The sequence below is a fragment of the Amblyomma maculatum genome, chromosome 9 (genome assembly GCF_055883805.1).
Source record: "Amblyomma maculatum isolate TAMU_Amacu chromosome 9, ASM5588380v1, whole genome shotgun sequence".
In the NCBI taxonomy this organism is placed as follows: domain Eukaryota; kingdom Metazoa; phylum Arthropoda; class Arachnida; order Ixodida; family Ixodidae; genus Amblyomma; species Amblyomma maculatum.
Genome location: NC_139352.1, coordinates 97,872,277 through 98,014,216, shown reverse-complemented (window position 1 = coordinate 98,014,216; position 141,940 = coordinate 97,872,277). Strand labels below are relative to the sequence as shown.

At 47.9% G+C, this 141,940-nt stretch overlaps 1 protein-coding gene, 1 long non-coding RNA gene and 20 other non-coding genes across 22 annotated transcripts; 21 read left to right on the top strand and 1 right to left on the bottom strand.

Annotated features, from left to right (window-relative positions):
- Positions 1-9,396: 9,396 nt before the first annotated feature.
- LOC146179868 (uncharacterized) lies at positions 9,397-12,941 on the bottom strand. The gene is made up of 3 exons (XR_014700779.1): positions 12,660-12,941; positions 11,516-11,920; positions 9,397-10,819 (listed from the first exon to the last, which is right to left on the bottom strand). It is a non-coding gene; the product is annotated as an uncharacterized LOC146179868 (long non-coding RNA).
- Positions 12,942-27,504: 14,563 nt separating this feature from the next.
- Positions 27,505-27,576, top strand: TRNAD-GUC (transfer RNA aspartic acid (anticodon GUC)). Its single transcript has one exon. It is a non-coding gene; the product is annotated as a tRNA-Asp (tRNA).
- A 67-nt stretch (positions 27,577-27,643) lies between these two features.
- On the top strand, positions 27,644-27,715 carry TRNAD-GUC (transfer RNA aspartic acid (anticodon GUC)). Its single transcript has one exon. It is a non-coding gene; the product is annotated as a tRNA-Asp (tRNA).
- A 5,060-nt stretch (positions 27,716-32,775) lies between these two features.
- TRNAD-GUC (transfer RNA aspartic acid (anticodon GUC)) lies at positions 32,776-32,847 on the top strand. Its single transcript has one exon. It is a non-coding gene; the product is annotated as a tRNA-Asp (tRNA).
- A 67-nt stretch (positions 32,848-32,914) lies between these two features.
- Positions 32,915-32,986, top strand: TRNAD-GUC (transfer RNA aspartic acid (anticodon GUC)). Its single transcript has one exon. It is a non-coding gene; the product is annotated as a tRNA-Asp (tRNA).
- A 337-nt stretch (positions 32,987-33,323) lies between these two features.
- Positions 33,324-33,395, top strand: TRNAD-GUC (transfer RNA aspartic acid (anticodon GUC)). Its single transcript has one exon. It is a non-coding gene; the product is annotated as a tRNA-Asp (tRNA).
- A 7,711-nt stretch (positions 33,396-41,106) lies between these two features.
- On the top strand, positions 41,107-41,178 carry TRNAD-GUC (transfer RNA aspartic acid (anticodon GUC)). The gene has a single exon. It is a non-coding gene; the product is annotated as a tRNA-Asp (tRNA).
- A 67-nt stretch (positions 41,179-41,245) lies between these two features.
- TRNAD-GUC (transfer RNA aspartic acid (anticodon GUC)) lies at positions 41,246-41,317 on the top strand. The gene has a single exon. It is a non-coding gene; the product is annotated as a tRNA-Asp (tRNA).
- A 9,879-nt stretch (positions 41,318-51,196) lies between these two features.
- Positions 51,197-51,268, top strand: TRNAD-GUC (transfer RNA aspartic acid (anticodon GUC)). Its single transcript has one exon. It is a non-coding gene; the product is annotated as a tRNA-Asp (tRNA).
- Positions 51,269-56,396: 5,128 nt separating this feature from the next.
- TRNAD-GUC (transfer RNA aspartic acid (anticodon GUC)) lies at positions 56,397-56,468 on the top strand. The gene has a single exon. It is a non-coding gene; the product is annotated as a tRNA-Asp (tRNA).
- An 11,247-nt stretch (positions 56,469-67,715) lies between these two features.
- TRNAD-GUC (transfer RNA aspartic acid (anticodon GUC)) lies at positions 67,716-67,787 on the top strand. The gene has a single exon. It is a non-coding gene; the product is annotated as a tRNA-Asp (tRNA).
- Positions 67,788-67,854: 67 nt separating this feature from the next.
- On the top strand, positions 67,855-67,926 carry TRNAD-GUC (transfer RNA aspartic acid (anticodon GUC)). Its single transcript has one exon. It is a non-coding gene; the product is annotated as a tRNA-Asp (tRNA).
- A 6,593-nt stretch (positions 67,927-74,519) lies between these two features.
- Positions 74,520-74,591, top strand: TRNAD-GUC (transfer RNA aspartic acid (anticodon GUC)). Its single transcript has one exon. It is a non-coding gene; the product is annotated as a tRNA-Asp (tRNA).
- Positions 74,592-74,658: 67 nt separating this feature from the next.
- TRNAC-GCA (transfer RNA cysteine (anticodon GCA)) lies at positions 74,659-74,730 on the top strand. The gene has a single exon. It is a non-coding gene; the product is annotated as a tRNA-Cys (tRNA).
- Positions 74,731-74,797: 67 nt separating this feature from the next.
- TRNAD-GUC (transfer RNA aspartic acid (anticodon GUC)) lies at positions 74,798-74,869 on the top strand. The gene has a single exon. It is a non-coding gene; the product is annotated as a tRNA-Asp (tRNA).
- A 67-nt stretch (positions 74,870-74,936) lies between these two features.
- TRNAD-GUC (transfer RNA aspartic acid (anticodon GUC)) lies at positions 74,937-75,008 on the top strand. Its single transcript has one exon. It is a non-coding gene; the product is annotated as a tRNA-Asp (tRNA).
- Positions 75,009-80,092: 5,084 nt separating this feature from the next.
- TRNAD-GUC (transfer RNA aspartic acid (anticodon GUC)) lies at positions 80,093-80,164 on the top strand. The gene has a single exon. It is a non-coding gene; the product is annotated as a tRNA-Asp (tRNA).
- A 4,992-nt stretch (positions 80,165-85,156) lies between these two features.
- TRNAD-GUC (transfer RNA aspartic acid (anticodon GUC)) lies at positions 85,157-85,228 on the top strand. Its single transcript has one exon. It is a non-coding gene; the product is annotated as a tRNA-Asp (tRNA).
- Positions 85,229-85,295: 67 nt separating this feature from the next.
- TRNAD-GUC (transfer RNA aspartic acid (anticodon GUC)) lies at positions 85,296-85,367 on the top strand. The gene has a single exon. It is a non-coding gene; the product is annotated as a tRNA-Asp (tRNA).
- A 15,004-nt stretch (positions 85,368-100,371) lies between these two features.
- On the top strand, positions 100,372-100,443 carry TRNAD-AUC (transfer RNA aspartic acid (anticodon AUC)). The gene has a single exon. It is a non-coding gene; the product is annotated as a tRNA-Asp (tRNA).
- A 5,475-nt stretch (positions 100,444-105,918) lies between these two features.
- On the top strand, positions 105,919-107,066 carry LOC146179848 (uncharacterized). Its single transcript, XM_084579362.1, has one exon. The coding sequence runs from the start codon at positions 105,961-105,963 to the stop codon at positions 106,957-106,959; it is 999 nt and encodes a 332-aa protein (XP_084435488.1). The 5' UTR covers positions 105,919-105,960; the 3' UTR covers positions 106,960-107,066.
- A 17,450-nt stretch (positions 107,067-124,516) lies between these two features.
- Positions 124,517-124,588, top strand: TRNAD-GUC (transfer RNA aspartic acid (anticodon GUC)). The gene has a single exon. It is a non-coding gene; the product is annotated as a tRNA-Asp (tRNA).
- Positions 124,589-141,940: the final 17,352 nt, after the last annotated feature.

Below are 141,940 nucleotides of genomic sequence, written 5' to 3'. Positions count from 1 at the left end.
GCGTCGAAGCATCGTCGCCAGGCCGATTCATTACGGAAATCAAGGAAGTAAACAGCGGATTAGAAATAATCGATGTAGACAGATACAGGGGAGCGGTAATCCGTGCGCGCGCAGAAACTCTGTACATGGGTGAAGCTCCAACAAAACGGTCCTTATCGGACGAAAGAAGTTATGCTACGCGCAACGAAATAAGAGCGATAACGTTCGGGGACAAGGTTGTGCGAGATAACCAGGCGATACAACGCGCTTTTGTGGATTATTACTGTGAATTACTTGGTCGGGATAAACAACTGGAAGAAGGGTTAGAAACGCAATTCTTAAGGCTCATGCCGCAAATAGAAGATGAGATAAAAACAAGTTTGGAAGCGCCAATTACCGTTACAGAAGTAGTGTGTGCAATAGACGAATTACACTCAGGAAAAGCGCCGGGACCTGACGGGTTCGGCGCCGAATTTTATAAAGCGTTTAAAGACGAGTTCGCTATAGTCCTACACCACGTAATAGAAGAAGCATACAGCATAAGGCAATTGCCTCCGTCTTTTAGGCACAGTCATATGGTGCTGTTTCCCAAATCGGACGATCCTACTACGCTGTTGTCAGTACGAGGATACCGACCGATAACTCTGGCAAATACAGACTATAAGATCCTTGCGAAAATATTAGGCAAAAGACTCCAACGCGTAATACAGAGGGTGGTAGGGACACACCAAACGTGTGGTATCAGGGGGCGTTCTATTCAAACTAACATCCACGTGACTAGAACTATACTAGAGTCTTGTGATGCGTACTGTGAGAGGGTAGCAATGATACAGTTAGACTTAGAGAAAGCGTTCGATAAAGTCGCTCACAAAATCCTGTTCAGTATCTTGCAACATGTGAACTTCGGGAAGGTACTAATAGAAGAAATTAAGTTATGCTATACTAACATGTTCACCAGGATTGTAGTCAATAAGGCATTAACCACTCCATTTCAAGTAAAATCATCTGTTAAGCAAGGGTGTCCCTTGTCGCCTTTACTATTTGCCTTGTTTTTGGAGCCCTTTTGTTTAAGCATTATAACCAACAATGCTATCACCGGTTATCGATTTTCCTCAAGTGAAGTTAAGCTTTTAGCATACGCGGACGACATAGCTGTATTCTGCACTGATGAGACCAGTATCACTAACGCGGTAAGCGCAGCAACAAAGTTCTGCAGGATGACGGGAAGCAGCATTAACTGGGAAAAATCTATAGGAATCTGGCATGGGGAATGGGGTCCCACGCGAGTACGTTTTGAAAACATGAAATGGTCACGCTCGCCAACGAAGTATCTCGGTGTGCCCCTACAACACTATAAAGACACCACGGAATATTGGAAACTGGAAGCAGAGCAGCTCAAAGAAAAAACCGCGAAGTTTGGTGGGCGGGACCTATCCATCTTCGCGAGGTCAACTGTTTGTAAGCTGTTTCTCGTAGCGAGAATTTGGTATGTTCTGCAAGTCATGTGTGCTTCGAGAAGGAGCATACAAAAGCTACATAGGGTGTTCGCAGTATTTATATGGAGGTCGACATGGGAGCGCACAAGCCGCACGAACCTTTTTCGTACAGTAAAAGGGGGCGGACTGGGTTTGCTCACTTGTTCTTGAAACAAGTGGTTTCGAGGTTTCTGTTCGTGCGAGACCAAGGGGATGCTTTTTTAAGGACTGTGATTCAAAGTCGATTGTGTGATCATGTGCCATCTTTTGTTGTGTCTTCAACTCGAGTTAAGGGATCAAGTGTGCGCGGATTTCTTGGAGAGGTTATTGGGTCCTTTCAATTTCTCCAAGCATAATTTTCAGTAAAATACCTGGGTGACGTAACTCGAAGGCAATTGTACAAGGATGTTGTTGATGTATGCATGCCACAGACAATGTATCGCTTGATGTATCCAAAAGGTAAAGGTAAAGATGTATTGAAGAGAGTAAAGCGGATGCCAGTTCGACCTTCGGTAAAAAGCTTCTTTTTTTAAGTACACACTGCAACTCTACCAGTGAAAAAATGGCTCGAGCAGAAAGGTATTTTTGTTCCGTGGACAGTAAACTGTTTCCATTGTAGAAGACCAGAGACAATTGATCATATTTTTCTTGAGTGTTCTGATGCTGTTTTTCTGTGGGACATACTACAACGCACTTTAAAAAAGGACTTACCGCTAACACCGTATGGCATCCGCTTTCTCCCTGCATCAAACGATGGAGGGGTGCCGCATGATATGATAATGGTACTATGCATGCACGGCATATGGCGCACTCCGATGGCGGTACATCACGCAGATCTAAACCCCACGCCCGCCAGAGAGTACTTTATGGAAAGTGTACTGTACATTCGTGAAGTATGTAAATCGAGCACAGACCCACCAGAATGGTTGCCGGTGTTAGATGACCTTGTTAACTTGAAGCGTTTTTAAACACATGTGCTAGCCAAAGGTTGGCAAGCGCTTTTAACTACGATTGTGTGTATATGTAGACATGTATTGTATTGGCCGCAGATCAGGCAATAAAGAAAAAAAAAAGCCTCGTTAGTATAGTGGCCAGTATCCCCCCCCCCCCCCTGTCAGGCGGGAGACCCGGGATCGATTCCCCGACGGGGACCAGAGTTTTTGTTTCTTTCTTGCATTCTGCGCCATTTTAGAACAGCGCTTGCCGTCTTCCCTGCGCCGCCTCGTTAGTATAGTCCCCAGTAACCCCCCCTGTCAGGCGGGAGACCCGGGATAGATTCCCCGACGGGGACCTTAGTTTTTGTTTCTTTCTTGCATTCTGCGCGCCATTTTAGAACAGCGCTTGCCGTCTTCCATGTGCCGCCTCGTTAGTATAGTGGCCAGTATCCCCCCCTTTCAGGCGGGAGACCCGGGATCGATTCCCCGACGGGGACCATAGTTTTTGTTTCTTTCTTGCATTCTGCGCCATTTTAGAACAGAGCTTGCCGTCTTCCCTGCGCCGCCTCGTTAGTATAGTGGCCAGTATCCCCCCCTGTCACGCGGGAGACCCGGGATCGATTCCCCGACGGGGGCCTTAGTTTTTGTTTCTTTCTTGCATTCTGCGCGCCATTTTAGAACAGCGCTTGCCGTCTTCCCTGCGCCGCCTCGTTAGTATAGTGGCCAGTATCCCCACCTGTCAGGCGGGAGACCCGGGATCGATTCCCCGACGGGGACCATAGTTTTTGTTTCTTTCTTGCATTCTGCGCCATTTTAGAACAGCGCTTGCCGTCTTCCCTGCGCCGCCTCGTTAGTATAGTGGCCAGTATCCCCCCCTGTCACGCGGGAGACCCGGGATCGATTCCCCGACGGGGACCTTAGTTTTTGTTTCTTTCTTGCATTCTGCGCCATTTTAGAACAGCGCTTGCCGTCTTCGCTGCGCCGCCTCGTTAGTATAGTGAAAGGATGTTCTCCAGAGAACACTAAAGAAAGACCTTCCGTTAGATCCGTATGGCATACGGTTCCTTCCAGTCGAGAGTGAGGGTATTCCTTTCGATTTAGTCATGGTCCTGAGCCTCCACAGCCTGTGGAAAACAAGGATGCAAGTGCAACATGCAGATGTCAACACGCGTTCTGTACGCGAGAACTTTATCGAGAGTGTGCTGCTCCTTAGAGAAACGTATCGGGTGCTTTCTGATCCGCCTGACTGGAGCAGTGTGCTCGATGAACTGGCTGTCCTCAAAAAATTTTAAACCTTTCGTGACAGCCGAAGTCTGGTTGTTGCGAGTTTTACCATTATCGTGGATCTTTTTTGAATTGATGTGAACTCAAAACAGGCAATAAAGAGAAAAAAAAAGCCTCGTTAGTATAGTGGCCAGTATCCCCCCCTGTCAGGCGGGAGACCCGGGATCGATTCCCCGACGGGGACCATAGTTTTTGTTTCTTTCTTGCATTCTGCGCCATTTTAGAACAGCGCTTGCCGTCTTCCCTGCGCCGCCTCGTTAGTATAGTGCATTCTACTTCCGGACACCGTAGTGAACGGTCGCAGAATCATGTGCTGCAGCGGAGCGGCGATAGCGGCTTTTACCGGCCGCGGAAACAGGATCTCAGATAGCGAAGACGGCGATTATCAGCTTATTCTGCCTCAGCTGCCAACCGGATGCATCGTTCAGAACACCGTGTTTTTGCACGGCGACGTGCGAGCAAGGCCCTACAGGGTTGAAGATTTACGAGATGCGCTCTTGCCTACAGGCTTACTGCCGGATGTGGTGGCCTTGGGAGCCTACCAGGTTAACCACGTTTGGGCAGTCACCCTTAAAGGTGCCGAGGCTACAAAACGGCTGCTTGGTGTGAAGGAGCTAATGGTGAAGAGGCGACGCTGTGTCATCATCGACCCGCAGGAACAGCAGGTGAAGCTGAAGCTTCACTGGCTATTGCATGGAGTGGCAGACGAGGACGTCCGGTCCGCACTTGCAGCCTTTGGGACTGTAATAGATGTCAGACGAGAGCGCTGGCGAGTGCAGGGTGTGAGTGACAAGGGCTCCACAACAAGGTCAGTGCTTTTGAAGCTGAAGAACGGCATGAAAATCGAAGACCTGCCGCACCAGTTACGGGTCGGTGGTGAACTGGCACTAGTTGTCGCACCTGGTCGCCCGATGCTGTGCCTGCGATGCCATGGCTCGGGTCACGTGAGAAGAGAGTGCAAGGTGCCGCGTTGCTCGATCTGCAGGCGTTTTGGGCATGAGGACTCGCAGTGCGTCCGTACCTACGCCGCGGCAACGAGAACGGCGGCGAGTGATGACATCGAGCACCTCATGTACGAGGTTGAGGCGGAGGACGCTGCGGAGGGGACTGGTGAGATAGCGACTGCTTCGGAAGCAGAAATGCCTCTCCTTAGCGAAGGAGCCCAGGATAAAAGCACGGACAGGGCAAGTGAAATGGTGGAAAACCCATCATCGGCAGAGTCGGACATCAACGAAGATAGATCCAGTCAAGCGCAGCAGCCAGCAGCAGTGAAGGGTCAGGAGCTCCCAGGCAATGGCAATGTAAGTTCAGTGGGTGCAGGAACTGCAACTAAACGCCCCCACGACGCAGCCGGTGATCTCGACGACATGCCGTATACAAGCAGTTTTGACGAGCCGCCTGTGAAAGCGGTGCAGGGACGGCGGTCGTCCTTCAAGCCGCGACCTAACATCGCAGCGGAACGAAAACCTGTCGACAAGCCACCCCCGCCGAAAAGCGAGACCGGCCAGCCGGGCGGCTCCGGAGGCGTCTAGCGGCTTGCTAGACGTTAAAGGTAAGCACCATGCTCCTGGGCCTACCTCATAATTAGAGCAACAATGGCACCTGAACCGTCTCTAAGTGTAGCCACGTTGAATGTCAGAGGACTAGCGAGCAAACGAAACAAAGTCAATTGTATCGGCTGATAACAGATTATGACATTGACTTACTAGCTGTTCAGGAGACAAAAGTCGAGGAAGAAGAGGAGAGTGGGAGCATGGTGCTGCGTTTTACCTCAAGGTACTACGCTGTGGTTAGCCACGCTGTTGGGTTGTCGGCAGGATGCATACTCTTTGTCAAAAAGTTACCGGGTCTTACTGTGCAGAGCATCACATCAGGGTCCTATGGAAGACTCGTTATTTGTGATTTTAGTTATTGCCAAAGAGAATATCGGGTTATTTGCATATACGCACCAAATGCAGTGGATGAGAGATATAATTTTTTCGCTATGGTTCAGCAATATGTGGACCCTGAAAAATGCCTCATTATTTTGGGGGACTATAACTGTGTACTGAATTCTACAGACAAAACCAGCGGCACGGCTTTCCGAGATAAGAGCACAGATTTATTAGCCGATATTGTTACCGCAGCCGAATTAGTCGACGTGGCCGAAGTCCTAGAGAGTGGACAGGCAGTGAAGTACACTCATTTCCAGGGGACAAGCCACGCACGCCTAGACCGGGTTTATGTAGCACTCAACTTGATCCCAAAATGCCGCACTTACACCGTGCTACCGCTGTGTTTTACTGACCACTGTCTGGTTAATTGCGTAATAGGAACAAATAAACAAGTTAGGAAGTTTGCTTGGGATATGTGGAAAATGAACGTTAAGCTTCTCGACGACGAATATTTTGTAGCAAAAGTGACCGAAGAAACCAACAGAATAAATATGAACGATTACTGCAAGGTGGGACAACAGTGGGAACTATGCAAAGAGCAAATCAAAATCACAGCGATTGATAGGGCCAGTTCGATTCGATTTCACGAAAAAATTAAAGAAAACGAAATGCAGAAAACACTAAAGATGTTAATAACAGAGGAATGCAAAAAGCCAGGGCCCGCTTGCACGATAAAGTCCGCGCTAAGTCGAGACTTAAACAGTGTCTTTAGTAAGACCAGACTTTTTCAAGACCGGAGTTATTCAGGGCTGTCTTAACATACCCATAGAGACAGTGGATACCTAGTTTGAGCACAGCGGGTACCTATACACGGGAAATCTTGGCCCCTGCTTAGGGAACGCGCCGTGGCACCTGATGGTGCTTTCAGTCTGTCACGGCGTGGTGAGGGTGAAAAACTTTATTGAAGAAAAAAAAAAGAAAGAGTGCAGGTCAAGGGTCCTTTGCATGAGTGGAATGCCTAGTATGGGAGTCCACTGGACAAAGCTATCACCATTGCCCGTTGGCCAGCGCCAGTTGGGACTCTAGCGATGAGCAGCTAAGCAAGGCCGCCTCCAAAGTCGAATTTTCCTGCATGTCTAATCTCTTAGGGGGCATGATGCGAGCGCACGTAAAAGCGTGCTGCAGTCGTTGCTGTCTAAAACAGAACTCAACTTCGCATGCATATGACGCGACGTTCACGTCTTAAGCAGCAGAAACCGTAGCCGTCGTGCGTGCTTCATTGGCAATCATAATGTTCATTCTAGCAATGACAATTAAAATGTTAAGCCGCTAGTTTTTCTCAAGCATTTGTCTCATTTTGATTAATTACCACGTCTTTGCTTGGGTATTTTTTTTTCCTCTCATAAAATGCCTACAGGAACGCGCCACGCCCTTCCACAACACGTTTTCGGGATGACTTCAAAAAGCCTCCTAGGGCAGCGGTTATATATATGCATTTGGGTAAGCAGTGTAAGTACGTGCGCGTACTGGTGCTGGTGTGTGTGTGTGTGTGTATGTGTGTGTGTGGGGGGGGGGGGGCAGACAGGCCGCGGATATCAGATTTGTACGTAGCAGCGCTTTTAGGGAGCTTTAATTAACTGCAGTCCTCAAAAGCAAGTATTGTGCTGACGTCAGTGCCGGTTGAATCGCTACTGAGGCATATTATAGGAATCGACCAGTTACATTTAGACACTGTCCTAACAGCTATCAAAAGCTGAGAGTTGTCTCCCACAATTTTAGAACACTCTACGCACTGCAGCTACAATTGAGGTTATGTGCGCCGCAAATGTGACCTGAAATCAGGTTGTGACAAAAGATGCCGTATTGGAAGGCTCACAGAATTTCGACCTCTCTAAAGGTCGCTCATTCACGGATCGTGCGTTTTATCTCGACGCAAGATTCACCAATCATGCATTTTATCTTGACGCGAAACTGTCGGGTCGCTTGTTCACCAATATCAATCCAATATTCAATATCATTCCGTTTTTAGAAAGCGCCTCACTAGCTGCCACGCTCACACATTCCAATTTTTGGAGCCGTCACCACATCCTTTCTTCGACACGGTTTCCTTACCCACTGCTGGCACAGGCTCGTCGCTCGGAACGTTGCCTGTAAACCTATTTACCAGCGGTATACAAAACGGACCGCAATACCACTAAAAGAATAACTTGCGCTTAGCAGCGGCACAGGTTGGAACACATGCCTGCAACACCCCTGAATAGAAAACGGGGACGTATTGACGAACTTCAAGATATGCGGTTTTCGTTTTAGAGGGGCTTCGCGAAAAAATCTATACGATTGAAATATGCTTGTTAATCTATCCGTCTTCCGAAAAGTTGATTTGAATTGGTGACTAGTGTAAAAATACCAAATATACCGTTAATTTCTCAATCACCTTACTTTGAAAGCTTCCACGCTTCACCGTGATCGCGTGGACCCATGCAGTGAAGTATTCTCAAAACGCGACGGGGCCGTTTCGTAAAGAGGGCCATTGCGACGGTGTGCCCAATAAAGCGCTTTACGAAAACCGATAATAACGTCGTTCTCAATACGCTTTCATTTAAATAGCAGACAAAATCGCGCAAGTGCACGTCAGGTACAAATGGTTTCTGTCAATTTATTCAGGCCCCTTAAATAAATAATGCTTTCTTATAAAGCGCAGATTTTTCTGGATCCTTAAAGGCTGATATAGGTATATGGAAGTTTACTGCATTCTGCCACAATATGACAGCTCCCACTAGTTTTATGCAGGGCCTTATTGAAAAAAAAATTGTATGTCCAAAGCTGTGTAACATTTGTAATGTACTTTTAGTTTCGGTGTATGCCTATGCACAATATCAGTCATGTGCAAATGTTAGGCAAAAATGACAAAATTTTATTTTTATTAATTTTTATTATTTTTGCACCAGTTTGTAGAATATTTATTCTAATGCATTCTTCCCCACAAATGTACTCGATTTGTATATCAAAATGTCAGTACTCCACACCCCAATTTCTGAAACACAAATGAACACAAATATGTTACAGTATTGTAGACAAATACAAATGTTCATATGACTACAGCAGTTGCCACCATGACAGTAATGTGGTATACTTGTGCAACCACAGCATTTGCTCTCACCGTTTTTTCCTGCAGATAAACAAAAACGACCAGGTACTTTTCTTCCAGTCATATAATTCTGGCCTGTTCTGGGTGTTGGATCTGCACAGGCTACGAGTGGTATTGCAACCATATACAGATATGCAAGATCAGTAGCCCTTGAGGTGATTTAATGCAAGCATGTGACCAGCACCAGCACGACATTGAGCAAAATCATTTGCACATACTGTTCTTGCAGCATACAATTGAGGAAATGGTGGCCCACATTGGCAAGAAATATTATCATACAAGCAAAACAACATAAACTTGAGAAAAGTACAAAATGACAGTTGTAAATGCCTTGCACACACCAGACATGCTGATATTTGTTCTGCAGGTCACGCTACATAGTGAGCAGCAGAGAATAAATAACGAACAACAGTTTGTAATCGTTACAGGTATTGGTCTCAAAGGGTGGAATTAATACTTTTGAAGCACTTGCAAGAGTATAATGCAGAAAAGCTTAGTTGACATAAAAACTTGACACAACAAAACATGCACATGATTTGAATCATGGTGGGTGAGGAGTGCTACAAAAGGCTATAAACATTCTAATACAAATTCAGAAGAGCGTGTTGTCGGGCTAGTTGGTTCTGCATAGTATATAAGAGAAATGCGCAACAACTTCAACAGGACACAGGAAGAAACACACAGTTCACGAGCATGCGCTCATGAACTGTTGTGTGTGTTTCTTCCTGTGTCCTGCTGAAGTTGTTGCGCATTTCTCTTATATTCTAATACAAGGTTAACCAAAATGTTGTTGAATATTGTACCTGCAAATAATAAGACAGTTTTCTGTGGCCCTATATATACTCTTCAGTTGTCGCAACTGTAATTGCAATGTAAGCACTGCCAATAATACAGATGTGATCATTGAAAGTTGATGGCAAAATTACTCGTTACACTTTGAGCAGGTAGTACGCATTTTATTTTTATGCCCCATGGCTCGTCCGAGCATTGCTGCCATGGATGCCATACGAGACAATTTATACAAAACCTGGGGCTGTGAACACCTACCACAATATGGTAGCCCGCGCTTCTACTTTTGCATACATTCACCAAGTCTCCCAGAGTTTACCATTGCACTCTGATGCCATGCAAGTATTTGAGAAAATGGCAATCTTTGAGTGATGGAAAAACATATTGCATGTTTAACAATTTACTGCACAGACTGTAACAAAATATATATTATAGGTATTAAAATAACAAATTCACAGCTTAAAAACATATCAGTAATCTGTTAAGTACCATAATTTACCACACTGAACCTACTCTTACCGTAACCGATGTTAAGGTTACGCTTGGTTTCATTTATTGGGCTCAACATCCCACAGTGATTCAAGCTATGAGAGATGCAGTAGTGGAGAGGTAGGAAAATTTCGACCACCTCGGATCTTTTAACAATCACTGACATTGCACAGCAGACGGGCGCCTATGTTTTTGTCTCCATCGAAATGTGGCCACCATGGCCAGGATTCAATCCTTCATCTTCGGGTGCAGTAGTCGAGCACCCTAACCCCTGTAACTCCACTGCAGGTAGACATTAAGCTTAGTGCTCAAATATAATCTCCTGTTTACATGTCTCGAATTGGATGTTACAACCAAAATGAAGTAAAAGGAAGATGTTTATGCTCCATCTGTTATGCTCTATATGTACTGCAATGTTAAACAGCTCAACAGCAAATACTTCAATGCACACTCTTGCGTAGGCTTCAGGATGTCAATACAAGACTGACGTAGCACATAGTGAAATAAGCACATTTGCATAGTTATCCGGTCATTAGAAGTCACCCAGTGAAAACATTAAACTCAGTGACTAGCACAGGCATAATTCATTTCACATAACTGTACTTAAAGCAGGCGAAATCTTGCTGCACCATGCCTTTGCGCAGCATAAATCTATAACCCCAGTGAGGATAAGCATGTACAGACACTTCATCTTGCACTTCCATTTGCTTGCCTATGCTGCATGCATACTCCTGGGACACATTGTGGAGTTAGCACCTCGTCATGATGCTGGTCCACACATGGTCCAGTGACATGTGCTGCTGATCATGGAGGGAATGGAAGCAGCGTTTCAGCTGCCCTATTGTCCTACAAAAAAAAAAAAAAACCATCGTGAGTGGGCTATGCAATGCCACTATAAAGTTGGTGATGCACGTAACGCAAGTTGCTGCAGTAAAAGTGAATGCATATGCAGAATAATAAAAATTTTCTCTCCATCATGATGCATTTCAAATAACGCCACATCTGCTCTGAGTAACCTGTGGTTTATGGAACTGACAGCTTCGTAATATGCTGTACATGGAATGTATGTTTTGAGCATTTGTTCTTCCAGGCTATCACGCAACCTGTAAATGTGTTCGGTGAAATGTAATGCAGTAAATACCCTTGCATCATTAATGAATGGAAATATTTCGATACCTTCATTTAAGGAAATATATATCATGCTCAAATGACAAAATAATGCTATGATTTTTGAACAAATCTAATTGCTAAGTAAATATTGATATGTGTCATTCAACAAATATAACTTGGCTGACACCCAACCATAATTTGTTTGTTTGCTGAAAAGCTTCCCCCCCCCACAGGCTTGGCCAAAGTTATTTGACTGCAGTGTTATTTAACTAGTAAACAAATGCGACATCAAAGTTAATTTCTTTCAGCATACATTGTTCGCTCAACAACAATTGCAACTGTACCAAGCTGTTCGAACAACACGGACATCCACAACCGGTCAGTGTCCGGGATACCATGCAATCCAATATTTAGAATGTGCTGCGCACCTACCTTTCAATCACTGCTCTGGTGGTGCCGTGAGCTGCACTGTATCGCTTTTTGCCACACATGTCCGCATTCTGGAGCCAAAGTCTGCATGGATAGCCACTGCAGCAGGATGCCGGTGTAAGTGCCCGGTTTGAAGAGCTGAGCGAGGGCGCAGTATGTGAGCACCCGTGCGTCATATGTGCCACCGGGCCACTTTGCGACCACATCGAGGATCTGGCACTTGCTGTCCACCACAAGCTGCACAAAGATGGAGTGGTAGAAATGCCTATTTATATGTACGCTCCCTCGTACAGCTCATGGGCCTGGATCTTGACATGAGTGGCATCGATGGCGCCCACGATGCCAGGGAAACCTCCAGCAGCACAGAAGTCGCTCATGCAGCCCGGCAGCTCATCCTGGGATGGCCAGCTGTAAAGCAGGAAACCTGTATCACTTCTGGTGCGCATATTCATCGGTTACAGTTGCAGGTAATCATGTGGCGGCACAAAACCGAGATTGAATTCCACGCTGATGCTATTGCGTAGCAATACTTGTCGTCTCTTACTCCATCGGGGACGTGCCGATGAGGCTCTGAATGCAGTGCAGAGCACATGCCCCAAGTGTCCAAGGCCAGCTGCCGAGATGGATCTTCGCCACATTTTATGGACATGCCCAGGAATGCAGCCGTCAAGAATAAGACGACTACAAGAAGTTGGATCGGCTGTCGGCTACACAGGAGGAACATTTACACTTGTGGCTAATGGACAAATAAGAGCTGGAGCTTGCTCCGATTCCTTGAAGAAAATAGACTGCATGATTCCCTTTAAGATAAAAGACAGCCTCATTCTATGCCACATAGCAAGCCTTAAAAAAAAAAATCTTGTCGTAGACCCTGTATGATGCAAACCCCGTCAAGGTGCGCAATCGGTACCGTTGTGCTCGATCAAGGCAATAAACGCTTATGACCGTAATAGGTGAAAAAAAGAAACGTTCCTGAAAATATTGCTTCGCTGTCGCTAACGTCCGCTATGGGCCCTGTATATCACAACAACCGCTAAAAAAATGTATACGATTTAAGCACTTTCTTCTATTTCTTCCTGCCTTGACTCTACTGGTCAAGAAACATCACAATAGGCAAAATGGGTGAAATGACAACGGCGGCTCTTACCGTGTCCAGGCTGCGGCGTTCCGTTTCAGTGCGACAACGACTCTTCTTACTGCCCGGCTTGCCGTCGACTCGTCCACGCCGACCGGTTCACTAGCCTTTACGAGAAAGCCGCCGGTACCAAAACTTCAACGCCAGAAGCACCAGGCAGTATGAAGTTACAGCATGACTGCGAAGAGTCGGGCTCGGTTAGCGGATGCTGACCCTGCCGAAGCGAGATCGCAGCTGCAGCTCAAACTCGCAGGGATATTTCCTGTCCCTGAAAGCACGTTCACGACACAAGTGGAGATCTGCAACGGGCAGCACGCCCCTAGCAAAAAAATCCGATAGAAAACTAATAGCCTATCAGATTATTGATATTGGTTTTATAGGTCTGCCAGAGTATTGGTCTTATGGGTATCCTAGCCGATTGGTTTTACAGGTCTACTGGAGTATTGGTTTTATAGGTCAATTGTTTACTGGTCGTATAGGCTATGGTTTTATCGGTCCTATGGCATCTGATAAACTGATAGGTCTGTAATGCTAGTACACCCATAGCTGTCAATAATCTGATAGACCTACAAAACCAGTAGGCTTCCTATTGGTTTTGGAGGCCCTATGGAATATTGGTCTCATCGAATAGCTGCGGGTGTTTTACCTCTCCGGACACCTGAAAGGAGAGGGCAGCTATGCTCCATTTTCTAGGGATGAGTTACGCAGCAGGTACATGTATACACATTTTAATCCACAATGACAGCGGCAACGCATACTGGCACATAATCCAAACATTGACTGCATCCAGGTAGCCCTCGATTCCAAGATTGCGGATTTCGGCCCGATGATGTAGTCTCTCGAATGCTAAGGCACCTGAAAGAAATAAAAAATTGCGTTACAGCTTGAAAAATAAGCGATTTCAAGAACGCGACACCACCATGACTTCAAAAAATCGGTCCACACATATACCGGCAACCGCGATTGCGCGCGTATTCATGCGGAGGCAGTTAGGAGAGGCGCCGCCATTACTGAACGCCGAGGTAGCTGCTGAACCAACATTCTGCCTTGCGCCTCAACACAGGTTCTGCCACTTAAACACAGTGCGCACGATATTCGAAAACAGATTAACGCTAAAAAGTTTCATCAATACTTTCAAGAAATCGTGCCGACAACTTTAAAACTCGACGCTGCGTTATATCACACCGCGCGATTCAAATTCCTTTGTTGGCGTGCAGGCAACGGCATTCTGCAACGCAAAGCCACATCATACACTGACAAAGTATAAACGTCAGCCCGAAGTTGCAAGTGATGCACACGCACCTGATCAAAAGCTGAACGTGCGCTGGAACGTTGATATCCTCGAGAAGCACCCCGAAAATCAGCGAAAACTTATAAACACACCGCACCGACCGAACTGCCGCCCGATCGGCGATCGCGCCAGCACCAATGCCTCTGCGGAGCTGCGCATGCGCGCCCAGAGGAGAGGTGGAAAGGAGGAGAGAGGCCAGCACGGGAACGCTTGCGCGGGAGTGGGAGTGAGGAAAGGAAACTAGGAAACCTACCTCTCCGCTGCGAAGCGCCGCCGTCATCGCGCTACCGCGTCGGCAGCTCGAGCCGTACTCGTCGCGTGCTCGATGTCGACTCCTCGCGCTTCGGCGGCGGTTGCAGCGTTGCAGTTGCTTGGACGCGCGCCTCTCAATCCATTTCACCGTCCTGCTCTGCACATGTAGGTGACTGTGACTGAGCTGGGCCCCGACAGAACCGTGCTATATCCGCGTGCTTTCCCATCTCCATTCAGTGATCCAGTAGCAACAGCGTCGCGCGTCTTGCGGCTCCAACCGTACGTAGTTTGTTGAGACCGCGCGCAGCGTTCTCAATTGTTATTGCGGCTAATATTGTACGTTACGGCAACACTCAATAAACGGGATGAATGCGTGAGTTTTGGGGATGTGTCCGAGATGGAAAAGGAAACAATGACAAAGACCTAAAATCTCCAACGTACTGATCCTGCATGCAAGACCCATAAACAAAGGCATACTGATGTATCAGACACATGAACCAATATGTAGTAGTCTACAAGACAAGCATGTATCAGCCTATAAGATGTATGGGCTTCTGCACTGGTGTGATACTTTTCTTATACAACCCACCGATAAACCTATGAAACCAATACTATTGCCTATAGGACAAATATGTACCAATCTATAAGATTTATGAGTTTCTGAATAAGTCTCATAGAAATGCAGATAAAACACATAGAATACCTACAGAACCAATACCGATTCTTATAAAACCAATAACGCACCCTATTGGTCTTTTTTGCTAGGGGCGATACTGACGCTCCGCAGGCATTCGACGAACGAGAAAACGTGAGCGAACGCACACCACGCCGATCAACACACAACGAGTGACCATCTGTTTAGTTTTACGGCCTCCCAAAACATGACGACGGGATTTAGTGCAGTTTCAGTTATTTTGTAAAGCTGCCGAGAAGCGGCGCGCACATCCTTATTTGACAAAACAACGCAAGAAAGGCAAGGGGTTAAAACAAAAACAAAAATGCGTATATGAGCGTCAAGCAAAGCGCTACTTCTAACGCTTCTAAGGCGTTGCCACCTCTCGGTGAAATATTGCGGCAAACGTCGTGACTGTCCAGCTCGTTCATAGGCTTTGTGCAGGCATCAAGTCTATCTCGGTTGGCTCTGTATGTCCCTATGGCCAGCGTTCTTAGCTTAGATTTCCCTACGGCTTAGGTCGCTTGCACAAAACTTTCAGTGTGCGTTTAAGACTGCGGTTAAGACGGAGCTTAAAGACAGCGTTCAGGCAGTCTTAACTGCGAACTTTATTAAGATTCAAAATGGCTGCAGTGCGGCTGCTACGGCTGGATACACATGATAGACCCCTTCGAGCGTGGAAAACGTGCAACTAAGTTTTTCTATACCCCTTCGTGTTGATGCAGAGGCGACACGCGTCCTCTCGGAGTTGTTTAGTGACTGGGAACTTGTGTCGACGTTCTTCCGTGGCTCTTTGGACTGCCATGCGAGTCGCGCTGGCTTCGTCGGCTTGAGGTGAGCTTGAACATTTTCGCCATTCCTTTGCGCGGGTGCTTTGCTATGATACGTCTCTCGTGTATTAAACGGTGAATGCAGTAAAAAAAAAATAATAGTACGCGAAACGTAGTGATGCTCTTCATCACCGTTTTGTTTGTGCTATGATACCGGGCGATGCAGAATAATTGATGGTGCGTTTCCGAAGCCATTTCTTGGTTGCCGTATTTGTCGTCGTAGTTGTTGCGACGCACATATTTTTTTTTTCGTTTTCCCTGTTGTGTGTACTGGCACCGTATATCCCAGGGGGCCTTTAGTGGTGTGACTATACAGCTAAACGCGGCACGAGCTGCCGGTTTCAAACCTCGCATGAGTCTCGCTTGCTAATCGCCTCTTTCTTTCCGCTCAGTGTGTAAAATGGGGCGTGCAGATCAAACATGCGTTCGTACCGCTACATGTAGGTTCCAAATAAAGAGCAATTGAAACGTGTGTCACAAGTGAAACACGTACGTCTTGTTTCCAGCCGTCATTCTCCGGAGGATGGGCCTGGCGTGAATACATCAAAGCTTTGGGAGGCTTCCAACGTGTCGTGGGCGCCATCGCACTCTCTTCAAGATCCTATAGTGCTGGGCTGCATCTGAGAGCGTGCACAAACCAACTGATCGTCTTCGCATTAGTGCTTCAGTGATTTTGCGCTGTTCAAACAGCGCTTGTTCTGCCATCTCAGGTAGCAGCTCGCAAGTAGCTCGTTGATGGTTGGATGTTTATACGTCCCCGCTGCTTTTGGTGTCAACGCTGCGTGCTTATTGTGTGGAGCCCTTCACAGCGTCACCAGAAGTGAGACCAGCTGCAGATCGTTTTGATTGCTCATGTGTGCTTGGTGCCAGCACTATATGTGTTCAGTGTGTGCAACTTGGATGTTCACAGTGCCGCTAGAGAAGTGAGACCCGTTGCACCTGTGCTGTTGGTGTCAGCCTTGTCAGCTTTGTGTGGTGCCGAAACAATCAGTGTCAACACATGTCAAGCTGCAGCTGCCAATGTTGGTCTTCTATCATATCTAGCAGACCTTAAAAGTTGCTGCATCAGGCTCCAGCATATTTAAGCACTCACTTTTGTGGAGACAATTGGTGGAGTCCTGACCGGCCTGCTTTTAAAGTGTGATTCACAAGAATGCAGATGTTTGCAAAGTGTTTATGCAATTAAAAAGGCAATTGCATTCATTTATAGCAAAGTATCAATACACTGTTTAAAATGTATTACTGCATATGCAACTTTTGGAACCCTTTCATTATCCCACAGAGTTCACATACTCATACTCCTGTATCCAATGTGAGCACTGTGTTTTGAATACTGATACTACCTATTGCTGCAGGCAGGTACGTTATGTGTTTGCCAAGAATGTGAGAGATGTTTCCAACTCCCTTGAATATTCTGTCCTATGTCTCGAAGACCTTTTTCTCAGGCTGCATTACCACGATAAAAATGTGCTGTAGCAAAATCCAGCTCTGAACCATGGCTTGTCCTTTATGCATTATTTATTTATGTATTATGTTACTGTGAAAGCTACTGTGGCAATCAGCAAACGACGCTAAAGACGCAGGCACAAAAGTTAAACTTATCCGTGACAAACTGACAGTAAATGGTGTAGCCTATACCTGGAACATGGAAAGTAACAGTCGTGTTAAGCTGAGCAGCACCCGCGGCAGCTCATGCGATAAAGACCATTGACAAATATTCAATAAGGAACTCAATCTGCTAAATGTTAATGCCCGCAGTAATGTTAATAAGCCTGAACTATTCGAATTTTTGTCAGTGTTGCACGAACCGCACTTAATTGCTGGCACAGAAACTTGGTTGCACTACGACGTACAGAACGCTGAAAACCGTCTCATCTTTATTTGCCGTTGGCTCAGGCTTTTCAGATAGTAGCATCACAATATTTTACATGACAAACTACAATCCTTCAACATTCAACCCTTTAAGGCTCATGATCTTTTTAAATTGCTTAGTTTTTCTTTAGGTTATTGAGCAGGCTGAGTGCACGGAAACAATGTGCACAACAGGCTATTTTGCTAAGATTCTGCATCATGATATATTGTTTGTACACATTTCCTTGTGGTTGTGCTATGCCGCACTTCACTTCCAAATGGTCATCATTGAAATGTTCGTGTGAATCACAAAAGGCCAACAATTGAGTGTAATGATTGCAATATGCCAAGTTTGAAAGCATTTTGTTCCAACACATTCCTGCTTACAAAAATTTAAATATTTCAGCAGAGAAATAGCTCGATTGTGGTACAGCAGAACAAAATTGCATACTGTTCGTCACATCAGCTCTATAAGTGCAGTGTCGTCACTTTTCTAGCATCTTAATTGTTGCTTTTGCTGTTAAGTGAAAGCCTCCTACACAGCCTCCAGGCATGAGGTTTTCAGTGGTTTTCAGCCTCCAGGCAGAGGTTTTCAATACCTTTAATGATTACAGCATACAAAGTAGGTCACGGTCACAACACCCAGCACCAATAAATGGTTGTTGACATATTTATGCACTCGCCTTCGTACCCGATTTCATAAGGGTCGTTAAATACCGTTAATGAAAGTATGTTCTTTGTCCTCGCTAATATCTGAACACTGTGATTCTTTAACTGCATGTGCACTAGCAGCTCATATTGACAATGGTTAACCTATTACTTGAAAGTAGAGGGGATGCTACAATTTTAATGGGATGTTTGGCTGGGTTTAAACGAAACTTCAGGGAAAAAAAGGGGGGGGGGGGGACATGCCCACCAATATGGTATACAGAGAAATACCTTAAAGCAGTCTTTTAGGCCCCCTTCCTTTTATTCTCTACATTAATGATCTTGTTTCCATAGATTCATCTGCAAAACACATTTACGCTGATGATACAAGTATGTTTTTCTCTGTCACTCGGGCATAGAGCTATCCAGTCGGGCTAACATAACCTTGGAAAAAAACTGAACAGTGGGCATGTCAAAACAGTCTAAAACTCACTGACAATAAAACAAAAGCAGTTCTCTTCCATCCCAGAAATAAAGCAATCGAGCTTTATCAATACACTCAGTGGCACTAAAACAGAAATTGCTCGCTCTGTGAAAACGTTAGGCGTGTACTTCTCAGGGCACATGACATGGGAAGTTCACATAGAATATTTAGTCAACAAACTACCACACACAATAGGTTCTCTACGCCGACATTTCCCAGTATTTCCACTTACCATTAACATTATGCTTTATAATTCACTCTTTTCGTCAGTTCTGAACTACTCCTTGCTAGTATGGGCAACAACAGCAGAAAAACGTACAATAAGAAATATTGCTAAATCTTCTTACCTCGCACATACAGGACCAATATTTAAGCAGCTAAAAATGGGCAAAGTAACATCTTTGTATACCTAGAGGCTTTTGTGATTATCTAAACAAGACATCAATAAAAAGGACAACACACTAACACTCATAGCAGCGCTTCAAGACAACACACACATACGACACCCGTAACCCGGAGCATTGGCACGTTACAGCATGCCGGACGAACTATGTCAAGCAGATGCTTCGCTTCAGGCTTTCTACCATATTAAATCAATAATTCCCTTATAGTGGTCAAGATTTCTCTCTTCCTCCCATTAAAGTAATCCATAAAATGTTCTATGAATACATATTTTTAAATTAAGTGTTCTATTGTGCAGCATGTCTCTGTATTATTTTCATGTATTTTTCCTAATTTACCTTGTGCTTTTTTGTAATCTAATTATTTCTCCATTCATTATTTATTCATCGTGTAAGCGTGACTTCTCTGCTGTTAAATGCCATCACATACAGGGGCAGCCGCCCCGTCAAGCTGCTCTTCGAAGCAGCTTTTTAGCGGCTGCTCCTTTCCTTGTATTAAAGGAAAAATAAAGTAAATTACAATATTATTATTATTAAATTGCTGTTTTGTATTTCACAATGTGATGTATAGTGCACTGAATCTTGCAAGAGGTACCTGTGTAACATTTAGAATATACAATGCAATTTTTATTAAATACATTAAATATTAAATAAAATTACATAAAAATGCAACATTCCTATTCAGTGGTCCTTGTTTGGAAATGCTGACAGTTATTATTAAGACTGTTGGGGGGGGGGGGGGTCACTGATTTCAGTCTACTGCATGTCTCCTTTTTTCAGCCATTCTATGAACATCTTTGCCGATGTCATTGGGCAAGTGCATGCAAAATGTTTTCAGCCAGCAGCAAGAGGCTCATGCTAGTTGGTCACTGTCTAATAAGGCCAGTGCCCAGCAAGCATTTGCATGCCTGTCGCTTATGAGTTTTTTTTTTTTTTTTCAAGAATAATTTTTCTCAGTAATTTCTTCTTGCAAAATAAACTGTTTCCTTCGTTAGTTGCCTTGTTTTCAGCCTCAATAATTTTTCATTACCAAGCCTTTGTGTTGTTCCTAGGCCCTAAATTACATCATTCACATCACAGCTTGCAGCTCGGCGGCCTATGGGTACTAATGTTGTCTCAGCACAACGCAGTGGCCCAGTTTATGGAACTTGACTGTTAGATTTGGAGAACCCTACTTCGATTCTGCCTTGGTGTCTGCGTTTAGATGGTGACTAAACACAAAGCTGGCCGTGCACTGGGCAATCTCAGTGTATGTTAAAAAAAAAGGCACAGTAAGCTTGTGCACATACCGACTATGACATTGCTTAAAACTTGGCATGCTAAATCCTGTAAACAAAAAAAAATTATGTTCTCAAAACGTATGGGCAGAGGATGTACAGACAGCACTAAATGGGTGCTTGAATGAAGACATAGTCGATTTGTTAATTTTCAGTAGGTGAGCGGCGGACCGGTCAGCGAGAAGTGTCTGTCATATGAGAACAGGTGAAAGGAAAAATGATAGTGGTATTGATTATTAGAGGTAATGACTTGTGATGACCCACATGTGTACCGACGACCTGTAATTGCAATTCATTAGAAATGAATAAAATGACTTGTAATGACCAAATGTCTAGCAATGACTTGTTACTACTACAATTGATGCATGAGTGCTTGGTATTCCAGCCAAGCGGCAACAAGTCCTGTCATTGACACCGCTTAGTAAGAGTCGCTTAAGCAGTTGATGTTTTATGTGCATGCGCTGTTATGTGTACGCATGTGTATGCCCTGTTCACAAATGTGGAGCACCACCAAATCGTCTGACAGCTGTTCCGATTTTTGAAGACATGTGCCACACTAAAAGTCCTGTCTGTCAAGCTTACTACATTTAATCAACATCAAGCAACACAGGTAATGAATATACCCCTTGTTAGCTATCAAACTGGACTGTTTTCTGCAGTGCAACACACCATACCGCAATTCCTATTATGTCAAAAGGTAAAAATACGGCCAGCAAAAACAAAGATAATAGCAAGGTTGAGTCTTTCCCAATCTTCATACAAAGAACATATCTGTACTAAAGCTGGGGGAAAAATGGTAGCACATCTGTGGCGCACATTGCAAAAATAAAAGAATAAAATAAAATGCTGCGATAGCAGCAACTAGTGAAAACGTGGTCTGTGCGTGTCTCTTCCCGATTTTTCTCACATCCAACTTCATAAAACCTTTCTTGCCATTTGTGCGTTAATTGCAGCGCGAATGTTACTGCAATTCACGCCAATCGCAGCCCAAATGATTTGTCAACAGAAACACGACCCAAGGACAGAAGTTTGTGCTGATCACCGGTCGTATACAGTACGGAGACAGTAAAATGGAGGCATGTAGAGAGCACAGCATTGCATTAAAGCCACCGACAACCACAGACGTGACACAGGCGTGATCACGCGCACAACTCATCACTTCGCCACGAGACGTATGCACACGGTGCACAGCGCGCACACATAAGCGCGCACACACATGCGTCGAATAAAATTACACATCACAGCATGCGCGTTGGACGCGGAAGCTCTTCGGCCATCACCGGAGACGCACTTAGTCACAAGGACGATTTTATCGCACATTCTATTTTTTTTTCTTCTTTTCACTGAACGCTCACTGATTAACGATGTGCTTGGCTGCCTTACTGCGCCGCGAAAGGGGCCCAAATGCTTCGTACGCTTGCAGCCGGATGCCGAAACGCAGAACCAGTGATTTCAACAGTTGCAGGGAAATAGACTGCTGGAGAACGATTGCTGACAGAGGAAAAAACGAACTAGTGAGCGCACAGGCCAAACAGCAAAACACCCGAGTGCAATCTTCGTTGCTCACTTCGGCTCGGCCCGTGTTCACCATAGTAGCTTCCACGAACACCCTCAGCAACCACTTTAGTCCTTTTACCTCATGACACAATCTTAAGCCGCAAAGAAGCAACGGCACGGATCTAGCACAACGCAAGAATGGCAATGTTTACATCTCAAAGCTGCGACGGGGCCACCACGTCCCTGCTTTCCCCTGTTTCGCTACTTATGTACCTGCCGTCCTTGTGTCTTAGCTAAGACGGCACTAGAGTCGTAATCTTGCAAGCGACTTATTCAAGTCAAGACTGAAGCCAAGTCTTGGCTCCAGTCTTAAGCAGCCATGCTAGCGGCCTATCCTTAAGACTGCAGTTAAGTCTGGACTTAGCTAAGACAGTCTTAAGATCGTTTGTGCAAGCGGGCCCAGGTGTTTTCAAAGATGACGTGATGATTATAAAACAGCAATTACAGCTGATCGAAGAAGAGCGTTATCGGGGCGCGCTGGTGCGAGCTAGAACAAATGCACTAAAAGCGGGCGAAGTACCTACGAAGCGGGCTTTAGGTTTGGAAAAAACGAACGGCCAACGAAACCACGTATGCGAGATAGAGCGGAACGGCGTTGTGGTGTCAGATAACGACGGCATTGGGCGAGAGTTCTTTGAGCATTATCAGGCGTTATTCGCGTTTCATGAAGCTGCCTTAGACGGTTTTAAAAAGATGTTTCTGGGTCAGTTGCCGCGACTGGCCGACGAGGTAAAAGAAGTTTTGGAGCGGCCAATAACCGAAAGAGAAGTGTGCCGAGCAATTGAAAACTTGAACGACGGAAAGTCGCCTGGGCCCGATGGCTTGAGTGCCGCGTTCTACAAGTTTTTCAAAGATAAGTTGTCTGCAGTGCTTACAGCTGTATTCAATAAGGCATACCAACTGAAAGAATTACCACCGTCATACAGTACATCACATACTGTTCTCATACCAAAAACTGACGATACAGAAAGACTTCGCCTTGTAACGAGTTACAGGCCCATCTCTTTAACCAATGTTGACTATAAAATATTAATGAAAGTCTTAGCAACTAGGCTCCAGACAGTGATTGAGGACATAGTAGGGTGCCACCAGACATGTGGAATCAAGGGAAGGTCTATAGTAAGCAACATACACAAGATGCGGTGCGTGCTTGAGTGCTGTGATGTCATGCAATCTGGCGTCGCGGTTTTGCAGCTCGACCTAGAGAAGGCCTTTGACTGTGTATCACATGTTATCCTGTTCGCCATTCTTGACCATATTAATGTCGGTTCGGTTATCAGAGAGGGTGTGGCCATGGCGTACAGGAGTTGCTCAACGCGGCTTATTGTAAACAAGTCGCTGGGGGCCCCCATTGCCATGCAGCGTGCGGTACGCCAAGGCTGCCCCCTCAGCCCACTTTTATTTTGTCTGTACATTGAATCACTATGCTTGGCTATTATTAAGAATGATTCTGTTCACGGTTTTCGACTCCAAGCTGCAGAAGTGAAGCTTTTAGCATATGCCGATGACGTCGCAGTGTGTTGTATTGATAAAGAAAGTATTATAGCAGTGGTCGAAGAGGTAAAATGTTTTCGGGACATCACAGGGAGTTTGATCAATTGGGAAAAATGCCTGGGATTTTGGCATGGAGAATGGGCGTCAACCCCAGACACGTTTGCAGGCGTAACGTGGGTGAAGACCCCAGTGAAGTACCTGGGTGTCCCTCTGCAATTCTACGAAAGCAATGATGACCTCTGGAGAAGCCAGGCGCATGAAATACGTGAGAAAGCAGACAGATGGAAGGGGGTTCCTCTGTCGTTTTTTGCCAAGGCAACTGTGTGTAATCTTTTTTTTATAAGCAAATTATGGTATCTAATGCAGGTTTTGCATTGCTCGCGGCTAAATGTGCAAAAGCTGCACAGAGTGTTTGCCACCTTTATTTGGGCATCGCAGTGGGAAAGGTGCAGCCGAACAAATTTGTTCAGAAAGGTGGAGGACGGTGGTCTTGGTCTGGCGCACCTCTTTGTGCGACAGCTTATTAACAGGTTTCTGTTTTTCCGGGACACAAAAGACTCTTTCTTACGAACGGTGTGCCAAATGAGATTAAGACGGGCGTTGCCAAACTTTGTGATCGGGACGAATGAAATGCCAGGGCCAATTAAGGGCTTTTTCAAGGAGGTGGTGATGAGCGTATGTTTCTTGACAGTACGATTTTCTAACGATTATTTGTCTGCGGTGAAAAGGAAAACACTGTACAAAGATGTGTGCGACAGCATACTTCCTGTACCGATGTACAGAGCCATGCACAGTGGAGGGCCGGGCCAGAATGTGTTAAAACGGGTGAATATAATGCAGGTGACACCAGGCACGAAGTCCTTTTTTTTAAACTTCATACTGAAACACTTCCAGTCAAAACATTCCTTGAACAACGAGGTTTTTTCTTGCCATGGGGAACTAACTGTCTAATCTGCAAGCTACCCGAAACTATAGATCATGTTTCTCTTCACTGCTGGGAAGGAGTGTATTTCTGGGATGTTCTGCAGAGAACAGTGAAAAAGGATTTCCCTCTAGATCCACACGGGATCAGATATTTGGCGATAGATAACGAAGATGGTTTTCCTTTCGATCTCGTAATGTTGGCTGGCCTCCACTCTGTATGGCGCTCCCGCATGGCCGGCTTCTATTGTGATCCTGATGCGAGGCCTGCACGGTTGTATTTTCGGGAGAGCATTTCCCGCTTCGTTGAGGTGCAGAAGACACTTGAGTGTGTGCCGCAGTGGCTGCCAAGGGTGGAAGCCTTGGCAGGGCTAAAGGAATTTTAAGTGACAATGTCAGTACAAAACTGACAGCGTTTACTTTTTGTTCCACGTCTTGCTTGTGTTTGTATATAGTGTATCGTGATTTACTGAGTTGGTTGTTGGAGCCCGGCAATAAAGAAAAAAAAAAGCCTCGTTAGTATAGTGGCCAGTATCCCCCCCTGTCAGGCGGGAGACCTGGGATCGATTCCCCGACGGGGACCATAGTTTTTGTTTCTTTCTTGTATTCTGCGCCATTTTAGAACAGCGCTTGCCTCTTCCCTGCGCCGCCTCGTTAGTATAGTGGCCAGTATCCCCCCCTGTCACGCGGGAGACCCGGGATCGATTCCCCGACGGGGACCTTAGTTTTTGTTTCTTTCTTGCATTCTGCGCGCCATTTTAGAACAGCGCTTGCCGTCTTCCCTGCGCCGCCTCGTTAGTATAGTGGCCAGTATCCCACCCTGTCAGGCGGGAGACCCGAGATCGGTTCCCCGACGGGGACCATAGTTTTTGTTTCTTTCTTGCATTCTGCGCCATTTTAGAACAGCGCTTGCCATCTTCCCTGCGCCGCCTCGTTAGTATAGTGCCCAGATGGGTTAAGTGCAGCTTTTTACAAAGCGTTTAAAACGGAATTAACCCCACTTTTGACTTTGCTGTTTAATGATGCCTATGATCGTAAGGAGTTGCCCCCGTCTTACGGTGCGGCCCATACCGTCCTCATCCCTAAAACAGATGATCCTATAAAACTCAGACAGGTTACTGCATATAGGCCGATCTCACTAACGAACGTCGATTATAAAATATTCATGAAAGTGTTGGCGGCGAGGCTTCAGAGCGTTATTAAAGAAATTGTTGGCCCTCATCAAAGATGTGGCATAAAGAACAGGTCTATTGCTTACAATATTCATAAGGCAAGGTGTGTGCTGGAGTGTAGCGACGTCACTGGGGTACCTGTGGCAATTCTCCAGCTAGATCTTGAAAAAGCGTTTGACTGTGTTGCTCATGAGATTTTGTTTTCTATCTTAGATCATATCAATGTAGGTTCTATTATCACTGAGGGTGTGGCCATGGCGTACCGACACGGCACTACAAAGTTAATTGTTAATAAATCGTTGGGGGCCCCCATTAACGTGGAACGTTCGGTGCGTCAGGGTTGCCCCCTCAGTCCACTCTTGTTTTGTATGTATGTTGAAACTTTGTGCTTGCACATAATACAGAATAATGCTGTTCATAGTTTTCGGCTGCATGAAGCGGAAGTGAAAGTCCTAGCATATGCAGATGATGTAGCAATTTTCTGTGTCACAAAGGATAGCATTAGCAGTGCGGTAGAAGGTGTTAAAAGTTTTAGTTTGGTCACGGGAAGCAAGGTGAACTGGGGAAAGTGCGTGGGGTTCTGGCACGGAGAATGGCCGGATACTCCTCACACTTTCGCTAATGTGACCTGGTGTACGACCCCTGTAAAGTACCTTGGAGTCCCGTTGGAATTTTACAGAGATACTGAACAGTATTGGAAGGTGCAGGCACAAGAGACACAAGAAGAAGCAGAAAAGTGGAAAGGTACTCATTTACCCGTGTTTGCAAGAGCCACTGTGTGTAACCTGTTTTTTATTAGTAAACTGTGGTATGTGATGCAAGTGCTCCACTGTTCGCAAATTAACATACAAAAGGTACATCGAATTTTTGCGGTTTTTGTATGGGCCTCTAGCTGGGAAAGGTGCATGCGGACAAACTTGTTCAGACGGGTCAAAGACGGAGGCCTAGGGCTGGGACACTTATTTGTGAAGCAACTGGTAAACACATGTTTGTTTTTCCGTGATGTTGAAGATCCTTTCCTGCGCACAGTGTGCCAAGTAAGGCTAGGGCGAGCATTGCCAGAGTATGTAGTTGCAACAAAATGCATGACAGGGGGCATTTTTGGTTATTTCCGAGAGATAGTAACCAGCGTCAGATTCTTAACTACTCGGTTTTCAAAGGAATATTTGAGCAGCGTAACAAGGAAAACGTTGTACAGAGATGTGTGCGATGTTATCTTTCCGGTGCCGTTGTACAGGGCCTTGTACTGTGGAGGCCCCGGCGGTAATGTGTTGCAAAGGGTTAAAAAAATGAATGTATCGCCGGAAGTCAAGAGATTTTTCTTTAAAGTGCACACTGGAACTTTACCCGTCAAATCTTTTTTGGAAGGAAAAGAGATGTTTCTACCGTGGGGACCAAACTGCTTAATCTGCAAGCAACCGGAGACCATAGACCATGTTTTTTTGCACTGTTGGGAAGGGGTTTATTTTTGGGACGTGCTACAGAGGACCATGAAGAAACAGCTCCCGTTGCATTCACACGGAATTAGGTACTTGCCAACAAAAAATGAGGGCGGGATCCCTTACGATTTAGTCATGCTGGTGGGCCTCCACAGTATATGGCGCTCTCGTATGGCCGGGTACTACTGTGACCACGAAGCGCGTCCAGCGCGTATATATTTTCGAGAGAGCATCTGCAAGTTTGTAGAAATACAGAAGATACGGAATCCTGTCCCTGAGTGGCTCTCAAGGCTTTGACAACACTCAGAGAATTTTAATGTGACAAAGCCTGGTCCTCTCTTGGGGATTTCGCTTCTTGTATAACTGTGTACATATTTTGTTTTTTTGTCTTTGTTTTGTGAAAGCCGAGGACCGGCAATAAAGAAAAAAAAAAGTTAGTATAGTGGCCAGTATCCCCGCCTGTCACGCGGGAGACCGGGGTTCGATTCCCCGACGGGGAGCTTAGTTTTTGTTTCTTTCTTGCATTCTGCGCCATTTTAGAACAGCGCTTGCCGTCTTCCCTGCGCCTCCTCGTTAGTATAGTGGCCAGTATCCCCGCCTGTCACGCGGGAGACCGGGGTTCGATTCCCCGACGGGGAGCTTAGTTTTTGTTTCTTTCTTGCATTCTGCGCCATTTTAAAACAGCGCTTGCCGTCTTTCCTGCGCCTCCTCGTTAGTATAGTGGCCAGTATCCCCGCCTGTCACGCGGGAGACCGGGGTTCGATTCCCCGACGGGGAGCTTAGTTTTTGTTTCTTTCTTGCATTCTGCGCCATTTTAGAACAGCGCTTGCCGTCTTCCCTGCGCGTCCTCGTTAGTATAGTGGATTCTACTTCCGGCCGCCGAGGCGAACGGACGTGCCATCATGTGCTCCGACGGAGCGGTAACAGCGGCCCAGCTGGGTCGCGGAAACAGGATTGCTGACTTACCGGACCAGGATTATCAAGTCATTTTGCCTCAACTGCCATCAGGTCGGAATGTTTTAAATACTGTTTTTCTGCATGCTGATGTGAGATGTCGGCCGTATCGAGTGGAAGACTTCCGCGATGCGTTGGATGGTCTGGATATGCTCCCCGAGGTGATCGCCTTGGGGGCGTACCAGATGAATCACGTCTGGGCGCTTACATTCAAGAGCGGAGACGGGATGAATAAAATGTTGGCCTTGGGTGATTTCAAGGTGAAGGAATGACGATGCGTCATCATCGATCCAATGAACCAGGACGTGAGGCTGAAGTTGCACTGGCTTGTCTACGGTGTCCATGACGACGACGTGCGATCTGCCCTGGCACGTTTTGGGAAGGTAATTGACATATCGAAGGAAATGTGGCGGGTCAGTGGCGTTGCGGACAAAGCATCAACTACAAGAGTAATTGGGCTCAAGCTGAAATCCGGTGTTTCGATGGACGACCTCCCGCACCAGCTCCGCGTAGCAGGCGAGTTGACTCTGGTGGTAGTGCCGGGCAGAGCTCCGCTTTGTCTCCGGTGCCGCACTGCGGGGCACATTAGACGCGAGTGTCGTGTTCCTCGTTGCACCCGATGCAGGCACTTTGGTCATCGGGAAGACATGTGCGTTAAAACTTACGCGAGTGTTACTGGACCACTGCAACAAGAGGACGCTTCAGACCTCATTATGGATGAAGCCGACGCCGAGGAAGCAGCGAAAGGGAGGCTGGAATTGTCCACGCGATACCCTAACGCGTCTTCCGAAAATTCTGAAGGCTCCACGCAGGCCGCAAGCCGTGACGCGAAAAGCGAGACACCTGCTACACAAGTAAAGACGCCTTCGGAGACTGCTGAGAAGTCCTCCGAGAGCACCTTGTCGGAGGGCCAGCGAGACGAACGCACTCAGGACGGCGTGCAGCCACCTGGAGTTACGAAGGCTGACTCCAGTAGTGACCGAAGAGTAGCGTCAGCCGCAGGAAATGGAAGTCAGCGAGAGCCGATGGAATTAACTGTGAACATAAAAAGGACGCACGGGGACAGCGTGGGAGCAGGAGACGGCCTTGACTACACCAACAACGAGGGACCGCCTCCCAAAGCCGTCATGCCACGGCGACCTAGCTTCAGACCGAAGCCAAACATCTCCCTCGACCGGAATACGGTCGGGACACCGCCCTCCTAGCAAAAAGGGATTGTGAAGTTTGTGCATAAAGAACTGGACAAACCCTTCAAGGTGCTTCGACCGAGAGGCAAGGCCTCTTCGCAGTGGCTACGGGCTCAACCAAAAAAGCAAGTGCACATGCTCAACTGCTTCACAGACTGCCGAGGTATGCGCTGTGCGGTCCTTTTGTTTTGCAATTAAATGGCAGTAAACCTCCAGTCTGCGTTACGTGTAGCCACCTTAAACGTTCGCGGATTGACAGCGAGGCGGCGGCAATATGAAGTTAGTCGGCTATTTCTTGAAAACGAATTGGACTTGGTCGCTATACAAGAAACGAAGGTAGAAAGCGAAGAACAAACGGACCGCATAGTGCAACCATTCAGAGATAGGTACAATGTTTGTGTGTGTCATGCTGTTGGCAATTCGGCAGGGTGTGTTATTTTTATTCGCAACAGTCTGGGCATTGTCGAGGAGGCAGTCACTGTGTGCCCTTCTGGACGCCTGATTGTTGTTGACTTTTCCTTCTCTAATTTGAAATGGCGTATGATATGCGTCTATGCACCTAATAAGGAAGGGGAGCGTAGGTTGTTCTTCGAGCAGCTCGAACAGCATTTGAAGGGTGAAAGATGTGTTGTTATGGTGGGTGACTTCAATTGTGTATGTATGCCTGAAGATCGCGTAAAACTTCAGCCTGTGAAGGACCCTAGCGCACACTTATTAAGGACGTTAACCACAGAGTATCATCTAGAAGACGTTGGTTGGCTTTTATCACCTAGTGGACAACGCCAGTACACACATTTCCAAAGAGAAAGCCACGCGAGGCTAGATCGTGCATACATCTCCCTAGAACTCGCACCTTTGTGCCGAAGTTACGAAGTTAAGCACGTGTCTTTTACAGATCACAGCCTAGTAGTTTTTTGCATAGGAGCAAAGGAAAATAAATCTAAATTTAACTGGGAGCTTTGGAAATTCAATTCTAAACTTTTGGATGATGAGAGCTATGTGAACGAAGTAAAGGAAATGTTCAACGCACTGTTTGCGACCAAATCAGGAGACTGGATGAGTGAGTGGGAAATTTAAAGAACAATATAAAAATAAAAGCAATAGAAAGAGCAACCATTTTACGACATGTCAGTGAAGAGAACGAGAAAGATCTGCACCGTCAACTCAACTTGTTGCTGAACCTAGATAGCGGGACGCCTGGATTGTGGTCGAAGCAGATAAAAGAAGTTAAGAATAAACTTGAGCTTATCGATGAAGAAAGATATAGGGGAGCTATTGTGCGAGCACGAGCAGAGCGATTATTGGTTGGCGAGACACCGAACAAGCGCTCACTCGGTGACGAGAAAAGATACGCAGAAAAAAACAAAATTCAAAAGATACTTTACCATAACGAAGTTGCAACAGAATGCGAGGTTATCAAAGAAGCGTTTGTAGAGTACTATAGTGAGCTACTTGGGCGGGCTAAGCAAAGGAAAGAACAATTCGAAAGTCAGTTTTTGCAGACCATGCCCAGGCTTGAGGATGAAGTTAAAGCCAGGCTTGAGCAACCAATCAGTGTACTTGAAATCGAGCAGGCTATAGAAGAAATAAGCGCTGGAAAACCACCCGGTCCGGACGCATTAGGGGCTGCTTTTTACAAGAAATTCAAATCAGAAGCCAGCAGGGCATTGTACTGCGTAATAAAGGAAGCATTCCATGTTAAACAAATGCCGCCATCTTTCAAAGCTTCACATATTGTTTTAATTCCTAAATCAGATGACGCAGTCAACCTTCTATCGGTGGGGTCCTATCGGCCTATAAGCCTCACAAATGTGGATTATAAATTGTTTATGAAAGTGTTGGCAAGGAGGGTGCAAGGTGTCATTAAACAGTTGGTAGGTCCACACCAAACGTGCGGCATTAAGGGCCGAACTATCTGTACGAATGTACACACAGCAAGATGCGTTTTAGAGTGTTGCGATGCAGACGGAAGACATGTAGCAATGATTCAGCTTGACTTGTCAAAAGCATTTGACAATGTTTCACATGACATCCTTTTCACCATTTTAGAGCATGTAAATATCGGAAGTGTTATCGTAGATGGAGTCAAAATGGCATACGCTGGGTGCTCTACCCGTATTATTGTAAATAAAAGTCTTACTGACGCAATCGCCGTGCGATCGTCAGTGAGGCAAGGATGTCCATTGTCCCCTCTTCTATTTGCCTTGTATCTAGAGCCCTTTTGTTTAAGCCTGATTAATAATGAAAGAATCCGTGGATTTAAGCTACAAGCATCCGAAGTGAAAGTACTTGCGTACGCGGATGATATAGCCATTTTCTGTGTGAACCGACAAAGCGTAAGTGAGGCAGTCGAGGTTGCTGGCGGTTTTTGCACCGCAACTGGCTGTGAGATTAACTGGGAAAAATCGGCTGGCTTTTGGCATGGTAACTGGAACGAAAGACCGGAAACGTTTGCAAACATGCGATGGACATCGTTGCCTACGAAGTATCTGGGTATGCCACTTGATAGCTATCAAGATAGCGAACAGTACTGGCGTCAAGAGACAGAAAGGGTCAGGGAAAAGACGCAAGGCTGGCAAGGCCGTAATTTGTCCATGTTTGCCCGCGCGACTGTCTGCAATCTTTTTTTGATATCCAAGGTGTGGTTCGTACTCCAATTTTTGTTCATGAAACGCACAAATCTGCAAAAAATTCACAGAGTGTTCGCGGTTTTCATTTGGGGGGCAAGTTGGGAACGTACTAGTAGGACGAATTTGTTTCATTCTGTTTGTAATGGTGGATTAGGCCTGTCTCACCTGTTTTTAAGACAAATTGTGTCGCGATTTATTTTTCTGCGGGACCAGAAAGACTATTTTTTGCGCACAGTAATGCAAGTGCACTTAGGCAATGCCTTACCTGAATTTATTGTTTCATCATGCAATGACGGTGGACGCGCAGTAACTGGGTTTTGGCGAGAAGTTGTACTTGCAATCCAAATCTTAAAGGCTCGATTTTCCCTTGAGTACTTAAGTTCAGTGCAAAGGAAAAAACTGTACAGAGACCTACTGGATACAATGTTGCCAACACCCAGGTACCGAACAATATACTGTGGAGGCCCAGGAAATGATGTTTTAAACAGAGTTAAAAAGATGAATATTAAGCCTAGCATTAAAACCTTCTTCTTTAAACTTCATACAGGCACGCTCCCAGTTAAGACTTGGTTAGAGGAAAAGGGAATATTCGTTTCATGGACAACTAACTGTATATTATGCAAGAAACCAGAAACAATAGATCATGTATTTATTGATTGCTGGGATCCAGTCTTCTACTGGGACATCTTGCAAAGGACTCTAAAGAAAGACCTGCCAATAACACCGTACGGAATCCGTTTTCTACCAATTGAAAACGATGGAGACATTCCTTAGACCTAATCATGGTTCTGGGGCTCCACAGCATATGGCGAACAAGGATGGCTGCTAGGCACGCGGATGTAAACGTCCGTCCAGTCAGGGAGAATTTCATTGAAAGCATTATGTACTTACGAGATGTTTACCGTACATTGCCAGAACCTCCAGACTGGATTGGCGTCCTAGATGAACGTGTTCATTTTAAGAAGTTTTAAGCATTCACGCTGACCACGGCATGGTCACCGTGTTTTATCTGTATATATTTGCAGTGTATTTGTCAAAGCAGGCAATAAAAAAAAAGAAAAAAAAAGTCCTCGTTAGTATAGTGGCCAGTATCCCCGCCTGTCACGCGGGAGACCGGGGTTCGATTCCCCGACGGGGAGCTTAGTTTTTGTTTCTTTCTTGCATTCTGCGCCATTTTAGAACAGCGCTTGCCGTCTCCCCTGCGCCTCCTCGTTAGTATAGTGGCCAGTATCCCCGCCTGTCACGCGGGAGACCGGGGTTCGATTCCCCGACGGGGAGCTTAGTTTTTGTTTCGTTCTTGCATTCTGCGCCATTTTAGAACAGCGCTTGCCGTCTTCCCTGCGCCTCACTATATGGCCAGTATCCCCGCCTGTCACGCGGGAGACCGGGGTTCGATTCCCCGACGGGGAGCTTAGTTTTTGTTTCTTCTTGCATTCTGCGCCATTTTAGAACAGCGCTTGCCGTCTTCCCTGCGCTTCCTCGTTAGTATAGTGGCCAGTATCCCCGCCTGTCACGCGGGAGACCGGGGTTTGATTCCCCGACGGGGCGTTTAATTTATGTTTCTTACTTGCATTCTGCGCCATTTTAGAACAGCGCTTGCCGTCTTCCCTGCGCCTCCTCGTTAGTATAGTGGCCAGTATCCCCGCCTGTCACGCGGGAGACCGGGGTTCGATTCCCCGACGGGGAGCTTAGTTTTTGTTTCTTTCTTGCATTCTGCGCCATTTTAGAACAGCGCTTACCGTCTTCCCTGCGCCTCCTCGTTAGTATTGTGGCCAGTATCCCCGCCTGTCACGCGGGACACCGGGGTTCGATTCCCCGACGGGGAGCTTAGTTTTTGTTTCTTTGTTGCATTCTGCGCCCTTAGAGAACAGCGTTTGCCGTCTTCCCTGCGCCTCCTCGTTAGTATAGTGGCCAGTATCCCCGCCTGTCACGCGGGACACCGGGGTTCGATTCCCCGATGGGGAGCTTAGTTTTTGTTTCTTTGTTGCATTCTGCGCCATTCGAGAACAGCGCTTGCCGTCTTCCCTGCACCTCCTCGTTAGTATACATTCCACTTCCGGCCACCGAGCGTGACGGACGTGATCATCATGGGCTCCCAAGGAGCGGATTCAGCGGCCCAGCTGGGCCGTGATATCAGGAGCACGGAAAGGCCTGCCAAGGAATATGAACTGGTTCTACCGCATCTGCCTACAGGTTCGAGTGTTTTGCATACTGTTTTTTTGCACGGCGACGTAAAAGCCAAGCCGTACCGGGTGGAGCACTTTCGAGACTCCCTCGCTCGTCTTTCACTGCTGCCGGAAGTGGTTGCCCTCGGGGCATATCAAATGAATCACGTGTGGGCGGTAACGTTTAAAGGTGAAGAGGCAAAAGCGAAGATTTTGCAAGCTCAAGCTTTTGAAGTTAAGGAACACCGATGCGTGGTCATTGACCCCTGTAACCAAGGGATCAGGTTAAAACTTTTCTGGCTGCTTCACGGCGTACACGACGATGATGTGCGAGCGGCGTTGGCGGCTTATGGAAAAGTTACGGAAATATCAAGAGACAAGTGGAAAGTGCAAGGGTGTGTCGACAAGGCTTCAACGACTCGAACGGTCACGCTGAAGCTAAAAGTGGGCGTTACCATCGAGGACCTGCCGCATCAGCTTCGGGTAGCCGAGGACGTCGCACTCGTCCACGTCCCAGGCAGAGCCCCGCTTTGCCTCCGGTGCCGCGGGAAAGGACATATACGTCGTGAGTGTCGTGTGCCGCGCTGCGGGCTGTGTCGTCGCTACGGCCATGACGAGTCGCAGTGTGTGCGCACGTATGCCAACGTTGCAGGCCCCGTGCCGAGTGAAGTGGCAGGCGAGCACTTGATGGACGCAGTGGATGCCGAGGAAACTAGCAGTGGAACCACTGAGGATGCAGAGCTGAAAGAAGAATCCTCTGAGAAGACCCCTGCCCTTAAAGAACACTGTGAGTCAGATGTGATTGTTCCGCTGCCGAATGTTGCTGGGACCGAGACACCCACGAAAGAAGACAGCAATGCCAGTGCTGCAAGCCCAGCTTCGGCTACGCAACACAGTGAGGAACAGGGGGACACTGAAGCTGAGATGCCAGCTGCTTCTACCTTGCCTGTGAAGCGGGTGCACGAAGACAGTGTCAACGAGGAATCAACCCAAGGAGGAGCGGAAAGCGGACAGCCTCCACTGAAGGCGGCCCCCCTTCGCCGGGCGTCCTTCAAGCCAAAACCAAACGTGCCCCCAGACTGGAGAACTGTGTCACCTGTGCCTCCGCCATAGCGGGGGTACCCTTTCCGGTCGAGACGTTACAATCCCGGTCCATGATCGGGAGCAGCGCTTGGAACGACGGACGGACTCGCCAAAAAGGAAGAATGGTCATCCCGTGCAACAGATCAACCGCAATGATGTCTTTCTGCAAAAGCAATGTGAGTGATATATGTTTCGCGATTTATAATTTCTTGAGATGGCGACCAATTTAACCACTAGCTTGCGCGTAGCCACGCTAAATGTGAGGGGGCTGTCAACGCGTCGGAGAAAACTGCAGCTGAACCGCATTCTGCTGGAAAATGAAATTGATGTGCTAGCAGTTCAAGAGAGCAAAATGGAAAGCGAACAACAAACAGAGAAAATGGCTGAAATATATCGTTCTAGATATAGTGTTTGCGTTTGTCATGCGGTTGGAAGATCGGGGGGATGTGTCATTTTCATTCGAAATTGCAAGAGTGTGTGCAGTCTGTGTTCTCGTGTGAGAGTGGTCGGCTTTTGATATGTGATTTCAGTTTTTCTGGATTGGAATGGAGAGTGATCTGCGTTTATGCGCCGACTAGAAAGTTCGAGCGGGAAGAGTTTTTTCACTATATGAAATCCTTCCTAATACATGAGAGGCGTGTTCTGCTGCTTGGATACTTCAAGTGTGTCTGTAGACCGGAAGATAGAACAACAGACCGTGTCCTTCGTGACAAGAGTGCGGAGTTACTTATTGACATTGTTATTGAGGCAGAGCTTGAAGATGCTGGCTGTATAATGACGCATGAAGGCCAAGCAAAGTTCACACACTATCAAGGTAGCTGTCATGCAAGGTTGGACCGAATATATGTTTACATTGATTGTGTGCCCTTGTGCTCGGAACATCAAACACTTCCCATGAGCTTTAGTGACCACTCCCTCGTTATGATTACTCTAGGCATGAAAAGTAAGGCAACAAAGTTCAATTGGGAGCTATGGAAATTTAATGAAAAACTGCTGGTGGATGAAGAGTTTACCACTAAAGTTAAAGGATATATTAAGCATATGTTACAAAATGACTCGAATTTTATACAAGCATGGGAGCATTTAAGTGCGAGATAAAGATAGCTGCTATTGACCGAGCGTGCACTCTCCGACGTAAAGAAAGAGAACAAGAAAAAGAACTTCGTAGCACACTTGAATACATGCTTAGCATGGAGAGCGTTAAGCCTGGCTTGTTCGCCCAAGATATTAAAAAGATAAAAACCAAACTTGAGGTGATGGACGAAGAGAAGTATCGCGGTGCGGTGATAAGGGCACGCAGCGAAAAATTGTGGCTCGGAGAGACGCCCACGAAAGGGGCACTTAGTGACGAAAAAAGATAGGCAGTGTCAAAAGAGGTAAAAGAAATCTGCTATCAGAACGTAGTTACCTCGGAAAAAAAACGATTGAACGGACGTTTGTAGAATTTTACAGCGAATTGTTTAGCCTGAAATCACCGGACATTGAACGCTTCAGAAAAGACTTTCTGTCGCTGATGCCAAGAGTAGAAGACGAAGGGGCGCAGAAACTTGAAGCAAGTATTACTTCCGAGGAAAATGAGGCCGCTATCGGGGAATTAAATTCCAATAAGTCACCCGGACCAGATGGTCTTGGTGCTGCCATATACAGGGCCTTTCCAACTGAAATGGCTGTTTTACTGGAAAGAGTTAGTAGTGAATGCTACGAAAAGAACGTACCTCTTCCGTCTTTTCGAATGTCACACATTGTACTAATCCCAAAAAACAGATGACCATGTTAAGCTTCAGTCTGTAGCGTCTTACCGTCCTATAAGTCTAACGAATGTTGACTATAAAATTTACATGAAAGTATTAGGGCGACGACTCCAACGTGTAATTACTTCTCTTGTAGGCCCACATCAGACATGCGGTATAAAAGGAAGGACCATTTTTACTAACATACACGCAGCAAGGAGTGTACTCGAATGTTGTGACGCGATCCATGACCACGTAGCCATGATGCAATTAGACCTCCACAAAGCATTTGATAAAGGGGTACATGAAATTTTGTTCTCTGTTTTAGAGTATGTCAATGCTGGTTCCGTGATTACAAAGGGCGTGAAAATGGTTTACGAGTGCTGTTCAGCGAGACTGGTCGTGAATAAGCATTTAACTGATCGTATGCCTGTTCAGTCGTCAGTAAGGCAGGGCTGTCCTCTGTCTCCCCTTTTGTTTGCGCTTTATCTGGAGCCTTTCTGTCTAAGATTGCTTACAAGGCCGAACATACGCGGTTATAGATTTTTTCAAAGTGAAGTTCGGGTTTTGGCATACGCGGACGATATTGCGGTTTTTTGTACTGACCATGAGAGCGTGCAGGAAGTCGTAAAAGAAGCCACTGCTTTTTGCACTGCAAGTGGAAGTGAAATTAGTTGGGCAAAGTGTTTAGGATTTTGGCACGGAAACTGGCAATACGCGCCTGAACTGTTCTCCAGTATGCAATGGACAACAACGCCAGGCAATTACCTTGGTGTGCCACTAAAGCATTACCGTGAAAGCAAGGAATGTTGGGCCGGGGAGGTTGAGCAAGTGAAAACCAAAACAAACAAATGGGGAGGACATAACTTTTCTATGTTCGCAAGAGCTACCGTTTGCAATATGTTCCTAGTTGCAAAAATTTTTTACATGCTGCAAGTGTTATCTATGTCAAGAATCTGTTCAAAAACTGCATAGGGTATTTGCCACGTTTGTGTGGGCTTCAACATGGGAGCGTACCAGTGATGCAATCTTTTTCATACGGTGCATAACGGTGGACTGGGCTTGTCCCATTTATACTTAAAGCAGATTTTAACCAGGTTCTTTTTTTTTTGCGCGAACAAAGCGATGTTTTTCTTAGAACGGTAATCCAAGTGCGATTGCGTGATTCACTGCCGGAATATGTAGTTTCGACTATGTCTACAGGGACAATGGGTCTAAGTGCTTTTCTTCGCGAAGTTGTCGCGTCCTTCCAAACAGTGAAGGCGAGATTTTCAAATGAGTATATGTGAACTGTTACGCGAAAACGGCTGTACAAAGATTTATTGGAAACCTTTTTACCTGTGCCTCTTTATCGCGCTGTATATGCTTTGGGTCCGGAGCGGGACGTGTTGAAAAGAGTGAAAAGAATGCCCATCAGATCGTCCGCTAAATCTTTTTTTTTCAATTGCATACCGGCACTCTTCCGGTGAAGCCATGGCTGGAAAGCAAAGGCCTTTTCGTGCCTTGGTCTGCTGACTGTTTAATTTGCAAAAAGCTGGAAACCATAGAGCATATTTTCCTTGATTGTCACGATGCGGTTTTTTTGTGGGACGTGCTACAGCGCACTATTAAAAAGGACTTACCAGTAACGCCGTTTGGCATACGCTACCTTCCATGCGCCCAGCCAGGAGAAGTGCCCAGTGATTTATTAATGGTCTTGTGTATGCACAGCATATGGAGAACGCGGATGGATGTTCGCCATGAGCATGTTGTCGTACACCCAGCCCATCAGTATTTTGTTGAAAGTGTAATGTACACGCGTGATGTTTTCGGAGGGCAATCTGAACCCCCGGAATGGCTGCCAGTCTTGGACAAGCTCATGTCACCTTATCCATTCTATCACGAGAAACCTGTAAGAAAGTGACTTGTGTTTTTAATTCCATGCGACATACCATCGTTCTTTGTAGCTGCCAAGTCAGTAATAAAGAAAAAAAAAATCCTCGTTAGTATAGTGGCCAGTATCCCCGCCTGTCACGCGGGACACCGGGGTTCGATTCCCCGACAGGGAGCTTAGTTTTGTTTCTTTGTTGCGTTCCGCGCCCGGTTCGATATTACAATACGTTAGGGAGAAACTTTTAAACAACAACAACATGAATTTTAATTATCCAAACTGCACTCACTATGGACACTGTTCGGAGGGCGTCTCCCATGAACTACCGCACTGCTCCGCAAACGCTGTCTCTCTTACACTTGAAGGGAGCACGCGCACGAGCGTCCCTCTCTCGCGCCACCCACCGACCACACCACACAATACATGCGCACACAGCCGTACCCCGCGGTGAAGAATGGGTGATTCCAGTCCGTGTACGTCCATCCCCCGTTGTCAGTGGGATGGCCCAAATGTCGTGCCGTGAAGACCGCGAAGACGGCACCCAGAATATTCAACGTCCTCCCCGCCGAATGAGCGCTAGCTCATTAATTTCTCGTTTAGAACGGGTACATAAAGTGCCACCTGGTAAACGGATCATACAGGATCGCGTTCTTCCATCTGACCCAGGAAACTCCTCTGTGATGCGACCATTTCTGCGCCTGTTGGATTTCGAATGCACAGAGCAGGCCCTCAAGTCGATCCTTTTTCCGATCACAGTTGCGAACAAAGCTTCGCATCCAAGCTGTGACTCGCTGTAGGAGATTCAGATTGCTGAAGCGCTTAATTTTTATGACCGGAAGAGGTGCTTGTGCTGTGATTGTTACTGGTCTCTGGAGACCGAGTGGATCGAAGATTCTCGCTGAGGCTTGGAGCACGAAACTTTTAGTGTTCCTGTTGACAGTAAGAAGCTCCAGCGCCGTTTTCAGGGAATACTTCAGCTTGTCGTTTTCTCTGTCCCACTCGAGCCCAAATATTCTTGTCATGGCTGAAGTCATCTTCGCTGTGTCAGCGCAGGTATTTCCAACGTCGTCAGCATCGAGTTCGTTGTTGGAATTCCACTTTCGCAGTTTCATTCTTGGTGAGCTCATTATTTGCTTTGCCTCCTCGTAAAATTTCATCGGCTCTTCCGTGTCGCTGACTCCGGTTATCAAATCGTCGACGTACAGGCAGCTGCCTAAGATTTGTGCGGAGTGAGAGAGGTCCTCAGAGACGTTAGCCGGATGATGTATGGTGGCAGCCAACATAAAAGGACTACTTGTGGCGCCAAAAGGCACTCTTGTCATGCGCCAGACCTCTATATCGCCCTCTGATGAGCCCTCACATGACGCAGATGAATACCAGAGGAATCGCAGTGCGTCGTGGTCCTCACTTTTGATGCCAATCTGAAGAAAGGCCTTCTCGATGTCGGCGGTCAATGCAATTTTGTGGCATCTAAAATTCAGAATGAGCCGCAGCAGGTCGGGGTTTAGGTTCGGGCCGGTGCTGAGGGCATCGCTAAGTGACAAGTAGCCTTGTGCATTTGAAGATGCATCGACCACTATGCGAACTTTGGTGGCAGAGCTCTCTGAACAAAAAACAGCACGATGAGGCATATAATACACTCGAGACGAGGTGCTGTCGATTTCGTCGGTTGAAACCCTTTCAGCAAAGCCTTTATCTAGGTTGTCACGGATGGCTGCATCATGGACCATTAGCCTGCTCTTGTTGAGTCTCAGACGCCGCATCAACTTGGCCAGGCGCTCTCTTGCTACAACTTCGTTGCTGGCTAGCCCCTGGTCAAGTGCCTTCCACGGGAGGCTCGCCTCGTATCGCCCATCGGTCAAAGTCAGAGAACGAGTAACGTCTTCTCTCACCTGCTGCTCCTCGCTTTAATTAGGCAGCTGCTTGCGGAGATACCGAGGCTCTCCAGCTCCCAGAACGCTCGATGTTCGTCTGAAAGGTTGGCGTTCTTGTCACAGACGCTGGTGCACAGAACGGCGATGGTGGAACACGACACACCTGAAGCAGACAGTGGTATCGGGCCTTGCAAGGTCCAGCCGAAGTCAGTCTTGAGCGCAACCAAGGCCCCTTGCACTCTCCGTACTTTTGCGTGCACAAAAGTCCAATAATAATCAGAGCCTATTAGAATTTCGATGCCTTCTGTAAAGAGGCGAGTTGGTGAGATGGTGATATTCGCTAATTTCAAATCAGCCACCTGACTCATCTCAAGAGCGTTTTCTAGAAGCAGAAGTTGGTCGGAGCAGATTTCTTCAATTTCTAGGGCTTCGATGCTGTGCTCCTTGCGGTCGTACTGGCTTCGTAGCCGGAGCTTCACTCGGCGTCGTTTTTTCTTTACGCCCTTTGAGAACAGCGCTTGCCGGCTTCCCTGCGCCTCCTCGTTAGTATAGTGGTCAGTATCCCCACCTGTCACGCGGGACACCGGGGTTCGATTGCCCGACGGGGAGCTTAGTTTTTGTTTCTTTGTTGCATTCTGCGCCCTTTGAGAACAGCGTTTGTCGGCTTCCCAGCGCCTCCTCGTTAGTATAGTGGCCAGTATCCCCGCCTGTCACGCGGGACACCGGGGTTCGATTCCCCGACGGGGAGCTTAGTTTTTGTTTCTTTGTTGCATTCTGCGCCCTTTGAGAACAGCGCTTGCACGCTTCCCTGCGCCTCCTCGTTAGTATAGTGGCCAGTATCCCCGCCTGTCACGCGGGAGACCGGGGTTCGATTCCCCGACGGGGAGCATAGGTTTTGTTTCTTTGTTGCATTCTGCACCCTTTGAGAACAGCGCTTGCCGGCTTCCCTGCACCTCCTCGTTAGTATAGTGATTCTACTTCCGGCCGCCGAGGCGAACGGACGTGCCATCATGTGCTTCGACCGAGCGGTAACAGCGGCCCAGCTGGGTCGCGGAAACAGGATTGCGGACTTACCGGACCAGGATTATCAAGTCATTTTGCCTCAACTGCCATCAGGTCGTAATGTTTTAAATACTGTTTTTCTGCATGCTGATGTGAGATGTGGGCCGTATCGCGTGGAAGATTTCCGTGATGCGTTGGATAGTCTGGATATGCTCCGCGAGGTGATTGCCTTGGGGGCGTACCAGATCAATCACGTCTGGGCGCTTACATTCAAGAGCGGAGACGGGATGAAGGAAATGTTGGCCTTGCGTGATTTCAAGGTGAAGGAACGACGATGCGTCATCATCAATCCAATGAACCAGCACGTGAGGCTAAAGTTGCACTGGCTTGTCTACGGTGTCCATGACGACGACGTGCGATCTGCCCTGGCACCTTTTGGGAAGGTAACGGACATTTCGAAAGAAAAGTGGCGTGTCAGTGGCGTTGCGGACAAAGCATCAACGACAAGAGTAATTGCGCTCAAACTGAAATCCGGTGTTTCGGTGGACGACCTCCCGCACCAGCTCCGAGTAGCAGGCGAGTTGGCTCTGGTGGTAGTGCCGGGCAGAGCTCCGCTTTGTCTCCGGTGCCGGACTGCGGGGCACATTAGACGCGAGTGTCGTGTTCCTCGTTGCGCCCGATGCAGGCGCTTTGGTCATCAGGAGGACATGTGCGTTAAAACTTACGCGAGTGTTACTGAACCACTGCAACACGAGGACGCTTCAGACCTCATTATGGGTGAAGCCGACGCCGAGGAAGCAGCGAAAAGGAGACGGGAATTGTCCATGAGATACCCTAACTCGTCTTCCGAAAATTCTGAAGGCTCCACGCAGGCCGCAAGCCGTCACACGAAAAGCGAGTCACCTGCTACACAAGTAAAGACGCCTTCGGAGGCTGCTGAGAAGTCCTCCGAGAACACCTTGTCGGAGGGCCAGCGAGACGAACGCACCCAGGACGGCGTGCAGCCACCTGGAGTTCGAAGGCTGAGTCCAGTAGTGACCGAAGAGCAGCGTCAGCCGCAGGCAATGGAAGTCAGCGAGAGCCGATGGAGTTAACTGTGAACACAAAAAGAACGCACGGGGACAGCGTGGGAGCAAAAGACGGCCTTGACTACACTAACAACGAGGGACCGCCTCCCAAAGTCGTCATGCCACGGCGACCTAGCTTCAGACCGAAGCCAAACATCTCCCTCGACCGGAATACGGTCGGGACACCGCCCTCCTAGCAAAAAGGGATTGTGAAGTTTGTGCATAAAGAACTGGACAAACCCTTCAAGTTACTTCGACCGAAAGGCAAGGCCTCTTCGCAGTGGCTACGGGCTCAACCAAAAAAGCAAGTGCACATGCTCAACTGCTTCCCAGACTGCCGAGGTAAGCGCTGTGCGGTCCTTTTGTTTTGCAATTAAATGGCAGTAAATCTCCAGTCTGCGTTACGTGTAGCCACCTTAAACGTTCGCGGAATGACAGCGAGGCGGCGGCAATATCAAGTTAGCCGGCTATTTCTTGAAAACGAATTGTACTTGGTCGCTATACAAGAAACGAAGGTAGAAAGCGAAGAACAAACGGACCGCATGGTGCAACCATTCAGAGATAGGTACAATGTATGTGTGTGTCATGCTGTTGGCAATTCGGCAGGGTGTGTTATTTTTATTCGCAACAGTCTGGGCATTGTCGAGGAGGCAGTCACTGTGTGCCCTTCTGGACGCCTGATTGTTGCTGACTTTTCCTTCTCTAATTTGAAATGGCGTATGATATGCGTCTATGCACCTAATAAGGAAGGGGAGCGTAGGTTGTTCTTCGAGGAGCTCGAACAGCGTTTGAAGGGGGAAAGATGTGTTATTATGGTGGGTGACTTCAATTGTGTATGTATGCCTGAAGATCGCGTAAAATTTCAACCTGTGAAGGACCCTAGCGCACACTTATTAAGGACGTTAACCACAGAGTATCATCTAGAAGACGTTGGTTGGCTTTTATCACCTAGTGGACAACGCCAGTACACACATTTCCAAAGAGAAAGCCATGCGAGGCTGGATCGTGCATACATTTTCCTAGAACTCGCGCCTCTGTGCCGAAATTATGAAGTTAAGCACGTGTCGTTTACAGATCACAGCCTAGTAGTTTTTTGCGTAGGAGCAAAGGGAAATAAATCTAAATTTAACTGGGAGCTTTGGAAATTTAATTGTAAACTTTTGGATGATGAGAGCTATGTGAACGAAGTAAAGGAGATGTTCAACGCACTGTTTGCGACAAAATCAGGGGACTGGATGAGTGAGTGGGAAAGTTTCAAGAACAATATAAAAATGAAAGCAATAGAAAGAGCAACCATTTTACGACATGTCAGTAAAGAGAACGAGAAAGATCTGCACCGTCAACTCAACTTGTTGCTGAACCTAGATAGCGGGACGCCTGGATTGTGGTCGAAGCAGATAAAAGATGTTAAGAATAAACTTGAGCTTATTGATGAAGAAAGAAATAGGGGAGGTATTGTGCGAGCATGAGCAGAGCGATTATGGGTTGGCGAGACACCGAACAAGCGCTCACTCGGTGACGAGAAATGATACGCGAAAAAAACAAAATTCAAACGATACTTTACCATAACGAAGTTGCAACAGAATGCGAGGTTATCAAAGAAGCGTTTGTAGAGTACTATAGTGAGCTACTTGGGCGGGCTAAGCAAAGGAAAGAACAATTCGAACGTCAGTTTTTGCTGACCATGCCCAGGCTTGAGGATGAAGTTAAAGCCAGGCTTGAGCAACCAATCAGTATACTTGAAATTGAGCAGGCTATAGAAGAAATAAGCGCTGGAAAATCACCCGGTCCTGACGGATTAGGGGCTGCTTTTTACAAGAAATTCAAATCAGGAGCCAGCAGGGCATTGCACTGCGTAATAAAGGAAGGATACCATGGTAAACAAATGCTGCCATCTTTCAAAGCTTCACATATTGTCTTAATTCCTAAATCAGATGACGCAGTCAAACTTCTATCGGTGGGATCCTATCGGCCTATAAGCCTCACAAATGTGGATTATAAATTGTTTATGAAAGTGTTGGCAAGGAGGGTGCAAGGTGTCATTAAACAGTTGGTAGGCCCACACCAAACGTGCGGCATTAAGGGCCGCACTATCTGTACGAATGTACACACAGCAAGATGCGTTTTAGAGTGTTGCGATGCAGACGGAAGACATGTAGCAATGATACAGCTTGACTTGTCAAAAGCATTTGACAACGTTTCACATGACGTCCTTTTCACCATTTTAGAGCATGTAAATATCGGAAGTGTTATAGTAGATGGAGTCCAAATGGCATACGCTGGATGCTCTACCCGTATTATTGTAAATAAAAGTCTTACTGACGCAATAGCCGTGAGATCGTCAGTGAGGCAAGGATGTCCATTGTCCCCTCTTCTATTTGCCTTGTATCTAGAGTCCTTTTGTTTAAGCCTGATTAATAATGAAAGAATCCGTGGATTCAAGCTACAAGCATCCGAAGTGAAAGTACTTGCGTACGCGGATGATATAGCCATTTTCTCTGTGAACCGACAGAGTGTAATTGAGGCAGTCGAGGTTGCTGGCGGTTTTTGCACCGCAACTGGCTGTGAGATTAACTGGGAAAAATCGGCTGGCTTTTGGCATGGTAACTGGAACGAAAGACCGGAAACGTTTGCAAACATGCGATTGACATCGTTGCCTACGAAGTATCTGGGTATGCCACTTGACAGCTATCAAGATAGCGAACAGTACTGGCGTCAAGAGACAGAAAGGGTCAGGGAAAAGACGCAAGGTTGGCAAGGCCGTAATTTGTGCATGTTTGCCCGCGCGACTGTCTGCAATCTTTTCTTGATATCCAAGGTGTGGTTCGTACTCCAATTTTTGTTCATGAAACGCACAAATCTGCAAAAAATTCACAGAGTGTTCGCGGTTTTCATTTGGAGGGCAAGTTGGGAACGTACAAGTAGGACAAATTTTTTTCATTCTGTTTGTAATGGTGGATTAGGCCTGTCTCACCTGTTTCTAAGACAAATCGTGTCGCGATTTATTTTTCTGCGGGACCAAAAAGACTATTTTTTGCGCACAGTAATGCAAGTGAAATTAGGCAATGCCTTACCTTAATTTATTGTTTCATCATGCAATGACGGTGGACGCGCAGTAACTGGGTTTTGGCGGGCAGTTGTACTTGCATTCCAAATCTTAAAGGCTCCATTTTCCCTTGAGTACTTAAATTCAATGCAAATGAAAAAACTACAGAGACCTACTGGATACAATGTTGCCAACACCCAGGTACCGAACAATATACTGGGGAGGCCCAGGAAATGATGTTTTAAAGAGAATTAAAAAGATGAATATTAAGCCCAGCATTAAAACCTTCTTCTTCAAGCTTCATACAGGCACGCTCCCAGTTAAGACTTGGTTAGAGGAAAAGGGAATATTCGTTCCATGGACAACTAACTGTATATTATGCAAGAAACCAGAAACAACAGATCATGTATTTATTGATTGCAGGGATCCAGTCTTCTACTGGGACATCTTGCAAAGGACTCTAAAGTAAGACCTACCAATAACACCGTACGGAATCCGTTTTCAACCAATTGAAAACGATGGAGACATTCCTTATGACCTGATCATGGTCCTGGGGCTCCACAGCATATGGCGAACAAGGATGGCTGTTAGGCACGCCGATATAAACGTCCGTCCAGTCAGGGAGAATTTCATTGAAAGCATTATGTACTTACGAGATGTTTACCGTACATTGCCAGAACCTCCAGACTGGATTGACGTCCTAGATGAACTTGTTCATTTTAAGAAGTTTTAAGCATTCACGCTGACCACGGCATGGTCACCGTGTTTTATCTGTATATATTTGCAGTGTATTTGTCAAAGCAGGCAATAAAAAAAAATAAAAAAATCCTCGTTAGTATAGTGGCCAGTGTGATGTTATATATGGGCCCAGGTCCGTTCAGGAGCTCTGGGCAGGTAGCAGAGCAGGTTCACAGACACACGGACGCTTTTCTTTTCTTGACCAATTAACGTAACTGGCAACAGACATGCATACAGCCTAGCTTATCCTAATAGGATATGTCCCAACACAAAACCGTCCTACTTCTGGTTTTCCGCTCGTGGACTAGATGCCGGTGCAGGCGAGTCCGGTTGAGGCAAGACCAGCGGCCGGGGTGTGACGCGGCCTTCGTTCACGCCAGTCGCCCGAGGACTCGGTAGCGCGGCAGGCCACGCTCCGGCGTCTGTGTCCGGCGTCTGCTTCACAGTCCGGGGTACTGCGGTGTACCGCGGGGTACCGCGTCACGCCCGGGTACTGCAAAGTGCGCCACCAGTGCGGCAGCACAAGTGCGGCGGCCAGGCACGATGGGGCGGTCGAGCTGCCTCCGCAAGCTGTTCGCCGGATGGCGAAGCGCTGGGCAGTACGAGACCCCGGACCAGGTGCCCGGCAGGTGCTGGCGAGCCGGCCTTGTACGCCAGGCCCAGGACGATGAACTCCGCCGCCAGCTACGCCCAGGAACGTCCGACCCGTTCGCTTGCCGGAACAAACTCACGCGCACTGGCCCGCCCCGCACGCGGCCACACTTCACTTCCTTTCGAGCCACCCGCACACTCGCCACAATCACCATCATCACAACCTCCCCCCGTTCCAAGACAGTTTCTTGCAACTGTTCTGGCGCCGGGAGGGGGGAGACGTGGCGGGGAATAAATGCACAAACTACACAAATAACCACAAAGCAGAAACACACAAAAATTCGTCGCAATCCACACACCATTCACAATCCACAATGCAACACACGAGTTCGTTTTTTTTTTTTTTCTAAATCCCGTTCCAGTCAGCAAAACACACTACTACACCTTTCACACACGGCTCATGTAATCGGCACCAACGTTATCGCTCCCTTTTATATAGTCTATGCTGAAGTTGTATTCCTGGAGGAATAAACTCCACCGCAACACTCGATTGTTCATATGCTTCGCGGATTGCAGGTATTGGAGCGGCTGGTGATCAGATTGGATTGTGAAATGTTTGCCATACACATAAATATGAAACTTCTGCACTGCCCAGACAAGAGCTAGACATTCTCGCTCAATCGTTGAATAGCGTGTTTCTCGGGGCAGCAGATTGCGACTAGCGTAGGCAACTGGATGTAAAATACTATTGTCGCCCGTTTGCAAGAGTACTGCTCCGAGTACTGCTCCGAAACAGTTTCTGTTTCTGACGTGCTCGTGCTAGTTGTTCGTGAGCAATCTGGCACGTATCCTCCAAACGGTTTCTGAGCTCGACGAGGTAGGTGTACGTTGACCGAGTATCTCCATCGATATGCTGATTGGTCCAGAGCTCCTTCAGTACTGTTAGTGGTCCTCGCACATGACGGCCGTAAATCAACTCAAAAGGAGAAAACCCAAGGCTTGCTTGTGGAACTTCTCGGTATGCAAACAGTAACGATGCCAGATACCGATCCCAAGACCTAGGTTTTTCTTGGCACATCCTCTTCAGCATAGTTTTCAATGTTCCATTGAACTTCTCCACAAGACCATTTGCCATGGCATGGTAAGGTGATGTCTTCAGAAGCTTGATGGAAAGAAGACGACCAACTTCACTCATGAGCTCTGAGGTGAACGTGGCTCCTTGATCGGTCACCATTTCTTTCGGTATGCCAATGCGGGAAAACATCTCTACGAGCGCTTCAGCAACATGCACAGCATCAATAGCTGGAAGGGCGACGGCGTCTGGGTACCGTGTTGCAAAGTCAATCAAGGTGAGCACATATCAGTTTCCTTTATCAGACGTAGGTGAGAAAGGTCCTATGAGATCGACGGCCACTCGTTCGAAAGGAGTGGTAATCAGTGGCATGTTGCCTAAAGGGGCAATGCCAACTTTGCCTTTCGGTGTTGTTCTCTGACACTTATCACATGACTTAACGAATCGTTTAACATCTCCATGTATGTCAGGCCAATAAAAGTCCTGAAGTATACGATCAGTAGTACGTCTGATCCCTTGATGTCCGGCCATAATACTTTCATGTGCTATTTGTAAGACTGATTGCCGGAGTTTTTGTGGAACAACAACCTGCTTGAAGATCCTTCCCGATGTAATACAGTAATATCGATAAAGAATATCCTCTTCTTCACAAAAATGGTACGAATTACCTTTACCTGATCGGAATTCCTTATCTACCTTAAGGAAGAGCCGTTTTAAGGATACATCTTTCTGCTGCTCTTCTGCTAACTGGTCCTTTGTCATGTCACACAGAAGAATGGGTGGCACGCACAGCGGTGTTTTCTTTTCTGTTGGCTTGGCCAAGGCTGCAACAAATCGTCTAAAATTCACAGGTCGCTCCTGTTCTCGGGAATCTTGCAAGGTATGAAGCTCTAGGCTGCTTGAGGTCATCCAGTCGTGATTGGGATCATCTGGGGCCCTGACACCTGGTATATTCCCAAGCACGAGATCATACAAGGGCCGCTTCATGCAAAGCGCGGTCACCTCGCCTTTGAAATATGGCGTGTCCACTGGTACTCTTGCCACCGGTAACTGGGTTACCGTACCATTGACAAGTACTATCCTCTCGGTCTGCCCTGTGAAGCAGTTCTTTGGGACCAAACCCCGGCGGACAATAACGACATTACTACCAGTGTCTCGAAGCACGCACACTTGTTTCCCCATCACAAACCCTTCTACAATGGGCATTCTTCCTGTTGAATTCTGAGGTGCGTCTTTACTGACCTGCGCCCAACTGCTAGAGTCGGATGGGCTCCGGGCCGTATGCCAGTCAAGATGATCAGCACGTTTGGGAGCCTGAATTGCAGAGCATGCGGCACTCTGTTCTTCCTCTTGGTGTCGATTCCTGCAGTTTTCGGCCTTGTGTCCGACCTTTCCACACGAGTTGCACTTGAACACCGTTCTAGTGGACGTGCGGCAATCGGAAGCCCGATGTCCTGGACGATTGCATAACATACACCGCAACTGGGGTTTATTCGGCAGGCTGACGGAACTCTTGATATGAGGTTTCTCTTCGTCAGGGACTTTACCGATGTTCGAATAGTTCTGAGCTTCCAAGTATCGATCGGTTGCGTCTGCCATGATGTCGAGTGTCTTGCACTCCGTTCTTTCAGAAACACAACGAGTTTCGGGTGGCAACACCGCAGGAACTGTTCACCGATCACATGATCGCGCAGGTCTTCAAATGTCTTGGGAACACTCGCCATTTCGATCCAATGGTCGAAGTAACCCAAAAGCCTGGCGGCTAACTGCCTTCCCGTCTCTCCATCTTCTGCTCGAGCTTTTCGAAATTTCTGATGGTAACCTTGAGCCGTGAATTTAAAGCGCTGCAGAAGAGCCTTTTTGACCTTTCGATAATCTAATGAATCTGCAGCTGACATCCTGCCGATCACGGTCAAGGCTTCCCCAGTTAGGCACATACTTACGGCCATCGCCCATTTATCTTGAGGTCAGTCCTGTCCCACTGCCACACGCTCAAACCGTTGCAAATAGGCATGCAGGTAATCCCGTCGCTCGTCAAATAGGGGTAGCAGTTTTTGAGGGTTGAAAAGCTGTACTTGTGGCGCTGACACTATGGGCTCGATATCATCTGTCATGTTGCTCCTCGCTCCTTCTTGGAGTCTGAGTTTCAATTCCAAGATTTCTTTCTCTCTCTCCGCGGCTATGCGACTTTGCTCTCTTTCAGCAGCACGTTCGGCCCTTTGCTCCGCGCGTTCCTTATCTATCCAGTCTCTCAGCTCGGAGCCTGAGAAACCCAGCTGAGCGCCCAACGCGGCTAGACGCTCTAGGTCCACCTTTGCTCAAACGTCGCGATGCGTGTGAACCCGTCCTCGACTCTCTGCCCTCTCTCTGAATGATTAGTTCCTTGAATCTACTAATTTCTAGGATCCTGGCAGGCTCGCCAAATTGTGATGTTATATATGGGCCCAGGTCCGTTCAGGAGCTCTGGGCAGGTAGCAGAGCAGGTTCACAGACACACGGACGCTTTTCTTTTCTTGACCAATTAACGTAACTGGCAACAGACATGCATACAGCCTAGCTTATCCTAATAGGATATGTCCCAACACAAAACCGTCCTACTTCTGGTTTTCCGCTCGTGGACTAGATGCCGGTGCAGGCGAGTCCGGTTGAGGCAAGACCAGCGGCCGGGGTGTGACGCGGCCTTCGTTCACGCCAGTCGCCCGAGGACTCGGTAGCGCGGCAGGCCACGCTCGGGCGTCTGTGTCCGGCGTCTGCTTCACAGTCCGGGGTACTGCGGTGTACCGCGGGGTGCCGCGTCACGCCCGGGTACTGCAAAGTGCGGCACCAGTGCGGCAGCACAAGTGCGGCGGCCAGGCACGATGGGGCGGTCGAGCTGCCTCCGCAAGCTGTTCGCCGGATGGCGAAGCGCTGGGCAGTACCAGACCCCGGACCAGGTGCCCGGCAGGTGCTTGCGAGCCGGCCTTGTACGCCAGGCCCAGGACGATGAACTCCGCCGCCAGCGACGCCCAGGAACGTCCGACCCGTTCGCTTGCCGGAACAAACTCACGCGCACTGGCCCGCCCCGCACGCGGCCACACTTCACTTCCTTTCGAGCCACCCGCACACTCGCCACAATCACCATCATCACAGCCAGTATCCCCGCCTGTCACGCGGGAGACCGGGGTTCGATTCCCCGACGGGGAGCTTAGTTTTTGTTTCTTTGTTGCATTCTGCGCCATTTGAGAACAGCGCTTGCCGGCTTCCCTGCGCTTCCCCGTTAGTATAGTGGCCAGTATCCCCGCCTGTCACGCGGGAGACCGGGGTTCAATTCCCCGACGGGGAGCTTAGTTTTTGTTTCTTTGTTGCATTCTGCGCCATTTAAGAACAGCGCTTGCCGGCTTCCCTGCGCTTCCTCGTTAGTATAGTGGCCAGTATCCCCGCCTGTCACGCGGGAGACCAGGGTTCGATTCCCCGACGGGGAGCTTAGTTTTTGTTTCTTTGTTGCATTCTGCGCCATTTGAGAACAGCGCTTGCCGGCTTCCCTGCGCTTCCTCGTTAGTATATAGTCTACTTCCGGCCACCGAGCGCGACGGACGTGATTATCATGGGCTCCCAAGGAGCGGATTCAGCGGCCCAGCTGGGCAGTGGTATCAGGAACACGGAAAGGCCTGCCAAGGAATATGAACTGGTTCTACCGCATCTGCCTACAGGTTCGAGTGTTTTGCATACTGTTTTTTTGCACAGCGACGTAAAAGTCAGGCCGTACCGGGTGGAGCACTTTCGAGACTCCCTCGCTCGTCTTTCACTGCTGCCGGAAGTGGTTGCCCTCGGGGCATCTCAAATGAATCACGTGTGGGCGGTAACGCTTAAAGGTGAAGAGGCAAAAGCGAAGATTTTGCAAGCTCAAGCTTTTGAAGTTAAGCAACACCGATGCGTGGTCATTGACCTCTGTAACCAAGGGATGAGGTTGAAACTTTTGTGGCTGCTTCACGGCGTGCACGACGATGTGCGAGCGGCGTTGGCGGCTTATGGAAAAGTTACGGAAATATCAAGAGACAAGTGGAAAGTGCAAGGGTGTGTCGACAAGGCTTCAACGACTCGAACGGTCACGCTGAAGCTAAAAGTTGGCGTTACCATCGATGACCTGCCGCATCAGCTTCGGGTCGCCGAGGACGTCGCACTCGTCCACGTCCAAGGCAGAGCCCCGCTTTGCATAAGGTGCCGCGGGAAAGGACATATACGTCGTGAGTGTCGTGTGCCGCGCTGCGGGCTGTGTCGTCGCTACGGCCATGACGAGTCCCAGTGTGTGCGCACGTATGCCAACGTTGCAGGCCCCGTGCCGAGTGAAGTGGCAGGCGAGCACTTGATGGACGCAGTGGACGCCGAGGAAACTAGCAGTGGAACCACTGAGGATGCAGAGCTGAAAGAAGAATCCTCTGAGAAGACCCCTGCCCTTAAAGAACACTGTGAGTCAGATGTGATTGTTCCGTTGCCGAATGTTGCTGGGACCGAGACACCCACGAAAGAAGACGGCAATGCCAGTGCTGCAAGCCCAGCTTCGGCTACGCAACACAGTGAGGTACAGGGGGACACTGAAGCTGAGATGCCAGCTGCTTCTACCTTGCCTGTGAAGCGGGTGCACGAAGACAGTGTCAACGAGGAATCAACCCAAGGAGGAGCGGAAAGCGGACAGCCTCCACTGAAGGCGGCCCCCCTTCGCCGGGCGTCCTTCAAGCCAAGGCCAACCGTGCCCCCAGACCGGAGAACTGTGTCACCTGTGCCTCCGCCATAACGGGGGTACGCTTTCCAGTCGAGACGTTACAAGCCCGGTCCATGATCGGGAGCAGCGCTTGGAACGACGGACGGACTCGCCAAAAAGGAAGAATGGTCATCCCGTGCAACAGAGCAACCGCAATGCTGTCTTTCTGCAAAAGCGATGTGAGTGATATATGTTTCGCGAGTTATAATTTCTTGAGATGGCGACCAATTTAACCACTAGCTTGCGCGTAGCCACGCTAAATGTGAGGGGGCTGTCAACGCGTCGGAGACAACTGCAGCTGAACCGCATTCTGCTGGAAAATGAAATCGATGTGCTAGCAGTTCAAGAGAGCAAAATGGAAAGCGAACAACAAACAGAGAAAATGGTTGAAATATATCGTTCTAGATATAGTGTTTGCGTTTGTGATGCGTTTGGAAGATCGGGGGGATGTGTCATTTTCATTCGAAATTGCATAGAGTGTGTGCAGTCTGTGTTCTCGTGTGAGAGTGGTTCGCTTTTGATATGTGATTTCAGTTTTTCTGGATTGGACTGGAGAGTGATCTGCGTTTATGCGCCGACTAGAACGTTTGAGCGGGAAGAGTTTTTTCACTATATAAAATCCTTCCTAATACATGAGAGGCGTGTTGTCCTGCTTGGAGACTTCAACTGTGTCTGTAGACCGGAAGATAGAGCAACAGACCGTGTCCTTCGTGACAAGAGTGCAGAGTTACTTATTGACATTGTTAATGAGGCAGAGCTTGAAGATGCTGGCTCTATACTGACGCATGAAGGCCAAGCGAAGTTCACGAACTTTCAAGGTAGCTGTCATGCAAGGTTGGACCGAATATATGTTCCCATTGATTGTGTCCCCTTTTGCTCGGAATATCAAACACTTCCCATGAGCTTTAGTGACCACTCCCTCGTAATGATTACTCTAGGCATGAAAAGTAAGGCAACAAAGTTCAATTGGGAGCTATGGAAATTTAATGAAAAACTGCTGCTGGATGAAGAGTTTACCACTAAAGTTAAAGAATATATTAAGCATATGTTACAAAATGACTCTAATTTTATACAAGCATGGCAGCAGTTTAAGTGCAAGATAAAGATAGCTGCTATTGACCGAGCATGCACTCTCCGACGTAAAGAAAGAGAACAAGAAAAAGAACTTCGTAGCACACTTGAATACATGCTTAGCATGGAGAGCGTTAAGCCTGGCTTGTTCGCCCAAGATATAAAAAAAATAAAAACCAAACTTGAGGTGATAGACGAAGAGAAGTATCGCCGTGCGGTGATAAGGGCACGCTGCGAAAAATTGTGGTTCGGAGAGACGCCCACGAAAAGGGCACTTAGTGACGAAAAAAGATACGCAGCGTCAAAAGAGATAAAAGAAATCTACTATCAGAACGTAGTTACCTCGCGAAAAAAAAACAATTGATTGGGCGTTTGTAGAATTTTACAGCGAATTGTTTAGCCTGAAAACACCGGACATTGAACGCTTCAGAAAAGACTTTCTGTCGCTGATGCCAAGAGTAGAAGACGAAGTGGCGCAGACACTTGAAGCAAGTATTACTTCCGAGGAAATTGAGGCCGCTATCGGGGAATTAAATTCCAATGTCACCAGGACCAGATGGTCTTGGTGCTGCCATATACAAGGCCTTTCCAACTGAAACGGCTGTTTTACTGGAAATGGTTATTAGTGAATGCTACGAAAAGAACGTACCTCCTCCGTCTTTTCGAATGTCACACATTGTACTAATCCCGAAAACAGATGACCATGTTAAGCTTCAGTCTGTAGCGTCTTACCGTCCTATAAGTCTAACGAATGTTGACTATAAAATTTATATGAAAGTATTAGGGCGACGACTCCAACGTGTAATTACTTCTCTTGTAGGCCCACATCAGACATGCAGTTTAAAAGGAAGGACCATTTTTACTAACATACACGCAGCAAGGAGTGTACTCGAATGTTGTGACGCGATGCATGACCACGTAGCCATGATGCAATTAGACCTCCACAAAGCATTTGACAAAGTGGTACATGAAATTTTGTTCTCTGTTTTAGAGTATGTCAATGCTGGTTCCGTGATCACATATGGCGTGAAAATGGTTTACGAGTGCTGTTCAGCGAGACTGGTCGTGAATAAGCATTTAACTGATCGTATACCTGTTCAGTCGTCAGTAAGGCAGGACTGTCCTCTGTCTCCCCTTTTGTTTGCGCTTTATCTGGAGCCTTTCTGTCTAAGATTGCTTACAAGGCCAAACATACGCGGTTATAGATTTTTTCAAAGTGAAGTTCGGGTTTTGGCATACGCGGACGATATTGCGGTTTTTTGTACTGACCATGAGAGCGTGCAAGAAGTTGTAAAAGAAGCCACTGCTTTTTGCACTGCAAGTGGAAGTGAAATTAGTTGGGCGAAGTGTTTAGGATTTTGGCACGGAAACTGGCAATACGCGCCTGAACTGTTCTCCAGTATGCAATGGACAACAACGCCAGGCAATTACCTTGGTGTGCCACTAAAGCATTACCGTGAAAGCAAGGAATGTTGGGCCGGTGAAGTTGAGCAAGTGAAAACCCAAACAAACAAATGGGGAGGACATAACTTTTCTATGTTCGCAAGAGCTACCGTTTGCAATATGTTCCTAGTTGCAAAAATTTTTTACATGCTGCAAGTGTTATCTATGTCAAGAATCTCTGTTCAAAAACTGCATAGGGTATTTGCCACGTTTGTGTGGGCTTCAACATGGGAGCGTACCAGTCGATGCAATCTTTTTCATACGGTGCATAACGGTGGACTGGGCTTGTCACATTTATACTTAAAGTAGATTGTAACAAGATTCTTTTTTTTGCGCGAACAAAGCGATGTTTTTCTTAGAACGGTAATCCAAGTGCGATTGCGTGATTCACTGCCGGAATATATAGTTTCGACTATGTCTACAGGGACAATGGGTCTAAGTGCTTTTCTTCGCGAAGTTGTCGCGTCCTTCCAAATAGTGAAGGCGAGATTTTTAAATGAGTATATGTGTACTGTTACGCGAAAACAGCTTTACAAAGATTTATTGGAAACCTTTTTACCTGTGCCTCTTTATCGCGCTGTATATGCTTTGGGTCCGGAGCGGGACGTGTTGAAGAGAGTGAAAAGAATGTCCATCAGATCGTCCGCTAAATCTTTCTTTTTTCAATTGCATACCGGCACTCTTCCGGTGAAGCCATGGCTGGAAAGCAAAGGCCTTTTCGTGCCTTGGTCTGCTGACTGTTTAATTTGCAAAAAGCTGGAAACCATAGAGCATATTTTCCTTGATTGTCACGATGCGGTTTTTTTGTGGGACGTGCTACAGCGCACTATTAAAAAGGACTTACCAATAACGTAGTTTGGCATACGCTACCTTCCATGCGCCCAGCCAGGAGAAGTGCCCAGTGATTTATTAATGGTCTTGTGTATGCACAGCATATAGAGAACGCGGATGGATGTTCGCGATGAGCATGTTGTCGTACACCCAGCCCATCAGTATTTTGTTGAAAGTGTAATGTACACGCGTGATGTTTTCGGAGGGCAATCTGAACCCCCGGAATGGCTGCCAGCCTTGGACAAGCTCATGTCACCTTATCCATTCTATCACAAGAAACCTGTAAGAAAGTGACTTGTGTTTTTAATTCCATGCGACTTTTCATCGTTCTTTGTAGTTGCCAAGTCGGTAATAAAATAAAAAAAAATCCTCGTTAGTATAGTGGCCAGTATTCCTGCCTGTCACGCGGGAGACCGGGGTTCAATTCCCCGACGGGGAGCTTAGTTTTTGTTTCTTTCTTGCATTATGCGCCATATCAGAACAGCACTTAGCCTCTTCCCTGCGCCTCCTCGCTAGTATAGTGGCCAGTATCCCTGCCTGTCACGCGGGAGACCGGGGTTCGATTCCCCGACGGGGAGCTTAGTTTTTCTTTCTTGCATTATGCGCCATATCAGAACAGCACTTAGCCTCTTCCATGCGCCTCCTCGTTAGTATAGTGGCCAGTATCCCCGCCTGTCACGCGAGAGACCGGGGTTCGATTCCCCGACGGGGAGCTTAGTTTTTGTTTCTTTCTTGCATTACGCGCCATATCAGAACAGCACTTAGCCTCTTCCCTGCGCCTCCTCGTTAGTATAGTGGCCAGTATCCCCGCCTGTCACGCGAGAGACCGGGGTTCGATTCCCCGACTGGGAGCTTAGTTTTTGTTTCTTTGTTGCATTATGCGCCATATCAGAACAGCACTTAGCCTCTTCCCTGCGCCTCCTCGTTAGTATAGTGGCCAGTAGATTCCACTTCCGGCCACCACTGTGAACGGACGTGTTGTCATGTGCTCCTTCGGAGCGGTGTTAGCGGCTCAGCCCAGCCGCGGAAACAGGTTTACTGCTAAAGATAACGACACAGGATACGAAGGTATGCTGCCCACCTCCCAACAGGTCGTATTGTTTTTAATACCGTATTTTTGCACGGCGACGTTCGAGCGCGGCCGTATAGGGTCGAGGACTACAGGGATGCCCTGGCCCGTTTGGAATTGCTACCCGAGGTTGTGGCCTTGGGAGCATTTCAAATGAATCATGTGTGGGCAGTCACGTTTAAGAACATGGAAGCCGTTCAGAAAGTGCTTGCTGCCGGGAGCATGAGGGTGAAGGAGCACCGGTGTCTCGTGATTGACCCCAACAAGCAAGAGGTTCGCATTAAAGTGCACTGGGTCCTACACAACGTAACTGATGAAGAAGTGCGTGCGGCCTTCCTTCCGTACGGCGAGGTGACCGAGTTGTCGAAGGAGCGCTGGCGTGTGCACGGCGTCACAGAAAAAGGTTCAACGACCCGTGTACTAAGCCTGAAGCTCAAATCCAAAGATATACCTCACCAACTGCGAATAGCCGGTGAACCTGCACTTCTGGTTGTAGCTGGGAGGCCCCCGCTCTGCCTCCGCTGCCAAGGGAAAGGCCACATTCGCCGCGACTGTCGGGTACGTCGGTGCTCGCGCTGTCGCCGGTTTGGTCACGAGGAAAGCGAGTGTGTACCTACGTACAGTCGAGCGCGATTTGAAGGTTATCGCGCGAGCGTCGACCAGCCTAGCACTCCAGGCACCTTGCGGCCGGGTTCGGAACAGAAAAAATCATGATTTCGCACTCTTCTCTCCCTCGGTTCCTGTTCAAAACAACAATATTCACCCCCCGACAAAGTCACCGCCCTTTCTCTCTATTCTAAACTTTCCATTTATTTGTGATAAAGGGTCCAATTTCATATACTAATACCAAAGAATACGTCGTGCGCACTACGATCACTGCCTGTTCGCAGAATAAAAAAAAAAGAAAGAAACTGATTACCCAACAGGGGGTGACGGCTGTTGAAGGAACAGCAAAAAGAGTAAGGGAAGCTGGCCTGATACCTCCCTCGCCTCGGCAGAGGATTCTGGGCCATGGCGCTGTTCATGTTCTCAGTCGACGCTCGCGCGATAACCTGCAAATCGCGCTCGACTGTACGCAAGCAAGACCGGACCTGGAAGGAACATCGATATGACTGAGCACGTTATGTACGAGGTGGAGGCCGAAGAAGCATCAAGGGCAGCCGGAGGCAAAGCAGCAATCGTCGAGAAGAGCACGCAGCCTTCAAGTGTTGGGCCTAGCGGCACAAGTTCGGCCGAGGCACCTCCAGTAACGCAACACGCCTCCGAGGAAAAGACGAGCCAAGAAAAGCAGCCGCCTACTCTCAGAGCCCCTGCTAGCACACTTGACGAACCTCACGTCGAACACCCCCATAATGATGTCTCATTAGAAGAGGCTGCTGTCACAGCCACAAAACGCGCTTACCTCGAAACTGTGAAAGATGACCGACAAACTGATGGAGCACCCGCGGAGGAGCCGCCCACCAAGGCAGTAATGACGCGACGGTCGCCCTACAAGCCAAGACCAAATATTCCACCAGACATACGACCTGCGGTAGAGGCGCCTGAATAGCGCTTCTACAGCTGTAATGCGCTGCCGTCGGTATCCGGATCAGCGTGCCATGGTGGAGACGATATACCATGGAAGGGAACTGTGAGCTTGTTCGTCAAACTTTGGCCATGGACTGGGAAAGTGCGTGTGATCGTTGCGAGGCGGTGCGCTTTGTGGAGCTCCAACACGCGGAACCCCCTTCAGCGCCACGGTACTCTGAGGTGAGCAGTGGGTGCCTTTAAAAATGAACAAGCGATTCAACTGCCACTACGCGTAGCCACGCTGAACGTGCGTGGACTGGCGGTGAGGAAGCGCCAGTGTCAGGTCAACCGCCTCTTTTTAGAAAATGAATTGGATATAATCGCATTACAAGAAACTAAGATTGAGAGCGAGGAACACACAGATCGCATGGTTGAAATTTTTCGGTCCCGATACAATGTCTGCGTATGTCACGCGGTTGGAAAGTCCGGAGGTTGCGCGTTATTTTTGAGAAATAATCTTGGAATTGGGAATGAAACCATTGTCACATCCGAAGAGGGTCGGTTACTGGTTGTCGATTTCACCCTTTCTGGATGCTCTTGTGGAGTGATTTGTGTGTATGCCCCTAACAATTACAAGGAACGTGTTAGTTTTTTTGAAAAGGTCAAAGTGTTCTTGAACTGCGAGAGAAGCGTCGTTTTGATGGGTGATTTTAACTGTGTTTGCATGCCAGAGGATCGAGTGCCTATCACCCCTGTGCGTGATCAGAGTGCGCAGTATCTCGATGCAATAATTCAAGAACACTACATGGAAGATCTGGGCTGGGTGTTGCTTCAAGGCTCGCAACAATGTTTTACGCACTTCCAACGCGGTAGCAATGCAAGACTAGATAGAGTATACGCAAGCATAGGATTTGTGACAATGTGTTCCAACCATGAAGTAAAACGTGTTTCTTTCAGCGATCACAGCCTTGTTATTGTAAGCTTTGGGAATAAACATAGTAGGACTCGTTTCAACTGGAAACTTTGGAAATTTAATGTTGAATTGCTGGAGGATGAAACCTTCGTTAAGCAAATTATAGACTTAACCAAAATGCCTTGCGTCAAATCAGCAAGCTGTGCAGATAAGTGGGAAAATTTTAAGAACACAGTCAAGATGAAAGCGATAGAACGAGGAACTATCCTTCATCAAAGCGAAAAGAAACGAATCAAAGAATTGGAGTGCAAATTAGACTTTGTGACAAGTATGGAAGCAGTAGTGCCCGGTTTGTACATAAAAGAAATCCGAGAAGTCAAAAGCCAGCTAGAAGCACTGGAGGCAGATAAGTACCGAGCGGCTGTGATAAGGGCGCGCGCCGAAAATTTGTGGGCTGGTGAAGTGCCGAATGAGCGTGCATTGTGTGATGAAAGAAAACATGCAGCACAAAATAAATTCAACAGATCCGCTACCGCAACAGAATAACGACCGACCGCGAAGAAATCGAGCGAGCGTTTGTTGAGCATTACAAAGAACTGATAGGGAATGACAGAAGCGCAAAGGGCAGTCTGTGGGACGAATTTTTGCACCTCATGCCTCGATTAGACGAAGAGAAACGTGCGCGCTTAGAACAGCCTATTAGCTTAGAGGAAGTTCAGAAGGCTATTGAGGACCTGCCACTTGGGAAAACACCGGGACCTGATGGGTTAGGCGCTGCTTTCTATAAAACATTCAGAGAAGAAGTCAGCCCGTTCTATACGATATGATTGCAGAAGCATACGATGTAAAACAAATGCCACCTTCCTTCTCTACTGCCCACATTGTGCTTATCCCAAAAACATGTGACCGAGAAAAAATGCTATCTGTGGGGGCTTATCGCCCGATAACCCTCACAAATGTCGACTATAAGAGCTATATGAAGATTCTTGGCAAACGTTTACAGAGTGTCATCACGGACCTAGTTGGACCGCACCAAACGTGCGGAGTGAAAAGGCGTACCATCTGCACAAATGTGCACATCGCTCGAAGTATCCTTGAGTGCTGTGATGTCTTCGGTGGCCGAGTTGCAATGGTACAGCTAGACCTGTCGAAGGCGTTTGATCGCGTGGCGCACGATGTCCTGTACTCAGTTTTGGAACATGCAAATGTGGGCAGCATAATACAAGACGGGCTTAAAATGGTTTACAGCAGCTGTACAGTTCAAATAATTGTCAATAAGAACCTGTGTGAACCCATCCCTCTGCGGTCCTCCGTACGGCAGGGATGCCCGCTTTCAACATTGCTGTTTGCACTTAACCTTGAGCCCTTCTGTTTAAGTCTTATTAACAACGACCGAATAAATGGCTTCAGGTTGCAGTCATCTATATGTTAAAATTCTTACGTATGCGGACGACATTGCTGTATTCTGCAGTGACCGCGAGAGTGTACAAGAAAGTGTTGACGTCGCCAAGCGGTTTTGCCAGCAAACTGGGGCTGAGATCAACTGGGAAAAGAGTGTGGGCTTTTGGCACGGAAGCTGGGGAATTACACCACCGTTGTTCGCGAATCTGCAGTGGACAAACATGCCGTCGAACTATTTGGGTGTGCCTCTCGAGCACTATAACAAGAGCGCAGATTACTGGAACGAGGCGACGTCAAAAGTGAGCGAGAAAGCAAGGGCATGGCAAGGACGAGACTTGTCGATGTTTGCGAGAGCAACAGAATGCAACATTTTTTTAATTGCCAAAGTGTGGTATGTTTTGCAGTTTCTGTCTATGTCGCGTGTAAATGTGCAGAAAATGCATAGGGTATTTGCTGTGTTTATCTGGAATTCAAGTTGGGAGAGGGTCAGAAGAACCAATTTGTTTCGAACAGTTCAAGATGGTGGTCTGGGTCTCGCACATTTGTTTGTTCGCCAGGTTGTGTCCCGTTTTATGTTTATGAGGGATCAGAAAGACCCCTTCCTGCGCTCAATGATGCAGGTGCGTCTGAGCAGAGCTCTTCCTGACTTTATAGTGTCCACTGTGAGATTGCCAACTTGTGGCGCTAGAGGTTATTTGAAAGAAGTTGTTGACTCGGTGCAATTTCTCAAGGTTCGGTTTTGACAAAAGTATCTCAGCACTGTAAAGAGGAAAACACTGTACAAAGATCATATAGATCTAATCATGCCAGTGCCTCTGTATCGTATAATAAACTCTGGAGGCCTAGGACAAGATGTCCTTAAAAGAATTAAAAGCATGCCAGTTAAAGCAAGTACAAAAACATTCTTTTTCAAACTGCACACGGGAACCTTGCCGGTTAAGACATGGCTATCTGACAAAGGCACTTTTGTACCATGGACAACGAACTGCTTGCTGTGCAAAAAGCCAGAAACCGTTGAACATGTGTTCATTGAATGTTGGGACGCGATCTTCTATTGGGATGTCCTGCAACGCACACTGAACTACCTTTAACACCGATTGGAATCCGCTACTTACCAACAGACACAGATGACACAGGTGTCCCTTATGACATGATTATGATCCTCGGCCTCCATAGTTTATGGAAAACTCGAATGGCGGTATGCAATGCAGATGTAAAGGTCCGAACTACAAAGGAAAACTTTGTGGAAAGTGTATGTTATATACGTGATGTGTACCGAGTGCAGAAAGACCCACCAGCATGGATGTGTGTGCTTGACGATTTAGTTCAAATCAAGTCATTTTAACTTTTTGCCTGCTGAAGCAGCCGGGGTGCTTTTAACAATGTATTGTGCTTGTCTCAATAAAAAGGTTTAAAAAAAAAAGCCTCGTTAGTATAGTGGCCAGTATCCCCCCCTCTCAGGCGGGAGACCCGGGATCGATTCCCCGCGGGGGACCTTAGTTTGTTTCTTTCTTGCATTCTGCGCCATTTTAGAACAGCGCTTGCCGTCTTCCCTGCGCCTCCTCGTTAGTATAGTGGCCAGTATCCCCGCTTGTCACGCGGGAGACCGGGGTTCGATTGACCGACGGGGAGCTTAGTTTTTGTTTCTTTTTTGCATTCAGCGACATTTCAGAACAGCGCTTGCCGTCTTCCCTGCGCCGCCTCGTTAGTATAGTAATGCTAAAAGCCCCTTTTTGTTTTGTTTTTTGTGTGTTCAGAGTGTATGCTGTGGGGATTCTGCTTCCGGCCACGCCAGTGAACGGATGCAGGATGCAGGGCTCCTCAGGAGCGGCTTCAGCGGCCACGTCAGGCCGCGGTAACAGGACTGCTGAACAGGACAATACTTACCAGGTCGTTTTGCCTGCACTGCCAACAGGTCGGTTTGTTTTGAATACCGTTTTTTTGCACGCCGATATCAGGGCCCGCCCGTACCGGGTGGAAAATTTCCGGGATGCGTAAGCACAACACTCGCTAATCCCCGATGTTATCGCTATGGGGGCGTATCGGATGGGCCACGTCTGGGCCGTCACTCTCAAGGATGCTGAAGCCGTCAACAAGATTGTAAGTGTAGGTGAGCTGTCTGTGAAAAACGGTCGCTGCTTGGTGATTGACCCGGCGAACCAGGACGTGCGACTCAAACTTGCCTGGCTACTACACAACGTGCCAGACGAAGATGTTCGTGCTGCATTTGCGCCGTACAGAAAGGTGTCGGAAGTTTCCCGGGAGCGCTGGCGTGTTAAAAGTATGTTTGAAAAGGGCTCTACTACTAGGCTCGTCACGCTGAACCTGAAAGCTGGCATGAAGCTGGATGACCTGCCGCATCAGCTGAATGTTAGCGGTGAGCTGGCGCTCGTTATTGTGCCAGGCAGACCCCCGTTGTGCCTACGCTGCCGGAGTACGGGCCACATCCGCAAAGTTGCCGGGTTTCTCGCTGCGAAACCTGTCGACGGTTCGGGCATGAAGACAGCCAGTGTGCTCGTACCTACGCTAGCATTGCCGGACCTGGGACCAGCGAAGACTCGTCCGAGTTAATTATGGACGAGGCGGATGCAGAGGAGACTGCTGACATTAGAGGTCAGTCAACGAAACAGGACGCCCCTTCCATGACGGTTTTAAAAAACAATAATGTGACGGTCTCAAATAAAAAGAATGAAACTCGGCATGTCTTGAACGTTCCATCCCAGGACCATGAAAGCGCGACAAAGGAAGCGTCAGAATCAAATTTTCTGACGTTAAGGACCATATCAGTACAGAGCCTTCCTGTACTGATGCCATGGAGGTTGCGCCGGAGACAGCAGCCCTAATTGCAGCGAAACGTCCGCATGAGGAAAGCGTCGAGGAGACTCAGCTGCCAGGCGCTGTTTCTGGTGAGCCGCCGCCGAAAACTGCGGGCATCCGAAGAGCAACTTTGAGAAAAAAGCCGAACTTCTCGGCTGACACGCGGTAGGCGGGGAAACCGCCTCCGTAGTTCTGTGGTGTCCTGAACGTTTTGTGGGTAAGCTGCCTACCGACCAGCGTCAGGAACCTTCTGCAACCAAGCGGTGCTTGTCTTAGGAAAAAAAAATGAAAGACAGTGCGTGGACTTCATTTGAATGCATCCCGACGTTCTGCTGGGAGGATATTACATGCATACATACGCCGCTATTCGTCAGAAGCGGAGGCCACGCTACCATGAAGGTAGGCACCATGCGGGTACGGTCGTCTCTTTCTAATACATGACTCTTAAGCTTAATTCGCCTTTACACGTAGCTACTTTGAATGTCAGAGGGCTGGGAGCAGAAGGCGACAATGCCAGCTCAGTCGCCTCCTTTTGGATAATGATATTGATATAGCAGCTGTGCAAGAGTCAAAGATTGAGAGCCACGAAAGCACTGACCGTATGATGGCTTCTTTTCAAGCAAACCTTTATGTGTGTGTATGCCATTTTGTTGGTGTATCGGGTGGATGCCTTTTATTTATACGTAACACGCTGGTAGTAAGCGTAGAGTCCGTTTTTGCCTGTTCAAGTGGTCGGCTTTTGGTTACTGATTTTACCTACTGTAATTTATGCTGGCGTGTTTTGTGTGTGTATGCTCCCAATTCAAAATGCGGACGTGAGTCGTTTTTTGAGTCTATTGAATTGTGGTTGAAGGCCGACAAAATCTTGCTTGTACTTGGTGACTACAACTGTGTGTGCGCAGCTGTGGACGGAGCGGCGAAGTATAAACCTCGAATAGACAGAAGCTCCGAGCTGTTGAATGCACTTGTGCATGAGTATGGCATTGAGGATGTTGGTAGTGTGTTCTCCACTGGAAACCAGCCAGAGTTCAAGCACTTTCAGCGAGATAGCCATGCTAGATTGGACAGGGTGTATGCCTCGGTTGATCTTGTTTCCCTATGTACTGCATATGAGGTCAAACCTGTGTCTTTCAGTGATCATTGTCTCGTGAGCGTAGTGTTTGGTAGGAAAGGAAAGAAATCGCGCTTTAACTGGCACCTATGGAAACTGAATGCCAAACTTCTGGCCGATGAAGAGTTCCTTACGGAAGTTAAGACCGAGTTTGAAAATCGTCTTGCTATGCGACCAGTAAGTTTTGCAGCGGAATGGGACAGCTTCAAAGAGTGGGTCAAATTGAAATCCATAGAAAAGAGCTGTAAAGTGCGGCATAAAGAGAAAGAAAAACAAAAAGAACTGAATGAACAACTCGAGTCTTTTTTTTTCACATGGAAAGTTCTGTGCCAGGGCATTTCGCCAGTAAAAGACGAGAGATAAAAAGTTAGTTTTAAACAATCGATAGCGAAAGATACACAGCGGCCGTCATACGTGCAAGTGCTGAAAAACTTTGGGCAGGAGAAGTGCCGACAAAACGAGCGCTAGCAGACGAGAAAAGATACGCCTGCCAGAAAGAAATAAGGAGTATAAGGTATGCCGGCCATATGACTGAAGATGCTAAAGATATTCAGCGTGCGGTAGCAGAGCACTTCGAAGAACTGCTTAGCGCAAAGCTTCAGACTGTAGGCGGCTTTCAAACAGATTTTCTAAAACTGATGCCTGCACTGGATGACGAAAGTAAAGCGCGCCTAGAAACACCGATAACGTTGCAAGAGATAGTATCTGCAATAGATGACCTGACAACTGGGAAGGCCCCTGGGCCGGATGGTCTAAGCGCTGCCTTCTTTAAAACTTTTCAGCAGTATGCGGCTCAGTTTGCGCTCTGTGTAATCACTGAAGCTTATGAACGTAATACTGTCCCATTGTCTTTCTCTACATCGCACATTGTTCTAATACCCAAGACAGATGATCCGGAGAAACGACTGTTGGTGGGGTCACATCAACCAATTAGCCTCACCAATGTTGACTACAAGGTGTACATGAAGGTTTTAGCAAAACGACTGCAGAGCGTAATAAAGAAATTGGTTGGGTCTCATCAAACGTGCGGCATCAAGGGTCGATCCATTGCCACGAATATACGTGTCGCAAGAACCGTACTAGAACGTGTTGATGCACTCGGTGGTCAGATAGCCATGATGCAGTTAGATTTGGCGAAAGCCTTTGACCGTGCTTCTCACGAAATTCTGTTTTCCATTTTGGAGCATTCTAACCTTGGTGACGTCATAGTGGAGGGTGTTAAAATGGCGTATTGCGAACTGCACGACCCGTATTATAGTGAATGGTGAACTGACTGACAGCATCGCAGTACGTTCATCGGTAAGGCAGGGCTGCCCGCTCTCACCCCTGATTTTTGCACTGTATTGAGAGCCACTTTGCTTGGCTATCATTGATAGCGATCGCATTTTAGGATTCAAGCTGCAATCAGCACACGTGAAAATGCTAGCATATGTTGATGACATAGCAGTGTTTTGTGTAACTGGAAAGAGCATCTGTGAAGTCACGGGTGTCGTCCAAACATTTTGTGATCAAACCATGTGTAAGATCAATTGGGAGAAAAGCTCTGGGTTTTGGCACGGTGATTGGGACGTGGCACCTGATTTCTTCTGTAAGCTGCGATGGTCTGCTCTCCCAACGAGGTATCTAGGCGTGCCTTCAGAATGTTATCAAGATCCCAACGTGCACTGGATGGAAGAAACGTCCAGAGCGAAAGAAAAAGCGCATGCGCGGCAAGGAAGGCAACTGTCAATGTTTTCGCGCGCTTCTATTTGCAATATTTTTCTTATTTCTAGGCTGTGGTACCTTATAAATGTGTTGTGTATCTCACGAACCTCAATTCAGAAAATGCACCGCGTTTTTGCTGTATTTATTTGGGCATGCACATGGGAAAAAACCGCCTGGACGAATTTGTTTATTTCTGTTAAAAGGGGCGGGCTTGGCCTTGCACATCTGTTCTTGCGTCAGGTGGGTTCGCGATTTATATTCCTCCCTGTTCAAAAAGATACCTTTCTAAGAACTGTGATGCAAGTGCGATTACAGAGGCTGCTCCCTGAAAGGATTGTGTCATGTGAAAACATGCCTGGTACTGTGACTGGCTATCTGCGCGAGGTTGTTTGTTCTTGCAAGTTGCTTGAAGTGCGGTTTTCTTTTGATTACCTTTACAATGTTCCCAGAACAAAAACTATAAAGATCTCATTGACGTGATGCTGCCGCTGCCTTTTTACTGGGCATTACACTGTGGAGGCCCAGGGCAGGACGTTTTGAAAAGAGTTAAGAAGATGCCCGTGAGGCCATCTGCTAAAACGTTCCTTTTCAAACTTCACTGTAATACGCTCCCTGTTAAAACCTGGCTGAATAAAAAAGGTATCTTCGTCCCATGGACAACAAATTGCCTGTTGTGCAAAAAACCGCAAACAATTGAACACGTTTTCTTACAGTGTTGGAATGCTGTCTTTCTATGGGACGTCCTACAATGGAAAATTAAAAAGGAACTTCCATTAACTTCTTACTGTATAAGATTCCTACCAGTGCAGAACGATGATGCACCTTATAATTTAATTATGCTTCTTGGCCTCCATAGTTTGTGGAAAACACGAATGCAGGTGCATCGTGCAGATATAGATACACAATCTCCGCATGAAAACTTTATTGAAAGTGTTGTGTATATACGCGAAACTTTCAGGAGGCAGCAGTATCCGCCACAATGGCATTGTCTCTTTGATGAGTTAGTGCACTTGAAAAGATTTTAGCCAAGTACGCGTTAGCTCAAGTGTAGTTGACGTGTTTTATCATGTGTATTTTTTGTTTCGTGTTTCACGACAATAAAGAAAAAAAAAATCGGAGTGTATGCTGTGTGGTCGAAAATTGGTATTAAAGAAAAAAAAAATCCTCGTTAGTATAGTGGCCAGTATCCCCGCCTGTCACGCGGGAGACCGGGGTTCGATTCCCCGACGGGGAGCTTAGTTTTTGTTTCTTTGTTTCATTCTGCGCCCTTTAAGAACAGCGCTTGCCTGCTTCCCTGCGCCTCCTCGTTAGTATAGTGGCCAGTATCCCCGCCTGTCACGCGGGAGACCGGGGTTCGATTCCCCGACGGGGAGCTTAGTTTTTGTTTCTTTGTTGCATTCTGCGCCATTTGTGAACAGCGCTTGCCGGCTTCCCTGCGCCTCCTCGTTAGTATAGTGGCCAGTATCATTCTACTTCCGGCCACCGAGCGGGACGGTCACAGAATCATGAGTCCAGCGGAGCGGCGACAGCGGCCCTTGCCGGCCGCAGAAACAGGAATCTGGATACGGATGATAAGGACTATGAGTTGATTTTGCCGACGCTGCCTACAGGACGTGTTGTTTTAAACACCGTGTTTTTGCACAGCGACGTGCGCCGTACAAAGTGGAAGGTTTTCGCGATGCCCTCGCCAACGTTGGTGCGCTCCCCGATGTTGTGGCGTTGGGGGCGTACCAGATTAACCACGTTTGGGCTGTCACGCCCCGCAGCGCTGAAGCAACGAAGAAGCTGGCTGCGTTGAAACAAGTAGAAGTGAAGGGACGTCGTTGCATCATCATCGGCCCAGAGGACCAACAGGTGAAGCTGCGGCTGCACTGGATGTTGCACGGTGTGGCCGACTACGACATACGGACGGCCTTTGCTGCTTTCGGTAACGTAACCGAGGTGACCCGGGAGCGGTGGCGCGTCCAAGGCGTCAAAGAGAAAGGGTCAACAACGAGAACAGTTCTCCTGAAACTGAAACCCGGTATTAAGACCGATGACCTACCTCACCAGCTGCGAGTCGCCGGTGAGTTGGCCCTTGTTGTGGTGCCTAGGCGGCCTATGCAGTGCCTGCGCTGCCGTGGTAGCGGTCACGTTAGACGTGAATGCAAGGTGCCCCGGTGTTCGAAATGCAGGCATTACGGCCACGTCGACAGTGAGTGTGTCCGTACATATGCGGTGGCCACGGGGCTCGCATCGAGGAAGGAGATAGCTGAACACCAGATGGACGTATCAGAGGCGGAGGAAGCTGCGAAAGGAGTCGAGGAAGTAGGCAAGCCGGAAGCGGCGACTGTCTCTTCTGGGACTTCTAGCAGAAACACAAACGTGTCAAATGAGGCAGAGAGGCATCCTGAAGAAAAAGACTCGGCAGCGGCCTGGGCTGATACTGAGGAGAAGGAAGATAGCTTTTTGGCAGCTACGGAACCCGCGATGATGGCCTCGACGAGCAGCGAGGAGCAACAGCAACAGTGCAATGTTCGTGCGGGCAATGTCTCGGCCAAAGGCCTCACGCCCAGTCTTGGTGATGGAGAAGACAAAACAACAGCGTCAAGCGTTGAGGAGCCGCCTACGAAAACGGTCCAGTCCCGGCGGTCCTCTCGCAGACCGAAGCCGAACTGGGGGACAAGCGGGCCAGCGATAAGCCACCGCCGCTGCAAGACCATGCAGTCGCACCGGAGGGCTGTGGCGGAAACAAAGGCGTCTAGCCGGGTGCTAGACGCGAAAGGTGAGCGCAAATGCTCTCGGTCTCTTCACTCTATTTTAAAATGGATCCAACCCCTGCACTGACATTCGGGTCGCTTAATGTTAGAGGGTTAGCAACGAAGAAAAAGCAGAGCCAGGTGTTGCGCCTTATAACGGACAGAGACATCGACGTGCTAGCCGTTCAAGAGACCAAAGTCGATGGAGAGGAAGAGACCGGGAGCTTGGTGCAGCGCTTCACGTCGAAGTATTATGCCGTTGTGAGCCATGCAGTCGGAACTTCTGCCGGCTGCGTCCTTCTTGTAAAAAAGTTGCCTGGACTTAACGTACAGACTTATGCTTCCGGAGAGACAGGGCGATACGTGATTTGTGATTTCGGTTTTGAGAATATAGAATGGCGGGTTATCTGTGTTTATGCACCTAATGAATTGGAGGATAGGTGTTCCTTTTTTGAGAGCCTGAAATATTACTGCTCTAGTGAGAAACAGATAGTGCTCATGGGCGATTTCAATTGTGTTCTGGCGGCTCGCGATAAAAGCAGCACCCGAGCCTTCACGGACAGAAGTACAGACTTATTGTCACGGCTGATAGATGAATATGCATTAGATGATGTGGTGGAGAGTTTAGACGGTGAACGTAGTGTGCAATACACCCACTTTCAAGGTATTAGTCATGCTCGCCTCGACAGGATTTACATGTCACTGGACTTAATTCCAAAGTGTCAAAAATACCGAGTTTTACCAGTGGCCTTTTCAGATCACAGTGCAGTGATATGCACTCTAGGCAAAAGGAAGCGAGCCAGTGGATTTTCATGGGAGCTGTGGAAATTAAATTGTAAACTGCTAAAAGACCAAATTTTCACTGAGTATGTGACGGAAAAAATTACCAAAATAGTAAATGAGTGTCAAAACGAAATCGGGCTCCAGTGGGTACTAGCCAAAGAAGAATTTAAGATGAAGGCCATTGAGCGGTCTACTTTGCTAAAGCACCAGGAATGATTACAGGGAGAACAGCTGAGAGATATACTTGAAAAATTGTTGGCGCAGGAATGTAAAACGCTCAGCATAGGTAAGGAAGATATTAAGAAAACAAAGCAAAAGCTTGAACTTATCGACGAAGACCGATATCGAGGGGCGATAGTGAGGGCGAGAGCGGAAGAATTTGTTGCAGGGGAGACGCCCACTAAGCGGGCTTTAGGAATGGAAAAAGCGCACGCTCGACGCAACGAAATTCAGGAGATCGAAGGATTGGGTGGGGTAGTGACCGATAGCGATCGCATCCATCATGCTTTCTTTGATTACTATCAGGCGTTGTTCGCACAACATGAAGTTGACGTGCACAGATTTAAAGGCGAGTTTCTCGGCGCTTTGCCTAAGCTCGATGAATCCCGAAAGGAAAGCTTGGAGAGGCGAATTAGTGAAAAAGAAGTTGAACGAGCAATAGAGAACTTGAACCCGGGAAAGTCTCCTGGCCCAGATGGGTTAAGTGCAGCTTTTTACAAAGCGTTTAAAACGGAATTAACCCCACTTTTGACTTTGCTGTTTAGTGATGCCTATGATCGTAACGAGTTGCCCCCGTCTTACGGTGCGCCCCATACCGTCCTCATCCCTAAAACAGATGATCCTATAAAACTCAGACAGGTTACTGCATATAGGCCGATCTCACTAACGAACGTAGATTATAAAATATTCATGAAAGTTTTGGCGGCGAGGCTTCAGAGTGTTATTATTTATTTATTTATTTATTTCAAGATACTGCAGACCAGTATTCCGGTCCTAGCAGGAGTGGCATACATATATACAGCGCACAAGAAACGCAATAAATCACATGAAGCACCCACAAAACTAACAAACAGAGGCAATGTAATGTGTTGACCAACAGCCGGAGAGACAAAAAAAAAGGGAAAACATGAAAAACCTTTGTGCGACATCAAAGTAACAATACAATACAATCGAAGTCAACCAAACAGATGTTGCTGTAGAGCCTGGTCAAAGTCTGGAGACTGAATTAAGCTTTCTGGGAGAGTGTTCCATTCAGAAATTGTCCTTGGATAAAAACTATGCAGAAAGGATTTAGATTTTGCATAAATTGGCTGCAGTGAGTGACTATGGTGATGACGTGTCCGCCTAGTGTTGGGAACTTTCACACACGGTGGAGGACTGAGGTTTATTTGGTGGTTTAAAATTTTATACAAAAAGAGTAAACGAGTCATTTTCCTGCGAGTTTCTAGGAGCGGAATGTTGTTGGCGGTCATGAGGTTAGTAGGAGAGTCCGTTCTTTGATATTTATTAAAAATGAACCTCACCGCTTTTCTCTGTATTTGTTCAATTCGATAAATGTCTTTTTTAGTGTGAGGGTCCCAGATGATCGAAGCATACTCAAGTGTAGACCTGACGTATGTGGTGTAAGCCAGTAGTTTAAGATTGGATGGAGCATCTTTGAGTTTACGTCTGATAAAACAGTTTCTTAAAAGCTGATGAACAAATATTTGAAATGTGAGCACTCCAGGAGAGATTATTGGTAATAGTAACGCCAAGATATTTATAACTAGAAACTTCGGAAATGAGACAGTTGTGTAAGCGATACTGAAATGAACTGAAATTCTTTTTACGAGTTACTCTAAGAAGCACCGTCTTTTGCGTGTTAAGTTCCATACACCAGTCTTTACACCACTGTTCTATGGAAAAAACAGATTGCTGCAATAGCGCGTGGTCGTTATCTGAGGTAATGCTTTTATAAATAATACAGTCATCTGCAAACAGTCGAATGGAGACAGAGTCAGGAATTACTTGGGTTAAATCATCAATATATAATAAAAAAAAGCAGAGGGCCTAACACACTGCCTTGAGGCACTCCGGAGCTTACAGTGAGGACATCAGAAAAATTTCCATTAATTTCTACGAATTGATCTCTGTTATTAAGGTATGAACTTATCCAGTATATAAGGTAACTCGGGAGGCCAATGTATTTTAACTTATAGAGTAATTTTCCGTGCTCAACTTTATCAAACGCTTTGCAAAAATCTAACAATAGCACGTCAACTTGACCGGAGTTATCAAGTGTCGTAGCGAATTCGTGTACAGTGGTTACCAATTGCGTGACAGTGGACATTCCTTTCCTGAACCCGTGCTGGTGTGGCGATAAAAGGTGGTTTTCTGATAGGTAATCCCAAATATAACCAGCCAGAATATGCTCTAGTAGCTTGCAACATGTGGACGTTATAGATACAGGTCTGTAGTTAGACACAGAAAGAAATTGTTGGCCCTCATCAAACATGTGGCATAAAGAACAGGTCTATTGCTAACAATAATCATCAGGCAAGGTGTGTGCTGGAGTGTAGCGACGTCACTGGGGTACCTGTGGCAATTCTCCAGCTAGATCTTGAAAAAGCGTTTGACTGTGTTGCTCATGAGATTTTGTTTTCTATCTTAGATCATGTCAATGTAGGTTCTATTATTAATGAGGGCGTGGCCATGGCGTACCGACACGGCACTACAAAGTTAATTGTTAATAAATTGTTGGGGGCCCCCATTAACGTGGAACGTTCGGTGCGTCAGGGTTGCCCCCTCAGTCCACTCGTTTTGTATGTATGTTGAAACTTTGTGCTTGCACATTATACAGAATAATGCTGTTCATGGTTTTCGTCTGCATGAAGCGGAAGTGAAAGTCCTAGCATATGCAGATGATGTAGCAATTTTCTGTGTCACAAAGTATAGCATTAGCAGTGCGGTAGAAGGTGTTAAAAGATATATTTTGGTCACGGGAAGCAAGGTGAACTGGGGAAAGTGCGGGGGGTTCTGGCACGGAGAATGGCCGGATACTCCTCACACTTTCGCTAATGTGACTTGGTGTACGACCCCTGTAAATTACCTTGGAGTCCCGTTGGAATTTTACAGGGATACTGAACAGTATTGGAAGGGGCAGGCACAAGAGGCACAAGAAAAAGCAGAAAAGTGGAAGGGTACTCATTTATCCGTGTTTGCAAGAGCCACTGTGTGTAACCTGTTTTTTATTAGTAAACTGTGGTATGTGATGCAAGTGCTCCACTGCTCGCGAATTAACATACAAAAGGTACATCGAATTTTTGCGGTTTTTGTATGGGCCTCTAGCTGGGAAAGGTGCATGCGGACAAACTTGTTCAGACGGGTCAAAGACGGAGGCCAAGCGCTGGGACACTTATTTGTGAGGCAACTGGTAAACACATGTTTGTTTTTCCGTGATGTTGAAGATCCTTTCCTGCGCACAGTGTGCCAAGTAAGGCTAGGGCGAGCCTTGCAGAGTATGTAGTTGCAACAAAATGCATGACAGGAGGCATTTTTGGTTATTTCCGAGAGATAGTAACCAGCGTCAGATTCTTAACTACTTGGTTTTCAAGGGAATATTTGAGCAGCGTAACAAGGAAAACGTTGTACAGAGATGTGTGCGATGTTATCTTTCCGGTGCCGTTGTACAGGGCCTTGTACTGTGGAGGCCCCGGCGGTAATGTGTTGCAAAGGGTTAAAAAAATAAATGTATCGCCGGAAGTCAAGAGTTTTTTCTTTAAAGTGCACACTGGAACTTTACCCGTCAAATCTTTTTTGGAAGAAAAAGAGATGTTTCTACCGTGGGGACCAAACTGCTTAATCTGCAAACAACCGGAGACCATAGACAATGTTTTTTTGCACTGTTGGGAAGGGGTTTATTTTTGGGACGTGCTACAGAGGACCATGAAGAAACAGATCCCGTTGCATTCACACGGAATTAGGTACTTGCCAACAAAAAATGAGGGTGGGATCCCGTTCGATTTAGTCATGCTGGTGGGCCTCCACAGTATATGGCGCTCTCGTATGGCCGGGTACTACTGTGACCCCGAAGCGCGTCCAGCGCGTATATATTTTCGAGAGAGCATCTGCAAGTTTGTAGAAATACAGAAGATACGGAATCCTGTCCCTGAGTGGCTCTCAAGGCTATAGCCTTTGAAAACACTCAGAGAATTTTAATGTGACAAAGCCTGGTCCTCTCTTGGGGATTTTCGCTTCTTGTATAACTGTGTACATATTTTGTTTTCTTTTTGGCTTTGTTTTGTGAAAGCCTAGGACCGGCAATAAAGAAAAAAAAGTATAGTGGCCAGTATCCCCGCCTGTCACGCGGGAGACCGGGGTTCGATTCCACGACGGGGAGCTTAGTTTTTGTTTCTTTGTTGCACTCTGCGCCCTTTGAGAACAGCGCTTGCCGGCTTCCCTGCGCCTCCTCGTTAGTATAGTGGCCAGTATCCCCGCCTGTCACGCGGGAGACCGGGGTTCGATTCCCCGACGGGGAGCTTAGGATTTGTTTCTTTCTTGCATTATGCACCATATCAGAACAGCACTTAGCCTCTTCCCTGTGCCTCCTCGTTAGTATAGTGGCCAGTAACCCCGCCTGCAACGCGGGAGACCGGGGTTCGATTCCCCGACGGGGAGCTTAGTTTTTGTCTCTTTCTTGCATTATGCGCCATATCAGAACAGCACTTAGCCTCTTCCCTGCGCCTCCTCGTTAGTATAGTGGCCAGTATCCCCGCCTGTCACGCGGGAGACCGGGGTTCGATTCCCCGACGGGGAGCTTAGTTTTTGTTTCTTTGTTGCATTCTGCGCCCTTTGAGAACAGCGCTTGCCGGCTTCCCTGCGCCTCCTCGTTGGTATAGTGGCCAGTATCCCCGCCTGTCACGCGGGAGACCGGGGTTCGATTCCCCGACGGGGAGCTTAGTTTTACTTTCTTTCTTGCATTATGCGCCATATCAAAACAGCACTTAGCCTCTTCCCTGCGCCTCCTCGTTAGTATAGTGGCATTCTACTTCCGGCCACCGTAGTGAACGGTAGCAGAATCATGTGCTCCAGCGGAGCGGCGATAGCGGCCCTTTCCAGCCGCGGAAACAGGCTTGACGACATGGAAGATAGCGAGTATCAGATTATTCTGCCAACTTTGCCTACCGGACGCGTTGTTTTTAACACGCTTTTTTTGCACGGTGATGTGCGAGTCAGGCCATACAGGGTCGAGGATTTCCGCGACGCCCTTGCCAACGCTGGTGCGCTCCCCGACGTTGTGGCGTTGGGGGCGTATCAGATCAACCATGTTTGGGCGGTCACGTTTAGCAGCACAGAAGCAACGAAGAAATTGGCGGCTTTCAAGGAACTCGATGTTAAGGGACGCCGTTGCCTTATTATCGATCCCGAAGACCAACAGGTGAAGCTGCGACTTCACTGGATGTTGCACGGTGTGGCAGACGACGACATCCGGACGGCTTTTGCTGCTTTTGGGAATGTGACCGAGGTGACACGGGAGAGGTGGAGAGTTCAAGGCGCCAAGGAAAAGGGGTCCACCACGAGGACTGTGCTCCTGAAATTGAAACCCGGCATTAAGGTCGACGACTTACCTCACCAGCTGCGAGTAGCCGGAGAGCTAGCCCTTGTCGTGGTGCCTGGGCGAGCGATGCAGTGCCTGCGCTGCCGCGGTACCGGTCATGTTCGACGAGAATGTAAGGTACAGCGTTGTCCAAAGTGTAGACGCTACGGACATGACGAGGCTGCCTGTGTGCTTTCGTACGCTTCGGCCGCGGGACATGGAACTACGGAACGGTCGGCGGAGCTCACCATGGATGTAGTCGAGGCGGAGGAGGCGGCGAAAGGTGCCGGAGAAGTGAGAACGCAGACACGGGAGACAGATTCGTCGGTGGACTCGGCAGAAAACAGCAATGCTGCGAGAGAAATGGGGAGCGCAGACTCGAAACCTGAGCTCCCTAGCAATGAGGAAGGCACGTCACTGGAGCCGGCGAACGGTATGGAACAGGATAATGCGGAGGAGCACTCGGACACCAGCGGTGTTCGTAAGCCAGGCGTCCCAGCCCCAGCCAAGCGATCCCACACGCAGTCCGAACCCGAAGGTAACAAGGCGTCAGCCCCCAGCGTCGACGAGCCACCAGCAAAAACGGGGCAATCCCGGCGGTCCACGCTACGTCCGAGGCCAAACATTTCATCGGAGAGACGGGCAGCGGATAAAGTGCCCCCGCTGCCGGGTCAGCCACTCGCACCGGACGGGGATGGATCCAATGACGCCGTCTAGCAACGCGCTAGACGGGAAAGGTAAGCACCATGCTTTCGGTCTCTTCACCTTTGATGAAAATGGCGCCTGAAACCACCTTAAGAGTAGCCACGTTAAATGTCAGGGGATTGGCTGGCAAAAAGAAGCAGAGCCAGGTGCACCGGCTCTTAACTGACCATGATATTGACGTGCTTGCCGTGCAAGAAACTAAGGTTGATGGGGAGGAAGAGACCGGGAGCATGGTGCGACGTTTCACGGCTAGATTTTACGCCATTGTTAGCCACGCAGTTGGGACATCGGCCGGGTGTGTATTGTTTGTCAAAAAGCTGCCTGGTCTGGTTGTAAAGGGCTACTCCTCATGCTCTTCTGGACGGTGGGTTGTGGCTGATTGTGGATACAGCGGTGTTGAGTGGCGCATTATTTGTGTGTACGCTCCTAACTGTGTGGAGGAAAGAACAGTGTTTTTCGAGAATCTTAAGCAGCAGTTAGGTACGGAAAGGCAGGTAGTATTGCTGGGCGATTTTAACTGTGTACTGAATGCTCGAGACAAAACCAGCACACGCGGATTCAGAGACAAGAGCACCGAAGTGTTATGCCAGTTAACAAGCGAATGGAACATGGAGGATGTGGCTGATTGCTTGGAAGGATTGCGTGCCGTTCAGTACACGCACTTCCAAGGTTCTAGCCACGCGCGTCTGGACAGAATTTACGCGTCGCTGGATTTGATTCCTTCATGCAATGAATACCGAGTTGTGCCTATGACATTCACGGATCACTGTTTGGTGCAATGCTTATTCGGCACCAAAAAACGAAGCAATGCATTTAGCTGGGAGTTATGGAAATTGAACAATAAATTGCTTAATGATGATGCCTTTAGACGCGTGGTATTGAATGAATTGATTAAAGTGAGGCCAGGGACTTTGCTCGAAATCTGGAAACAGTGGGAGTTGTGCAAGGAACAGATTAAAATTAAAGCCATTGACAGATCAAGTTGCCTGGTTTACGAGAAGAAAATTACAGAAACCCAGCTTAAGGCTTTGCTTGCAAAACTACACGAACAGGAATGTAAGGCACCCGGCAGATGGATAGAGGATATTCGAAAAATAAAAGAACAAATTAACTTGATAGAAGAAGACAGATACCAAGGAGCGTTAGTGCGTGCAAGAGCGGAAAAATTGGCCATGGATGAGACGCCGACAAAAAGATCGTTGGGAATAGAAAAAGCAAATGCAAGGCGAAATCACGTGGCAAAGGTAGATTGGGCAGGACGCACAGAAACCGATAACGAAGGAATCACGAAAGCTTTCCGGGAGTATTATGAAGAGCTATTTTCGTCCCGAGAGGTTTATTTGGACCGTTTTAAAGAATCCTTTCTTGACGCGATGCCAAAAATTGACGAGGAACAAAAAGAAAGACTGGAGCGGCCAATAAGCGAAAAAGAAGTGCAGCAGGCAATAGAAAATTTAAACCCAGGGAAATCACCCGGGCCTGATGGCCTGAGTGCGGCTTTTTATAAAGCGTTCAAGGAACTGCTATCTCCTTTGTTGTGTGCCTTATTTAATGAAGCGTATGAACGGAAGGCACTGCCTGCGTCTTTCGGATCGTCGCACACAGTACTTATTCCGAAAACTGACCAACCAGATAAGCTTAGGCAGTTGTCGTCTTACAGGCCCATTGCTCTGACAAACGTTGATTACAAGATTTATATGAAGGTGCTTGCTGGCAGACTACAAACGGTTATATGCGAACTAGTGGGCCCTCACCAAACGTGCGGTATCAAAGGGCGATCTATCTTTCAGAACATTCACAAAGCGCGGAGTGTGCTCGAATGCTGCGATGCAACTCATGCATGTGTTGCGTTACTGCAGTTGGACTTGGAGAAAGCTTTTAATTGTGTGGCACATACTATTCTGTTCAGTATATTAGACTCTGTTAATGTCGGCTCTGTTATTCGAGAGGGAGTGGCCTTGGCGTACCGTTACTGCACTGCGAGATTAATTGTCAATAAGTCACTGGGGGCCCCCATCAACGTACGACGTTCGGTGCGCCAAGGTTGCCCCCTCAGCCCTCTTTTGTTCGGCATTTATATTGAAACATTGTGTTTAAGCATCCTACAAAACAATGACATTGATGGCTTTCGACTGCAGGAGTCAGAAGTCAAATTGCTGGCTTACGCAGATGACGTTGCGGTTTTTTGTGTGAATAAAGAGAGTATAAAGAGGACAGTGGATGTGGTAAAACATTTTAGCAAAGTCACAGGGAGTAAAGTTAACTGGGGTAAGTGCTTGGGATTTTGGCACGGTGAATGGCAGCTGACCCCCGACACTTTCGCTAATGTGTCGTGGGTTACAACGCCTGCAAAGTACTTGGGTGTACCCTTGAAATTTTACAAGGAAAGTGAGCCATACTGGCTAGAGAAGGTCAAAGAAACCCGTGAAAAAGCGGAGAAATGGAAAAGCGCTTAATTATCAATATTTGCAAGAGCCGCAGTTTGCAACCTGTTTTTAATTAGTAAGCTATGGTATGTATTGCAAGTGTTGCATTGCTCCCGTGTAAATGTGCAAAAATTGCATCGAGATTTTGCGGTGTTTGTTCGGGCCTCGAGTTGGGAGAGGTGCAGTCGGACAAATTTGTTCCGGCAGGTGAAGCATGGGGGGCTTGGTCTGGGTCATTTGTTTGTGCGACAGATTGTCAACCGGTTTATGTTTTTTAGGGATGCCAGCGATCCATTCCTGCGCACAGTGTGTCAACGAAGACTTGGTCGAGCGTTGCCTGATTTCGTAGTTTATACTCAATGTATGCCTGGTTCTCTGTTTGGATTCTTTAGGGAAATTGTTTTGAGCGTGAAATTCTTAAGTGCACGTTTTTCGAAAGAGTATTTAAGTAATGTTAACAGGAGAACATTATACAAGGATGTTTGTGAAGTGGTGTTCCCGGTGCCCTTGTACCGAGCTTTATACTATGGAGGCACAGGAAGTAATGTATTAAAACGCGTAAAGAAAATGCAAGTTGCTCCGGGAGCTAAAACGTTTTTCTTTATGCTACATACCGGTACTTTGAGTGTAAAATCATTTATGGAGGAGAAGGGTATGTTCCTACCGTGGGGGGCCCAATGTCTCATCTGCAAACAGCCAGAGACAATAGATCACGTGTTTTTGCATTGCTGGGAGGGGGTATATTTGTGGGATGTTCTGCAAAGGACAATAAAAAAACAGTTGCCACTTGATTCCCATGGCATTAGGTATTTGCCTTTGGATAACCACGATGATATGCCGTTAGACTAGGTTATGTTAATGTGCCTCCACAGTATATGGCGCGCACGAATGGCTGGTTATCACTGCGATCCAGATGCACGGCCAGCCCGCATGTATTTACGTGAAAGTGTGCAGCGATGGCTCGACGTGCTTAGATTGCAACCATGTGCTCCCGAGTGGCTGTCAAAGCTGGAACCTTTGACGGTGCTCAAGGAATTTTAACAGGACAATGCCTGCCCCTCAGTGGGTGTTAGGCAACGCTAGCTACCTTTGTGTACATATATTATTCCTTTTTTCCTGTTGTTTTGAGTTCCAGTGCGGTGTATTTGTGTCAAAGCCAGGCAATAAAGAAAAAAAAATTTAGTATAGTGGCCGGTATCCCCGCCTGTCACGCGGGAGACCGGGGTTCGATTCCCCGACGGGGAGCTTAGTTTTTGTTTCTTTCTTGCATTATGCGCCATATCAGAACAGCACTTAGCCTCTTCCCTGCGCCTCCTCGTTAGTATAGTGGCCAGTATCCCCGCCTGTCACGCGGGAGACCGGGGTTCGATTCCCCGACGGGGAGCTTAGTTTTTGTTTCTTTCTTGCATTATGCGCCATATCAGAACAGCACTTAGCCTATTCCCTGCGCCAAATCGTTAGTATAGATTCTACTTCCGGCCACCGAGCGTGACGGACGTGTTCATCATGGGCTCCCAAGGAGCGGATTCAGCGGCCCAGCTGGGCCGTGGTATCAGGAGTACGGAAAGGCCTGCCAAGGATTATGAACTGGTTCTACCGCATCTGCCTACAGGTTCGAGTGTTTTGCATACTGTTTTTTTGCATGGCGACACAAAAGCCAGGCCGTACAGGGTGGAGCACTTTCGAGACTCCCTCGCTCGTCTTTCACTTTTGCCGGAAGTGGTTGCCCTCGTGGCATATCAAATGAATCACGTATGGGCGGTAACGTTTAAAGTGAAGAGGGCAAAACGAAGATTTTGCAAGCCGAAGCTTTCGAAGTTAAGGAGCACCGATGCGTGGTCATTGACCCCTGTAACCAAGGCATCAGGTTTAAACTTTTCTGGCTGCTTCACGGCGTGCACGACGATGACGTGCGAGCGGCGTTGGCGGCGTTTGGAAAAGTTAGAGAAATATCAAGAGAAAAGTGGAAAGTGCAAAGGTGTGTCGAAAAGGCTTCAACGACTCGAACGGTCACGCTGAAGCTAAAAGTGGGCGTAAACATTGAGGACCTGCCGCATCAGCTTCGGGTCGCCGAGGACGTCGCACTCGTTCACGTCCCAGGCAGAGCTCCGCTTTGACTCCGGTGCCGGGGGAAAGGACATATACGTCGGGATTGTAGTGTGCCGCGCTGCGGGCTGTGTCGTCGCTACGGCCATGACGAGTCGCAGTGTGTGCGCACGTATGCCAACGTTGCAGGCCCCGTGCCGAGTGAAGTGGCAGGCGAGCACTTGATGGACGCAGTGGACGCCGAGGAAGCTAGCAGTGAAATCACTGAGGATGCAGTGCAGAAAGAACAATCCTCTGAGAAGACCCCTGCCCTTAAAGAGCACTGTGAGTCAGATGTGATTGTTCCGTTGCTGAATGTTGCTGGGGCCGAGACACCCACGAAAGAAGACGGCAATGCCAGTGCTGCAAGCCCAGCTTCGGCTACGCAACACTGTGAGGTACAGGGGGACACTGAAGCTGAGATGCCAGCTGCTTCTACCTTGCCGGTGAAGCGGGTGCACGAAGACAGTGTCAACGAGGAATCAACCCAAGGAGGAGCGGAAAGCGGACAGCCTCAACTGAAGGCAGCCCCCCTTCGCCGGGCGTCCTTCAAGCCAAAGCGAAACGTGCCCCCAGGCCGGAGAACTGTGTCACCTGTGCCTCCGCCATAGCGGGGGTACCCTTTCCGGTCTAGACGTTACAAGCCCGGGACATGATCGGGAGCAGCGCTTGGAACGACGGACGGACTCGCCAAAAAGGAAGAATGCTCATCCCGTGCAACAGATCAACCGCAATGCTGTCTTTCTGCAAAAGCGATGTGAGTGATATATGTTTCGCGATTTATAATTTCTTGAGATGGCGACCAATTTAACCACTAGCTTGCGCGTAGCCACGCTAAATGTGAGGGGGCTGTCAACGCGTCGGAGACAACTGCAGCTGAGCCGCGTTCTGCTGGAAAATGAAATTGATGTGCTAGCAGTTCAAGAGAGCAAAACGGAAAGCGAACAACAAACAGAGAAAATGGCTGAAATATATCGTTCTAGATATAGTGTTTGCGTTTGTCATGCGGTTGGAATATCGGGGGGATGTGTCATCTTCATTCGAAATTGCATAGAGTGTGTGCAGTCTGTGTTCTCGTGTGAGAGTGGTCGGCTTTTGATATGTGATTTCAGTTTTTCTGGATTGGACTGGAGAGTGATCTGCGTTTATGCGCCGACTAGAACGTTTGAGCGGGAAGAGTTTTTTCACTATTTGAAATCCTTCCTAATACATGAGAGGCGTGTTCTCCTGCTTGGAGACTTCAACTGTGTCTGTAGACCGGAAGATAGAACAACAAACCGTGTCCTTCGTGACAAGAGTGCAGAGTTACTTATTGACATTGTTATTGAGGCAGAGCTCGAAGATGCTGGCTGTATAATGACGCATGAAGGCCAAGCAAAGTTCACGCACTTTCAAGGTAGCTGTCATGCAAGGTTGGACCGAATATATGTTCCCATTGATTGTGTGCCCTTGTGCTCGGAATATCAAACACTTCCCATGAGCTTTAGTGACCACTCACTCGTAATGATTACTCTAGGCATGAAAAGTAAGGCAACAAAGTTCAATTGGGAGCTATGGAAATTTAATGAAAAACTGCTGGTGGATGAAGAGTTTACCACTAAAGTTAAAGGATATATTAAGCATATGTTACAAAATGACTCGAATTTTATACAAGCATGGGAGCAGTTTAAGTGCGAGGTAAAGATAGCTGCTATTGACCGAGCATGCACTCTCCGACGTAAAGAAAGAGAACAAGAAAAAGAACTTCGTAGCACACTTCAATACATGCTTAGCATGGAGAGCGTTAAGCCTGGCTTGTTCGCCCAAGATATAAAAAAGATAAAAACCAAACTTGAGGTGATGGACGAAGAGAAGTATCGCGGTGCGGTGATAAGGGCACGCTGCGAAAAATTGTGGCTCGGAGAGACGCCCACGAAAAGGGCACTCAGTGACGAAAAAAGGTACGCAGTTTCAAAAGAGATAAAAGAAATCTGCTATCAGAACGTAGTTACCTCGGAAAAAAAAAAACGATTGAACGGGCGTTTGTAGAATTTTACAGCGAATTGTTTAGTCTGAAAACACCGGACATTGAACGCTTCAGAAAAGACTTTCTGTCGCTGATGCCAAGGGTAGAAGACGAAGTGGCGCAGACACTTGAAGCAAGTATAACTTCCGAGGAAATTGAGGCCGCTATCGGGGAATTAAATTCCAATAAGTCACCCGGACCAGGTGGTCTTGGTGCTGCCATATAGAAGGCCTTTCCAACTGAAATGGCTTTTTTACTGGAAAGAGTTATTAGTGAATGCTACGAAAAGAACGTACCTCCTCCGTTTTTTCGAATGTCACACATTGTACTAATCCCGAAAACAGATGACCATGTTAAGCTTCAGTCTGTAGCGTCTTACCGTCCTATAAGTCTAACGAATGTTGACTATAAAATTTATATGAAAGTATTAGGGCGACGACTCCAACGTGTAATTACTTCTCTTGTAGGCCCACATCACACATGCGGTATAAAAGGAAGGACCATTCTTACTAACATACACGCAGCAAGGAGTGTACTCGAATGTTGTGACGCGATGCATGACCACGTAGCCATGATGCAAGTAGACCTCCACAAAGCATTTGATAAAGTGGTACATGAAATTTTGTTCTCTGTTTTAGAATATGTCAATGCTGGCTCAGTGATTACAAAGGGCGTGAAAATGGTTTACGAGTGCTGTTCAGCGAGACTGGTCGTGAATAAGCAGTTAACTGATCGTATACCTGTTCAGTCGTCAGTAAGGCAGGGCTGTCCTCTGTCTCCCCTTTTGTTTGCGCTTTATGTGGAGCCTTTCTGTCTAAGATTGCTTACAAGGCCAAACATACGCGGTTATAAATTTTTTCAAAGTGAAGTTCGGGTTTTGGCATACGCGGACGATATTGCGGTTTTTTGTACTGACCATGAGAGCGTGCAGGAAGTTGTAAAAGAAGCCACTGCTTTTTGCACTGCAAGTGGAAGTGAAATTAGTTGGGCAAAGTGTTTAGGATTTTGGCACGGAAACTGGCAACACGCGCCTGAATTATTCTCCTGTATGCAATGGACAACAACGCCAGACAATTACCTTGGTGTGCCACTAAAGCATTACCGTGAAAGCAAGGAATGTTGGGCCGGTGAAGTTGAGGAAGTGAAAACCCAAACAAACAAATGGGTAGGACATAACTTTTCTATGTTCGCAAGAGCTACCGTTTGCAATATGTTCCTAGTTGAAAAAAATTTTTACATGCTGCAAGTGTTATCTATGTCAAGAATCTCTGTTCAAAAACTGCATAGGGTATTTGCCACGTTTGTGTGGGCTTCAACATGGGAGCGTACCAGTCGATGCAATCTTTTTCATACGGTGCATAACGGTGGACTGGGCTTGTCACATTTATACTTAAAGCAGATTGTAACAAGGTTCTTTTTTTTGCGCGAACAGAGCGATGTTTTTCTTAGAACGGTAATCCAAGTGCGATTGCGTGATTCACTGCCGGAATATGTAGTTTCGACTATGTCTACAGGGACAATGGCTCTAAGTGCTTTTCTTCGCGAAGTTGTCGCGTCCTTCCAAATAGTGAAGGCGAGATTTTCAAATGAGTATATGTGAACTGTTACGCGAAAACGGCTGTACAAAGATTTATTGGAAACCTTTTTACCTGTGCCTCTTTATCGCGCTGTATATGCTTTGGGTCCGGAGCGGGACGTGTTGAAGAGAGTGAAAAGAATGGCCATCAGATCGTCCGCTAAATCTTTCTTTTTTCAATTGCATAACGCCACTCTTCCGGTGAAGCCATGGCTGAAAAGCAAAGGCCTTTTCGTGCCTTGGTCTGCTGACTGTTTAATTTGCAAAAAGCTGGAAACCATAGAGCATATTTTCCTTGATTGTCACGATGCGGTTTTTTTGTGGGACGTGCTACAGCGTACTATTAAAAAGGACTTACCAATAACGCCGTTTGGCATACGCTACCTTCCATGCGCCCAGCCAGGAGAAGTGCCCAGGGATTTATTAATGGTCTTGTGTATGCACAGCATATGGAGAACGCGGATGGATGTTCGCCATGAGCATGTTGTCGTACACCCAGCCCATCAATACTTTGTTGAAAGTGTAATGTACACGCGGGATGTTTTCGGAGGGCAATCTGAACCCCCGGATTGGCTGCCAGTCTTGGACAAGCTCATGTCACCTACTCCATTCTACCACAACAAACCTGTGAGAAAGTGACTTGTGTTTTAAATTCCATGCGACTTTTCATCGTTCTTTGTAGTTGCCAAGTCGGTAATAAAGAAAAAAAATCCTCGTTAGTATAGTGGCCAGTATCCCCGCCTGTCACGCGGGAGACCGGGGTTCGATTCCCCGACGGGGAGCTTAGTTTTTCTTTCTTTCTTGCATTATGCGCCACATCAGAACAGCACTTAGCCTCTTCCCTGCGCCTCCTCGTTAGTATAGCGGCCAGTATCCCCGCCTGTCACGCGGGAGACCGGGGTTCGATTCCCCGACGGGGAGCTTAGTTTTTGTTTCCTTATTGCATTCTGCGCCATTTCAGAACAGCGCTGCCGTCTTCCCAGCGCTTCCTCGTTAGTATAGATTCCACTTCCGGCCACCAAGCGTGACGGACGTGATTATCATGGGCTCCCAAGGAGAGCTGCCGAAAAGCCGCCCCTGTCAAAAGGTCTGCCAGTCCAACCTCATGGCTCTGGCGTCAACGAAAGCGTCTAGCGCCATGCTAGACGTGAAATGTAAGCACCATGCCCTTGGCCTCTTTTCACTCTAAGAAAATGGCTTATGTACTGTCACTAAAGGTTGCGACCCTTAACGTGAGAGGTCTAGCAACGAAAATGAAGCAGAGCCAGGTCTTGCGCCTTTTAAATGAAAATGACATCGATATACTTGCAGTTCAAGAGACAAAAGTCGAGGGTGAACAAGAGATCGAGAGCATGGTGCAACGTTTCACGTCGCGGTTTTACGCAGTTGTCAGCCATGCAGTCGGTACTTCTGCGAAAGCAGACACGGGAGTCGGATTCGTCGGTGGACTCGGCAGAAAGCGGCAATGCTGCGAGGGATGTGGGGAGAGCGGACTCTGCACCTGAGCTCCCTAGCAATAACGAAGGCACGTCCCTTGAGCCGGCAAACGGTATGGAACAGGATAATGGGGAGGAGCACTCGGACACCAGCGGTGTTCGTAAGCCAGGCGTCCCAGCCCCAGCCAAGCGATCCCACACGCAGTCCGAACCCGAACGTAACCAGGCGTCAGCTCCCAGCGTCGACGAGCCACCAGCAAAAACGGGGCAATCCCGGCGGTCCACGCTACGTCCGCTGCCAAACATATCATCAGAGAGACGGGCAGCGGATAAAGTGCCCCCGCTGCCGGGTCAGCCGCTCGCACCAGACGGGGATGGATCCAACGACGGCGTCTAGCAACGCGCTAGACGGGAAAGGTAACCACCATGCTTTCGGTCTCTTCACCCTTGATGAAAATGGCGCCCGAAACCACCTTAAAAGTAGCCACGTTAAATGTCAGGGGATTGGCTGGCAAAAAGAAGCAGAGCCAGGTGCACCGGCTCTTAACTGACCATGATATTGACGTGCTTGCCGTGCAAGAAACTAAGGTTGATGGGGAGGAAGAGACCGGGAGCATGGTGCGACGTTTCACGGCTAGATTTTACGCCATTGTTAGCCACGCAGTTGGAACATCGGCCGGGTGTGTATTGTTTGTCAAAAAGCTGCCTGGTCTGGTTGTAAAGGGCTACTCCTCATGCTCTTCTGGACGGTGTGTAGTGGCTGATTGTGTATACAGCGGTGTTGAGTGGCGCATTATTTGTGTGTACGCTCCTAACTGTGTGGAGGAAAGAACAGTGTTTTTCGAGAATGTTATGCAGCAGTTAAGTACGGAAAGTCAGGTAGTATTGCTGGGCGATTTTAACTGTGTACTGAATGCTCGAGACAAAACCAGCACACGCAGATTCAGAGACAAGAGCACTGAAATGTTATGCCAGTTAATAAGAGAATGGAATATGGAGGATGTGGCTGATTGCTTGGAAGGACCGCGTGCCGTTCAGTACACGCACTTCCAAGGTTCTAGCTACGCGCGTCTGGACAGAATTTACGCGTCGCTGGATTTGATTCATTCATGCAATGAATACCGAGTTGTGCCTATGACATTCACGGATCACTGTTTGGTGCAATGCTTATTCGGCAGCAAAAAACGAAGCAATGCATTTAGCTGGGAGTTATGGAAATTTAACAATAAATTGCTTATTGATGATGCCTTTAGACGCGTGGTATTGAATGAATTGATTAAAGTGAGGCCAAGGACTTTGCTCGAAATCTGGAAACAGTGGGAGTTGTGCAAGGAACAGATTAAAATTAAAGCCATTGACAGATCAAGTTACCTGGTGTACGAGAAGAAAATTACAGAAACCCAGCTTAAGGCTTTGCTTGCAAAACTACACGAACCGGAATGTAAGGCACCCGGCAGATGGATAGAGGATATTCGAAAAATAAAAGAACAGATTAACTTGATAGAAGAAGACAGATACCAAGGAGCGTTAGTGCGTGCAAGAGCGGAAAAATTGGCCATGGATGAGACGCAAGACAAAAAGATCGTTGGGAATAGAAAAAGCAAATGCAAGGCGAAATCACGTGGCAGAGGTAGATTGGGCAGGACGCACAGAAACCGATAACGAAGGAATCGCGAAAGCTTTCCGGGAGTATTATGAAGAGCTATTTTCGTCCCGAGAGGTTAATTTGGACCGTTTTAAAGAATCCTTTCTTGACGCGATGACAAAAATTGATGACGAACAAAAAGAAAGACTGGAGCGGCCAATAAGCGAAAAAGAAGTGCAGCAGGCAATAGAAAATTTAAACCCAGGGAAATCACCCGGGCCTGATGGCCTGAGTGCGGCTTTTTATAAAGCGTTCAAGGAACAGCTATCTCCTTTGTTGTGTGCCTTATTTAATGAAGCGTATGAACTGAAGACACTGCCTGCGTCTTTCGGATCGTCGCACACAGTACTTATTCCGAAAACTGACCAACCAGATAAGCTTGGGCAGTTGTCGTCTTACAGGCCCATTGCTCTGACAAACGTTGATTACAAGATTTATATGAAGGTGCTTGCTGGCAGACTACAAACGGTTATATGCGAACTAGTGGGCCCTCACCAAACGTGCGGTATCAAAGGGCGATCTATCTTTCAGAACATTCACAAAGCGAGAAGTGTGCTCGAATGCTGCGATGCAACTCATGCATGTGTTGCGTAACTGCAGTTGGACTTGGAGAAAGCTTTTGATTGTGTGGCACATACTATTCTGTTCAGTATGTTAGACTATGTTAATGTCGGCTCTGTTATTCGAGAGGGAGTGGCTTTGGCGTACCGTAACTGCACTACGAGATTAATTGTCAATACGTCACTGGGGGCCCCCATCAACGTACGACGTTCAGTGCGCCAAGGTTGCCCCCTCAGCCCTCTTTTGTTCGGCATTTATATTGAAAGTTTGTGTTTAAGCATCCTACAAAACAATGACATTGATGGTTTTCGACTGCAGGAGTCAGAAGTCAAATTGCTGGCTTACGCAGATGACGTTGCGGTATTTTGTGTGAATAAAGAGAGTATAAAGAGGACAGTGGATGTGGTAAAACATTTTAGCAAAGTCACAGGGAGTGAAGTTAACTGGGGTAAGTGCCTGGGATTTTGGCACGGAGAATCGCAGCTGACCCCCGACACTTTCGCTAATGTATCGTGGGTTACAACGCCTGCAAAGTACTTGGGTGTGCCCTTGAAATTTTACAAGGAAAGCGAGCCATACTGGCTAGAGCAGGTCAAAGAAACCCGTGAAAAAGCGGAGAAATGGAAAAGCGCTCAATTATCAATATTTGCAAGAGCCACAGTTTGCAACCTGTTTTTAATTAGTAAGTTATGGTATGTTATGCAAGTGTTGCATTGCTCCCGTGTAAATGTGCAAAAATTGCATCGAGTTTTTGCGGTGTTTGTTTGGGCCTCGAGTTGGGAGAGGTGCAGTCGAACAAATTTGTTCCGGCAGGTGAAGCATGGGGGGCTTGGTCTGGGTCATTTGTTTGTGCGACAGATTGTCAACAGGTTTATGTTTTTTAGGGATGCCAGCGATCCATTCCTGCGCGCAGTGTGTCAACAAAGACTTGGTCGAGCTTTGCCTGATTTCGTAGTTTATACTCAAAGTATGCCGGGTTCTCTTTTTGGATTCTTTAGGGAAATTGTTTTGAGCGCGAAATTCTTAAGCGCACGGTTTTCGAAAGAGTATTTAAGTAATGTTAACAGGAGAACATTATACAAGGATGTTTGTGAAGTGGTCTTCCCGGTGCCCTTGTAGCGAGCTTTATACTATGGAGGCACAGGAAGTGATGTATTAAAACGCGTAAAGAAAATGCAAGTTGCTCCGGGAGCTTAAACGTTTTTCTTTATGCTACATACCGGTACTTTGAGTGTAAAATCATTTATGGAGGAAAAGGGTATGTTCCTACCGTGGGGGGCCCAATGTCTCATCTGCAAACAGTCAGAGACAATAGATCACGTGTTTTTGCATTGCTGGGAGGGGGTATATTTGTGGGATGTTCTGCAAAGGACAATAAAAAAACAGTTGCCACTTGATTCCCATGGCATTAGGTATTTGCCATTGAATAACCACGATGATATGCCGTTAGACCAGGTTATGTTAATGTGCCTCCACAGTATATGGCGCGCACGAATGGCTGGTTATCACTGCGATCCAGATGTACGGCCAGCCCGCATGTATTTCCGTGAAAGTGTGCAGCGATGGCTCGACGTGCTTAAATTGCAACCATGTGCTCCTGAGTGGCTGTCAAAGCTGGAACCTTTGACGGTGCTCAAGGAATTTTAACATGACAATGCCTGCCCCTCAGTGGGTGTTAGGCAACGCTAACTACCTTAGTGTACATATATTATTCCTTTGTTCATGTTGTTTTGAGTTCCAATGCGGTGTATTTGTGTCAAAGCCAGGCAATAAAAAAAATAATAAATAGTGGCCATTATCCCCGCCTGTCACGCGGGAGACCGGGGTTCGATTCCCCGACGGGGAGCTTAGTTTTTGTTTCTTTCTTGCATTATGCGCCATATCAGAACAACACTTAGCCTCTTCCCTGCGCCTCCTCGTTAGTATAGTGGCCAGTATCCCCGCCTGTCACGCGGGAGACCGGTGTTGGATTCCCCGACGGGGAGCTTAGTTTTTGTTTCTTTCTTGCATTATGCGCCATATCAGAACAACACTTAGCCTCTTCCCTGCGCCTCCTCGTTAGTGTAGTGGCCAGTATCATTCTACTTCCGGCCACCTGCGTGTACGGACGGTGAATCATGAGCTCCGGCGGAGCGGCGATTGCGGCCCAGGCTGGCCGCGGTAACAGGCTTAACGCAAACGATGATAAGGAATATCAGCTCATTTTGCCGCATCTGCCCACCGGACGTGTTGTTTTCAACACAGTTTTTTTGCACGGCGACGTACGAGTGCGACCCTTCAGGGTTGAAGATTTCCGGGACGCCCTGGCCAAGACTGGTACGCTCCCAGACGTGGTGGCCTTGGGGGCCTACCAAATAAACCATGTCTGGGCGGTGACCTTGAGCAGCTCTGAAGCAACCAAGCGGCTGCTAGCCTTCAAAGAGCTTCTAGTGAAAGGCCGACGGTGTATCATCATTGACCCGGAGGATCAACAGGTGAAGCTTCGGCTCCACTGGATGTATGGCGTGGCGGATGAGGATATCAGAACTGCTTTTGGGGCTTTCGGTGAGGTGACCGAAGTTACCCGTGAGCGGTGGCGCGTCCAGGGCGTTCACGAAAAGGGCTCAACAACGAGAGCCGTACTCCTGAAGTTGAAGCCAGGGATGAAGATAGACGACCTACCTCATCAGATAAGAGTTGCAGGGGAGTTGGCCCTTGTTGTGGTGCCTGGGCGGCCAATGCAGTGCCTGCGCTGCCGCGGGACCGGTCATGTGCGCCGGGAATGTAAAATTCCGCGGTGTTCGACATGTAAGCGTTTTGGCCACTCCGAGGAAGATTGCGTACGGACGTATGCAGTGGCCACTGCACCGACAGCGAGGGCGGACATGACGGAGCTCCAAATGGATGTCGCAGAGACAGAAGAGGCCGCAAAGGGGGTCGGAGAAGCTGAAAAGCTAACAGCAACTACAGGCATGTTAGTGCCCCCGGGGGGCGGTGACGAGATAATCAGTAGGCCAGACAAGGAAGTCACGCTACCGAACAACGGACCGTCAGAGGAAGAAAGGGTGAGCGATGCCGAGAGCTCAAAAACTGAACTTCCGGAGTCTGCGGGCCGACAGGAAACCCTTGAAAAGAGCAGCGGCCGAGCGACCAACGTCCAAGGCCCTGCGAAGCGTGCCCACGACGAGAGCACAAGTGAGTTAAGCAAGGCAGAGGCAGCTAGCAACGACGAGCCGCCGATAAAAACGCCAATAGGGAGGAGGGCGACCTTCAAACCAAGACCAAATGTCTCGACGGACAGGAGAGCTGCCGAAAAGCCGGCCCTGTCACAAGGTCTGCCAGTCCAACCTCATGGCTCTGGTGTCAACGAAAGCGTCTAGCGCCATGCTAGACGTGAGAGGTAAGCACCATGCTCTTGGCCTCTTTTCACTCTAAGAAAATGGCTTATGAACTGTCACTAAAGATTGCGACCCTTAACGTGAGAGGTCTAGCAGCGAAAAGGAAGCAGAGCCAAGTCCTGCGCCTTTTAAATGAAAATGACATCGATATACTTGGAGTTCAAGAGACAAAAGTCGAGGGTGAAGAAGAGACCGAGGGCATGGTGCAACGTTTCACGTCGCGGTTTTACGCAGTTGTCAGCCATGCAGTCGGTACTTCTGCTGGATGCGTCTTGTTTGTGAAGAAGTTGCCGGGTCTTGTAGTGCAGTCGCATGCTTCTTTTCAGTCGGGTCGGGGTGTGGTCCTCGATTTTAGTTTTTGCTCGGCTGAGTGGCGTGCTGTTTGTATATATGCACCTACGATAGTTGATGAGAGGGCTGCTTTGTTTGATTTTGTTGAAGATTATTTAAACACGGATAAGCAACTTGTCTTTCTGGGAGATTTCAATTGTGTACTGAGCTCCGGTGACAAAACTAGCCATCGTACATTTAGGGATCGTAGCACAGAGGTACTTTCGCGCTTGATTGACGAGTTTGCACTGGAAGACGTTGCAGAGTGTCTCACGAGCGAGCGACGGGTTCAGTATACTCATTTTCAGGGTGCTAGCCACGCCCGCCTTGACAGGATTTATGTGTCCGCAGAACTGGCCCCAAAATGCCAGGAGTATTATGTTTTGGCGGTAACGTACTCAGATCACTGCATGGTTCAGTGTACAATTGGAACAAGAAAGGGAGGTAGCGGTTTTAATTGGGAATTGTGGAAGTTAAATAATAAACTGCTGAATGACGAGCAATTCACGAGACTAGTAGAAGAAGAAATTGGTAAGATTTGTCAGGAGGACACCCACGAACTGGGTCAAGAATGGAAACTCTGTAAGCAACAAATTAAAATCAAAGCTATAGAAAAAGCCAGCTGCATACGGTTTCAAGAAAAACAAAATGAAATGCATTTAAGATCTTTGCTAGATAAATTGTTAGCCCTGGAGTGTAACACGCCAGGGTTATACATGGACGACGTTAGAAAAATAAAGCAAAGACTTCAACTGAATGACGAAGACCGTTATCGCGGAGAACTGGTGCGTGCGAGAGCGGAAAAATTGGCCATGGATGAGACGCCGACAAAAAGATCGTTGGGAATAGAAAAAGCAAATGCAAGGCGAAATCACGTGGCAGAGGTAGATTGGGCAGGACGCACAGAAACCGATAACGAAGGAATCGCGAAAGCTTTCCGGGAGTATTATGAAGAGCTATTTTCGTCCCGAGAGGTTAATTTGGACCGTTTTAAAGAATCCTTTCTTGACGCGATGCCAAAAATTGATGAAGAACAAAAAGAAAGACTGGAGCGGCCAATAAGCGAGCAAGAAGTGCAGCAGGCAATAGAAAATTTAAACCCAGGGAAATCACCCGGGCCTGATGGCCTGAGTGCGGCTTTTTATAAAGCGTTCAAGGGACAGCTATCTCCTTTGTTGTGTGCCTTATTTAATGATGCGTATGAACCGAAGGCACTGCCTGCGTCTTTCGGATCGTCACAAACAGTACTTATTCCGAAAACTGACCAACCAGATAAGCTTAGGCAGTTGTCGTCTTACAGGCCCATAGCTCTGACAAACGTTGATTACAAGATTTATATGAAGGTACTTGCTGGCAGATTACAAACGGTTATATGCGAAATAGTGGGCCCTCACCAAACTTGCGGTATCAAAGGGCGATCTATCTTTCAGAACATTCACAAAGCGCGAAGTGTGCTTGAATGCTGCGATGCAACTCATGCATGTGTTGCGTTACTGCAGTTGGACTTGGAGAAAGCTTTTGATTGTGTGGCACATACTATTCTGTTCAGTATATTAGACTATGTTAATGTCGGCTCTGTTATTCGAGAGGGAGTGGCCTTGGCGTACCGTGACTGCACTACGAGATTAATTGTCAATAAGTCACTGGGGGCCCCCATCAACGTACGACGTTCGGTGCGCCAAGGTTGCCCCCTCAGCCCTCTTTTGTTCGGCCTTTATATTGAAACATTGTGTTTAAGCATCCTACAAAACAATGACATTGATGGTTTTCGACTGCAGGAGTCAGAAGTCAAATTGCTGGCTTACGCAGACGACGTTGCGGTTTTTTGTGTAAATAAGCAGAGTATAAAGAGGGCAGTGGATGTGGTAAAACATTTCAGCAAAGTCACAGGGAGTAAAGTTAACTGGGGTAAGTGCCTGGGATTTTGGCACGGAGAATGGCAGCTGACCCCCGACACTTTCGCTAATGTGTCGTGGGTTACAACGCCTGCAAAGTACTTGGGTGTGCCCTTGGAATTCTACAAGGAAAGCGAGCCATACTGGCTAGAGCAGGTCAGAGAAACCCGTGAAAAAGCGGAGAAATGGAAAAGCGCTCAATTATCAATATTTGCAAGAGCCGCAGTTTGCAACCTGTTTTTAATTAGTAAGTTATGGTATGTAATGCAAGTGTTGCATTGCTCCCGTGTAAATGTGCAAAAATTGCATCGAGTTTTTGCGGTGTTTGTTTGGGCCTCGAGTTGGGAGAGGTGCAGTCGGACAAATTTGTTCCGGCAGGTGAAGCATGGGGGGCTTGGTCTGGGTCATTTGTTTGTGCGACAGATTGTCAACCGGTTTATGTTTTTTAGGGATGCCAGTGATCCATTCCTGCGCACAGTGTGTCAACAAAGACTTGGTCGAGCGTTGCCTGATTTCGTAGTTTATACTCAATGTATGCCGGGCTCTGTTTTTGGATTCTTTAGGGAAATTGTTGTGAGCGTGAAATTCGTAAGCGCACGTTTTTCGAAAGAGTATTTAAGTAATGTTAACAGGAGAACGTTATACAAGGATGTCTGTGAAATGGTGTTCCCGGTGCCCTTGTACCGAGCTTTATACTATGGAGGCACAGGAAGTAATGTATTAAAACGCGTAAAGAAAATGCAAGTTGCTACGGGAGCTAAAACGTTTTTCTTTATGCTACATACCGGTACTTCGTGTGTAAAATCATTTATGGAGGAAAAGGGTATGTTCCTACCGTGGGGGGCCCAATGTCTCATCTGCAAACAGCCAGAGACAATAGATCACGTATTTTTGCATTGCTGGGAGCGGGTATATTTGTGGGATGTTCTGCAAAGGACAATAAAAAAGCAGTTGCCACTTGATTCCCATGGCATTAGGTATTTACCATTGGATAAACATGATGATATGCCGTTAGACCAGGTTATGTTAATGTGCCTCCACAGTATATGGCGCGCACGAATGGCTGGTTATCACTGCGATCCAGATGCACGGCCAGCCCGCATGTATTTCCGCGAAAGTGTGCAGCGATGGCTCGACGTGCTTAGATTGCAACCATGTGCTCCTGAGTGGCTGTCAAAGCTGGAACCTTTGACGGTGCTCAAGGAATTTTAACATGACAATGCCTGCCCCTCAGTGGGGGTTAGGCAACGCGAACTAGTTTTGTGTACATATATTATTCCTTTGTTCATGTTGTTCTGAGTTCCAGTGCGGTGTATTTGTGTCAAATTCAGGCAATAAAGAAAAAAAAAAAAAGTGTAGTGGCCAGTATCCCCGCCTGTCACGCGGGAGACCGGGGTTCGATTCCCCGACGGGGAGCTTAGTTTTTGTTTCTTGCATTATGCGCCATATCAGAACAACACTTAGCCTCTTCCCTGCGCCTCCTCGTTAGTATAGTGGCCAGTATCCCCGCCTGTCACGCGGGAGACCGGGGTTCGTTTCCCCGACGGGGAGCTTAGTTTTTGTTTCTTTCTTGCATTATGCGCCATATCAGAACAACACTTAGCCTCTTCCCTGCGCCTCCTGGTTAGTATAGTGGCCAGTATCCCCGCCTGTCACGCGGGAGACCGGGGTTCGATTCCCCGACGGGGAGCTTAGTTTTTGTTTCTTTCTTGCATTCTGCGCCATTTCAGAACCGCGCTTGCCGTCTTCCTTGCGCCTCCTCGTTAGTATAGCGGGAGTCCACTTCCGGCTGCCCTAGCGAACGGACGTGTTATGTTGGGCTCCGTTGGAGCGGGTACAGCGGTCATGTCTGGACGCGGAAACAGGCTTTTTGATTCGGACAGTGATTATCAGGTTGTACTGCCAAGTTTGCCTACAGGGCGATTTGTTGAAAATACTGTTTTTTTTGCACGGTGACATCAGGGCCCGCCCATACCGGGTGGAAGACTTTCGTGATGTGCTTGCTCCGCTTTCGCTCATGCCGGATGTTATCGCCCTCAGCTCACGACGCGTCCAGCGAGCGTGCTTTGTGAGCATGCGCTTAGCCTCATCCTGTTTCCAACTTCGCTCCATCATAGGGCGCTGACGCACAGAAAAGTCGCCGCTCGCGCAAGCCAGTTAAAGATTTGGGCGCCTGTACACTGGTTGCTGCACAGTGTAACAGACGAAGACGTGCGGCTCGCCTTTGCTGCTTTCCGAAGGTGACAGATGTTGCAAAGAAGTGGAGAGCACAGGGCGTGTCGGATAAGGGTTCAACAACAAGACTTGTGACACTCAAGTTGAATCCAGGTGTCAAGCTCGACGACCTTCCGCATCAGGTGAGCGTCAGTGGCGAATTGCCTCTAGTGGTAGTGCCTGGCAGGGCCCCGCTTTGCCTGCGCTGCCAAGGTACAGGTCACATACGGCGTGAGTGCCGCATTCCGCGATGCAGCTCTTGCCGTCGGCTCGGACACGAAGAGAGTCAGTGCACTCGCACATACGCAAGCGTCACCGGTCCCGGCAAAAGCGATGAAGCGTCCGAGCTGTACATGGATGAGGCGGACGCTGAGGAGACTTCGAAAGCAGGAAAAGGACCAGCGGTCAAGGAAGTATTGCAGCCTAATCTTCAAGTCCTTGTGCCGCAGAAGCGAACCTTCAGCAGTTCACGCTAGCCCACCGAGCAAACCAATAGTTACCGACCAAGAGGAATCTGCGTTGGATAACGCGACGAACGACGACGAATCGAACATCGAGGGCGCCGAAGCAACCGCAATGGACGTTACTCAAGGAGCAGCTGGCGTCGGTTCCGGTATACTTCCCGGAAAGCGGCCGCGTGACCAGAAAGATACCGAGAGTGAGCAACTGGGCGGCAGTGGCAGCGGGGAGCCGCCATCAAAAACAACCGGGAAGAGACGGCCGCCCTGCAAACCGCGGCCGAACCCGAACGTCCCGTCCGAGCCAAGGCAGGCGGTGAAACCGCCTCCATAATCCTTTGGCCTGTGTGGCCTGGTGGACTCAGTGAAGACAGTGCTGGCTGTGATCTGTACGGCGCCTGCGAAAGACTGGATTGGGGAACGCTGCATGGAGGCTTTATGCACTGTGAGTTTAGTGTTTTGTTACCCGCTACGACTTCTTATTAGCGGGGCTTTTGTTACTAAACATGGCGGTTAATCTCGATGTAACACTTCGTCTAGCATCTTTAAATGTCCGGGGTTTGGGAGCAAGAAGACGACAAAGCCAACTGCGACGCCTAATTCTTGAAAATGACCTTGACCTAATCGCTATCCAAGAAACTAAGATTGAAAGCGAAGAGCTAACTGTTCGTATGGCGTCGTCCTTTCTTCTTTGTATGACGTATGCGTCTGCCATTCCGTCGGCGCGTCGGGTGGCTTCGTTTTATTTATTCGTAAAAGTTTAGGCATCAACGTTGCTTCCGTTGTGGCTTCCCAATGCGGTCGCCTTCTTGTTGTTGACTTTTCGTTTTCGAATTATAGTTATCGTGTTGTCTGTGTTTATGCTCCGAACGCGGTGAGCGAGCGCAAAACATTTTTCGAAAGCCTCGAAATGCATCCTAGGTGCGACAAGGTAGTAATATTGATAGGAGACTTCAACTGTGTTTGTTTCGCTCAGGACCGCGCAAAACATTTGCCATTGAGGGATAGGAGTGCTCAGCTGCTTCACTCTTTAATTAATGAATGTAATCTGGAAGACGTTGGCTATTTGTTCTCTTACGACGCACACCCTAAATACACGCATTTTCAAAGGGATAGCCACGCCAGATTAGATCGAATTTATGTCTCTGTTGAACTGGCTTCATTGTGCACAGAGTATGACGTTAAGCCCGTAAGCTTCAGTGACCATTGCTTAGTAATTGGAACATTTGGCAAGAAACAGCGGAGGTCACGATTGAACTGGAACCTGTGGAAATTTAAGGTGAAGCTTTTAGAGGATGACAGTTTTGTAAGAGAGACAACGAAAGAACTCGATAAATTACTCTCGACGCAGGCCGAAAGCTATATAGTTGAGTGGGAGGAGCTAAAGCAGAGAGTAAAGCTTTTAGCTATCAAAACTGCAAGCGCATATTCGATATGACGAAAAAAGAAAAGAGAAAGAAATGCACGAGGAGCTTGAGTTTTTGCTTAGCATGGATAGCATCCAGCCGGGAAGATATGCACAAGAAATAAAAGCCTTGAAACGACAACTTGGAAACATTGACACTGAAAAGTATAAGGCAGCAGTGATAAGAGCAAGGTCTGAAAAATTTTGGGCGGATGAGACGCCAACTAAGCGAGCGCTGTCAGATGAGAAATGGCACGCGTATCAAAAGGAAATACGGCAAATTGACAACCGGTGTGATGTAACTAGTGACCCTGCTACTATCAAAAATGCCTTTATAGAACACTACAATGAACTGCTTGGCCGTAAACCCGAAGTCAAAAATGGCTTTCAGGCAGAATTTTTGCGCCAAATGCCAAAACTCGATGATGATGTTAAAACGCGTCTAGAACGACCCATAAGTTTGACAGAAATAGAAAGTGCGATAGACGAGCTTCCAATGGGAAAGTCGCCAGGACCTGACGGGCTTGGCACTGCTTTCTACAAAGAATTTAAAGATTACACAGGCCAGGTTTTGCTTAAAGTGCTAGACGAGTAATACGAGCGTAAGCAGGTTCCACCTTGGTTTTCTACCTCGCACATTGTTTTGATTCCAAAGTATGATGAGCCAGGAAAACGCCTGTTGGTGGGTTCTTATCGGCCGATAAGCCTCACCAAAGTGGATAACAAAATATACATGAAAGTGCTGGCGAAAAGGCGTCAAAGTGTAATACCGAGTCTGGTTGGGCCACACCAGACGTGCGGGATTAAAGGTCGAAGCATCGCAACTAATGTGCACGTGGTACAAACTGTTTTGGAGTGTTGTGACGCGATTGGATCTCGAGTGGCAATGATACAGCTGGATCTCGCCAAAGCATTCGATCGCGTTTCGCACGATGCCTTGTTCGAAGTATTGGCACATTCAAACATAGGGCGAGTGATTGAGGAAGATGTTCGAATGGTGTATGCGAACTGCACGACACGGATAATTGTGAATGGAGAGCTCACTGACAGCATTCGTGTGCTGTCGTCAGTGAGGCAAGGCTGCTCCCTGTCACCCCTGCTGTTTGCGGCCTACCTCGAGCCTCTCGGCCGGTCAATCATAAACAATGAACGTATAACTGGTTTTATGCTACAGTCAGCACAGGTCAAAATGCTGGCATATGCAGATGACATCGCTGTATTCTGTTCAAGCATCGAAAGCATTCAAGAAGTTACTGTCTTTGTCGAAAAATTCTGCCGACAGACAGGCTGTGAAGTAAATTGGGAAAAAAGTGCCGGTTTCTGACATGGAGACTCGGATGTTACGCCTGAATACTTTTCTCGTTTGCAATGGTCAAAATTGCCGACCGAGAATTTAGGCGTGCCGCTTGAATCGTACCAAGATCCCACCCCTTTCTGGGCTGGCCAAGCAGAGAGGGCGAGAGAAAAAGCTGATTCATGGCAGGGCAAGCCGTTGTCAATGTTCTCACGCGCTTATGTGTGCAATGTTTTCCTTGTGGCAAAGATATGGTACGTAATGAATGTGCTTTCGGCGACGCGTGTTAGCATTAAAAAAATTCAATCGTGTCTTTGCCGTTTTCATGTGGGCATCAACATGGGAAAAGTGCAGCAGAACCAACCTCTTTCTTCCTGTTAAGGCGGGGGGCTTGGGCCTTGTGCATCTCTTTTTGCGACAGGTTGTCTCGCATTCTTTTTTTCCCTTCGTGATCAAAACGACAAATTCTTGAGGACGGTCATGCAAGTACGACTGTGTAAAATGCTTCCAGAATACGTTGTCTGTTCTGGTGAGAATATGAGTGGCGCTTTAAAAGGGTACATGCGCGAAGTTGTCTTGTCTTTCAGGACGTTGCATGCGCGTTTTTCAATGAAATACTTGAGCAAAGTGTGTAACAAGAAGCTGTACAAAGATCTTCTGGATGTGACGATACCGTTGCCGATTTACCGTGCACCACACAGTGGAGGCCCCGGACAGGATGTCTTAAAGCGTGTGAAAAAGATGCCAGTTAGGCCTTCAGTTAAAACGTTTTTCTTTAAGCTACATTCCAACACATTACCTGTTAAAACCTGGTTACATGAAAGAGGCTTATTCGTTCCCTGGACAACAGACTGTCTCGTTTGCAAAAAACCAGAGACAATCGAGCACGTCTTTCTGGATTGCTGGGACAAGTCTTTCATTGGATGTTCTCCAGAGAATACTAAAGAAAGACCTTCCGTTCGATCCGTATGGCATACGGTTCCTTCCAGTCGAGAGTGAGGGTATTCCTTTGGATTTAGTCATGGTCTTGGGCCTCCACAGCCTGTGGAAAACAAGGATGCAAGTGCAACATGCAGATGTCAACACGAGTTCTGTACGCGAGAACTTTATCGACAGTGTGCTGCTCCTTAGAGAAACGTACCGGGTGCTTTCTGATCCACCTGACTGGGTCAGAGTGCTCGATGAACTGGCTGTCCTCAAGAAATTTTAAACCTTTCGTGACAGCCGAAGTCTGGTTGTTGCGACTTTTACCATTATTGTGGATCTTCTTTTAATTGATGTGAACTCAAAACAGGCAATAAAGAAAAAAATCCCCGTTAGTATAGTGGCCAGTATCCCCGCCTATCACGCGGGAGACCGGGGTTCGATTCCCCGACGGCGAACTTAGTTTTTGTTTCTTTCTTGCATTCTGCGCCATTTTAGAACAGCGCTTGCCGTCTTCCCTGCGCCGCCTCGTTAGTATAGTGGCCAGTATCCCCCCCTGTCAGGCGGGAGACCCGGGATAGATTCCCCGACGGGGACCTTACTTATTGTTTCTTTCTTGCATTCTGCGCCATTTTAGAGCAGCGCTTGCCGTCTTCCCTGCGCCGCCTCGTTAGTATAGTGGATTCTGCTTCCGGCCACGCCAGTGAACGGACGCAGGATGCAGGGCTCCTCAGGAGCGGCTTCAGCGGCCATGTCAGGCCGCGGTAACAGGACTGCTGAAAAGGGCAACACTTACCAGGTCGTTTTGCCTGCACTTCCAACAGGTCGGTTTGTTTTGAATACCGTTTTTTTGCACGCCGATATCAGGGCCCGCCCGTACCGGGTGGAAGATTTCCGGGATGCTTTAGCACAACACGCGCTAATCCCCGATGTTATCGCTATGGGGGCGTATCGGATGAGCCACGTCTGGGCCGTCACTCTCAAGGATACTGAAGCCGTCAACAAGATTGTCAGTGTAGGTGAGCTGTCTGTGAAAAACGGTCGCTGCTTGGTGATTGACCCGGCGAACCAGGACGTGCGACTCAAACTTCACTGGCTACTTCACAACGTGCCAGATGAAGATGTTCGTGCTGCATTTGTGCCGTACGGAAAGGTGTCAGACGTTTCCCGGGAGCGCTGGCGTGTTAAAGGTATGCTGGAAAAGGGCTCTACAACTAGACTCGTCACGCTGAAGCTGAAAGCTGGCATGAAGGTCGACGACCTGCCGCATCAGCTGAATGTTAGCGGTGAGCTCGCGCTCGTCATTGTGCCAGGCAGACCCCCGTTGTGCCTACGCTGCCGGAGTACGGGTCACATCCGCAAAGAGTGCCGGGTTCCTCACTGCGGAACCTGCCGACGGTTCGGGCATGAAGACATCCAGTGTGCACGAACCTACGCTAGCATTGCCGGACCTGGGACCAGCGAAGACTCGTTCGAGTTAATTATGGACGAGGCGGATGCGGAGGAGGCTGCTAACATTAGAGGTCAGTCAACGAAACAGGACGCGCCTTCCATGACGGTTTTAACAAAGGATAAGGTAACGGTCTCAAATGAAAAGAATGAACCTCGGCATGTCTTGAACGCTCCATCCCAGGACCATGAAAACGAGTCAAAGGACGGGTCAGAAGACTTAACCAAATTTTCTGACGCTGAGGATCATCTCAGTACTGAGCCTTCCTGTACTGATGCCATGGAGGTTGGGCCGGAGACAGCAGCCTTAATTGCCGCGAAACGTCCGCATGAGGAAAGCGTCGAGGAGACTCATCTGCCAGGCGGTGTTTGTGGTGAGCCGCCGCCGAAAACTTCTGGCATCCGAAGAGCCACGTTAAGACCGAAGCCGAACTTCTCGGCCGACACGCGGCAGGCGGGGAAACCGCCTCCGTAGTTTTTGCGGTGACCTGAACGATTTATGGGTCGGCTGCCTACCGACCAGCGTCACGAACCTTCTACAACCAAGTGGTGCGTGTGTTAGCAAAAATGAAACAATGGGCTTGGACTTCGTTTGAATGCATCCCGACATTCTGCTGGCAGGACATTACATGCATGCATACGCCGCTGTTTGTCAGAAGCGGAGGCCACGCAACCATGAAGGTAGGCACCATGCCGGTACTGGCGTCTCTCTCTAGTACATGACTCTCAAGCTTAATTCGCCGTTACACGTAGCTACTTTGAATGTTAGAGGACTGGGAGCGAGAAGGCGACAATGCCAGCTCAGGCGCCTCCTTGTCGATAATGATATAGATATTGCAGCTGTGCAAGAGTCAAAGATTGAGAGCCAAGAAAGCACTGACCGTATGGTGGCTTCTTTTCAAACAAACTTTTATGTGTGTGTATGCCATTCTGTTGGTGTATCGGGTGGATGCCTTTTATTTATACGTAACACGCTGGGAGTAAGCGTAGAGTCCGTTTATGCCTGTCCAAGTGGTCGGCTTTTGGTTACCGATTTTACCTACTCTAATTTATGCTGGCGTGTTGTGTGTGTGTATGCTCCCAATTCAGGGCGTGAGCGTGAATTGTTTTTTCAGTCTATTGAGTTGTGGTTGAAGGTCGACAAAATCTTGCTTGTACTTGGTGACTACAACTGTGTGTGCGCAGCTGTGGACCGAGCGGCCAAGTGTAAACCTCGAAGAGACAGAAGCTCCGAGCTGTTGAATGCACTTGTGCATGAGTATAGCCTTGAGGATATTGGTAGTGTGTTCTCCACTGGAACCCGCCAGAGTTCACGCACTTTCAGCGAGATAGCCATGCCAGATTGGACAGGGTGTATGAGTCGGTAGATCTTGTTTCCCTGTGTACTGCATATGAGGTCAAACCTGTCTCTTTCAGCGATCATTGTCTCGTGAGTGCAGTGTTTGGTCGCAAAGGAAAGAAATCGCGCTTTAACTGGTACCTATTTAAACTGAATGCCAAACTTCTTGCCGATGAAGAGTTCCTTACTGAAGTTAAGACAGAGTTTGAAAATCGTCTTGCTATGCAACCAGTAAGTTTTGCAGCGGAATGGGACAGCTTCAAAGAGTGGGTCAAATTGAAAGCAATAGAAAAGAGTAGTAAGCTGCTGTACAAAGAGAAAGAAAAAGAAAAAGAACTGAATGAACAACTTGCTCTTTTTTTGAGCATGGAAAGTACTGTGCCAGGGTATTTCGCCAGTAAAATACGAGAGCTTAAAAGTGAGCTGGAAACAATCGACAGCGAAAGATACACAGCGGCTGTCATACGTGCAAGGGCTGAAAAACTTTGGGCTGGAGAAGTGCCGACAAAACGAGCCCTAGGAGACGAGAAAAGATACGCCTGCCAGAAAGAAATTAGGAGTATAAGGTATGGCGGCCATATCACAGAAGATGCTCAAGATATTCAGCATGCGGTAGCAGAGCACTTCGAAGAACTGCTTAGCGCGAAGCTTGAGACTGTAGGCGGCTTTCAAACAGACTTTCTAAGACTGATGCCTGCACTGGATGACGAAAGTAAAGCGCGCCTAGAAACACCGATAACGTTACAGGAGATAGAATCTGCAATAGATGACCTGTCACCTGGGAAAGCCCCTGGGCCCGATGGTCTAAGTGCTGTCTTCTTTAAAACGTTTCAGCACTATGCGGCTCAGTTTATGCTCGATGTAATCACTGAAGCTTACGAACGTAATGCTGTTCCATTGTCTTTCTCTACATCGCACATTGTTCTAATACCCAAGACAGAGGATCCGGAGAAACGACTGTTGGTGGGGTCATATCGACCGATAAGCCTCACCAATGTCGACTACAAGGTGTACATGAAGGTTTTAGCAAAAAGACTGCAAAGCGTAATAAAGGAATTGGTTGGGTCTCATCAAACGTGTGGCATCAAGGGTCGATCGATTGCCACGAATATACATGTTGCAAGAACCGTACTAGAATGTGTTGATGCACTCGGGGGTCAGATAGCCATGATGCAATTAGATTTGGCGAAAGCCTTTGACCGTGTTTCTCACGAAATTCTTTTTTCCATTTTAGAGCATTCTAACCTTGGTGAAGTCATAGTGGAGGGTGTTAAAATGGCTTATGCGAACTGCACGACCCGTATTATAGTGAATGGTGAACTGACTGACAGCATTGCAGTACGGTCATCAGTAAGGCAGGGCTGCCCGCTCTCACCCCTACTTTTTGCACTGTATTTAGAGCCACTTTGCTTGGCTATCATTGATAGCGATCGCATTTTAGGATTCAAGCTGCAATCAGCACACGTGAAAATGCTAGCATACGCTGATGACATTGCAGTCTTTTGTGCAACCAGAAAGAGCATCTGTGAAGTCACGGGTGTCGTTCAAACATTTTGTGATCAAACCGGATGTAAGATCAATTGGGAGAAAAGCTCTGGGTTTTGGCACGGTGATTGGGACGTGACACCTGATTTCTTCTGTAAGCTGCGATGGTCTGCTCTCCCAACGCAATATCTAGGCGTGCCTTTAGATTGTTATCGAGATCCCAACGTGCACTGGATGGAAGAAACATCTAGAGCGAAAGAAAAAGCGGATGCGTGGCAAGGAAGGCAACTCTCAATGTTTGCGCGCGCTTCTATTTGCAATGTTTTTCTTATTTCGAGGCTGTGGTACCTCATGAATGTGTTGTGTGTCTCACGAACCTCAATTCAGAAAATGTACCGCGTTTTTGCTGTTTTTATTTGGGCATCCACATGGGAAAAAACCGCCCGGACGAATTTGTTTATTTCTGTTAAAAGGGGCGGGCTTGGCCTTGTCCATTTGTTCTTGCGTCAAGTGGTTTCGCGATTTATATTCCTGCGTGATCAAAAAGATATCTTTCTAAGAACTGTGATGCAAGTGCGATTGCAGAGGTTGCTCCCTGAATGGATAGTGTCATGTGAAAGCATGCCTGGTACTGTGACTGGCTACCTGCGCGAGGTTGTTTTTTCGTGCAAGTTGCTGGAAGTGCGGTTTTCTTTTGATTACCTTTTCAATGTTCCCAAAAAAAAAACTGTATAAAGATCACATTGACGTGATGCTGCCAGTGCCTTTTTACCGGGCATTACACTGTGGAGGCCCAGGGCAGGACGTTTTGAAAAGAGTCAAGATGCCCTTGAGGCCATCTGCTAAAACGTTCCTTTTCAAACTTCACTCTAATACGCTCCCTGTTAAAACCTGGCTGAATGAAAAAGGTAAAAGGTATTGCCTGTTGTGCAAAAAACCGGAGACAATTGAACACGTCTTCTTACAGTGTTGGGATGCTGTTTTTCTAGGGGACGTCCTCCAAAGGACAATTAAAAAGGAACTTCCCCTAACTCCGTACGGTATCAGATTTCTACCAGTGCAGAACGATGATGTACCTTATGATTTAATTATGCTTCTTGGCCTCCATAGTTTGTGGAAAACACGAATGCAGGTGCGTCACGCAGATATAAATACACGATCTGCGCGTGAAAACTTCATTGAAAGTGCGGTGTATATACGCGAATCTTTCAGGATCCAGCAGGATCCACCACAATGGCAATGTCTATTTGATGAGTTGGTGAACCTGAAAAGATTTTAGCCGCGTACGCGTTAGCTCAAGTGTTGTTGACGTGTTTTATCATGTGTATTTTGTTTTGTGTTTCACGGCAATAAAGAAAAAAAAAAAAGCCTGGTTAGTATAGTGGCCAGTATCCCCCCCTGTCACGCGGGAGACCCGGGATCGATTCCCCGACGGGGACCTTAGTTTTTGTTTCTTTCTTGCATTCTGCGCCATTTTAGAACAGCGCTTGCCGTCTTCCCTGCGCCGCCTCGTTAGTATAGTGGCCAGTATCCCCCCCTGTCACGTGGGAGACCGGGGTTCGATTCCCCGACGGCGAACTTAGTTTTTGTTTCTTTCTTGCATTCTGCGCAATTTTAGAACAGCGCTTGCCGTCTTCCCTGCGCCGCCTCGTTAGTATAGTGGATTCTACTTCCGGCCGCCGAGGCGAACGGACGTGCCATCATGTGCTCCGACGGAGCGGTAACAGCGGCCCAGCTGGGTCGCGGAAACAGGATTGCGGACTTACCGGACCAGGATTATCAAGTCATTTTGCCTCAACTGCCATCAGGTCGGAATGTTTTAAATACTGTTTTTCTGCATGCCGATGTGAGATGTCGGCCGTATCGCGTGGAAGACTTCCGCGATGCGTTGGATAGTCTGGATATGCTCCCCGAGGTGATTGCCTTGGGGGCGTACCAGATGAATCACGTCTGGGCGCTTACATTCAAGAGCGGAGACGGGATGAAGAAAATGTTGGCCCTGCGTGATTTCAAGGTGAAGGAACGACGATGCGTCATCATCGACCCAATGAACCAGGACGTAAGGCTGAAGTTGCACTGGCTTGTCTACGGTGTCCATGACGACGACGTGCGATCTGCCCTGGCACCTTTTGGGAAGGTAACGGACATTTCGAAAGAAAAGTGGCGTGTCAGTGGCGTTGCGGACAAAGCATCAACGACAAGAGTAATTGGGCTCAAGCTGAAATCCGGTGTTTCGGTGGATGACCTCCCGCACCAGCTCCGCGTAGCAGGCGAGTTGGCTCTGGTTGTAGTGCCGGGCAGAGCTCCGCTTTGTCTCCGGTGCCGGACTGCGGGGCACATTAGACGCGAGTGTCGTGTTCCTCGTTGCACCCGATGCAGGCGCTTTGGTCATCGGGAGGACATGTGCGTTAAAACTTACGCGAGTGTTACTGGACCACTGCAACAAGAGGACGCTTCAGACCTCATTATGGATGAAGCCGACGCCGAGGAAGCAGCGAAAGGGAGGCTAGAAGTGTCCACGCGATGCCCTAACGCGTCTTCCGAAAATTCTGAAGGCTCCACGCAGGCCGCAAGCCGCGACACGAAAAGCCAGTCACTTGCTACACAAGTAAAGACGCCTTCGGAGGCTGCTGAGAAGTCCTCCGAGAGCACCTTGTCGGAGGGCCAGCCAGACGAACACACCCAGGACGGCATGCAGTAACCTGAAGTTACGAAGGCTGCGTCTAGTAGTGACCGAAGAGCAGCGTCAGCCGCAGGCAATGGAAGTCAGCGGGAGCCGATGGAATTAACTGTGAACTCAAAAAGAACGCACGGGGACAGTGTGGGAGCAGGAGACGGCCTTGACTACACTAACAACGAGGGACCGCCTCCCAAAGCCGTCATGCCACGGCGACCTAGCTTCAGACCGAAGCCAAACATCTCCCTCGACCGGAATACGGTCGGGACACCGCCCTCGTAGCAAAGAGCGATTGTGAAGTTTGTGCACAAGGAACTGGACAAACCCTTCAAGGTGCTTCGACCGAGAAGCAAGGCCTCTTCGCAGTGGCTACGGGCTCAACCAAAAAAGCAAGTGCACATGCTCAACTGCTTCCCAGACTGCCGTGGTAAGTGCTGTGCGGTCCTTTTGTTTTGCAATTAAATGACAGTAAACCTCCAGTCTGCGTTACGTATAGCCACCTTAAACGTTCGCGGAATGACAGCGAGGCGGCGGCAATATCAAGTTAGTCGGCTATTTCTTGAAAACGAATTGGACTTGGTCGCTATACAAGAAACGAAGGTAGAAAGTGAAGAACAAACGGACCGCATGGTGCAACCATTCAGAGATAGGTACAATGTATGTGTGTGTCATGCTGTTGGCAATTCGGCAGGATGTGTTATTTTTATTCGCAACAGTCTGGGCATTGTCGAGGAGGCAGTCACAGTGTGCCCTTCTGGACGCCTGATTGTTGTTGACTTTTCCTTCTCTAATTTGAAATGGCGTATGATATGCGTCTATGCACCTAATAAGGAAGGGGAGCGTAGGTTGTTCTTCGAGCAGCTCGAACAGCATTTGAAGGGTGAAAGATGTGTTGTTATGGTGGGTGACTTCAATTGTGTATGTATGCCTGAAGATCGCGTAAAACTTCAGCCTGTGAAGGACCCCAGCGCACACTTATTAAGGACGTTAACCACAGAGTATCATCTAGAAGATGTTGGTTGGCTTCTGTCACCTAATGGACAATGCCAGTACACCCATTTCCAAAGAGAAAGCCATGCGAGGCTAGATCGTGCATACATTTCCCTAGAACTCGCGCCTCTGTGCCGAAGTTATGAAGTTAAGCACGTGTCTTTTACAGATCACAGCCTAGTAGTTTTTTGCATAGGAGCAAAGGAAAATAAATCTAAATTTAACTGGGAGCTTTGGAAATTTAATTCTAAACTTTTGGATGATGAGAGCTATGTGAACGAAGTAAAGGAAATGTTCAACGCACTGTTTCCGACGAAATCAGGTGACTGGATGAGTGAGTGGGAAAGTTTTAAGAACAATATAAAAATGAAAGCAATAGAAAGAGCAACCATTTTACGACATGTCAGTAAAGAGAACGAGCAAGATCTGCACCGTCAACTCAACTTGTTGCTGAACCTAGATAGCGGGACGCCTGGATTGTGGTCGAAGCAGATTAAAGAAGTTAAGAATAAACTTGAGCTTATCGATGAAGAAAGATATAGGGGAGCTATTGTGCGAGCACGAGCAGAGCGATTATGGGTTGGCGAGACACCGAACAAGCGCTCACTCGGAGACGAGAGAAGATACGCGGAAAAAAACAAAATTAAAAAGATACTTCACCATAACGAAGTTACAACAGAATGCGAGGTTATCAAAGAAGCGTTTGCAGAGTACTATAGTGAGCTACTTGGGCGGGCTAAGCAAAGGAAAGAACAATTCGAAAGTCAGTTTTTGCAGACCATGCCCAGGCTTGAGGATGAAGTTAAAGCCAGGCTTGAGCAACCAATCAGTGTACTTGAAATTGAGCAGGCTATAGAAGAAATAAGCGCTGGAAAATCACCCGGTCCTGACGGATTAGGGGCTGCTTTTTACAAGAAATTCAAATCAGAAGCCAGCAGGGCATTGTACTGCGTAATAAAGGAAGCATACCATGTTAAACAAATGCCGCCATCTTTCAAAGCTTCACATATTGTCTTAATTCCTAAATCAGATGACGCAGTCAAACTTCTATCGGTGGAGTCCTATCGGCCTATAAGCCTCACAAATGTGGATTATAAATTGTTTATGAAAGTGTTGGCAAGGAGGGTGCAAGGTGTCATTAAACAGTTGGTAGGTCCACACCAAACGTGCGGCATTAAGGGCCGCACTATCTGTACGAATGTACACACAGCAAGATGCGTTTTAGAGTGTTGCGATGCAGACGGAAGACATGTAGCAATGATGCAGCTTGACTTGTCAAAAGCATTTGACAACGTTTCACATGACGTCCTTTTCACCATTTTAGAGCATGTAAATATCGGAAGTGTTATCGTAGATGGAGTCAAAATGGCATACGCTGGGTGCTCTACCCGTATTATTGTAAATAAAAGTCTTACTGACGCAATAGCCGTGCGATCGTCAGTGAGGCAAGGATGTCCATTGTCCCCTCTTCTATTTGCCTTGTATCTAGAGCCCTTTTGTTTAAGCCTGATTAATAATGAAAGAATCCGTGGATTCAAGCTACAAGCATCTGAAGTGAAAGTACTTGCGTACGCGGATGATATAGCCATTTTCTGTGTGAACCGACAAAGCGTAAGTGAGGCAGTCGAGGTTGCTGGCGGTTTTTGCACCGCAACTGGCTGTGAGATTAACTGGGAAAAATCGGCTGGCTTTTGGCATGGTAACTGGTACGAAAGACCGGAAACGTTTGCAAACATGCGATGGACATCGTTGCCTACGAAGTATCTGGGTATGCCACTTGATAGCTATCAAGATAGCGAACAGTACTGGCGTCAAGAGACAGAAAGGGTCAGGGAAAAGGCGCAAGGCTGGCAAGGCCGTAATTTGTCCATGTTTGCCCGCGCGACTGTCTGCAATCTTTTTTTGATATCCAAGGTGTGGTTCGTACTCCAATTTTTGTTCATGAAACGCACAAATCTGCAAAAAATTCACAGAGTGTTCGCGGTTTTCATTTGGGGGGCAAGTTGGGAACGTACTAGTAGGACGAATTTGTTTCATTCTGTTTGTAATGGTGGATTAGGCCTGTCTCATCTGTGTTTAAGACAAATTGTGTCGCGATTTATTTTTCTGCGGGACCAGAAAGACTACTTTTTGCGCACAGTAATGCAAGTGCACTTAAGCAATGCCTTACCTGAATTTATTGTTTCATCATGCAATGACGGTGGACGCGCAGTAACTGGGTTTTGGCGAGAAGTTGTACTTGCAGTACAAATCTTAAAGGCTCGATTTTCCCTTGAGTACTTAAGTTCAGTGCAAAGGAAAAAACTGTACAGAGACCTACTGGATACAATGTTGCCAACACCCAGGTACCGAACAATATACTGTGGAGGCCCAGGAAATGATGTTTTAAAGAGAGTTAAAAAGATGAATATTAAGCCCAGCATTAAAACCTTCTTCTTTAAACTTCATACAGGCACGCTCCAAGTTAAGACTTGGTTAGAGGAAAAGGGAATATTCGTTCCATGGACAACTAACTGTATATTATGCAAGAAACCAGAAACAATAGATCATGTATTTATTGATTGCTGGGATCCAGTCTTCCACTGGGACATCTTGCAAAGGACTCTAAAGAAAGACCTACCAATAACACCGTACGGAATCCGTTTTCTACCAATTGAAAACGATGGAGACATTCCTTACGATCTAATCATGGTTCTGGGGCTCCACAGCATATGGCGAACAAGGATGGCTGTTAGGCACGCCGATGTAAACGTCCGTCCAGTCAGGGAGAATTTCATTGAAAGCATTTTGTACTTACGAGATGTTTACCGTACATTGCCAGAACCTCCAGACTGGATTGGCGTCCTAGATGAACTTGTTCATTTTAAGAAGTTTTAAGCATTCACGCTGACCACGGCATGGTCACCGTGTATTATCTGTATATATTTGCAGTGTATTTGTCAAAGCAGGCAATAAAAAAAAAAAAAAAAAAAAAAAAAAAAGCCTCGTTAGTATAGTGACCAGTATCCCCCCCTGTCACGCGGGAGACCCGGGATCGATTCCCCGACGGGGACCTTAGTTTTTGTTTCTTTCTTGCATTCTGCGCCAATTTAGAACAGAGCTTGCCGTCTTCCCTGCGCCGCCTCGTTAGTATAGTGGCCAGTATCCCCCCCTGTCACGCGGGAGACCCGGGATCGATTCCCCGACGGGGACCTTAGTTTTTGTTTCTTTCTTGCATTCTGCGCCATTTTAGAACAGCGCTTGCCGTCTTCCCTGCGCCGCCTCGTTAGTATAGTGGCCAGTATCCCCCCCTGTCAGGCGGGAGACCCGGGATAGATTCCCCGACGGGGACCTTAGTTTTTGTTTCTTTCTTGCATTCTGCGCCATTTTAGAACAGCGCTTGCCGTCTTCCTTGCGCCGCCTCGTTAGTATAGTGGCCAGTATCCCCCCGTGTCACGCGGGAGACCCGGGATCGATTCCCCGACGGGGACCTTAGTTTTTGTTTCTTTCTTGCATTCTGCGCCATTTTAGAACAGCGCTTGCCGTCTTCCCTGCGCCGCCTCGTTAGTATAGTGGCCAGTATCCCCCCATGTCACGCGGGAGACCCGGGATCGATTCCCCGACGGGGACCTTAGTTTTTGTTTCTTTCTTGCATTCTGCGCCATTTTAGAACAGCGCTTGCCTTCTTCCCTGCGCCGCCTCGTTAGTATAGTGGCCAGTATCCCCCCCTGTCAGGCGGGAGACCCGGGATAGATTCCCCGACGGGGACCTTAGTGTTTGTTTCTTTCTTGCATTCTGCGCCATTTTAGAACACCGCTTGCCGTCTTCACTGCGCCGCCTCGTTAGTATAGTGACCAGTATCCCCCCCTGTCACGCGGGAGACCCGGGATCGATTCCCCGACAGGGACCTTAGTTTTTGTTTCTTTCTTGCATTCTGCGCCATTTTAGAACAGCGCTTGCCGTCTTCCCTGCGCCGCCTCGTTAGTATAGTGACCAGTATCCCCCCCTGTCAGGCGGGAGACCCGGGATAGATTCCCCGACGGGGACCTTAGTTTTTGTTTCTTTCTTGCATTCTGCGCCATTTTAGAACAGCGCTTGCCGTCTTCCTTGCGCCGCCTCGTTAGTATAGTGGCCAGTATCCCCCCGTGTCACGCGGGAGACCCGGGATCGATTCCCCGATGGGGACCTTAGTTTTTGTTTCTTTCTTGCATTCTGCGCCATTTTAGAACAGCGCTTGCCGTCTTCCCTGCGCCGCCTCGTTAGTATAGTGGCCAGTATCCCCCCCTGTCACGCGGGTGCCCCGGGATCGATTCCCAGACGGGGACCTTAGTTTTTGTTTCTTTCTTGCATTCTGCGCCATTTTAGAACAGCGCTTGCCGTCTTCTCTGCGCCGCCTGGTTAGTATAGTGGCCAGTATCCCCCCCTGTCAGGCGGGAGACCCGGGATCGGTTCCCCGACAGGGACCTTAGTTTTTGTTTCTTTCTTGCATTCTGCGCCATTTTAGAACAGCGCTTGCCGCCTTCCCTGCGCCGCCTCGTTAGTATAGTGGCCAGTATCCCCCCTGTCACCCGGGAGACCCGGGATCGATTCCCCGACGGGGACCTTAGTTTTTGTTTCTTTCTTGCATTCTGCGCCATTTTAGAACAGCGCTTGCCGTCTTTCCTGCGCCGCCTCGTTAGTATAGTGGCCAGTATCCCCCCCTGTCACGCGGGAGACCCGGGATCGATTCCCCGACGGGGACCTTAGTTTTTGTTTCTTTCTTGCATTCTGCGCCATTTTAGAACAGCGCTTGCCGTCTTCCCTGCGCCGCCTCGTTAGTATAGTCATTCTACTTCCGGCCACCGGCGTGTACGGACGCAGAATGATGAGCTCCGGCGGAGCGGCGATTGCGGCCCAGGCTGGCCGCGGTAACAGGCTTGTGGAAAACGACGATAAGGAATATCAGATTATTTTGCCGCATCTGCCCACCGGACGTGTTGTTTTCAACACAGTTTTTTTGCACGGTGACGTACGAGTGCGACCCTTCAGGGTTGAAGATTTCCGGGACGCCCTGGCCAAGATTGGTACGCTCCCAGACGTGGTGGCCTTGGGGGCTTACCAAATAAACCATGTCTGGGCGGTGACTTTGAACAGCACGGAAGCAACCAAGCGGCTGCTAGCCTTCAAGGAGCTTCAAGTGAAAGGTCGACGGTGTATCATCATTGACCCGGAGGACCAACAGGTGAAGCTACGGCTCCACTGGATGTTGCACGGCGTGGCGGATGAAGATATCCGAACAGCTTTTGCGGCGTTCGGCGAGGTGACGGAAGTGACCCGTGAGCGGTGGCGAGTCCAGGGAGTGCACGAAAAGGGCTCAACAACGAGAACCGTGCTTCTGAAGTTGAAGCCTGGGATGAAGATAGAAGACCTGCCTCACCAGATAAGAGTAGCAGGGGAGTTGGCCCTTGTTGTGGTGCCTGGGCGGCCCATGCAGTGCCTGCGCTGCCGCGGGACCGATCATGTGCGCCGGGAATGTAAGATTCCGCGGTGTGCGACGTGTAAGCGGTTTGGCCACTCGGAGGAAGACTGCGTACGAACGTATGCAGTGGCTACTGCACCAACAGCGAGGGCGGACATGACGGAACACCGAATGGATGTCGCAGAGACGGAGGATGCCGCAAAAGAGGTCGGAGAGGACGAGAGGGTGGCAGCAACGACAGGCATGTTAGTGCCCCCGGGGGGTGGTGACGAGATGCTCGGTGGACCAGACAGGGAAGTGGCACTGCCAAGCAACGGACCGTCGGAGGAAGAAATGGTGAGCGATGCCGAGAGCTCAAAAATTGAACTTCCGGAGTCTGCGGGCAGAAGGGGGACCCTCGAAGGGAGCAGCGGCCGAGCGACCAACGTCCAGGGCCCTGCGAAGCGTGCCCACGACGGGAGCGCCAGTGAGAAGAATGAGGCAGAGGCAGCTAGCAACGACGAGCCGCCGATAAAAACGCTAATAGGGAGGAGGGCGACCTTCAAACGAAGACCGAATGTCTCGACGGACAGGAGAGCTGCCGAAAAGCCGCCCCCGTCACAAGGTCTGCCAGTCCAACCTCATGGCTCTGGCGTCAACGAAAGCGTCTAGCGCCATGCTAGACGTGAAGGGTAAGCACCAAGCTCTTGGCCTCTTTTCACTCTAAGAAAATGGCTTATGTACTGTCACTAAAGGTTGCGACCCTTAACGTGAGAGGTCTAGCAGCAAAAAGGAAGCAGAGCCAGGTCCTGCGCCTTTTAAATGAAAATGACATCGATATACTTGGAGTTCAAGAGACAAAAGTCGAGGGTGAGCAAGAGACCGAGAGCATGGTGCAACGTTTCACGTCGCAGTTTTATGCAGTTGTCAGCCATGCAGTCGGTACTTCTGCTGGATGCGTCCTGTTTGTGAAGAAGTTGCCGGGTCTTGTAGTGCAGTCGCATGCTTCTTTTCCGTCGGGTCGGGGCGTGGTCCTCGATTTTAGTTTTTGCTCGGCTGAGTGGCGTGCTGTTTGTATATATGCACCTACGATAGTTGATGAGAGGGCTGCTTTGTTTGATTTTGTTGAAGATTATATAAACACGGATAAGCAACTTTTCTTTCTGGGAGATTTCAATTGTGTACTGAGCTCCGGTGACAAAACTAGCCATCGTACATTTAGGGATCGTAGCACAGAGGTACTTTCACGCTTGATTGACGAGTTTGCACTGGAAGACGTTGCAGAGTGTCTCACGAGCGAGCGACGGGTTCAGTATACGCATTTTCAGTGTGCTAGCCACGCCCGCCTTGACAGAATTTATGTGGCCGCAGAACTGGCTCCAAAATGTCAGGATTATTATGTTTTGGCGGTAACGTACTCAGATCACTGCATGGTTCAGTGTACAATTGGAACAAGAAAGAGAGGTAGCGGTTTTAGTTGGGAATTGTGGAAGTCAAATAATAAACTGCTGAATGACGAGCAATTCACCAGACTAGTTGAAGAAGAAATTGGCAGGATTTGTCAGGAGGACAGCCACAAACTGGGTCAAGAATGGCAACTGTGTAAGCAACAAATAAAAATCAAAGCTATAGAAAAGGCCAGCTGCATAAGGTTTCAAGAAAAACAAAATGAAGTGCATTTAAGATCTTTGCTAGATAAATTGTTAGCCCTGGAGTGTAACACGCCAGGGTTATACATGGACGATATTAGAAAAATAAAACAAAGACTTCAACTGAATGACGAAGACCGTTATCGCGGAGCACTGGTTCGTGCGAGAGCGGAAAAACTTGCCATGGATGAGACGCCGACAAAAAGATCGTTGGGAGTAGAAAAAGCAAATGCAAGGCGAAATCACGTGGCAGAGGTAGATTGGGCAGGACGCACAGAGACCGATAACGAAGGAATCGCGAAAGCTTTCCGGGAGTATTATGAAGAGCTATTTTCGTCCCGAGAGGTTAATTTGGACCGTTTTAAAGAATCCTTTCTTGACGCGATGACAAAAATTGATGACGAACAAAAAGAAAGACTGGAGCGGCCAATAAGCGAAAAAGAAGTGCAGCAGGCAATAGAAAATTTAAACCCAGGGAAATCACCCGGGCCTGATGGCCTGAGTGCGGCTTTTTATAAAGCGTTCAAGGAACAGCTATCTCCTTTGTTGTGTGCCTTATTTAATGAAGCGTATGAACTGAAGGCACTGCCTGCGTCTTTCGGATCGTCGCACACAGTACTTATTCCGAAAACTGACCAACCAGATAAGCTTAGGCAGTTGTCTTACAGGCCCATTGCTCTGACAAACGTTGATTACAAGATTTATATGAAGGTGCTTGCTGGCAGACTACAAACGGTTATATGCGAACTAGTGGGCCCTCACCAAACGTGCGGTATCAAAGGGCGATCTATCTTTCAGAACATTCACAAAGCGAGAAGTGTGCTCGAATGCTGCGATGCAAATCATGCGTGTGTTGCGTTACTGCAGTTGGACTTGGAGAAAGCTTTTGATTGTGTGGCACATACTATTCTGTTCAGTATATTAGACTATGTTAATGTCGGCTCTGTTATTCGAGAGGGAGTGGCCTTGGCGTACCGTAACTGCACTACGAGATTAATTGTCAATAAGTCACTGGGGGCCCCCATCAACGTACGAAGTTCGGTGCGCCAAGGTTGCCCCCTCAGCCCTCTTTTGTTCGGCATTTATATTGAAACATTGTGTTTAAGCATCCTACAAAACAATGACATTGATGGTTTTCGACTGCAGGAGTCAGAAGTCAATTGCTGGCTTACGCAGACGACGTTGCGGTTTTTTGTGTGAATAAGGAGAGTATAAAGAGGACAGTGGATGTGGTAAAACATTTTAGCAAAGTCACAGGGAGTAAAGTTAACTGGGGTAAGTGCCTGGGATTTTGGCACGGAGAATGGCAGCTGACCCCCGACACTTACGCTAATGTGTCGTGGGTTACAACGCCTCCAAAGTACTTGGGTGTGCCCTTGGAATTTTACAAGGAAAGCGAGCCATACTGGCTAGAGCAGGTCAGAGAAACCCGTGAAAAAGCGGAGAAATGGAAAAGCGCTCAATTATCAATATTTGCATGAGCCGCAGTTTGCAACCTTTTTTTAATTAGTAAGTTATGGTATGTAATGCAAGTGTTGCATTGCTCCCGTGTAAATGTGCAAAAATTGCATCGAGTTTTTGCGGTGTTTGTTTGGGCCTCGAGTTGGGAGAGGTGCAGTCGGACAAATTTGTTCCGGCAGGTGAAGCATGGGGGGCTTGGTCTGGGTCATTTGTTTGTGCGACAGATTGTCAACCGGTTTATGTTTTTTAGGGATGCCAGTGATCCATTCCTGCGCACAGTGTGTCAACAAAGACTTCGTCGAGCGTTGCCTGATTTCGTAGTTTATACTCAATGTATGCCGGGCTCTCTTTTTGGATTCTTTAGGGAAATTGTTGTGAGCGTGAAATTCTTAAGCACATGTTTTTCGAAAGACTATTTAAGTAATGTTAAAAGGAGAACATTATACAAGGATGTTTGTGAAGTTGGGTTCCCGGTGCCCTTGTACCGAGCTTTATACTATGGAGGCACAGGAGGTAATGTATTAAAACGCGTAAAGAAAATGCAAGTTGCTACGGGAGTTAAAACGTTTTTCTTTATGCTACATACCGGTACTTTGAGTGTAAAATCATTTATGGAGGAAAAGGGTATTTTCCTACCGTGGGGGGCCCAATGTCTCATCTGCAAACAGCCAGAGACAATAGATCACGTGTTTTTGCATTGCTGGGAGGGGGTATATTTGTGGGATGTTCTGCAAAGGACAATAAAAAAACAGTTGCCACTTGATTCCCATGGCATTAGGTATTTGCCATTGGATAACCACGATGATATGCCGTTAGACCAGGTTATGTTAATGTGCCTCCACAGTATATGGCGCGCACGAATGGCTGGTTATCACTGCGATCCAGATGCACGGCCAGCCCGCATGTATTTCCGTGAAAGTGTGCAGCGATGGCTCGACGTGCTTAAATTGCAACCATGTGCTCCTGAGTGGCTGTCAAAGCTGGAACCTTTGACGGTGCTCAAGGAATTTTAAAATGACAATGCCTACCCCTCAGTGGGAAATAGGCAACGCGAACTAGCTTTGTGTACATATATTATTCCTTTGTTCCTGTTGTTTTGAGGTCCAGTGCGGTGTACTTGTGTCAAAGTCAGGCAATATAGAAAAAAAAAGCCTCGTTAGTATAGTGGCCAGTATCCCTCCCTGTCACGCGGGAGACCCGGGATCGATTCCCCGACGGGGACCTTAGTTTTTGTTTCTTTCTTGCATTCTGCGCCATTTTAGAACAGCGCTTGCCGTCTTCCCTGCGCCGCCTCGTTAGTTTAGTGGCCAGTATCCCCCCCTGTCACGCGAGAGACCCGGGATCGATTCCCCGACTGGGACCTTAGTTTTTGTTTCTTTCTTGCATTCTGCGCCATTTTAGAACAGCGCTTGCCGACCTCACTGCGCCGCCTCGTTAGTATAGTAATGCTAAAAGCCCCTTTTTGTTTTGTTTTTTGTGTTCAGAGTGTATGCTGTGGGGATTCTGCTTCCGGCCACGCCAGTGAACGGACGCAGGATGCAGGCCTCCTCAGGAGCGGCTTCAGCGGCCACGTCAGGCCGCGGTAACAGGACTGCTGAACAGGACAATACTTACCAGGTCGTTTTGCCTGCACTGCCAACATGTCGGTTTGTTTTGAATACCGTTTTTGTGCACGCCAATATCAGGGCCCGCCCGCACCGGGTGGAAGATTTCCGGGAAGCTTTAGCACAACACTCGCTAATCCCCGATGTTATCGCTATGGGGGCGTATCGGATGGGCCACGTCTGGGCCGTCACCCTCAAGAATACTGAAGCCGTCAATAAGATTGTAAGTGTAGGTGAGCTGTCTGTGAAAAACGGTCGCTGCTTGGTGATTGACCCGGCGAACCAGGACATGCGACTCAAACTTCCCTGGCTACTACACAACGTGCCAGACGAAGATGTTCGTGTTGCATTTGCGCCGTACGGAAATGTGTCGGAAGTTTCCCGGGAGCGCTGGCGTGTTAAAAGTATGTTTGAAAAGGGCTCTATTACTAGGCTCGTCACGCTGAAGCTGAAAGCTGGCACAGTTATGCAAGTTCGACTCGCGAGAGCGCTGCCTGAATTCATTGTTACAACCAGTGATATAATGTGCCGTCGCGTGACAGGCTACTTTCATGAAGTTGTAGTTTCTTTCCCTATGCTGCATGCTCAGTTCTCATTGAATTACCTGTGTTCTCTTACAAAAAAGAAATTGTATGCAGGCTTGCTGGAAAACCTACTACCAGCTCCACTATACAGAGTAATTTACTGTGAAGGCCCAGGAAGGGATGTGTTGAAGAGGGTCAAAAGAATGCCAGTTAGACCTCACATTAAATCCTTTTTTTTTAAGTTACACACGAACACCCTCCCCGTAAAAGCATGGCTATACCAGAAGGGCATATTTGTTCCATGGACAATTAATTGTCTATTGTGCAAAAAAGCGGAAACAATTGAACACGTTTTCATCGGGGGCTGGGACCCTATCTTCCATTGGGACATATTACAACGAACTCTAAAGAAACAGCTGCCCATTACACCCTACGGCATCCGGTTTCTCCCAGTGAAAAGTGATGAAATTCCCTATGACATGCTTATGCTCCTAGGTCTTCAAAGCCTGTGGCAAAGAAGAATGGCAGTGCGTCACGCAGATCCAAATGTTCTCTCTGTACGTGAAAATTTCATTCAGAGTATGGTATACATGAGAGAAGTGTATCAGGCATTACCCGAACCTCCTGAGTGGATAGATGTATTTGATGAGTTAGTGTGTCTGAAGAAATTTTAATTTGTCTCGCCAGCTGAAGACAGGTTGGCGTCTTGCCGCATCTTTTGCACCTCCTCGTTAGTATAGTGATTCTACTTCCGGCTACCGAGCGTGACGGACGTGTGTATGATGTGCACCCAAGGAGCGGATTCAGCGGCCCAGCTGGGCCGTGGTACCAGGAGTAGGGAAAGGCCTGCCAAGGATTATGAACTGGTTCTGCCGCATCTGCCTACAGGTTCGAGTGTTCTGCATACTGTTTTTTTGCATGGCGACATAAAAGCCAGGCCGTACCGGGTGGAGCACTTTCGAGGCTCCCTCGCTCGTCTTTCACTTTTGCCGGAAGTGGTTGCCCTCGGGGCATATCAAATGAATCAAGTATGGGCGGTAACGTTTAAAGGTGAAGAGGGGAAAGCGAAGATTTTGCAAACCGAAGCTTTTGAAGTGAAAGAGCACCGATGCGTGGTCATTGACCCCTCCAACCAAGGCATCAGGCTAAAACTTTTCTCGCTGCTTCAAGGCGTGCACGACGATGATGTGCGAGCGGCGTTGGCGGCTATTGGAAAAGTGACTGAAATTTCAAGAGACAAGTGGAGAGTGCAAGGGTGTGTCGACAAGGCTTCAACGACACGAACGGTCACGCTGAAGCTAAAAGTGGGCGTTACCATCGAGGACCTGCCGCATCAGCTTCGGGTCGCCGATGACGTCGCACTCGTCCACGTTCCAGGCAGAGCCCCGCATTGCCTCCGGTGCCGCGGGAAAAGACATATACGTCGTGAGTGTCGTGTGCCGCGCTGCGGGCTGTGTCGTCGCTACGGCCATGACGAGTCCCAGTGTGTGCCCATATATGCCAACGTTGCAGGCCCCGTGCCGAGTGAAGTGGCAGGCGAGCACTTGATGGACGCAGTGGACGCCGAGGAAACTAGCAGTGGAACCACTGAGGATGCAGAGCTGAAAGAAGAATCCTCTGAGAAGACCCCTGCCCTTAAAGAACACTGTGAGTCAGATGTGATTGTTCCGTTGCCGAATGTTGCTGGGACCGAGACACCCACGATAGAAGACGGCAATGCCAGTGCTGCGAGCCCAGCTTCGGCTACGCAACACAGTGAGGAACAGGGGGACACTGAAGCTGAGATGCCAGCTGCTTCTACCTTGCCTGTGAAGCGGGTGCACGAAGACAGTGTCAACGAGGAATCAACCCAAGGAGGAGCGGAAAGCGGACAGCCTCCACTGAAGGCGGCCCCCCTTCGCAGGGCGTCCTTCAAGCCAAGGCCAAACGTGCCCCCAGACCGGAGAACTGTGTCACCTGTGCCTCCGCCATAGCGGGGGTACCCTTTCGGTCGAGACGTTAGAAGCCCGGTCCATGATCGGGACCAGCGCTTGGAACGACGGACGGACTCGCCAAAACGGAAGAATGGTCATCCCGTGCAACAGATCAACTGCAATGCTGTCTTTCTGCAAAAGAGATGTGAGTGATATGTTTCGCGATTTATAATTTCTTGAGATGGTGACCAATTTATCCACTAGCTTGCGCGTAGCCACGCTAAATGTGAGGGGGCTGTCAACGCGTCGGAGACAACAGCAGCTGAACCGCGCCTTCTGCTGGAAAATGAAATTGAGGTGCTAGCAGTTCAAGAGAGGAAAATGGAAAGCGAACAACAAACAGATAAAATGGCTGAAATATATCGTTCTAGATATAGTGTTTGCGTTTGTCATGCGGTTGGAAGATCGGGGGGATGTGTCATTTTCATCCGAAATTGATTAGAGTGTGTACAGTCTGTGTTCTCGTGTGAGAGTGGACGGCTATTGATATGCGATTTCAGTTTTTCTGGATTTGACTGGAGAGTGATCTGCGTTTATGCGCCGACTAGAACGTTTGAGCGGGAAGTGTTTTTTCACTATATGAAATCCTTCCTAATACACGAGAGGCGTGTTCTCCTGCTTGGAGACTTCAACTGTGTCTGTAGACCGGAAGATAGAACAACAGACCGTGTCCTTCGTGACAAGAGTGCAGAGTTACTTACTGGCATTGTTATTGAGGCAGAGCTTGAAGATGCTGGCTGTATAATGACGCATGAAGGCCGAGCAAAGTTCACGCACTTTCAAGGTAGCTGTCATGCAAGGTTGGACCGAATATATGTTCCCATTGATTGTGTGCCCTTGTGCTCGGAATATCAAGCACTTCCCATGAGCTTTAGTGACCACTCTCTCGTAATCATTACTATAGGCATGAAAAGTAAAGCAACAAAGTTCAATTGGGAGCTATGGAAATTTAATGAAAAACTGCTGCTGGATGAAGAGTTTACCACTAAAGTTAAAGAATATATTAAGCATATGTTACAAAATGACTCGAATTTTGTACAAGCGGGGGAGCAGTTTAAGTGCGATATAAAGACAGCTGCTATTGACCGAGCATGCACTCTCCGACGTAAAGAAAGAGGACAAGAAAAAGAACTTCGTAGCACACTTGAATACATGCTTAGCATGGAGAGCGTTAAGCCTGGCTTGTTCGCCCAAGATATTAAAAAGGTAAAACCAAACTTGGGGTGATGGACGAAGAGAAGTATCGCGGTGCGGTGATAAGGGCACGCAGCGAAAAATTGTGGCTCGGAGAGACGCCCACGAAAAGGGCACCTAGTGACGAAAAAAACTACGCAGTGTCAAAAGACATAAAAGAAATCTGCTATCAGAACGTAGTTACCTCGGAAAAAAAAAACGATTGAACGGGCGTTTGTAGAATTTTACAGCGAATTGTTTAGCCTGAAAACACCGGACATTGAACCCTTCAGAAAAGACTTTCTGTCGCTGATGCCAAGAGTAGAAGACGAAGTGGCGCAGACACTTGAAGCAAGTATTACTTCCGGGGAAATTGAGGCCGCTATCGGAGAATTAAATTCCAATAAGTCACCCGGACCAGATGGTCTTGGTGCTGCCATATACAAGGCCTTTCAAACCGAAATGGCTGTTATGCTGGAAAGATTTATTAGCGAATGCTACGAAAAGAACGTACCTCCTCCGTCTTTTCGAATGTCACACATTGTACTAATCCCGAAAACAGATGACCATGTTAAGCTTCAGTCTGTAGCGTCTTACCGTCCTACAGGTCTAACGAATGTTGACTATAAAATTTACATGAAAGTATTAGGGCGACGACTCCAACGTGTAATTACTTCTCTTGTAGGCCCACATCAGACATGAGGTATAAAAGGAAGGACCATTTTTACTAACACACACGCAGCAAGTAGTGTACTCGAATGTTATGACGCGATGCATGACCACGTAGCCATGATGCAATTAGACCTCCCCAAAGCATTTGATAAAGTGGTACATGAAATTTTGTTCTCTGTTTTAGAGTATGTCAATGCTGGTTCCGTAATTACAAAGGGCGTGAAAATGGTTTACAAGTGCTGTTCAGCGAGACTGATCGTGAATAAGCATTTAACTGATCGTATACCTGTTCAGTCGTCAGTAAGGCAGGGTTGTCCTCTGTCTCCCCTTTTGTTTGCGCTTTATCTGGAGCCTTTCTGTCTAAGATTGCTTACAAGGCCAAACATACGCGGTTATAGATTTTTTCGAAGTGAAGTTCGGGTTTTGGCATACGCGGACGATATTGCGGTTTTTTGTACTGATCATGAGAGCGTGCAAGAAGATGTAAAAGAAGCCACTGCTTTTTGCACTGCAAGTGGAAGTGAAATTAGTTGGGCAAAGTGTTTAGGATTTTGGCACGGAAACTGGCAATACGCGCCTGAACTGTTCTCCAGTATGCAATGGACAATAACGCCAGGCAATTACTTTGGCGTGCCACTAAAGCATTACCGTGAAAGCAAAGAATGTTGGGCCGGGGAGGTTGAGCAAGTGAAAACCCAAACAAACAAATGGGGAGGACATAACTTTTCTATGTTCGCAAGAGCTACCGTTTGCAATATGTTCCTAGTTGCAAAAATTTTTTACATGCTGCAAGTGTTATCTATGTCAAGAATCTCTGTTCAAAAACTGCATAGGGTATTTGCCACGTTTGTGTGGGCTTCAACATGGGAGCGTACCAGTCGATGCAATCTTTTTCATACGGTGCATAACGGTGGACTGGGCTTGTCACATTTATACTTAAAGCAGATTGTAACAAGGTTCTTTTTTTTTTTGCACGAACAAAGCGATGTTTTTCTCAGAACGGTAATCCAAGTGCGATTGCGTGATTCACTGCCGGAATATGTAGTTTCGACTATGTCTACAGGGCCAATGGCTCTAAGTGCTTTTCTTCGCGAAGTTGTCGCGTCCTTCCAAATAGTGAAGGCGAGATTTTCAAATGAGTATATGTGTACTGTTACGCGAAAACGGCTGTACAAAGATTTATTGGAAACCTTTTTACCTGTGCCTCTTTATCGCGCTGTATATGCTTTGGGTCCGGAGCGGGACGTGTTGAAGAGAGTGAAAAGAATGTCCATCAGATCGTCCGCTAAATCTTTCTTTTTTCAATTGCATAACGCCACTCTTCCGGTGAAGCCATGGCTGAAAAGCAAAGGCCTTTTCGTGCCTTGGTCTGCTGACTGTTTAATTTGCAAAAAGCTGGAAACCATAGAGCATATTTTCCTTGATTGTCACGATGCGGCTTTTTTTTTTTTTGTGGGACGTGCTACAGCGTACTATTAAAAGGGACTTACCAATAACGCCGTCTGGCATACGCTACCTTCCATGCGCCCAGCCAGGAGAAGTGCCCAGTGATTTATTAATGGTCTTGTGTATGCACAGCATATGGAGAACGCGGATGGATGTTCGCCATGAGCATGTTGTCGTACACACAGCCCATCAATACATTGTTGAAAGTGTAATGTTCACGCGTGATGTTTTCGGAGGGCAATCTGAACCCCCGGATTGGCTGCCAATCTTGGACAAGCTCATGTCACCTAATCCATTCTATCACAAGAAACCTGTAAGAAAGTGACTTGTGTTTTTAATTCCATGCGACTTTTCATCGTTCTTTGTAGTTGCCAAGTCGGTAATAAAGAAAAAAAAGAAATCCTCTTTCGTATAGTGGCCAGTAACCCCGCCTGTCACGCGGGAGACCGGGGTTCGATTCCCCGACGGGAGCTTAGTTTTTGTTTCTGCCATTATGCGCCATTTCAGAACAGCACTTAGCCTCTTCCCTGCGCCTCCCCGTTAGTATAGTGGCCAGTATCCCCGCCTGTCACGCGGGAGACCGGGGTCCGATTCCCCGAAGGGGAGCTTAGTTTTTGTTTCTTTCTGCCATTATGCTCCATATCAGAACAGCACTTAGGCTCTTCCCTGCGCCTCCTCGTTAGTATAGTGGCCAGTATCCCCGCCTGTCATGCGGGAGACCGGGGTTCGATTCCCCGACGGGGAGCTTAGTTTTTGTTTCTTTCTGACATTATGCGCCATATCAGAACAGCACTTAGCCTTTTCCCTGCGCCTCCTCGTTAGTATCGTGGCCAGTGTCCCCGCCTATCACGCGGGAGACCGGGGTTCGATTCCCCGACGGGGAGCTTAGTTTTTGTTTCTTTCTGCCATTATGCGCCATATCAGAACAGCACTTAGCCTCTTCCCTGCGCCTTCTCGTTAGTATAGTGGCCAGTATCCCCGCCTGTCACGCGGGAGACTGGGGTTCGTTTCCCCGACGGGGAGCTTAGTTTTTGTTTCTTTCTTGCATTATGCGCCATATCAGAACAACACTTAGCCTCTTCCCTGCGCCTCCTGGTTAGTATAGTGGCCAGTATCCCCGCCTGTCACGCGGGAGACCGGGGTTCGATTCCCCGACGGGGAGCTTAGTTTTTGTTTCTTTCTTGCATTCTGCGCCATTTCAGAACCGCGCTTGCCGTCTTCCTTGCGCCTCCTCGTTAGTATAGCGGGAGTCCACTTCCGGCTGCCCTAGCGAACGGACGTGTTATGTTGGGCTCCGTTGGAGCGGGTACAGCGGTCATGTCTGGCCGCGGAAACAGGCTTTTTGATTCGGACAGTGATTATCAGGTTGTACTGCCAAGTTTGCCTACAGGACGATTTGTTGAAAATACTGTTTTTTTTGCACGGTGACATCAGGGCCCGCCCATACCGGGTGGAAGACTTTCGTGATGTGCTTGCTCCGCTTTCGCTCATGCCGGATGTTATCGCCCTGGGGGCGTACCGTATGAACCACGTCTGGGCCGTGACCTTCAAGGACGCTGACTCGATGAAGAGGATACTTCGCTTTGCAAACCTGCAGGTTAAAGGTCCTCGGTGTCTCGTCATCGATTCTGCTAACCGAGACGTCCGAATGAAGGTACAGGCGCCCAAATCTTTAACTGGCGTGCGTGAGCGGCGACTTTTCTGTGCGTCAGCGCCCTATGACGGAGCGAAGTTGGAAACAGGATGAGGCTAAGCGCATGCTCACAAAGCACGCTCAGCTCACGACGCGTCCAGCGAGCGTGCTTTGTGAGCATGCGCTTAGCCTCATCCTGTTTCCAACTTCGCTCCATCATAGGGCGCTGACGCACAGAAAAGTCGCCGCTCGCGCAAGCCAGTTAAAGATTTGGGCGCCTGTACACTGGTTGCTGCACAGTGTACCAGACGAAGACGTGCGGCTCGCCTTTGCTGCTTTCCGAAGGTGACAGATGTTGCAAAGAAGTGGAGAGCACAGGGCGTGTCGGATAAGGGTTCAACAACAAGACTTGTGACACTCAAGTTGAATCCAGGTGTCAAGCTCGACGACCTTCCGCATCAGGTGAGCGTCAGTGGCGAATTGCCTCTAGTGGTAGTGCCTGGCAGGGCCCCGCTTTGCCTGCGCTGCCAAGGTACAGGTCACATACGGCGTGAGTGCCGCATTCCGCGATGCAGCTCTTGCCGTCGGCTCGGACACGAAGAGAGTCAGTGCACTCGCACATACGCAAGCGTCACCGGTCCCGGCAAAAGCGATGAAGCGTCCGAGCTGTACATGGATGAGGCGGACGCTGAGGAGACTTCGAAAGCAGGAAAAGGACCAGCGGTCAAGGAAGTATTGCAGCCTAATCTTCAAGTCCTTGTGCCGCAGAAGCGAACCTTCAGCAGTTCACGCTAGCCCACCGAGCAAACCAATAGTTACCGACCAAGAGGAATCTGGGTTGGATAACGCGACGAACGACGACGAATCGAACATCGAGGGCGCCGAAGCAACCGCAATGGACGTTACTCAAGGAGCAGCTGGCGTCGGTTCCGGTATACTTCCCGGAAAGCGGCCGCGTGACCAGAAAGATACCGAGAGTGAGCAACTGGGCGGCAGTGGCAGCGGGGAGCCGCCATCAAAAACAACCGGGAAGAGACGGCCGCCCTGCAAACCGCGGCCGAACCCGAACGTCCCGTCCGAGCTAAGGCAGGCGGTGAAACCGCCTCCATAATCCTTTGGCCTGTGTGGCCTGGTGGACTCAGTGAAGACAGTGCTGGCTATGATCTGTACGGCGCCTGCGAAAGACTGGATTGGGGAACGCTGCATGGAGGCTTTATGCACTGTGAGTTTAGTGTTTTGTTACCCGCTACGACTTCTTATTAGCGGGGCTTTTGTTACTAAACATGGCGGTTAATCTCGATGTAACACTTCGTCTAGCATCTTTAAATGTCCGGGGTTTGGGAGCAAGAAGACGACAAAGCCAACTGCGACGCCTAATTCTTGAAAATGACCTTGACCTAATCGCTATCCAAGAAACTAAGATTGAAAGCGAAGAGCTAACTGTTCGTATGGCGTCGTCCTTTCTTCTTTGTATGATGTATGCGTCTGCCATTCCGTCGGCGCGTCGGGTGGCTTCGTTTTATTTATTCGTAAAAGTTTAGGCATCAACGTTGCTTCCGTTGTGGCTTCCCAATGCGGTCGCCTTCTTGTTGTTGACTTTTCGTTTTCGAATTATAGTTATCGTGTTGTCTGTGTTTATGCTCCGAACGCGGTGAGCGAGCGCAAAACATTTTTCGAAAGCCTCGAAATGCATCCTAGGTGCGACAAGGTAGTAATATTTATAGGAGACTTCAACTGAGTTTGTTTCGCTCAGGACCGCGCAAAACATTTGCCATTGAGGGATAGGAGTGCTCAGCTGCTTCACTCTTTAATTAATGAATGTAATCTGGAAGACGTTGGCTATTTGTTCTCTTACGACGCACACCCTAAATACACGCATTTTCAAAGGGATAGCCACACCAGATTAGATCGAATTTATGTCTCTGTTGAACTGGCTTCATTGTGCACAGAGTATGACGTTAAGCCCGTAAGCTTCAGTTACCATTGCTTAGTAATTGGAACATTTGGCAAGAAACAGCGGAGGTCACGATTGAACTGGAACCTGTGGAAATTTAAGGTGAAGCTTTTAGAGGATGACAGTTTTGTAAGAGAGACAACGAAAGAACTCAATAAATTACTCTCGACGCAGGCCGAAAGCTATATAGTTGAGTGGGAGGAGCTAAAGCAGAGAGTAAAGCTTTTGGCTATCAAAACTGCAAGCGCAATTCGATATGACGAAAAAAGAAAAGAGAAAGATATGCACGAGGAGCTTGAGTTTTTGCTTAGCATGGATAGCATCCAGCCGGGAAGATATGCACAAGAAATAAAAGCCTTGAAACGACAACTTGGAAACATTGACACTGAAAAGTGTAAGGCAGCAGTGATAAGAGCAAGGTCTGAAAAATTTTGGGCGGGGGAGACGCCAACTAAGCGAGCGCTGTCAGATGAGAAATGGCACGCGTATCAAAAGGAAATACGGCAAATTGACAACCGGTGTGATGTAACTAGTGACCCTGCTACTATCAAAAATGCCTTTATAGAACACTACAATGAACTGCTTGGCCGTAAACCCGAAGTCAAAAATGGCTTTCAGGCAGAATTTTTGCGCCAAATGCCAAAACTCGATGATGATGTTAAAACGCGTCTAGAACGACCCATAAGTTTGACAGAAATAGAAAGTGCGATAGACGAGCTTCCAATGGGAAAGTCGCCAGGACCTGACGGGCTTGGCACTGCTTTCTACAAAGAATTTAAAGATTACACAGGCCAGGTTTTGCTTAAAGTGCTAGACGAGTAATACGAGCGTAAGCAGGTTCCACCTTGGTTTTCTACCTCGAACATTGTTTTGATTCCGAAGTATGATGAGCCAGGAAAACGCCTGTTGGTGGGTTCTTATCGGCCGATAAGCCTCACCAACGTGGATAACAAAATATACATGAAAGTGCTGGCGAAAAGGCTTCAAAGTGTAATACCGAGTCTGGTTGGGCCACACCAGACGTGCGGCATTAAAGGTCGAAGCATCGCAACTAATGTGCACGTGGTACGAACTGTTTTGGAGTGTTGTGACGCGATTGGATCTCGAGTGGCAATGATACAGCTGGATCTCGCCAAAGCATTCGATCGCGTTTCGCACGATGCCTTGTTCGAAGTATTGGCACATTCAAACATAGGGCGAGTGATTGAGGAAGATGTTCGAATGGTGTATGCGAACTGCACGACACGGATAATTGTGAATGGAGAGCTCGCTGACAGCATTCGTGTGCTGTCGTCAGTGAGGCAAGGCTGCTCCCTGTCACCCCTGCTGTTTGCGGCCTACCTCGAGCCTCTCTGCCGGTCAATCATAAACAATGAACGTATAACTGGTTTTATGCTACAGTCAGCACAGGTCAAAATGCTGGCATATGCAGATGACATCGCTGTATTCTGTTCAAGCATCGAAAGCATTCAAGAAGTTACTGTCCTTGTCGAAAAATTCTGCCGACAGACAGGCTGTGAAGTAAATTGGGAAAAAAGTGCCGGTTTCTGACATGGAGACTCGGATGTTACGCCTGAATACTTTTCTCGTTTGCAATGGTCAAAATTGCCGACCCAGTATTTAGGCGTGCCGCTTGAATCGTACCAAGATCCCACCCCTTTCTGGGCTGGCCAAGCAGAGAGGGCGAGAGAGAAAGCTGATTCATGGCAGGGCAAGCCGTTGTCAATGTTCTCACGCGCTTATGTGTGCAATGTTTTCCTTGTGGCAAAGATATGGTACGTAATGAATGTGCTTTCGGCGACGCGTGTTAGCATTAAAAAAATTGAATCGTGTCTTTGCCGTTTTCATGTGGGCATCAACATGGGAAAAGTGCAGCAGAACCAACCTCTTTCTTCCTGTTAAGGCGGGGGGCTTGGGCCTTGTGCATCTCTTTTTGCGACAGGTTGTCTCGCATTCTTTTTTTCCCTTCGTGATCAAAACGACAAATTCTTGAGGACGGTCATGCAAGTACGACTGTGTAAAATGCTTCCAGAATACGTTGTCTGTTCTGGTGAGAATATGAGTGGCGCTTTAAAAGGGTACATGCGCGAAGTTGTCTTGTCTTTCAGGACGTTGCATGCGCGTTTTTCAATGAAATACTTGAGCAAAGTGTGTAACAAGAGGCTGTACAAAGATCTTCTGGATGTGACGATACCGTTGCCGATTTACCGTGCACCACACAGTGGAGGCCCCGGACAGGATGTCTTAAAGCCTGTGAAAAAGATGCCAATTAGGCCTTCAGTTAAAACGTTTTTCTTTAAGCTACATTCCAACACATTACCTGTTAAAACCTGGTTACATGAAAGAGGCTTATTCGTTCCCTGGACAACAGACTGTCTCCTTTGCAAAAAACCAGAGACAATCGAGCACGTCTATCTGGATTGCTGGGACCCAGTCTTTCATTGGATGTTCTCCAGAGAATACTAAAGAAAGACCTTCCGTTCGATCCGTATGGCATACGGTTCCTTCCAGTCGAGAGTGAGGGTATTCCTTTGGATTTAGTCATGGTCTTGGGCCTCCACAGCCTGTGGAAAACAAGGATGCAAGTGCAACATGCAGATGTCAACACGAGTTCTGTACGCGAGAACTTTATCGAGAGTGTGCTGCTCCTTAGAGAAACGTACCGGGTGCTTTCTGATCCACCTGACTGGGTCAGAGTGCTCGATGAACTGGCTGTCCTCAAGAAATTTTAAACCTTTCGTGACAGCCGAAGTCTGGTTGTTGCGAGTTTTACCATTATTGTGGATCTTCTTTTAATTGATGTGAACTCAAAACAGGCAATAAAGAAAAAAAATCCTCGTTAGTATAGTGGCCAGTATCCCCGCCTATCACGCGGGAGACCGGGGTTCGATTCCCCGACGGCGAACTTAGTTTTTGTTTCTTTCTTGCATTCTGCGCCATTTTAGAACAGCGCTTGCCGTCTTCCCTGCGCCGCCTCGTTAGTATAGTGGCCAGTATCCCCCCCTGTCAGGCGGGAGACCCGGGATAGATTCCCCGACGGGGACCTTACTTATTGTTTCTTTCTTGCATTCTGTGCCATTTTAGAGCAGCGCTTGCCGTCTTCCCTGCGCCGCCTCGTTAGTATAGTGGATTCTGCTTCCGGCCACGCCAGTGAACGGACGCAGGATGCAGGGCTCCTCAGGAGCGGCTTCAGCGGCCATGTCAGGCCGCGGTAACAGGACTGCTGAAAAGGACAACACTTACCAGGTCGTTTTGCCTGCACTTCCAACAGGTCGGTTTGTTTTGAATACCGTTTTTTTGCACGCCGATATCAGGGCCCGCCCGTACCGGGTGGAAGATTTCCGGGATGCTTTAGCACAACACGCGCTAATCCCCGATGTTATCGCTATGGGGGCGTATCGGATGAGCCACGTCTGGGCCGTCACTCTCAAGGATACTGAAGCCGTCAACAAGATTGTCAGTGTAGTTGAGCTGTCTGTGAAAAACGGTCGCTGCTTGGTGATTGACCCGGCGAACCAGGACGTGCGACTCAAACTTCACTGGCTACTTCACAACGTGCCAGATGAAGATGTTCGTGCTGCATTTGCGCCGTACGGAAAGGTGTCAGACGTTTCCCAGGAGCGCTGGCGTGTTAAAGGTATGCTGGAAAAGGGCTCTACAACTAGACTCGTCACGCTGAAGCTGAAAGCTGGCATGAAGCTCGACGACCTGCCGCATCAGCTGAATGTTAGCGGTGAGCTCGCGCTCGTCATTGTGCCAGGCAGACCCCCGTTGTGCCTACGCTGCCGGAGTACGGGTCACATCCGCAAAGAGTGCCGGGTTCCTCGCTGCGGAACCTGCCGACGGTTCGGGCATGAAGACAACCAGTGTGCACGAACCTACGCTAGCATTGCCGGACCTGGGACCAGCGAAGACTCGTCCGAGTTAATTATGGACGAGGCGGATGCGGAGGAGGCTGCTAACATTAGAGGTCAGTCAACGAAACAGGACGCGCCTTCCATGACGGTTTTAACAAAGGATAAGGTAACGGTCTCAAATGAAAAGAACGAACCTCGGCATGTCGTGAACGCTCCATCCCAGGACCATGAAAACGAGTCAAAGGACGGGTCAGAAGACTTAACCAAATTTTCTGACGCTGAGGATCATCTCAGTACTGAGCCTTCCTGTACTGATGCCATGGAGGTTGGGCCGGAGACAGCAGCCTTAATTGCCGCGAAACGTCCGCATGAGGAAAGCGTCGAGGAGACTCAGCTGCCAGGCGGTGTTTGTGGTGAGCCGCCGCCGAAAACTTCTGGCATCCGAAGAGCCACGTTAAGACCGAAGCCGAACTTCTTGGCCGACACGCGGCAGGCGGGGAAACCGCCTCCGTAGTTTTTGCGGTGACCTGAACGATTTATGGGTCGGCTGCCCACCGACCAGCGTCACGAACCTTCTACAACCAAGTGGTGCGTGTGTTAGCAAAAATGAAACAATGGGCTTGGACTTCGTTTGAATGCATCCTGACATTCTGCTGGCAGGACATTACATGCATGCATACGCCGCTGTTTGTCAGAAGCGGAGGCCACGCAACCATGAAGGTAGGCACCATGCCGGTACTGGCGTCTCTCTCTAGTACATGACTCTCAAGCTTAATTCGCCGTTACACGTAGCTACTTTGAATGTTAGAGGACTGGGAGCGAGAAGGCGACAATGCCAGCTCAGGCGCCTCCTTGTCGATAATGATATAGATATTGCAGCTGTGCAAGAGTCAAAGATTGAGAGCCAAGAAAGCACTGACCGTATGGTGGCTTCTTTTCAAACAAACTTTTATGTGTGTGTATGCCATTCTGTTGGTGTATCGGGTGGATGCCTTTTATTTATACGTAACACGCTGGGAGTAAGCGTAGAGTCCGTTTATGCCTGTCCAAGTGGTCGGCTTTTGGTTACCGATTTTACCTACTCTAATTTATGCTGGCGTGTTGTGTGTGTGTATGCTCCCATTTCAGGGCGTGAGCGTGAATTGTTTTTTCAGTCTATTGAGTTGTGGTTGAAGGTCGACAAAATCTTGCTTGTACTTGGTGACTACAACTGTGTGTGCGCAGCTGTGGACCGAGCGGCCAAGTGTAAACCTCGAAGAGACAGAAGCTCCGAGCTGTTGAATGCACTTGTGCATAAGTATAGCCTTGAGGATGTTGGTAGTGTGTTCTCCACTGGAAACCAGCCAGAGTTCACGCACTTTCAGCGAGATAGCCATGCCAGATTGGACAGGGTGTATGAGTCGGTAGATCTTGTTTCGCTATGTACTGCATATGAGGTCAAACCTGTGTCTTTCAGCGATCATTGTCTCGTGAGTGCAGTGTTTGGTCGCAAAGGAAAGAAATCGCGCTTTAACTGGTACCTATGGAAACTGAATGCCAAACTTCTTGCCGATGAAGAGTTCCTTACTGAAGTTAAGACAGAGTTTGAAAATCGTCTTGCTATGCAACCAGTAAGTTTTGCAGCGGAATGGGACAGCTTCAAAGAGTGGGTCAAATTGAAAGCAATAGAAAAGAGTAGTAAGCTGCTGTACAAAGAGAAAGAAAAAGAACTGAATGAACAACTTGCTCTTTTTTTGAGCATGGAAAGTACTGTGCCAGGGTATTTCGCCAGTAAAATACGAGAGCTTAAAAGTGAGCTGGAAACAATCGACAGCGAAAGATACACAGCGGCTGTCATACGTGCAAGGGCTGAAAAACTTTGGGCTGAAGAAGTGCCGACAAAACGAGCCCTAGCAGACGAGAAAAGATACGCCTGCCAGAAAGAAATTAGGAGTATAAGGTATGGCGGCCATATCACAGAAGATGCTCAAGATATTCAGCATGCGGTAGCAGAGCACTTCGAAGAACTGCTTAGCGCTAAGCTTGAGACTGTAGGCGGCTTTCAAACAGACTTTCTAAGACTGATGCCTGCACTGGATGACGAAAGTAAAGCGCGCCTAGAAACACCGATAACGTTACAGGAGATAGAATCTGCAATAGATGACCTGTCACCTGGGAAAGCCCCTGGGCCCGATGGTCTAAGTGCTGTCTTCTTTAAAACGTTTCAGCACTATGCGGCTCAGTTTATGCTCGATGTAATCACTGAAGCTTACGAACGTAATGCTGTTCCATTGTCTTTCTCTACATCGCACATTGTTCTAATACCCAAGACAGAGGATCCGGAGAAACGACTGTTGGTGGGGTCATATCGACCGATAAGCCTCACCAATGTCGACTACAAGGTGTACATGAAGGTTTTAGCAAAAAGACTGCAAAGCGTAATAAAGGAATTGTTTGGGTCTCATCAAACGTGTGGCATCAAGGGTCGATCGATTGCCACGAATATACATGTTGCAAGAACCGTACTAGAATGTGTTGATGCACTCGGGGGTCAGATAGCCATGATGCAATTAGATTTGGCGAAAGCCTTTGACCGTGTTTCTCACGAAATTATTTTTTCCATTTTAGAGCATTCTAACCTTGGTGAAGTCATAGTGGAGGGTGTTAAAATGGCTTATGCGAACTGCACGACCCGTATTATAGTGAATGGTGAACTGACTGACAGCATTGCAGTACGGTCATCAGTAAGGCAGGGCTGCCCGCTCTCACCCCTACTTTTTGCACTGTATTTAGAGCCACTTTGCTTGGCTATCATTGATAGCGATCGCATTTTAGGATTCAAGCTGCAATCAGCACACGTGAAAATGCTAGAATACGCTGATGACATTGCAGTCTTTTGTGCAACCAGAAAGAGCATCTGTGAAGTCACGGGTGTCGTTCAAACATTTTGTGATCAAACCGGATGTAAGATCAATTGGGAGAAAAGCTCTGGGTTTTGGCACGGTGATTGGGACGTGACACCTGATTTCTTCTGTAAGCTGCGATGGTCTGCTCTCCCAACGCGATATCTAGGCGTGCCTTTAGATTGTTATCGAGATCCCAACGTGCACTGGATGGAAGAAACATCCAGAGCGAAAGAAAAAGCGGATGCGTGGCAAGGAAGGCAACTCTCAATGTTTGCGCGCGCTTCTATTTGCAATGTTTTTCTTATTTCGAGGCTGTGGTACCTCATGAATGTGTTGTGTGTCTCACGAACCTCAATTCAGAAAATGCACCGCGTTTTTGCTGTTTTTATTTGGGCATCCACATGGGAAAAAACCGCCCGGACGAATTTGTTTATTTCTGTTAAAAGGGGCGGGCTTGGCCTTGTCCATTTGTTCTTGCGTCAAGTGGTTTCGCGATTTATATTCCTGCGTGATCAAAAAGATATCTTTCTAAGAACTGTGATGCAAGTGCGATTGCAGAGGTTGCTCCCTGAATGGATAGTGTCATGTGAAAGCATGCCTGGTACTGTGACTGGCTACCTGCGCGAGGTTGTTTTTTCGTGCAAGTTGCTGGAAGTGCGGTTTTCTTTTGATTACCTTTTCAATGTTCCCAAAAAAAAACTGTATAAAGATCTCATTGACGTGATGCTGCCGGTGCCTTTTTACCGGGCATTACACTGTGGAGGCCCAGGGCAGGACGTTTTGAAAAGAGTCAAGAAGATGCCCTTGAAGCCATCTGCTAAAACGTTCCTTTTCAAACTTCACTCTAATACGCTCCCTGTTAAAACCTGGCTGAATGAAAAAGGTATCTTCGTCCCATGGACAACGAATTGCCTGTTGTGCAAAAAACCGGAGACAATTGAACACGTCTTCTTACAGTGTTGGGATGCTGTTTTTCTATGGGACGTCCTCCAAAGGACAATTAAAAACGAACTTCCCCTAACTCCGTATGGTATCAGATTTCTACCAGTGCAGAACGATGATGCACCTTATGATTTAATTATGCTTCTTGGCCTCCGTAGTTTGTGGAAAACACGAATGCAGGTGTGTCACGCAGATATAAATACACGATCTGCGCGTGAAAACTTCATTGAAAGTGCGGTGTATATACGCGAATCTTTCACGATGCCGCAGGATCCACCACAATGGCAATGTCTATTTGATGAGTTGGCGAACCTGAAAAGATTTTAGCCGCGTACGCGTTAGCTCAAGTGTAGTTGACGTGTTTTATCATGTGTATTTTGTTTTGTGTTTCACGGCAATAAAAAAAAAAGACTCGTTAGTATAGTGGCCAGTATTCCCGCCTGTCACGCGGGAGACCCGGGATCGATTCCCCGACGGGGACCTTAGTTTTTGTTTCATTCTTGCATTCTGCGCCGTTTTAGAACAGCGCTTGCCGTCTTCCCTGAGCCGCCTCGTTATAGTGGCCAGTATCCCCCCCTGTCACGCGGGAGACCCGGGATCGATTCCCCGACGGGGACCTTAGTTTTTGTTTCTTTCTTGCATTCTGCGCCATTTTAGAACAGCGCTTGCCGTCTTCCCTGCGCCGCCTCGTTAGTATAGTGGCCAGTATCCCCCCCTGTCACGCGGGAGACCGGGGTTCGATTCCCCGACGGCGAACTTAGTTTTTGTTTCTTTCTTGCATTCTGCGCCATTTTAGAACAGCGCTTGCCGTCTTCCCTGCGCCGCCTCGTTAGTATAGTGGCCAGTATCCCCCCCTGTCACGCGGGAGACCCGGGATCGATTCCCCGACGGGGACCTTAGTTTTTGTTTCTTTCTTGCATTCTGTGCCATTTTAGAACAGCGCTTGCAGTCTTCCCTGCGCCGCCTCGTTAGTATAGTCATTCTACTTCCGGCCACCGGCGTGTACGGACGCAGAATGATGAGCTCCGGCGGAGCGGCGATTGCGGCCCAGGCTGGCCGCGGTAACAGGCTTGTGGAAAACGACGATAAGGAATATCAGATTATTTTGCCGCATCTGCCCACCGGACGTGTTGTTTTCAACACAGATTTTTTTACACGGTGACGTACGAGTGCGACCCTTCAGGGTTGAAGATTTCCGGGACGCCCTGGCCAAGATTGGTACGCTCCCAGACGTGGTGGCCTTGGGGGCTTACCAAATAAACCATGTCTGGGCGGTGACTTTGAACAGCACGGAAGCAACCAAGCGGCTGCTAGCATTCAAGGAGCTTCAAGTGAAAGGTCGACGGTGTATCATCATTGACCCGGAGGACCAACAGGTGAAGCTACGGCTCCACTGGATGTTGCACGGCGTGGCGGATGAAGATATCCGAACAGCTTTTGCGGCGTTCGGCGAGGTGACGGGAGTGACCCGTGAGCGGTGGCGAGTCCAGGGAGTGCACGAAAAGGGCTCAACAACGAGAACCGTGCATCTGAAGTTGAAGCCTGGGATGAAGATAGCAGACCTGCCTCACCAGATAAGAGTAGCAGGGGAGTTGGCCCTTGTTGTGGTGCCTGGGCGGCCCATGCAGTGCCTGCGCTGCCGCGGGACCGGTCATGTGCGCCGGGAATGTAAGATTCCGCGGTGTGCGACGTGTAAGCGGTTTGGCCACTCGGAGGAAGACTGCGTACGAACGTATGCAATGGCTACTGCACCAACAGCGAGGGCGGACATGACGGAACACCGAATGGATGTCGCAGAGATGGAGGATGCCGCAAAAGGGGTCGGAGAGGACGAGAGGGTGGCAGCAACGACAGGCATGTTAGTGCCCCGGGGGGGTGGTGACGAGATGCTCGGTGGACCAGACAGGGAAGTGGCACTGCCAAGCAACGGACCGTCGGAGGAAGAAAAGGTGAGCGATGCCGAGAGCTCAAAAATTGAACTTCCGGAGTCTGCGGGCAGAAGGGGGACCCTCGAAGGGAGCAGCGGCCGAGCGACCAACGTCCAGGGCCCTGCGAAGCGTGCCCACGACGGGAGCGCCAGTGAGACGAATGAGGCAGAGGCAGCTAGCAACGACGAGCCGTCGATAAAAACGCCAATAGGGAGGAGGGCGACCTTCAAACCAAGACCGAATGTCTCGACGGACAGGAGAGCTGCCGAAAAGCCGCCCCGTCACAAGGTCTGCCAGTCCAACCTCATGGCTCTGGCGTCAGCGAAAGCGTCTAGCGCCATGCTAGACGTGAAGGGTAAGCACCAAGCTCTTGGCCTCTTTTCACTCTAAGAAAATGGCTTATGTACTGTCACTAAAGGTTGCGACCCTTAACGTGAGAGGTCTAGCAGCAAAAAGGAAGCAGAGCCAGGTCCTGCGCCTTTTAAATGAAAATGACATCGATATACTTGGAGTTCAAGAGACAAAAGTCGAGGGTGAGCAAGAGATCGAGAGCATGGTGCAACGTTTCACGTCGCGGTTTTACGCAGTTGTCAGCCATGCAGTCGGTACTTCTGCTGGATGCGTCCTGTTTGTGAAGAAGTTGCCGGATCTTGTAGTGCAGTCGCATGCTTCTTTTCCGTCGGGTCGGGGCGTGGTCCTCGATGTTAGTTTTTGCTCGGCTGAGTGGCGTGCTGTTTGTGTATATGCACCTACGATAGTTGATGAGAGGGCTGCTTTGTTTGATTTTGTTGAAGATTATTTAAACACGGATAAGCAACTTGTCTTTCTGGGAGATTTCAATTGTGTACTGAGCTCCGGTGACAAAACTAGCCATCGTACATTTAGGGATCGTAGCACAGAGGTACTTTCACGCTTGATTGACGAGTTTGCACTGGAAGACGTTGCAGAGTGTCTCACGAGCGAGCGACGGGTTCAGTATACGCATTTTCAGGGTGCTAGCCACGCCCGCCTTGACAGAATTTATGTGGCCGCAGAACTGGCTCCAAATTGTCAGGATTATTATGTTTTGGCGGTAACGTACTCAGATCACTGCATGGTTCAGTGTACAATTGGAACAAGAAAGAGAGGTAGCGGTTTTAGTTGGGAATTGTGGAAGTTAAATAATAAACTGCTGAATGACGAGCAATTCACCAGACTAGTAGAAGAAGAAATTGGTAGGATTTGTCAGGAGGACAGCCACGAACTGGGTCAAGAATGGGAACTGTGTAAGCAACAAATAAAAATCAAAGCTATAGAAAAGGCCAGCTGCATAAGGTTTCAAGAAAAACAAAATGAAGTGCATTTAAGATCTTTGCTAGATAAATTGTTAGCCCTGGAGTGTAACACGCCAGGGTTATACATGGACGATATTAGAAAAATAAAACAGACTTCAACTGAATGACGAAGACCGTTATCGCGGAGCACTGGTGCGTGCGAGAGCGGAAAAACTTGCCATGGATGAGACGCCGACAAAAAGATCGTTGGGAATAGAAAAAGCAAATGCAAGGCGAAATCACGTGGCAGAGGTAGATTGGGCAGGACGCACAGAGACCGATAACGAAGGAATCGCGAAAGCTTTCCGGGAGTATTATGAAGAGCTATTTTCGTCCCGAGAGGTTAATTTGGACTGTTTTAAAGAATCCTTTCTTGACGCGATGACAAAAATTGATCACGAACAAAAAGAAAGACTGGAGCGGCCAATAAGCGAAAAAGAAGTGCAGCAGGCAATAGAAAATTTAAACCCAGGGAAATCACCCGGGCCTGATGGCCTGAGTGCGGCTTTTTATAAAGCGTTCAAGGAACAGCTATCTCCTTTGTTGTGTGCCTTATTTAATGAAGCGTATGAACTGAAGGCACTGCCTGCGTCTTTCGGATCGTCGCACACAGTACTTATTCCGAAAACTGACCAACCAGATAAGCTTAGGCAGTTGTCTTACAGGCCCATTGCTCTGACAAACGTTGATTACAAGATTTATATGAAGGTGCTTGCTGGCAGACTACAAACGGTTATATGCGAACTAGTGGGCCTTCACCAAACGTGCGGTATCAAAGGGCGATCTATCTTTCAGAACATTCACAAAGCGAGAAGTGTGCTCGAATGCTGCGATGCAAATCATGCGTGTGTTGCGTTACTGCAGTTGGACTTGGAGAAAGCTTTTGATTGTGTGGCACATACTATTCTGTTCAGTATATTAGACTATGTTAATGTCGGCTCTGTTATTCGAGAGGGAGTGGCCTTGGCGTACCGTAACTGCACTACGAGATTAATTGTCAATAAGTCACTGGGGGCCCCCATCAACGTACGACGTTCGGTGCGCCAAGGTTGCCCCCTCAGCCCTCTTTTGTTCGGCATTTATGTTGAAACGTTGTGTTTAAGCATCCTACAAAACAATGACATTGATGGTTTTCGACTGCAGGAGTCAGAAGTCAAATTGCTGGCTTACGCAGACGACGTTGCGGTTTTTTGTGTAAATAAGGAGAGTATAAAGAGGACAGTGGATGTGGTAAAACATTTTAGCAAAGTCACAGGCAGTAAAGTTAACTGGGGTAAGTGCCTGGGATTTTGGCACGGAGAATGGCAGCTGAGCCCCGACACTTTCGCTAATGTGTCGTGGGTTACAACGCCTGCAAAGTACTTGGGTGTGCCCTTGGAATTTTACAAGGAAAGCGAGCCATACTGGCTAGAGCAGGTCAGAGAAACCCGTGAAAAAGCGGAGAAATGAAAAAGCGCTCAATTATCAATATTTGCAAGAGCCGCAGTTTGCAACCTTTTTTTAATTAGTAAGTTATGGTATGTAATGCAAGTGTTGCATTGCTCCCGTGTAAATGTGCAAAAATTGCATCGAGTTTTTGCGGTGTTTGTTTGGGCCTCGAGTTGGGAGAGGTGCAGTCGGACAAATTTGTTCCGGCAGGTGAAGCATGGGGGGCTTGGTCTGGGTCATTTGTTTGTGCGACAGATTGTCAACCGGTTTATGTTTTTTAGGGATGCCAGTGATCCATTCCTGCGCACAGTGTGTCAACAAAGACTTGGTCGAGCGTTGCCTGATTTCGTAGTTTCTACTCAATGTATGCCTGGTTCTCTGTTTGGATTCTTTAGGGAAATTGTTTTGAGCGTGAAATTCTTAAGCGCACGTTTTTCGAAAGAGTATTTAAGTAATGTTAACAGGAGAACATTATACAAGGATGTTTGTGAAGTGGTGTTCCCGGTGCCCTTGTACCGAGCTTCATGCTATGGAGGCACAGGAAGTAATGTATTAAAAAGAGTAAAGAAAATGCAAGTTGCTCCGGGAGCTAAAACGTTTTTCTTTATGCTACATACCGGTACTTTGAGCGTAAAATCATTTATGGAGGAGAAGGATATGTTCCTACCGTGGGGGGCCCAATGTCTCATCTGCAAACAGCCAGAGACAATAGATCACGTGTTTTTGCATTGCTGGGAGGGGGTATATTTGTGGGATGTTCTGCAAAGGACAATAAAAAAGCAGTTGCCACTTGATTCCTATGGCATATATGTATTTGCCATTGGATAATCACGATGATATGCCGTTAGACCAGGTTATGTTAATGTGCCTCCACAGTATATGGCGCGCACGAATGGCTGGTTATCACTACGATCCAGATGCACGGCCAGCCCGCGTGTATTTCCGTGAAAGTGTGCAGCGATGGCTCGACGTCCTTAAATTGCAACCATGTGCTCCTGAGTGGCTTTCAAAGCTGGAACCTTTGACGGTGCTCAAGGAATTTTAACATGACAATGCCTGCCCCTCAGTGGGTGTTAGGCAACGCTAGCTACCTTTGTGTACATATATTATTCCTTTTTTCCTGTTGTTTTGAGTTCCAGTGCGGTGTATTTGTGTCAAAGCCAGGCAATAAAGAAAAAAAAAAGTATAGTGGCCAGTAACCCCGCCTGTCACGCGGGAGACCGGGGTTCGATTCCCCGACGGGGAGCTTAGTTTTTGTTTCTTTCTTGCTTTATGCGCCATATCAGAACAGCACTTAGCCTCTTCCCTGCGCCTCGTCGTTAGTATAGTGGAGCGGCCGATGTAGCTCAGTGATTCCACTTCCGGCCACCACTGTGAACGGACGTGTTGTCATGTGCTCCTTCGGAGCGGTGTTACCGGCTCAGCCCAGCCGCGGAAACAGGTTTACTGCTGAAGATAACGACACAGGATACGAAGTTATGCTGCCCCACCTCCCAACAGGTCGTATTGTTTTTAATACCGTATTTTTGCACGGCGACGTTCGAGCGCGGCCGTATAGGGTCGAGGACTACAGGGATGCCCTGGTCCGTTTGGAATTGCTACCCGAGGTTGTGGCCTTGGGAGCATTTCAAGAAAGTGCGTGCTGCCGGGAGCATGGGGGTGAAGGAGCACCGGTGTCTCGTGATTGACCCCAACAAGCAAGAGGTTCGCATTAAATTGCACTGGGTCCTACACAACGTAACTGATGAAGAAGTGCGTGCGGCCTTCCTTCCGTACGGCGAGGTGACCGAGTTGTCGAAGGAGCGCTGGCGTGTGCACGGCGTCACAAAAAAAAAAAAGGGTCAACGACCCGTGTACTAAGCCTGAAGCTCAAATCCAAAGTGACAGTTGAAGATATACCTCACCAACTGTGAATAGCCGGTGAACCTGCACTTCTGGTTGTAGCTGGGAGGCCCCCGCTCTGCCTCCGCTGCCAAGGGAAAGGCCATATTCGCCGCGACTGTCGGGTACCTCAGTGCTCGCGCTGTCGCCGGTTTGGTCACGAGGAAAGCGAGTGTGTACCTACGTACGCAAGCAAGACCGGGCCTGGAAGGAACATCGATATGACTGAGCACGCTATGGTCGAGGTGGAGGCCGAGGAAGCATCAAGGGCAGCTG

Excerpts from the sequence above, each read along its gene's own strand:
- LOC146179848 (XM_084579362.1), top strand. The coding sequence starts at position 105,961 with ATGTGCTCCGACGGAGCGGTAACAGCGGCCCAGCTGGGTCGCGGAAAC.